Below are 139,466 nucleotides of genomic sequence, written 5' to 3' on the forward strand. Positions count from 1 at the left end.
TGTTGCATCACCATATTCATAATGTTATTACAGATCAGCTCCATTTCCACCACACTGTGGCTCTGCCACATTTCTCACTGTGATGAGCCACCACTGTAACAGCAGAGCCATTACTGCATATCACAGGAGGCACAGGAATATAAACTGCTATTGATTTCTTTCTCTCTCTACTGCAAAACACAGAAGAGTTGTCTCTGACCAGCAGAAGGATGGTGCTGGCACCCTGGCTCTTCCAGCCAAACTCGGGAGACATCGTAACTGATTGGGGCTCACCCTCCAGGTACGGCTGTCCTGCACATGTTCCTCAGGCAGCTGTTTTCATTTCTTGTGGTCAGGGGCCAGTGGGCAGAATCCTGCCCCACAGCAGTCAAGAGAAAATTATCAACTCACTTTAGCATTTATGCAAATGGATTCTTATTATATTCAAGCCTTTAAGAACTGTATTAAATGTGAATATACAAAAAATTTAGCAAGAGGGAAGCGGTGACAAACAGCTGCAAATAGTGCTTTTGAGCAGGGTGATAGTTTAACCAGACTAGATCACTAGCTTCTGGTTAAGCAAAATCATGGTTTTATATTTTACTGTTGACAGCAATTACGCTGAGACTTTTAAAGTGATTGCAATATTCACTTCCTGAATAATTACACAATGTATGATGCTAACTGAACTTGCTCATACTATGAGCCTTATTGATATAAAGGCAACCAACAAACACAAGCAATATTCTTGTATTTTGAGAACTGTTACTCAGGTGATCAAATCTTATGATGAGTAGAGCCATATAAGTACTGTCACATGCGTAAATCAGGTTATAGCACTCTTTACCTGTGCAACTAGTCCAGGCACATGTAGCAGCAAAGGCTGCTGCAAATCCTCTCCAAATAGAAAAAGATGCCAAAGCTGGCATTTCTCAAGTGAGACTGAATTAATTTGGAATCTCCCAGGACATGTACATGATGACATCTCCCTGAAAGCAGGATCACCATCTTTGTTTCAGTACATACCATTGCTCCCAGCACACAAATGCTGGATATTGTCTTTCTGCATGAAGCTCCCACCAAGATGCAATCAGACTGCTTCTAATCCTTTGAACACCAGCTGAAGCAAGAGGAAGAGGTATTGTGACTCTCAGTGTGAAAATTTGGAGGCATTATCTACTGAATAGTTGGAGGTTTGGGTTTTTTCCCTCTCTACATTGTTTCCTCTACCAGATTTTATGGAAGCTCATCAATAAAATGCCTTTCCAAGAAGGCCAAATCCCCATAAGTCCCAAAGATGGCCTTAGGCTATGCGTATCTACTGTCCCCGCTCTTTAAGCTGTCTAGACACAAGATACCCTGATCTGGGGACCATGTAGCTGCACATACAGTGGCTGAGCTAATAAGTCCTGGGGAGATCAAGATGGATTAACTTGAGCACAGGGCAGCGCTTTGAGACTTGAGTCAACTTTTAGGCCAAGAAGAGGTGGCACAAATACAGAGCCGGAGCCAGCAGTGCCAGCCACAACTGCATCTGGCAAGGACTGACTGCTCATGCTGTTTTGCTGTTACTCTCAAGATGTTTCTTGTCTGTTGATTTTAGAAAGAGAGGACATATATCATAAGGCTAAAAAGTAAGCCAAAGTCCTGACACTGAGTTTGCACCTACAGGGGCAAGAATGATTAAGTCTTTGGTAAAGTCTCTCTGTTTTGCACGCTAGCTGCAGCCTAAACAGGGACTGCAATGTCCACGGCTATATCAGTGATGGGAGCATGTGGTGGCGTTGGCCAGTGCTAAAGCATTTTCAGTCCCTCCAGTAAATGTGTGTTATTGCACGTGTGCAGGCACATACCTGCACACACCCAAGTGCACCCATCAAGCCAAGTAAGGAATGCAGCCACTACCCAGCTTTCTCTTGGCAGAGCTCTGCACATTGGGTCAGCCAAGAAAAATTTCACATTTACAGGAAAACCCACTGCTGTTCTCACCTTGTTACACAGTAAATAAAAGCATTGCACAATAAATGTTGACACAGTAACTCTCAGAGGAATTTCACAGACAAAACAACCATTTATTCAGGGATGCTAAAAAAATAAACCGGAATTTTGCATGTACTTACTCAGAAATTATTCCCTAGCAAACTAAACCAAGGTTATGAGATGATTATGATAAATCACCTGATATCATCATGTATTATACTATGCAGGTTTAACTTAAGAGAGCTTGAAGGACCATATAGAGTACTGCTTGAGGTTTCAGCCGATACTGGAAAAAGATCTTAGTTTCCCCCATTTAGAGATCCCAGATGACTGAAACACTACTGTTAAGTTTCATTTATGCTTCAAAACCTGGAACATTTCTCTGGCCCTGAACACTGACCTTTTGGACTGTTTTCTGTCCCTAGTGCATGCTAGAGAGTTTCAAAAGATATGGGCATGCGAATGAAGTACATCAAGTCTAGGAATTCCTGGAAAAGAGCAAATAATAACCAGTGCTTATACCAGTAAATAAAACTGGTCAGGCCTCATTTTACAGTCCCAGAGGCAAAGGGGTATGGGTCGGTTCACATCCAGCCAGCTAACCCCCCACCACAGAAACAGTTGTCTTGCTGGAAACAGTCCTTGGCCCATGCAAGTGTTTGAATTGGGTTGTTTGGGGGAGGACTAACTAGCACAGACCAAAACCACATTAAATAATTCAACAGGAAGGATAATCATGTGCCCTTTCCTGAAGCCCATGACCTGGTCATCTTTAGTTCAGCAGCACAGACACAACTAGGCTGCTTGACAGAAGACAGAAATGCACCCAGCCGGCTGCAGCATTATAGTGACCCCACTCTGCTGCTTCTGAGGACACAGGACTAAAAATGTTCCACTTGCAAAATATCCTGAACTTATATGAGCAACGAAATTTTAAGTGCAACTGCTTTATAAAGTAACAGTGCTGTAATAATTCCAGAAAATTAGCCCATTACTAAGGTCCAACTCTAAAGCGCTATTTATTTGCTAGATCATTTTTATTTCTTGGATGATCTCTGTTAATGATACCAGTAGCTCCCAAATGGTGTCATAAGAGTGATACCAAAAAGCCGGTCGAAGAAACTCTCTAAGACTCAATTTTGGAGTTTTAGAAAGCAGGCATTCTTTATTGCAGCACTGGATGCACGGGGGATAGTTCCACCTAGCGTGCATGCCACAGCTTTAGCACTAACAGGTTATATAGAATAACTAATTGCATATTAATCAGATTAGTATACATCTATATAAAAATGATTATAACTGATTATCTTAGTACTGCCTACATCCGATCATGCACAATGAAGGATCCATTTGAGTCGAAGGGCTGCTTTTACGACCACCGACCCATTTGAAGTTCTTGTTGGCTGTCCTTGAAGTCTTTGTTCTTGTCCTTGTTCTTTGATCTTGAAGCTTAACGCAGTTTCAATCCCATGTGGTCAGTTTCAACATTGTTCTCCTCTAGCGTACAGGAACATCTAGTCATAAGAGCAAAGAACTGCAAAACTTATGAATAATTGCTAGTTAATCACTTGACTACACTTTTGTAATTATCTCCCCGGTTACCCTTTGTCTATTGTTTCAACCACAATGTTAATATATGATCATTTATCAAATCTCACTTATACAGTCATCTAGCAGCAAACCAGTTTTCATAGAAGGTACAAAATATTAAAACCATAAAAGTTTGAACAAACCACACGAAATGTATGGACATATGCTATCAAGAGAAATATTTACTTGCCAGACTCAGCTCTATGTTTCAAACTTCTGCAAATGAAATTAGCAAGTCATTACATGTTATAGAAAGCTTTGTAACCAGCAGTCACAGAACTTTTGTGAATCCAAGGACTGACCATCAAATTTAGCTTTGAAAATGTGAGACCTAGATCAAAGCATTTGAAATTTATGCCTAATGCATTTTCCAGTCGTAGCAGGTGTCATACCTGCAGGGCTGTTTCCTCACAATCCTCACTGAAGATTTTATCTTTTCAATAGCCCAATTCATGTCAATGTCACAATTACAGGGACCAGGACACAGAAAGAGGAGTTACTGGTCATCTAGGCAGTCATCCTCATCTATTCTGCAACTCTGACAAGGACACAAATATCTCCAGAGCTGTCACTGTCAAAAGAGAAAAACTTAAAAATTAAGCGAAAAAATCTTCAGTCCCCAAACTTCATAAAAGGACGGTTCACTTTTGCCTCCTGAAATCTGAAGTATGCTTGTTGAATTCAGCAGCCTGACTGGTGTGTGTCATGGTTCTTTGTCCCTATTCCTGTTGCAGTCCTGGGATACATTTTCTTGCATAGGTATTTTTCCTGATGCATGGCCCAGGTGAACCAAGTCCACCATTTTTCTGTAATGCAATCTAGCACTACCCAGGACATGTTCAGGTTTGAAATCACATCACCCTGGCTGTAAGCATGGTTCACTTTTAATGGGTCATTTTGGAACAGCAGTTTCAGGGCTTCTGGTTATTTTTAGCTCATGTGGTAATAATCTTGGGGAATGGAAACACCTTAACTTCCCCATGTATTCTTACCCACAGTCTTCAGCTGTAGTCATACAGATGCGTTGGGATCCAACCTGCTTTGTCAAAAATTACAATTATCCCTTGAGCTCCCCTGAAAGGCAGCAGGAGGTGGAAGGCAGCAAACATCGCAGCTCCTGGCGGGGGAAACATTGATGGGCTTCAATGAGGTCAGGGCCTTCCCCAGTCTTGCCCCCCCCCGAGTGGCTGGCAGCATATTCAGTGACTCATTTCTTGAGAGATACTGTGGCAATGGCACCTATCTATTATAACCTTCATCACCTTGATTACATGTGCATCGTAAACGTTAACTGGGGAAATTAGGAAAAAAAAAATCATCAAGTGTTTTCAACCAGTTATGGTTTATTCTGCTATAAATTTCATTTGTCTCTAGCCAACCTGATTTCCAGGAACAGATCTTCTAATTTCTGCTCTGCTGTTAATTGCAGCTTTGTCTCCGAACTGGTAATCTGAAGCTACAGATTGGCTGCTTTGCAGTTCCATATCAGAAAGCCTTTCTGAGATACAAGTAAACAGTCGGTGGGCTGAGGAAACAGCAGATAATCAGTTTTATTTTCTCCCTGAGCGGTTTTTAACACGTGTCACATTGACCAGGGCCTGAAGTCTCCAAGAAAGCATTTGACAAGACCCACTTGTTCATTAGGGGCCTCAAATTCCCAGTTGGTGCCCAGTTACCTGCAATCACTTGTGTGAGATATGGCCTTTGTATTTGATTTGTCTGAAAAGTAAGATATCACCATGGGAAAACTAAGGCTCTCTTATCAGTTGCGCTATTTACATTATTGTCCTGGTTTCAGGTGGGATAGAGTTAATTGTCTTCCTAGTAGCTGGTACAGTGCTATGTTTTGAGTTAGGTATGAGAAGAATGTTGATAACACACTGATGTTTTCAGTTGTTGCTAAGTAGTGTTTAGACTAAAGTCAAGGATTTTTCAGCTTCTCATGCCCAGCCAGCAAGAAGGCTGGAGGGACACAAGAAGTTGGGAGGGGACACAGCCAGGGCAGCTGACCCAAACTGGCCAACGGGGTATTCCATACCATGTGACGCCACATCTAGTATAGAAACTGGGGGGAGTGGGGGTGGGGGAATCACCGCTCGGGGACTAACTGGGCGTCGGTCTGACGTGCGGAAAACAGACTCCACAATCAGTGAGATTGTAAAGTAGGTATGTTCATTCAGCGCTGGGCAGCACGGGGGGTAGTCCCACCAAAGTCGTGCGCACCCGACACGGCAGTTTGTCTCAAGTTTATACAGTCAAGTGTTACATATTCTCAATACGCCTATACATATGCATGACCTATCCCCGCTTCATATTAAAATTAGCTCCGAGAGGTCATTTCCATAGTCTCCTCTCAACTGCGCTTGCGCAGTGCCTCTTTATGGTGGTCGCCTGGTGGTCGCAGAGATGAAGATAGATGACTCCTCTTCGTCACCGCTAGTAACCTCTTTTCTTGCGCAGGCTCAGTGGTTTCTTGGTATTCACCCAAGCCGCAAGACCAGTCTTAGCTGGCTCTTGGGGCCAGCTCCTGCTTCTTATCAGGAACTGTCTCTGCCTCATTGGCTGGTCCTTGGGACCAGCTCTTCTTATCAAGGACTGTCTCTACCTCAGCTAATTTCAACAATGTAAGCACTAAACATCATCTTTCATCCCCCTTTATTATATCTACTGAGATTCTTTTGACTCCCCTTGTCTCAGGTTGGCGGGTGGTAAGCAATTGCACTGTGCATCACTTGTATATTCTAATCCTTTTATTATTATTATTATTGTGATTTTATTAATATTATTATCATCATTATTAGTTTCTTCCTTTCCGTTCTATTAAACTGTTCTTATCTCAACCCACGAGTTTTACTTTTTTTTCCCCAATTCTCTCCCCCATCCCACTGGGTGGGGGGCAGTGAGTGGCTGCGTGGTGCTTAGTTGCTGGCTGGGGTTAAACCACGACAATTATGCTTGCAGAAGGAGCTAATAAAAGGGGAAGACTTTTTTTATTATTTTAGCAAGCTCTCAGCAGAGAGAGCAGTAGAGGGGAAAAGTCCCCAGTAACCAGGTTTTATCCCCAGTAAAGAAAAACATTAGCAGTTTGCACTTGCTGACATGTTTATGACTTCCAGCTAAACAGGTATTTCTTGACCTCCATGTTAGGGCACCACAGGGGCCGAGGGCTCCCTGAGGGCCATGGGGGGCCCCCTGGGGCAGCAGGGCAGGGCCTGTCAGCCTGGGTCTGTCCCACCCCCCAGCCAGGAGCCAGGGGGCAGCCCCAGCCATCAGGCATCTCCCTGGGCATGGGGCCATGCCCAGGCCAGGCCAGGACATTGGCCCACAAGTGGAGGTCCCAATTGATGAGGTCCATGGCCAGGCAGGGCAGGGCCTGATGGCCCCAGAGGGCTGAAACAGAGTCCTGGGCCATGGGCAGGGTGGGGGAGGCCCACAGGGGGGCTGATCTGGGCCATAAGTGTCACTGGCGCACTCAGGACCTGACACTTGAGATACCTTATATGCTCTAGGTAAATGATTTCTTCACCTAAAGATGATTCTGGGTGAAAGGCTCTGCTACCCTGCAAATTATGGGAGCAACAGCTTCCAAAAAAAAAATATGGGAATTTTAGCATATCTGTCTATGATAATTTCTTGGTTTCCTTTCCTTTAAGCTTGCTCGTGTCAGGCTGAAGACCCCTTGACTCTCAACTTGGGACGTAATGGGGCTCTAGGGAGAGTCGGCAGGGGAAGGGAACCAGGCTTCATCTGAAAAGCAACATGTTAAAATCAAGCCCCTTCTGCTCCAGGTTTGGTTATTGCAGGTCCCAGAACAACTGGACCCCAAACCCCATTGGGTAATGGTGATGGACAGTCTCTGGTGCTTTGACCAGTGGGCGCAACGCACTAAAATCATCCCATCCCCGGTTTGCCAGTGGCTGGCTGTATCTCATACAGACATGTCTCTTCCACCCACACATGAATAATGCTCGATGGTTTCTGGTTCACAGACCATGTGATGTGAAGGAATCACATGCACCTCATTTAGTGCTCAGCACTGTTTTGGGAGCCAGTCTCTAACCTTGATATTTATATATTTTAAATATATATATACACAGTTATATACACACAGTTTTAAAAGTTGTTTAAAAGTTTAAACTTGTTGTCCATACTGAAAAAAATTCTACACACATGCACACATTTTGTTTTACATTCATACTAATCAGGTTTTCTTGTATTATGTCCTACCACCAGGATATTCAAATATACGCATTTTATTAAATATTTCCCATAGTAATTAACAGGATCTAAATAACACCAGAAACGTGATCAGATATAAAATAGCAATGCTTACCAAAGTCAGCTATCTTGGCATTCATGTGTGCATCAAGCAGCACATTTTCAGGCTTCAGATCTCTATGTACTACCATATGCCTGTGACAGTAATCCACACCAGAAAGGATTTGCTGGAACAGACATCTACTTTCCTTCTCATCAAGCTAAGACAAACAAAGGTTTTAAACAATTTTGAGACAGTGGAAGGTAACTTTGTTTTCCTCTATATGAATTAAAGGAAATTTTCCCCATGACCTAAAGTTATCACTCATAGTTTTGATACTTTATATAGCAGATGATCAGAGTCTTGATGAAACAAAAGGGGCCACAAAAGGGAACGGACCTGTTAAAAAAGAAAGCATGTTGCCTACTGGGTGATGCTCCAAGGAGAAAATGGTGAATAAATAGCTAGCTAACATGCATGGACCAATATATAATTTATTTTTCAATTTGCCAAAGCAGCTAAATCAAATCTACTAAACTGTAGATCCTAAGTGTGTATTTTTAAAAATACACTGCTTTTCCTATAATGTTAGAGATTAGCCTTTCCACAAAGCCATAGATAGGATCCTATAGAGAATGTAAGCGTTTAGATGCTTTAGATAAGTGCTGAAATGCTTGAGACATTAGACACGGCCTCTAACTTGGAGCCAGTGCCCCTTGCTAAGTACTCCTATAGAGATACTTCAACTTTACCTTTCTTCTGTACTGGACTTAACCCAGCCAGTCTACAATAGCCTGGAGGAAAGCAAGAGCAATCACTGACCAGTTGGTGGGGCTGTATCTCGCATTTTACAGGAAGATGAAGGGAGAAAAAGAAAAGGAAAAAAATAAAAGCAAAACTCAAACCCTGATTCCCACCTGACTGTGATAATGTTCCCAACAGATCAGTAACCAAAGAAAAAAATGTTGGTGGTCTCAGCTTGTATTTTTTTTTTAATAACAATAAGCCCTAACATGGGAAAAAGCCCATGCAGCCTTGCATGCCTTGATACATTTGTTATGGACTAGGGCCTATAAAGAATCATAGAATCATAGAATCATTTCGGTTGGAAAAGACCTTCAAGATCATCGAGTCCAACCATTAACCATGCCCCCTAAACCATGCCCTGGAGTACCCTGTCCACTCGCTTTTTGAATACCTCCAGGGATGGTGAATCAACCACTTCCCTGGGCAGCCCATTCCAATGTTTGACAACCCTCTCAGTAAAAAAATTTTTCCCAATATCTAACCTAAATCTCCCTTACCTCAACTTGAGGCCATTTCCTCTTGTCCTATCTCCAGACACCTGACAGAAGAGACCAACACCCACCTCACTACAACCCCCTTTCAGGTAGTTGTAGAGAGTGATAAGGTCTCCCCTCAGCCTCCTCTTTTCTAGACTGAACAACCCCAGATCCCTCAGCCGCTCCTCTTAAGACTTGTGCTTAAGGCCCCTCACCAACTTGGTTGCCCTTCTCTGGACACGCTCAAGCAGCTCAATGTCTTTCCTGTAGTGAGGGGCCCAAAACTGAACACAGTACTCGAGGTGCGGCCTCACCAGTGCCGAGTACAGGGGAACAACAACCTCCCTGTTCCTGCTGGCCACACTGTTCCTGATACAGGCTAGGATGCGATTGGCCTTCTTGGCCACCTGGGCACACTGCTGGCTCATATTCAGCTGGCTGTCAACCAGCACCCCCAGGTCTTTCTCTGCCGGGCAGCTTTCCAGCCACTCTTCCCCAAGCCTGTAGCGCTGCATGGGGTTGCTGTGACCGAAGTGCAGGACCCGGCACTTGGCCTTGTTAAACTTCATACAATTGGCCTCAGCCCATCGATCCAGCCTGTCCAGATCTCTTTGTAGAGCCTCCCTACCCTCAAGCAGATCGACCCTGCCTCCCAACTTGGTGTCGTCTGCAAACTTGCTGAGGGTGCACTCAATCCCCTCATCCAAATCATCAATAAAGATATTAAACAGAACAGGGCCCAACACCAAGCCCTGGGGAACACCACTCGTGACCCGCCGCCAACTGGATTTCACCCCATTCACCACGACCCTCTGGGCTCGGCCATCCAGCCAGTTTTTCACCCAGTGAATAGTGCACTTATCCAGGCCACAAGACGCCAGCTTCTCAAGGAGTATGCCATGAGAGACAGTGTCAAAGGCCTTGCTGAAGTCTTGGAAAATAACATCGACAGCCTTTCCCTCATCCACTAGGCAGGTCACCTGGTCATAGAAGGAGATCAGGTTGGTCAAGCAGGACCTGCCTTTTGTAAACCCATGCTGACTGGGCCTGATCCCCCTCTTATCCTGGAGCTGCCGTGTGAGTGCTCTCAAGACAAACCGTTCCATAATCTTTCCCGGTACCGAGGTCAGGCTGACAGGCCTGTAGTTCCCCGGATCCTCCCTCCGACCCTTCTTATGAATGGGAGTCACATTGGCAAGCCTCCAGTCCTCTGGGACCTCCCCTGTTGACCAGGAACGCTGATAGATGATAGAGAGTGGCTTGGCAAGGACCTCTGCCAGTTCCCTCAGTACTCTTGGATGGATCCCATCAGGTCCCATAGATTTGTGAGTGTCCAGATGGCGTAACAGGTCCCTAACTAATTCCTCCTGGATTAAGGGGGGTATGTTATGCTCTTCATCCTTACCTTCCAGCTCATGAGATGGAGTACCCTGAGGATGATTGGACTCACTATTAAAGACTGAGGCAAAGAAGGCATTAAGTACCTCGGCCTTTTCCTCATCACTGGTTGCTACGTTCCCTTCTGTATCCATTAAAGGATAGATATTCTCCTTGGGATTCTTTTTACTGTTAACATATTTGTAAAAACATTTTTTGTTGTCCCTTACACTAGTGGCCAGATTTAGTTCTAGCTGAGCTTTCGCCTTTCTAATTTTCTCTCTGTATGATCTAACAAGATCCCTGTACTCCTCCCAAGTTGCCCGCCCTTTCCTCCAGAGATGATAAACTCTCCTTTTTTTCTTAAGTCCTAGCAAAAGCTCCCCATTCAGCCAGGCTGGTCGTTTTCCTCAGCGGTTTGACTTGCGGCACATGGGAATAGCCTGGTCCTGAGCCATTAAGATTTCCTTTTTAAAGAGTGTCCATCCCTCCTGGACCCCTTTGCCCTTCAGGACCGTCTCCCAAGGGACTCTCTCAACCAGTGCCTTGAAGAGGCCAAAGTTAGCCCTCCGCAAGTCCATAGTGGTGGTTTTGCTGACCACCTTCTTTGCCTCACCAAGAATTGAAAATTCTACCATTTCATGGTCACTAAGCCCAAGACGGCCTCCAACCATCACACCTCCCACCAGTCCTTCCCTGTTCGTAAACAACAGATCTAGCAAGGCTCCTCCCCTGGTTGGCTCACCCACCAGCTGTGTCAAGAAGTTATCTTCCACACACTCCAGGAACCTCCTAGATTGTTTACTCTCTGCTGTGTTGTATTTCCAGCAGATGTCTGGAAAGTTAAAGAAGTCCCCCACAAGGACAAGGGCACACGATTCTGAGACTACTGCCAGCCGCTTGTAGAACGATTCATCCGTCTCTTCAACCTGGTCAGGCGGTCTATAACAGACTCCCAGCACAATATCTGTCTTACTGGCTTTCCCTCTCATCCTCACCCATAAGCACTCCACCTTGTCATCAGAATCGTGTAGCTCTGAACAGTCAAAACATTCCCTAACATAAAGAGCCACCCCACCACCTCTTCTACCTTGCCTGTCCCTTCTGAAGAGCTTGTAGCCATCCATTGGTCATAAAGGTCTGACCTCTCTTTAGAATTCGAAATTTAATTTATCACTGGAATCCTGTCATCTGCTCAGGTACACTTACAGAAACTGTTTTCAGCTATTTTATCGAATAGGTGCATTCTTACTATATATTCCCCATATATCCTGGAAATACTGGTAGACTATTTCAGGCTTTTTGCTGACTCAAGTAGTTGCAGATGGTCCCAGCTATCACTTGGTTCAAACACATCCTACTGAGCAGCATTAAACTCTTGGAACTGAACTTCTGTTTTTATGTACATGCTTGGTTTTGTATTTCTGTGGCTTCTATCAACTGTTCTTGGTTCTATCTTGTGTGGTTTCTTCAAGGGCACCGCTGGAGGTTTCTCAAATGTGAATCTACTAACCAGCCTTCTACAGAAAAAATTTTCAGTAAAACAATGTCTAGCCCAGATGCTTACTATATTTCTGCTGTGGGATATGGGACACAGAGTGTTGGTGGATAAAATATGCCACAAAGTAAAAAGTTGGTGAGTTTATGTTAGCCAATGTCAAATACCTTTTAATGTTAGCATTTTTAAAGCTAAGGACTCATTTTATTTTATAATTGAAATTCAAGTAATTTAAAAGTCATGTTTGTGGAAGCTAATAGCTCTGAACTTGTTCTGTTTTTCCTTAAAAATAGGGGATGCCATTTATATTTAAGCAGAACTGTAGGAAATCACATGGATACAGATGGGTACAAAGTCTGATGCTTGCACGTTTCCCCCCCATGCTCTTTCTGTACATATGCCAAGGCTCTGTTAGGAACCAATGGGTCCAGCAGCAGAAGACAGGAAGTTCTGCTACAGAGCTCAAATCTGGATAAAGAGAAATTGCCAGATTTCTATACTCTCTATTCTTCTTCTCCAATTACAAGAACAAAAGAATTGCATGACAACATGATTCTCAAGCCTACTGATGCTGAGCATCATTTGTGATACAAATTAGAATTTCTGTAGGAATACTTCTCTTTAGGTGATGTCCAGAAAGGGCATAATTAACATATCTGAATTCAGAATTCAGGAAGTGAAAAATCTGGCACCTTTACACATTAATGCAGGCTTACTGAGGAACACTAGTACCTGCTTTTCCTGCACTAGATACAATCTTTTAATATTAATTTATTATGTTTATATTGAAGCTTTATACTGGTCAATTAGTGCAGGCTGAAAGCTTCTCACATTTTCTGTTCAAAGATGATCCTCATGAGAATGATTGAAATGAAAATTCTAAATTGCTCAAATAAAAATTAAGTATTAGTTTTATTTTCCTTGGTTTTACTATTTTACCATTTACAGTATTATTTTATTTTATGTCATGCAAATTTTAACAGGGTAGATATTATGAGTAGTCCCTACATTGCTTACCAGCCTATGTTTTGGCACCAGCTGAACAAATTACTTGGTTTTATAAAATTAAAAAAAAAAAGGATTCTTTATATTTCCTATGAAATTTTTCAGATTTTTTCTTCCATAGTAATGAACAGATGGGTTTTAATTTTTTATCCCATTAGGTTAGAGGGATGTTTTAAAATATAAAGATTATCCAGGGACCAGAATTTCTGTTTTCCAACTTTCTGTTAAATTCATGACTGCAACATAAGTAATACTGAATGTTCTCTGAATCAGATTTAGGACCATTACTAGAAAAAAATGTTTTTTAACTTCCTGATGTCTGCACATTTAAAAATCTTTATATTGTTTCTGTAATATATTTATCTGTTTGCAAACACATTCAGGGGCCATGCTTAGAGTAGGCAAGAGAAAGCAGTTTAGTTTATATCATTCACTTAGTCTGGAGAACTGGGGAAAGGAGGTGAAGGGACGGGAGTTGCCAGTAACCTTCCTCTTGAGTCAATGATCTCTCCATGCAAAAATATCCATCCAATAGTCACTCTTTCTCCAGTTTCATCTGTTTCTTTGAAGGCAGGGTTGGAAAGTGATTAAAAAATAATCCAGTTATAGTCAATGATAAAAGAATATGGTCTTTGGTATGTAGAAAACACACAATGCATGAATGGAAGGAAGGATACTGCCCTAAATGCAATGTGAATGAATGAGTTGGCAAGACAAACTGGAGGACAGGTTATCTGGTCAAGGTAGTAGGAGTTAAGAGGGTCCTACTTCTCTTTGTATTCCCCTGTGCCTGGATGCCACTCCTCACGTGGTGTGGCAAAATGGGTTTGCTGGCCATCAGCCCTCTCAGCATCACTGGCAGAGCCAAGCGTATCAGCAACAACTGCATCTTGAATGGACTTTTAAATTGTGATACGCAACACACTGCATTATTAGTTGCCTGAAACCCTGCCTGCATGTGGGTATTCAGCTGCTGCCCCAGCGAGAGCTACTGCGTGCTCTCCACAGGCAGACCTTGCAGCATGCAGCGGCTCATTGCACGGCACCCCGCAGCTGTGGCAATGCAGACAGCCTAGCGATCTCATTGCAATAGCACGATTTCTCAATTAAAAGTGTTATGAGTTAGTGTGATAATAGATAAGCGTTTGTTAATCAAATCTTGCTCATGTTAGTAAAAAAAAAACAACCAGATGTCGGCCTTAAAACAGGAAGGAGGGGGTCTTGCATTAGCTACAGATAACTGGTAATGTAAACAATGTTTGTGCAAGCCTTGTGTTTATACAAAAGGTAATAAAACATGTATGTGTCAAGTGAGGGGCCCAGGGTGGTCACAGGAGGAAGACTTGGGGCCTATAAAAGGTAATAAAACACGCATGTGTCAAGTGAGGGGCACAGGGCAGTCGCAGGAGGAAGACTTGGGGGCCTTCATCCCAGCAATCACCAGGAGGCAGAAAAAGACCCCCCTAGCAACAGATTGGCGCAGATGCGGAGTACACCAAGGAAGCCAGAAGGCAGAAAAAGACCCCCCTAGCAACAGATCGGCGCAGACGCGGAGTACACTAAGGAAGATACGTATACTGAAAATGACACAGATACCGGAAATAGAGGACTATAAGAACTGTGGCTACAGGAAGGGGGGTTGCGAGCCGTAGGTAGAGCAGTGGCTCCCCGGCCGCCCAGCGCTGTTTTGCCTATTTACCGCTTGCTTAATAAATTACTTCTAATTATTCACCACAGTCGGCTCCTGGACCTTTGTCCAAACTTATGACAATTTTGGTGCCGTGACTCGGATCCAGGCAACTGCGACTCGGGACTCTCACGCTGGGGAGGCGCCCCATCTCCGGATGGCCCCAGAGTGAGAATCTCCCGTGTCAAGACCTGGATGCCTGAACCCCTCCAAATTCGGTAAATAGGCAAAAGAAACTGCAGAACCCCATAATTTTTGTGCACGAAGACCAAGTGAAGACTCTGGAGTGAGTAAGTATTTTCGTATTTTGCGGTAATCCACTTGGTTGGGGTTGGGTATCCCGGAGTGTAACGGCTGAGAGGTCTCGGGGAGGCCAAGTGAGTGCGGACCCTCCAGTAGTGCAGTTCTCGTAGCCCGCGAGGGAGCGAGTCACGACCGAGGGGAGCGGTGTGTGTGTGTGTGTGAGTAGACACTCCGGAAGATGGGACAGAGGAAGAGCAAGCCCTCTAATCCCATGGGTGGCAGCCAGAAGAAACTGCCGGATATTCCCCCGGATAGTCCGCTGGGGTTAATGCTTGAATATTGGAATGATTCCCCACGAAGGCGAAATAAAAGTAAGGAGAAAATGGTATACTATTGTATAGAAGTTTGGGGAGGGAAATCCCTTAAGGATCCCCATATAATATGGCCAGTCTTTGGGTCTTCTGAGGATTGGGTATGTCAGCAACTGAACTTATGGGTAAATGATAAAGGACCCCCTAACCCTGAGGAAAGAAGATATGCCGCTTTATGGGTACCGCAAGGGGATGAGAGGGTATCTATACTTGTCTTAAAGGAAAAGAAGCGAGGGAAGTCATGCCCTGAAAATGATGCTTACGGGTGGCCCCCTCCTTATGCTCCTCAGCCGCCTGATTCACCCCCCAACTCTCTCGCTGCCGAGGGTCAGGACGACCCAGGGGATTCCGATTCGGACATGGGGAGCGGAAATTCTTCCCATGCCCCTCAGACTCCTCAGGCCCCTTCCACAAGGATCACAAGGAGTAAAGCTAGGAAAGAAAAGTTATTTCCCCTCCGAGAAGTCCTTGTCCCTGGGGGTGGGGGTCAGGCTGGAGTACCAGGAGCCGGCTATGTTTCAGTCCCACTAAACACCGGAGATGTCCGGGAATTTAAGAAAGAGATGGGAAATCTGTTAGAAGATCCCCTCGGAGTAGCCGAAAGATTAGACCAATTTTTGGGGCCCAACATTTATACCTGGGATGAAATACAGGCAATTTTAGGAATATTATTCACATTAGAAGAGCGGGACATGATTCGGAGAGCTGGGACGAGAATATGGGACCAGCAACATCAGGCGGGCCCGGCAGCAGACCAAAAGTGGCCTAATCAAAGACCCAATTGGGATAATCAGAATCCTGAGCACTGAGCTAATATGGCTGATCTCCGTGCAATTATTATTCAAGGAATTAAAGAATCGGTCCCTAAAGGTCAGAATATCAATAAAGCCTTTAGTGAACAACAAAAGAAGGATGAGACTCCTACTGATTGGCTAGAGCGATTAAGAAGGAGTCTCCAGTTATATTCAGGAGTGGACCCTGCAACTCCTGTGGGTCAAGCATTATTAAAGACCCAGTTTGTGGCAAAATCTTGGATGGACATTAGAAAGAAATTAGAAAAGATGGAAGACTGGCAAGAGAGGGGATTAGATGAGCTGCTCCGAGAAGCTCAGAAGGTTTATGTAAGAAGGGAGGAAGAAGCACAAAAGAGACAAACAAGGATTTTGGTAGCAGCAGTGAGGGAAGGGCAAAAGGGAGCTTTTGCAGCCATGAGAAGCCAGGGGGGAGGTCCAAGAGATAGATCTAAAAGGACCCCTGTGCAACTATCTGAAAGAAAGACCGTGAAAGACACAAGGGATGTGGAATGTTTCTATTGTAAAAAGAGAGGACACATGAAGCGAGATTGTAGAAGGAGGATAGAGGATGAAAAGATGTTTAATGAGGATTAGCGGGGTCAGGGGCTCTATGTGCTGAGGACCCCAAAAGGAACAGAGCCCTTGATAACTTTAAAAGTGGGTCCTCAGCAACAAGAAGTGGAGTTCCTAGTGGATTCCGGAGCTGAAAGATCAACGGTACAAACTTTACCTAGAGGATGTAAAATATCTCCCGAAAGAGTTAATGTGATAGGAGCAAAAGGTGAACCCTTCAAGGTTCCTGTCATACGAGATGTAATGATTGAATCAAAATGCAAATATGGGGTTGGATCATTTTTGTTAGTTCCCGAAGCAGAATATAATCTATTGGGGAGGGATATGATTGTGGAATTGGGAATTAACCTAGAAGTAAAAGATAAAGAAATAAAAATAAGACTGTGCCCCCTTACTGTGACCGATGAAGAAAAGATTAACCCCGAAGTCTGGTACACTCCAGAGACGGTGGGAAAATTAGATATTGAACCCTTCGAGGTTACTATTCGGAACCCTGAAGTACCTGTGAGAATAAAACAGTACCCATTGTCGCAAGAAGGGAAAAGGGGACTTAAATCTGAAATAGAGAGATTAATCAGTAAAGGATTACTAGAACCTTGTATGTCTCCCTTTAATACCCCAATTCTCCCTGTAAAGAAGCCTGATGGGAGTTACAGATTGGTCCATGACTTACGGGAAATAAATAAAAGAACAGTCACCAGATTTCCCGTGGTAGCAAACCCCCACACCCTGCTTAGTCAACTGAATCCTGAAAATCAATGGTACAGTGTAATAGACCTTAAGGATGCCTTTTGGGCCTGTCCTCTTAAGGAGGAATGCAGAGATTACTTCGCCTTTGAATGGGAAGACCCTGATACTTTTAGAAAACAACAATTACGCTGGACCGTATTGCCCCAAGGTTTTACTGAATCTCCCAATTTGTTTGGTCAGGCCCTAGAGCAAATTTTAAGGAATTATGACTTGGGCAAAGGGGTAACCTTGGTACAATATGTAGATGACCTGTTGTTAGCTGGAAACGATGAGGAGATAGTCAGGAAGGAAAGCATTAAGTTACTAAACTTTCTTAGTCTACAGGGATTAAAAGTATCCAAGTCAAAACTGCAGTTTGTGGAAGAAGAGGTCAAGTACTTAGGGCATTGGCTTAGTAAGGGTAGCAAGAAACTAGACCCCGATCGAATAAATGGTATTTTATCCTTAAGAGCCCCCAAAAGCAAAAGACAAATCAGACAACTTCTGGGCCTGTTGGGCTATTGCAGGCAATGGATCGAAAATTTTAGTAAGAAGGTTAAATTTTTATACCAGAAATTAACCAAAGAAGGCCTCTTAAAATGGACTCAAGAGGATGAAGATAAGTTAGAGGCTCTTAAAACTGATTTGATAAATGCCCCAGTATTAAGTTTACCTGATGTAAAAAGACCTTTCTACTTGTTTGTCAGTATAGAAGAAGGAACTGCCTTTGGGGTGCTAACTCAGGAATGGGCGGGGAAAAAGAAACCAGTGGGATATATCTCCAAACTATTAGATCCTGTGAGCAGGGGATGGCCAACGTGTCTCCAAGCAGTAGTGGCGGTGGCTCTCTTAGTGGAAGAAGCTAACAAAGTTACCTTTGGAGGGGAATTAAAAGTATTATCCCCCCATAATATTCGAGGGGTACTGCAGCAGAAGGCGGACAAATGGATAACGGATGCTAGGCTTTTAAAATATGAAGGCATATTGATCTGTTCACCCAAACTAGAGATTGAAACAACTAGCCTTCAAAACCCTGCTCAATTCCTATATGGGGAACCCAGCGAAGAATTAAGCCACGACTGCCTCCGTAGTATAGAAGAGCAGACTAAAATCAGGCCTGACCTGGAAGAAGAAGAACTAGGGGAGGGAGAAAAACTGTTTGTGGATGGATCCTCTCGGGTAATGGAAGGAAAACGAAAATCAGGGTATGCAATAATTAATGGAAAAACCTTGGGGGTTCTGGAGTCAGGATCCTTAAGTCCCAGCTGGTCAGCCCAGGCTTGCGAGTTATATGCAGTCTTGCGAGCCCTTAAGTACCTGAAAGGAAAAATAGGGACAATATACACGGACTTGAAGTATGCCTTTGGAGTAATACATACGTTTGGAAAAATATGGGAAGAAAGGGGGCTTATAAACTCTCAAGGAAAGGGACTAATCCACGAATCTCTGATTATACAGACCCTCCAAGCCTTGAGGGGACCTGAGAAGATAGCTGTAGTACATGTGAAGGGTCATCAACGAGGATTAACATCCAAGATAAGGGGGAATAATTTAGCAGATGAAGAGGCAAAGCGGGCAGCTTTGTTGCCAGTTAAAGTTAGTAAACAGAGTGACCCCCACCCTAAGAACCAGCAGGAATTAAGGTTTACAGATCAGGAAAAAATAAAGTTGGCCCAAATGGGGATTAATGAGAAGGAAGGCAAATGGGAACTGCCTGATGGGAGGGAGGTGCTACCTAAGCTCCTGGCATGGAAGGTGATGAAGGGATTTCACCAAATGACTCATTGGGGAGTACAAGCTTTAGTGGATCAGTTTGCCACCAAATACATATGTATTGGAGTCTATAATATAGCTAAAAGAATCGTAGGTGACTGTTTAACATGTCAACGAGTAAATAAACAACAGATCCGTGAAAGAATTGCAGGGGGTCGAAAGATGGCCCAGAGACCCTTTGCAAAGATTCAAGTAGATTTCACAGAATTACCCAAAGTTGGTAGATATAAGTATTTGTTGGTAATAATTGATCACTTAACACACTACGTGGAGGCCTTCCCGACTGCTCGAGCCACAGCACACAATGTAGTAAAAATATTGTTAGAACATATTATCCCTCGGTACGGGAATGTAGAAGTAATAGACTCAGACAGAGGGCCACATTTTGTCTCGCGAGTAGTCAGAGAAGCGTTAGCACCAATGGGAGCTAAATGGGAATACCACACTCCATGGCACCCTCAAAGCTCTGGAAGGGTTGAGAGAATGAATGGGGAAATAAAAAAACAATTAACCAAACTCATGCTAGAAACGAAAACATCTTGGGTTAAATGCCTACCATTAGCATTACTAAACATACGGACCCAACCTAGAACAGATATTGGAATCTCTCCTTTTGAAATGCTATATGGGATGCCCTATGACTTGGAATTCCCTATAGATCATCCTAGAATTGAAGACGGTTATTTACAGGAGTATATTGTACAATTAATGGGAAGGAGAGAAGAACTTAGGAAAAAGGGAATGGTGGTCCAAAGACCCCCTTTGGACATTTCAATACACTCCATAAAACCCGGAGACAAAGTACTTATAAAAACCTGGAAAGAATCATCCTTGACTCCTCGCTGGGAGGGTCCGTTTCTTGTTTTACTTACTACAGAGACTGCCGTCCGAACAGCTGAACGAGGATGGACCCACGCTAGCCCTAGCCGAGTGAAGGGACCCATCACAGACCCCTCTTGGAAGGTGACAAGTCAACCTGGCGATTTAAAAATCACCCTGAGAAAAGGACACGAATGAACCAGAACGTAACTGCTGTATGGGTAAACAATATAAGTGAGGCCGTGAGTCGGTCTGGACTACACATGCACTGATGATATAGTTATTACTTGTGTGAACCCTGACTGTAACTGTTACCCTTTTGTATGCTATGCTTGCAAAGTGTGTCGGGAACAGTGGTGGACCCATTGCCATAAGGGGGAGCCCCCGAGAGAGGTGTATAGAGAGTGCTGGGAAAAGGAGAGGAATTTAACTGAATTGGCCTTACAAGTAAAAGTCTCAACAGGACAACTAAAAAAGTGGTCCAGAGAGTGGTGGGAAATCTTTAGCTTAGGTATAAATCCCCAAAAATATTGTTACTATCCCAATGAACCCATTCCTTATATAGTTGAAATTACTCAAGTGTGTTGCCGTGAAGCCTTAAAGGGAATACATGCGACTCACCAGGAGTTAAAAAAAAAAAAAAAAATCGGTACAAGAACCCCTGAAGAATACCCCTGCTGCCGAGAAGATGGCACACCCCGTTGCTCGAAGCAACCGAGTAGACGGGCGAGGCAGAGGAGTAAAAAGGTGGGGAAGAGAAACCGAGAGCCCAAAGAATGGGATGGTACAAGAGCATTGGATGAATTGCCTCGAAGTTAGCCCAGACTCTCAGGCTAAAAGCTTAACATCCCCTGGTGATTACAGCCGTTATTCCGACCCAAATGGCAACAACACGGCATACACTTCACCACAGATATCAAATCCATTGAATACAATTGGCCAAAAGCATACTCCACAATCCCGACGCATTTTGGTATTTTTATTGCTGCTATTGTATCTGGGAAATTCTCAAGGGGAACACAAATACGCACATCAACCCTATAAATGGACTCTAAGCAGGTGGGAGGACCAACAAAATATCCAAATCATAACTACGCCAGGAGCCCCAAGTTTCACTCCCACTCTCTGTCAATTAGTCCCCAGAAAACCATGCCACCCCAGCCTGGGATTTTATTTTTGTCCCAATTCAAACCCTGGGAAAGGATACTGTAACTATCCGAATGAATATTACTGTGCTTATTGGGGATGTGAAACTGTCGCCTCAGATTGGCAACCAGGGGAGGCAAGGATCCTCATATAACAGTAGGTTGGGGGCCCCCTGGATGCACACCACCTCAACGCGACTCTGCTGGTGCGACAATCGGCTATTGGCTTGGGAGTTGTGAATACATATATATAAATGTATCCAACCCTTCAGATCCTGGGTGGATAGTAGGTAGAACCTGGGGAATGCGATATTGGGAAACAGGAACTGATAAAGGGGGTCTGATCTTGATCAGGAAAGAAGTTTTACCAAATGATCCCATAGGAGTCGGCCCCAACTCAGTACTTGCAGGAGAAAAGGAGACAAAAGAATTAAAGGAATTAAAGGATAATGCTGCCACAGGGGTAATTAATGTCGCCTCTATTCCGGAGACTGAGCCGCAAGAGAAAATTGAAGATAATTCACTGTGGAAGCTTGTTCAAGCAAGCTACCAAGTGCTCAATGCCACTAGTCCAAACCTAACTGAACATTGCTGGCTCTGCTATGGCATCAAACCCCCGTTTTATGAAGCCATGGGAGTGACCTTTAAATTTAAAAGAATCAATGGTTCAAACCCTGCCCAATGCCTATGGGGAAAAGAAATGGGACAAAAGCAGGGAATAACTTTATCCCAAGTCTCCGGAAAGGGTAGATGCCTGGGAAAAATCCCATTAGAAAAAGATCACTTATGTGGAGTCAAAACCTCACTAAAAGGGAAACCTCCAGCAGACTGGCCGATACCCGCAAGAAATACTAAATGGATTTGTTCTAAAACTGGAATTACCCCTTGTTTATCTCTAAAGGTGTTTAATGAAAGAGATGAGTACTGCATACAAGTGATAATCGTCCCCAAGATAATTTACCATCCAGAGAGCTTTGTATACGATTACCACACTGTACGGGAACATCACTTACAAAAAAGAGAGCCTTTTACGGCGTTAACTATAGGCCTGTTAATGGCTGCAGGGGCAGCTGGAACAGGAACTGGTATTGCCTCACTGATCCAACAAGATCAGAAATTCCGAGCCTTGAGGGTAGCTGTAGACGAAGACTTAGTAAAGATTGAAAAATCTATTAGTGCTCTAGAGTCCTCATTAAGGTCATTATCTGAAGTGGTCCTACAAAATAGACGAGGACTAGACCTAATGTTTTTACAACAAGGGGGGTTGTGTGCTGCTCTTCGAGAAGAATGTTGTGTGTATGCAGATCACACAGGGGTGGTTCGCGACACCATGACTAAACTCTGGGAGGGATTAGAAAAAAGGAAAAAAGAAAGAGAAATGCAGCAAAGTTGGTATGAATTGTGGTTTAATCACTCCCCTTGGCTCACCACCTTATTATCAACGATAGCCGGGCCACTCATTTTGTTAGTTTTAGGACTTACTTTTGGACCATGCATTTTTAATAGATTAATCACCATAGTTAAGGGGAGGTTGGAAGCAGCACAGTTGATGCTAATTAGAAGTCAATATGAACAACTTAGAGAGGGCGAATTGCAAATCGAAGAAGCCCCTATCTTAGAAAGAGCAAAAGAAGCAGTGAGACGATTTGATGAACAAAATGGGAAAAAGAAAGAGGGGGGATTGTGATAATAGATAAGCGTTTGTTAATCAAATCTTGCTCATGTTAGTAAAAAAAAAACAACCAGATGTCGGCCTTAAAACAGGAAGGAGGGGGTCTTGCATTAACTACAGATAACTGGTAATGTAAACAATGTTTGTGCAAGCCTTGTGTTTATACAAAAGGTAATAAAATATGTATGTGTCAAGTGAGGGGCACAGGGCAGTCGCAGGAGGAAGACTTGGGGGCCTTCATCCCAGCAATCACCAGGAGGCAGAAAAAGACCCCCCTAGCAACAGATCGGCGCAGACGCGGAGTACACTAAGGAAGATATGTATACCGAAAATGACACAGATACCGGAAATAGAGGACTATAAGAACTGTGGCTACGGGAAGGGGGGTTGCGAGCCGTTGGTAGAGCAGTGGCTCCCCGGCCGCCCAGCGCTGTTTTGCCTATTTACCGCTTGCTTAATAAATTACTTCTAATTATTCACCACAGTCGGCTCCTGGACCTTTGTCCTTAGTGTACTCTGTGTCTGCGCCGATCTGTTGCTAGGGGGGTCTTTTTCTGCCTCCTGGTGGTTGCTGGGATGAAGGCCCCCAAGTCTTCCTCCTGCGACTGCCCTGTGCCCCTCACTTGACACATACATATTTTATTACCTTTTGTATAAACACAAGGCTTGCACAAACATTGTTTACATTACCAGTTATCTGTAGTTAATGCAAGACCCCCTCCTTCCTGTTTTAAGGCCGACATCTGGTTTTTCTACTAGTGTAAGCAAGATTTGATTAACAAACATTTGTCTTTTATCACAAAAGTACGCGTATGTTCGACACATCTCCTCGCTTTGGCATCAGGAGGGACAACCCGTGCTGTGGGGAGCGCTTAGCCCTAGCTTCCCGCTATCTGCGGACACAGGCCCCGCGGGCGATGGCGGTGCCAGCCGGCAACGCGGGGGAGCTTCAGCTTCGAGGCAGTGCCGCTTCCGACACCGGTGGGCCCAGGCCAGGCCCCTCACACCGCGCCGGCGCTGAGGGGAACCGTCACCGCCGCTGAGAAGCGCCCTGCGCCCGCCTTCCCCTCCGGTCCCGAAATCCGGGTGAATCCCCAGTGCTCCTCGGGGGAGGTGGTGGTGTAAAAACGCCCCGGCCCCCTCACTCCGTCCCGTAGCTTTCGGGGGCTGTTTCTCCCATTCCGCCGCCTCGCACTGCCGGCAGGGCCCGCCGGCAGGAGCCGCACCCCTTGGGGCGCCGCTGAGCCGACCCAGCCCTTCCCCCCCCCCGAACAGCAATGGTTTGTCCCCGGGGAAGGAGGGAAGGAGATAAGTGCGGGGTTCACTGCCGGGTTTCGGTATGGGCGGGTACTGCGTGGTTTCTCTTCTCCCGCTAGCGTTGCAGTGCGGACGCGCGCTATGCGCAGACTCGGTTCTTGGCTCAATATGGCGGCGGCGGATAAACAGAAGTACGAGCACGGGCGGGTGAAGATCGGGCACTATATCTTGGGCGATACGCTCGGTGTCGGTACCTTCGGCAAAGTCAAGGGTGAGTGGCGGGGAGTGGGGCTGCTGCCTGCCTCTCCCAGCAGCATGGCCCAGTCGGGCCGCAGGAGGTAGCGCGCCGGGCGGATGTGTCGGGCTGAGCAGTGGGGTCTCCGTTGCCAGCTGAGGGACGTGGCTGCCTGTGCTCGCCTCGCGGCGGCCGGTCTCCTGGGGCTGGGGCCAGGTGGCCGTCGAGGCCTGACCGGGGCTGGGGGGGCGTGTGGGGGCCGGGCCGCCGTCCTAGCCTGGGCTTGACTCCGCTCCGTCTCCCGCTCAGAGTGTTGGGGGGGTCTGAGCTTCATTGGGGGTGGTGCCCGGCCGTACTCGCCGGACCGGCTGAGTCACCGGGCTGTGGCGGCGCTAGCACCGCGGGCCGACGGGTGTTACCGAAACAGTCGGTCAAAGAAACTCTCCAAGACTCGATTTTGGAGTTTTAGAAAGCAGGCATTCTTTGTTGCAGCGCTGGGTGCACGGGGGATCGCTCCACCTATCGTGCACACCGTTACCTACAGCAAGCAAAACTTATATTATTCCAGTCATTCATATTATCATTTACATAGTGTCCACCCTTTGGTCACTCGCAGTGTGGGTCATCTCTTTCTCCTAGCTAACTGGCCTTGGCAAGTTTTAATTACAAAAACTCAGCAGAACTCAAAGCTTATCATCAGGGCCCAAGGCACATCAGGCCCGAGGCCTCCTGTCTGTTGGTGCCTCCAGCGCATACCATTGACAAAGATCAAGGTTTTTCTTATCTAATTAGTACATACCGAAATCTTGAAGTTTTCAAGCAAGCAAAAGTTTGTTAGTACAGTGATACAGTAAAATTTTCCTTCTCCTGCCTTTGTTCAAGGCATCATGGGGGTGGTGGGAGAGGGGCCGGGGAGAGCGACTGTAGGGCTGACAGTGTTGTCGTGGCAGCTGCGAGAAGGCATTTCACGGGCTGTTAGCTGGAGCCTCGGCCCCAGCCGCGGTGGCTGCAGGGTGGGGGCCTGGGGGCTATGGTCTGAATGCCATCGACTGAGTGTGGTGGTGTGGAAATAGCACCTGGTATGCTGTGAACGTTTTTCAGGAAAGAAGAGTTGCATTAGCTGACTTCTTGGGGGGTAGGACCCGCAGTTCTGCAGCAGGAAGTAATTGCTGGAGGAGCAAAAGCTTTCTCTTCTGTATTTAAGGAAATAATTCCTGGAAGCTAATTATGCTGCATTTATTTAAAACATCACCGGATATATAATGAAAGTAGGCAGTCTTAATTCTTGAGCTGTCTGTTTTGCTGCACAAATACTAATACTTGATGCCCTTACAAGGAAGGCAAGCTTTCTCTCTCTACAAGGGGAGAAATAAACATAAAAAGATGGGCCTGAGATTAACTGGCAGCACAGCTGACACACAGACATGGAAAGACTTTGTGCTAAAAACAGTTGACCAGTGGTTATCAAAGTTTTTTCAGCTCAGACTTAAACAACTTTTCCCAGTAGGGGTGCAGATGCCATGTGGTAAATTTGAAGCCTATTAGAAATAAAATAGAAATTAAACTCTCCCTTGATGCCATTCACCACAGGTGGAAAAAAACCTGCATTATCTTAAACTGTTCCTGCTGTGGTGTTTGTGAGAACTGTTGAAATATTGGGGTATGAAAATTGAAAACACTGTTTCACAAATGAGTTAGACTAGACTCAGGTTGTATTCTTAAAATAAGTTTGTTTTTTTTATGATTAACCTAATGGATTGCTCATGTACCAGTATAACCAGTAAAAAATCCCAGCTTATCCTGTTGTATCTAATGTGCTAGCTGGCTTTTAACATATCTTTTTTCAGTGTAGATGTTCCTATTGTATGTTTTCTGCACAAGCTCTTTCAACTATTGGCATGTTCTGAAGAAATTACTGATGTTTCAGCAGTCTGTTACCATGTTTCATTTCAAATTTACCTTCCTTTAGTGTCGCAGTAGAGACGGACACGACAAAACATCAGATTGTGCCAAAAATGGCCGCTTTATTGTTCCAACAAGCCTTTTTTATAACCTTCTTCAGGGTATGTGTTCATATATGATTGGTTTAGTTAGTAACAAACAATTCATGATTGGGTAACGGTTTTTCTGCGGATTCGCCAAGACGGTTCTTCTTATCACTTTCTTGTTCGGGACTTTCCAGACTCTCAAGGATACACTACGAGCTGCTCAAGGTCACGCTGCTCATGCACCATCAGGCATTCAGCAGATTTGCTGCATTCCCCGACAATTCCCCCTTTTTGTATTTGTGCTAAAAATATTGCTCCAGCAGCTCTCTGCAGGGCCCTTTGCAGAAGGCTGAAAAGACAGGGCAACGTTAGGAGCACAGTTATCACCATCAAGATCACTACCCCCACAGTTTTGAGCAGAGATATCAACCATCCAGACAATCTCCAACCCTCGAACATCTTTGTTAGCCAATCTGACTCATCGCTTTTTGTCAACTTCCTCACTTCTTTAATTGTTGAATATTACTGTAAATGGATTTTGACTGATCGGATAGATTCATACAACACATCCCTTCAAACTCATCACAACCATGCCCTTGTGCTAAAAGCAAAAAATCAATTGCAGCTCTATTTTGTAGCATAGCATGTCTGCTAAAGTGACCCAAACATTTTGTTTAGGTTGTGAGACCACCCATCCTTCACCCTGAGGCAGGTTCCAATACAGGCCGAACACACTGAGCAGGAACCCAGCGAGGACCGGCATCTGTGGAAACACAAGCATAACCCCTTCCCCAGGTTAATAGCTCACATGGTCCACTCCACTGACCAGTAATTAAATCTTTAACATGTACTTTGATGCCTTTTTGTAAATTCTGTGTTGAAAAAAGAGAAGAGAAATGTTGAAAAAGAGGAGGTAGAGAAGAATTATCCCCATAATGGAGAAAGTTAAGAACATAAACTGCTTTATCTAAACATGCCTGTGGTGGTTCCCCAATCATTCCCCCTTTTTGTTTTTGAAGCTGCCGCTTCAACGTGCCATGTGCATGCTCAACAATTGCTTGTCCTGTTGGGGAGTGGGGAATTCCTGTAACATGAGTAACACCCCACAAATTAAAAAATGTTTGAACTTTCCGTGAAACATATGCTGGGCCATTGTCTGTTTTAATTTGGCGTGGCACCCCAAGCATAGAGACAGCCTTTTGCAAATGTCGAATCACATCTTTTCCTGTTTCTGCGTTATGTGCTGTTGCTACCAAAGCATGAGAATAAGTATCAATAGAAACATGAACATATTTCTGTTGGCCAAATTCATTTACATGAGTAACATCGGTTTGCCAAATCTGTAAAGCCTGCATACCTCTGGGATTAGTACCAAAATACACTGGAGTGTGAGTTCCTTGACAATCAGGGCAGGCAGCTATAATGGAGCGAGCTTCAGTATGGGACAAACCAAACTGCTGTCGTAAAGCTCGAAAACCTTGATGAAAAAATTGATGTGATAATACAGCTTGTTGCTTCAGGTTAGGAACAGTGCTCAGAGCCATAGCAGAAACAAGAGCATCCGCTCTGGCATTACCTTCCGTATAAAATCCTGGTAAAGTGGTATGACTCCGGATGTGCATGATAAAATAAGGTTCTGTCCGTAGTTGAATACTTTTCCAGAGTTCTAAAAGCACATCAAATAATAATTGATTGTCTGACATGGTCAAAACCACTTTGTCTAGGCGAGAAACTAAGTTAGCTACATAAGCTGAGTCAGTTACAATATTTACAGGAGTAGAAAAAATAGAAAAAGCAACAGCCATTGCACGCAGCTCTACTACTTGTGGGGAACCATTTTGATATACTACTTTGTTGTTCCAGTTGTTGTTTTCATACCATACTACTGCTGCTTTACCTGTTTTTCCCGAGCCATCTGTAAAGACAGTGGGGCCTTTCACAGGTTCTGGCTGGTTTAGATTTTTCTGACCAAATGGTATTTCTCGAGCAAATTTCAGTAGTGGGTGTGACGGTAGATGATACGATATCTGTCCTTGAAAACCTGCCATGGCCGCTTGCAGCTCGTAATTGTTCACCAGACACCATTCAAAATACCAATTTTGAACAGGTAAAACAATCGTAGCTGGATCACGTCCTGTTAGTTCTAAACATCGTTTTCTGGCTTTTATGATTACATCAGCAATAAGTTCAAACAATCCAGGAGCAGTTTTTCGTGGCCGGAATGATAAAAACATCCATTCTAAAATATGTAATGGGTCATCCCACTCAGAATTCCACTGCACCAAAGCACCAAACGGCACAGTTTTGTCAATTAGTACAAAGAATTGTACCAATTGAGACAGATCTATTCGAGAAACAAATTTCTTGTATATGCATTGTTCCACCATATGAATTACATTTAACGCTTCCTTATTTAATATTCTGGGTTCTGTTGGATCAGTGGAATTTTTTAATAATTCTAATAAAGGTTGCAACTGCGAATTGGTCAGTCCAAGATAGGGCCTGATCCAGTTCAAGGATCCCATCAGTTTCTGTACATCATTGAGTGTCTTAACCTCAAGGTTGAGTTTCACAGGTTGGGGCACAACCTGCTTGCTTGTAACTGTCATTCCCAAATATTTCCAGGGTGCTATTTTTTGTACCTTTTCGGGGCAATTACTAATCCATATTGTTGTAACGAATTCCTGGCCAAATTCTCCATGTCATTCAACTGCTCCTTGTTGTCTGATGCTAACAGAATGTCATCCATGTAATGATAACAATAACTAGTAGGGAATTTTTCCCTTAAAGGTGACAAAGCTTGTGCTACAAACCATTGACAAATTGTTGGCGAATTTTTCATGCCCTGCGGCAGAACTCTCCATTGATATCTTTTCGCCGGTTCTGCATGATTGATAGAAGGCACAGAAAATGCAAATTTTTCTTTGTCTTGGGAAGCTAATGGTGTCGTAAAAAAACAGTCCTTAAGGTCCATGACAATGATTTCCCAATCTTGAGGGATCATGGCAGGTGAAGGCATGCCTGGTTGCAGAGCCCCCATCGTGGCCATGACAGCATTGACTTGCCGCAGGTCATGCAAAAATCGCCATTTTCCTGATTTCTTTTTTATTACAAACACTGGAGTATTCCATGGGCTCTGAGAGGGTTCAATGTGTCCAGCAGCTAGTTGTTCTGCCACCAATTCTTGCAGGGCCTTTAACTTTTCAATTGGTAGGGGCCACTGATCCACCCACACAGGGTTATTTGTTAACCAAGTTAAAACAAGCGTGGGTTGTCTAACACCCTGCAGCACAGTGGCCCCCGTTAAAAATCCGTGGTAATTCTCACCCCCCATTGCGACAAGCAATCCCTCCCCCATAAATTGAGGGGAGCCGCCGTCACATATGGTTTAACGACTGCTTGTTGGCCCTCAGGATTGGTAATCAGAACTGCTGTGGCTGCTGTCCTTGCTCGTGTGGATCCTCCCAGCCCCACTACCCCTATACCCGCATGCTCTGTTGGCCAGGTGGATGGCCACAGATAATCAGCAATAAGAGTCACATTGGCTCCGGTGTCCAGGAGCCCCGCAAGCCTTACTGTGGTCAGCGATCATCCGTGATTTGAAAGCGTGCACGTCATATGTGGTCGGGATGATGAAACAGTCTGAGACCAGCAGACTTGAGGGGGTCCTGTAGAGCTGAAGCCTCCATTGCATTGCAGGCGCTGTTCTGCTTTTGAAACACAACTCGAAAAAGGAATAAGTTGAGCAATGCGAGTACATTTTGGGATTGTTAGTGGTGGGTAGGGGGTTGAAACCAGCGCGCAAACTTGACCCGTAAAATCAGCATCAATAACTCCTACATGCACAATTAGCCCATTTAACGTGCTACTTGATCTTCCCAGTAGCAATGCACTCGGTCCTTGTCCTATAGGACCCTTTGCATCAAGAGGGACCTTAATGATGTCCTTTGTGACTATAGTTATTGTGTCGGTGGTGGATACATCCAACCCTGTTGAGCCAGCTGTTGCAGCTGATAATTGTTCGCAGAGGGGAGGTGGCCGGCTGCTGGGAGGGGACTTGGTGTCTTCGTGCGCCCTCTCGCTCTCTTCTTGTGGTTTCCCTGTAGTGGCTGCCCATTAATATGAAATTTGGAACGACATTGTTTTGCAAAATGTCCTGGTTTTCCGCATTTGTTGCAATTAGTCCCCGGTGGGATGTTCACCAGTTGTTTACCTGGTGATGTTCTGTTCAGACAAGCTGCCTTTATGTGCCCTTCTCTGCCACACCCAAAGCATTTCCCTGAATGTCTCATATTCATGACAGTAGCTAGGGTGGCCATTTGCGCTGCCGCCTGGGCAGCCACCTTATGTTCCACTGTCCCAACTTTAGAACATGCGGCCACCATGTCGGGAATAGAAGGATCTCCAGGTAAAGCCTGTATTATCTTTTGACAGTCCTCATTAGCATTATCTTTCACTAGCTGTTTGCACAGCATCTGTCTTAACCCCTCATCTTCTACCTGTTTTTCCAGTGCGGCAGATATTTTTTCTACAAACTGTAAAAAGGGTTCTCTAGGGCCTTGGTGGATAGCAGTGTATTTTTGCTTCGGAGCTGCTAGTTCCATGGTTTGCTTTAATGCCATAATTCCTACTTGCTGTGCCTGTTCGAGAACAATCGGAGGCCATGTAGCCTGCAGTTGAGGGTTACTAAACTGCCCTTCACCAAGCAAAGCATCCTCTCCAAGGCCAAGCCTCGGGTTACCCTGTGGCAGTCGCAAATTATGCTGCGCTGCTGCGCGTGCTATCTGCCTCCAAGTAGATTGAAACACTTGAAACTGCACGGGCTGAAACAGCACCTGTGCGAGATGTGTAATGTCATATGGACACAGCAGATCCGTGGCAATTATGCGAATAAGTTGCATCACCTCAGGAGAATTGATTCCAAATTCTTGTGCTTTATTCTGCAAATCCTGCACCACTTTCCAGGCAATTGGATTGTGCTCATCGTGTTGGTTTGTGCCTGCAGCAGCTTTGAAAACAGGAAATGTAACAGGAGCCTCTGCTGCTATGTTTACAGGCTTCGGACATGCTGGTATCAGAGAGCACGGGCTGAGGCATTCAACTAGATCCCAGTTGCCAACTTCGGCAGCATATTGCCTAACTGCCTCCCAAAATTGATCAGGGGATCTTGGGACTACAGTTACTGTGGAGGGAGGGAGAGTCCATGGGTGGGCTTTTTCCACTATGGTTTTATCTGTAAGATGTAGAGCTTGCATAGCGGCAGTTAAAGTGTCTTCTCCCTCACTTTCATTCTTGTTCTCACTTTCCGGCTCTGTGTTATTTGCCGGATTCGCTGTATGTTCCTCCTCGGGGGGGGGCCGATGGGGTCACCTCTTCTGCTGCCGCAGCACTGGGTGCCGCTGCTGCAGCACTGGGTGGGGAGGGCCCCTCATCGCCCTGTAAAGTATTTAATGGCGGAGGACGGGGTGGTGGAGGAGGTGGAGGATGAGAATAAGGGCATGATCTGCTTTTGCCCGTGAGGGGTTTCCTGCCTGCTACCACTGATGCTGCGGCATTGGCTTCATTTGTTCCTTGGCTACAATCTTTCCCCTTCCTAACACTTTCTGGTTTTTCATCTTTCTTTTGCTCATCATTCGCCTCACATTCTGCTTTCCATTCCTTCAGAGTCTCGCTTAATAGATGCCATATAATCGCCAACTCATATGCCTCTTTCTGTCCTTTACAGACCTCATCAAATATTTTCCGTCCTACTGCTTGCCATGCACTCACACTGAATGCAGTAACTGTTGTGGCTTCAAAGCCTTGCATCTTACTCCATATCAAAATCTTTTTCAGGTTTTGTTCGGTGGTTTTAACCCCTTTTCTTTTTAATAGGGCTTTCCAGGTAGACAAAATTGTCTCCTCTTCTTTTGTTAATTGCTGCCCCATTCTAACAGTTTAGTCCCCGGTGGCTCACCTTTTTAGGTGTCAAAGTTCAGGTCCGGACCAAGCAGACTCCCTCTGCTCTCAGCTTCACCAGGCTCCGTCTCTGCAGCTCTCCCCGCCGCCACAATACTTCTCCGCAGCTCTCCCCGCCGCCGCTATATTTCTGTCTAGTACCGAAATACGTTCTTTAAATGATCACTTCACCCGATCACGTCGGGGTCACCATTTGTCGCAGTAGAGACGGACACGACAAACATCAGATTGTGCCAAAAATGGCTGCTTTATTGTTCTAACAAGCCTTTTTTATAACCTTCTTCAGGGTATGTGTTCATATATGATTGGTTTAGTTAGTAACTAACAATTCATGATTGGGTAACGGTTTTTCTGCGGATTCGCCAAGACGGTTCTTCTTATCACTTTCTTGTTCGGGACTTTCCAGACTCTCAAGGATACACTACGAGCTGCTCAAGGTCACGCTGCTCATGCACCATCAGGCATTCAGCAGATTTGCTGCATTCCCCGACACTTTACTTTAAATTCTTCTTCCCAGAAGTAGCATCAGATCATAGGCATCTCTTTGTATGATTGAAGAAAGTGGGTGAAGAGCATAGATTTCCCTCTCTAGAAATTGAAAGTGATGTCATGGATGGTGCTCTGCGTAATAGTAGAACCAAATCATACCTGGAAGTTGCTTGTTAATAAGGAACTTCTGGCATGCTATAGAAAATAGGTATATATTTGACTCTAAGAATATCTAGGAAAGCGGTGGAAGAATATTTTGAGAGTAAAGCCCATTGAGTCTCCTTTTTTTTCAAGGCTGGCTTATAAAGTGACACCATCCCCCAGCCATTGGGGAGCATTATATAAGCTGGCACAGGCAGGACACAGGAACAACCACAAAACCATGGATGAAATGCAAAGAGTAAATTTATTTTTGTTACCTTGCCAACTGGGGATCCCCGAAGCAGCACCCAGGCAGAGGCACACAAGTGGGGACGCAGGCGCTGCTGAGCTCGGTCCATGCTGGAGGATCACCAAACCTGCTGTTTTCACCTGTATTTCAGGGATTTGCGCAGGTGTAGTTTGCCACTGGGCTTTGATCTTTCCCACAGCAGGGCAGGAATTTCAAGCATGTTGGATAGGGTGCCTCTAAATCTATCATAGGCCTATGTTATCTAAACACAGATGTTCTACTTGTCAAGCACACAAGACTAAACAACAGTTAGTATGATATGTGTTTTTTTCTACACCCCAGCTGCAGGTCACTTGAGCATGTTTATAATCCTCCTTGCCAGTCTTCCCTTATTTTCCCATAAGCAGTGACCCCTAACTGGCAGCTGAAGTACCATTCCTTTCCTTGATAACTTGGTGCCTCCTTAAATAGAGAGGAAATGAGATAAGGGAGAAGATGGGCATCAGATTCTCTTTCCTCAGGGAGGGACTACATGGTTGAGGGGAGGAGTCAAAAGATTTTTTTTTTTTTTTTCTCCAGTGCACTGCACAAAACTAAGGTTGGCATACCCATAAATGTTCTAATATGTTTCCTCTTACATTTCAGAGGGTGCTGTTTGCATTACTGCTCCTGTTCTTATCTGTATTGGCAAAAACGTGTCTGAAGTTGAAACCTTGAAAGATAGTCAATTGGTGGAGCTACTGTTATAATTTTAACATGTTATTGAATGTCACTCCTATTAATATTTCATCAAATAAAATTAGCTTGAAGGGCTAATCTGCTTTATTGAAATACTTAATTGAAAAAAACAGTTGTCAGTTTTATTATTGCTCTGTTTCCATAATGCTACTCTGTCTACCTTATTTGGTTGAAGTTGGGTGTTCTTTTAGGCTGCTTTCTAGCTATTGATCATGTGAAGAGTACACACATGCATGTATGAACATAATTTTTTTTAAGAGCGGTGGGAGAAATCACCTTGTGGTAAAATGCAGCATCATTCTGCATACTGAATTGCCTTAAGTGGTCTGGGGATTTGTTTAGGAACTGTAAGCAAGTGTTAGTGTTCATGGACTAATGCTCTGTTTCCATAAACAAATTGTTTAAGTTTTATCTTGTCCCTAGATGATATACTATGTTGGTTTCATCTTGCTCTAGCTGTACTTCATAAAGGGCATATTTTATCTGTGATGCACTAGTTTTCTTCCTGAGCACATTTTATTCATTTAATACCAGATCTGTGATTGTTTTCCTGTAATCCTCAGCATTTTCCTTTTCTGGTGACTGTTATGGTTTCATCAATTGACAATAAAAGGAAAACTGTAACAATTTTTAAAAAAATTTTTTTATTCAGTTAGGGTTTTCCTTGAGAGCTCACGTGATGTAGGGGGTCAGGCATATGGCTTTTTGAAAGTGGGTCTTTAATTTTTAACAGTGGTGGCAGCCCCAAAAGATGAGTTGGAAAACCAGTGCTTTACTTTAATTCTTAAAGGTCTCCTGCTGTCAAGGTAGCTGTCAGATGACTTTACACTGCTACTTACCCGTTTACCCTCCCAGATAACTGTTACTGATGTGATGTTTTTCCATTTTAACTGTTCATCTGACTGTACTAGCCCGAATTAACTATTGACTGACTTAATTCATTTGATCGTGCCTCAGATGGGCAGTCATGGAGAAGATGGCTGTTTCTAGCCAATATCCAGGCAAAGCTAAAATACTGCAGAAGTAAAAAGCTGTGGGGTAAAAGAGAGTACTGAACCTAAATCAGTTATGTGTTTAAAAAAAAAAAAAAGTGCTGATGTTTTCTGCTGAAACCAAATGCAGACTTTATTTCCAGATTTTTTTTTTAAATAAAATTAGCCTTCATAAAGGCAAGAGTAGTCAGGCTTCCAGTGATTTGTACTGAGAAAATGAGGGTACTAATTAAGACTGTAAATATATGATATTTGTTCTAGTCTGTAGAACTAGGTTAAAAACCCTGGTCTGTATAGCCTACAAAACTGATGTAAATGGGCCTTCTTGATTAAGGCAGTGATAAGAGACCTGGGAATGGACAGTGAAGATCAGTTTGCTATCTAATGTTGTTATGCAGCAATATGCCTTTGCACAGCATTAACTTTTTTTTATGTTAGTGAAAACATTTGTTTAGTTCATATTTTTAATGACTACCTTCCTCTGAGCCTCGGGTTGGCTTTTTGGCATATGACAGAAATGCTTCATTAAACACAGCATATGCTTGTTCTGCTTTTTTTCTACAGCCTTCATGACTGGTACCTGTATTTCATAAGAATGGGTGCCAGGTGCCCACCAAAGCCGCTCTATCACTCCCCCTTCTCAGCTGGACAGGGGGGAGAAAATATAACAAAAGGCTCGTGGGTCAAGATAAGGACAGTTTAATAAAGTGAAAGCAAAGGTCGCGTGCGAAAGCAAAGGAAAACAAATGTTATTCTCTACTTCCCATCAGCAGGTGATGTCTGGCCACTTCCTGGGAAGCAGGGCTTCAGTACGCGTAGTGGTTGCTCTGGAAGACAAAAATGCCCCCCTTCCGTCTCCCTTTTCTTAGCTTTTATATCTGAGCTGATGTCATATGGTATGGAATATCTGTTTGGTTAGTTTAGGTCAGCTGTCCTGGTTATGTCCCCTCCTGTCGTGGTTTAACCCCAGCCAGCAACTAAACACCACGCAGCCGCTCACTCACTCCCCCCCCCCACCCAGTGGGATGGGGGAGAAAATCAGGAAAAGAAGCAAAACCCGTGGGTTGAGATAAGAACGGTTTAATAGAACAGAAAAGAAGAAACTAATAATGATAATGATAACACTAATAAAATGACAACAGTAATAATGAAAGGATTGGAATGTACAAATGATGCGCAGTGCAATTGCTCACCACCCGCCGACCGACACCCAGCCAGTCCCCGAGCCGCGATTCCGCGCCCCCAGTTCCTATACTGGATGGGACGTCACATGGTATGGAATACACCGTTGGCCAGTTTGGGTCAGGTGCCCTGGCTGTGTCCTGTGCCAACTTCTTGTGCCCCTCCAGCTTTCTCGCTGGCTGGGCATGAGAAGCTGAAAAATCCTTGACATTAGTCTAAACACTACTTAGCAACAACTGAAAACATCAGTGTTATCAACATTCTTAGCATACTGAACTCAAAACATAGCACTGTACCAGCTACTAGGAAGACAGTTAACTCTATCCCAGCTGAAACCAGGACACCTCCCAAGATCTTGCCCTGCCCCAGCCTGCCGTTGAGGGGGGTAAAAATGTTGGAGAGACAGCCTTGATGCTGTGCCAGCACTGCTCAGCAGTAGCCAAAACACTGGTGTGTTATCAACACCTTTCTAGCTACCAATGCAGAGCACAGCGCTATGAGGGCTGCTATGGGGAGTATTAACTCCATCTCAGCCAGACCCAATACAACTCTGAATGGCCTTGTGATCTGTTTTCTTTTCCAGTTGAAGACCTGGTGAACTAAGTTTAGAGACTTGTTCCTGCACTTTAACAGTTAAAACAAGTCATTGCTGCTTTGAGACTGTCTTGGAAATCTTGATGTTATGCATAGCCATAGTGAAGCTTCAAGGCAATTGGCATTATCAAAGAATAAAGAAATAGAGAAATGTTAGGTCTGTAAAGGGAACTTCTTTTTGCAGTGATTCTTTTGAAGGACTGATAGCTCATTGAGGCTTAGGGTGACTAACATAAATATATTTTGATTACTTCTTATTTGTGAGCCTTCCCCTTCATAGGTAAAACTTCTGTCAAGAGGTAATACAAAGTAGCTTTTGTAAAGATAATACTCGCTTCTTTTCTACATGATGTTATCTGAGGTCTTGCTTTCAGTTCTGTCTTTATGCTGAATTCAGAAGTAGTCGGTGGTCTGTTACCAGTTAGTGTCTGCTGTTTTGCTGATATCAGATACCTTGAACTGCTTCATCATACAGTAAGTTCTTATGACATGTGGATAAAGACTTAAAACCATAGTAGCAATTCAGTATGTTTTCTCCTTGGAATTAACAGTTTAGTTCTAATGTGATAGTATACAAACAATAACAAAGCTACAAAGCCACTTTACAGTAGGAAAAAAAATGACAACTCTATCTTGATTAAATGCATGTGGAAAAACTTGTATTTGCTATTACATTATGCAGCAATGTGAAGATTACTTTTGTCTGGGAAGACTGAAAGATTTCTGAAAAGATCACATAGTTTAAGACTTAAAGTATATGACTTGTGTTATAGACGCTCGTGACAAATTGGAGGAGCCAATTTGTATTAAATAACAAGATCGAATTTATTAGCAAGCGATAAGAGAGCAAAACAGCGCTGGGCGGCTGGGGAGACAGTGCTCCGCCAAAGGCTCGCGCCGAAAATGGGGAAGAGTCCCTTTATTTATACAGTTTCTAGCTCCTGTCTACGTGGCGGCTGGTATCTTCTGCATTGTGTGTGCGCTTGCGCCGTCAGTTGCTAGGTGGTCGTAATCTGCCTTCTGGTGGTCGCTGGGGATGAAGGCCGAAGTCTTCCTCAGCTGTCCTTTAGGTGACCTGAGTCTCACTCATGCTCTGTAAAATGTCTCTTTACATTCGTTAATCATCAGTACGCAATTGTTTACCTAGCCGGATACTGTGGTGTTAGATAAGCGAAGAATGTCTCTACCCCCACGTGCGATTTCATGAACAAAGTTAACCCGTTCATTACAACTTGTGGTAGCTGAACAGTGCTAATGGATACTCAGTGGATCATATCCAAGAAGACAGTCTTATTTCATGAAGCACATGGTTAATGGAAGCTTGTATCTTTAAAAGCTAAATTTGGTATAATCTTAAATTGAAGGCGGGGGCAAAAATTACTGAAGAAAATAGCCATTCAATTTGAAGAGTCTTAAGCAAGTGAACAGGCTTTTTGGGATCTTTTTGCACCTGCAAAAGACCACAGTATGTTTTCATTTCAGTAATTTATTTGAAGTTGGCAAACAGCTGAAGAAACAGAAAAGCTTTTCTCCCAGTCAATGAATAAAATCAAGGCTTGAGGCACAATCTTGAAAGCTATGATGGCTAGAATTGGTTTTAGTCAAGTGCAAATGTTACTGTTTAATTGCTTTGAATGAAAAATGTGTTTTGATAAAATCTTATGTGCCTTGCATATTGAACATAGAATGTTGTAGCTAATAAATGACCTAATCTTTTTCTGAGTTCTAATTCCAGTTTTCATCTAAGGTAGACTGACAAATCAGAAATGAAACAAACTTGCTGAGAAATGAAACAATGCATGTCAGAACTGAATATCTGAATATTTATATGCTAAGCTGTAGAATTGCTCAAATGTATATGCTACTTACATTTAAGGAGGTGTTTAACTTAGTACTTCGTAAACCAAAGGAAGATGCAAATTAATGCATCTGATTTTTGGTTAGTTTCTAAGCTGTCTCTTACTAAGAGATTGATGTTAATTTTTAACTTGCCAATTAAAGGGGTTTTTTTTAAATACTTCTGACTTACCTTGGTTCACTTTATTGATAGGCAAAGACTTTGTAATTTGAATGGAATAGTTGCTTTTCTAGTGTTTTATGTTAGTGATTCATTACTCCTTAGGGTTTGAATATAGATTATATAATTTGTTGGGTACCTTTAAAACCTCAATCACATTTGGACTGAAGAAAAAATGGGGATGTAATTGCTTTAATTGTAGATCTAACTGAAAGGAAGTAATTATTGTAGGTGATGTGATTTTTACGATTCTAGGCACTCACCTATCACTGCTTTGTGGTATGTCTAGAACCCCAGCCAGCAACTAAGCACCATGCAGCTGCTCACTCACTGCCCCCCCCACCCAGTGGGATGGGGGAGTGTGAGAGACTGAAAGAGTTAATATCTCAAACATTGTGGTGGGGCAAGTTCTGCTTAAAGACAAACCCTGCACAGCAAGGAACCAAGGTGAAAAGCCCATCAGCTCAGACATCAGCAACAGGAGGGGGAGGGTGTGCTGGAGGGTGCGCAGCTCCCTCTTCTGATAAGCTCTTCTGATACAAAGATCAAACAACGACCCGTGTCTGCAGGGAAGAAGTTACTCCCCAAATGACCCCCAAGCCCAAAGGCTCACAAACTGCTCATTAGCCTGACGAGTTCGGGTGCCCGCCCAAAGGAGGGGCAAGGATGATAAAAGGACACCAACTGAAGCCCCGGGTGTGCAAGCCCACCAGAACTGGACCCCTCGGCTGACTGAACCAATGCTGGACCCAGGATCAGTGAAATCTTTCTCTCTTCCTTTTTCTCTCTCTGTCTTCTTCTCTCTTTCCTTTTCCTCTTCCACAATCCCTACACCTCATCCATTTCAAGGCATAAACCATTGACCAAGTCTGAGACTAAGAGTGGATCCAGCCGCCCCTGGGCCCTTCTCTGAGGAGGAGTCTGGAAAGCAAGGGGGTCTGCTCTGAACCTCGTGACTCGACAGGAGGGATCTCCTTATTCCCTGAATCGATGTATATGGTTACCACGGGTTACACGGTTTACAGAAGTAGTCTTATGCCAATTCCTGTTGTGAGAAACCCTGCCACCTGCTACCATGCCTCCCCAGTTCAGTTTGCTTCTGTCATGAATAAAATCTTTAACTGATCCTTTGGTGTCTTAATTTAGCCCGAGGGAATTTCGAATTAAACACGACTCCCTGGTCTGTCCAGTCTGGGTCGTGACGGAGAAAATTGGGAAAAGAAGTAAAACTCATGGGTTGAGATAAGAACGGTTTAATAGAATATAAAATATAAAAAGAAGAAACTAATAATGATAACACTAATAAAGTGACAGCAGTAATGATAAAAGGATTGGAATACACAAATGATGCACAGTGCAATTGCTCACCACCTGCCGATCAATGCCCAGTTGGTCCCCGAGCGGTGATCCCCTGGACCCCACTCCCCCCAGTTTCTATACTAGATGTGATGTCACGTGGTATGGAATACCCCTTTGGCCAGTTTGGGTCAGCTGCCCTGGCTGTGTCCTGTGCTAGCTTCTTGTGCCCCTCCAGCTTTCTCCCTGGCTGGGCTTGAGAAGCTGAAAAATCCTTGACTTTAGACTAAACACTACTTAGCAACAACTGAAAACATCAGTGTTATCAACATTCTTTTCATACTGAACTCAAAAACATAGCACTGTACCAGCTACTAGGAAGACAATTAACTCTATCCCAGCCGAAACCAGGACAGTGATGAATGTTATCTCCTCCGAATGAGGGGATGTGTTCTTTCACCTTGCAGGTGGAACCTTTCTGTATTCTCAGGTACAAAAGACATCTCACCACTGCATCATGATGGTTCAGGGTTTTGGATGATCCACTAGTTAGTTACTTCCCTACAGGAGTTTAGACAAAGTGCTTTATTTTACACAGTGGCTATCTTTTTGTTGTAAGAATAATACCTCGGAGATGCTTATTGTTATCTCTGTGTCTCTGCTAAGAATTTCTTTTCACTTGCATTGTTTTTTAGCTCAATATAGAGGCAAAAGGCAGCAGGAAAGTCTTGTGTTGGGAATGAGATTTACAGATTGATAGATAATTTTGACAGGATTAGCAAACACCTGTTGAATGCAGAAAGATTTTTGTGGATCACTACTTTTAATCACAGCTTCCCATGGATATATTTAAATAAAGCTTGAAGCCTGGGGCTTAGTTAAATTTTCAGGTGAGGAGAGGCACCCAGATGAAAGAGTACTGTGTTCAGCAGAGGTCTGTTACCAGTGTCCATTCAAATGGACAAGGATCAATCATGTAGGTGTCCCTGGAATCTGGCTTGTCTTTGGAAGGTAGGATTCAGAGTGGTGGATTAAAGTGATGTAGTTATGATAGTAGTAGTGTTAAATCACTGCATGCAGAAACCAATGCAGGTAGTGAAGCCTTCTAGTGGAAGAGATACTTACCTTTTGTGGCTTATCTGTGGTCCAATGTTGGGTTTAAGAAAAATATTCTTAGCAATTCTCTTGTGGCTACTTCCAATAGCACCTGCAAAATTAAGGAATTTAAGAGGGGTAACTGTCTAGGAAATGTTTTGCACCTTTCAAGTTCCCCTGTTGAAAGAAAAATGAAACTCTCCTAGAAGTAGGAAAGAAACTGAGGAATGTAAGAGGTTGCATTGCTTCTCATAGTTACTACTGGATTTTATTTTGTGCATTTCATATAACTTTTGCCACTTATATAATAAAGCCCTGGTGTTTATTGCACAGAATGTGGAGCTTATATAGGGTCAGACTGCCCCAAGGACAGATAAATAATTATTTTTCAAGTAAATGATCAGATACTCTTAGCAGTAATTCAGAGTAATTGCTGAAACGGGCTTCTTGAGGGAAGGATAGCAGTGATGTTTTTAGTAAGAGCATCCTTGCAGATCAAGTAGAAGAGCTGTAGGAGAGCATGTCTGAGTGGGTTACCAAGTGAGCCAAAAGCTTGGAGTGACTTGTACAGGGAAAGAAAATGGTCTCCCTAATTAGAAAGGACAGCAGTGTTTTGGGATGCAAAATGTTTTGTTTGTTTGCAATAGTGCAAAAATGTAGTCATGCTGCAAGACTGCTGAAAGTTAGGTTTAAGGTTTGTTCTTACATATGCAATTCATCTTCTAATGATAGAATTGTGGGAGGAGTTGGGGTAGGGCAGAAGAAATGAGTGCCATCTGATTTTCAACCTCCCCAAAGATAATGGGGATATGTGGAATGTTTACATCTTAACTGTGGTGTAGGAGTCAATTATATGGAACTTAGTGACTGGGTCTGAAAGTAGAGTACACGAGAGCATTCCAGACACCTTTAGAAGGCCTTGAACAGGGTAAACAAGAAGACAAAAAAAGAAAGTTACCAATTAGAAGAACACAGGTGCACATTCCACGATAAAGGGAACTTGGCACAACCAACCTCAATTCGGCAGTTTATCTTGACCAATTAGATTGAGACAAGTTTCGCATGTTTTGATTGATATAACCAATTATGCCTTATGTTTATGCGCGTATACAGAGTGGTGTGACCAATTATGCCTTATGTTTATGCACGTGTACAGAGTTAGTATAACCAATTATGTTTTATGTTTATGCGCGTGGACACTGTATACTTGCACGCAGCAACCAATCAGAGCTTTTGAGGAACTTAGAGAATTGTATAAGAATGATCTGCTATGCTCAATAAACCGGCGACTTTGATCATCATATTGGTGTGCTGTCGTCCGTCCCCGCATGGAATTTCTCTACATCTGGTGACCCCGACGTGATCCGGTAAGGAACAAGAGGGGAACGCTAACGACTGAAAAGGCGGGGGAGATTGCCGCGGATGCCGGTGGGCTTAGAAGAAAGCGCCGGACTGCTCGAGAGAGGCAGGAATCGTAAGCTTACATGATAAAAGGCGGCATGGGTATCGCAGCATCTGCGAAGGAAAAGGCAGCCGTAAAGACGTTTATGAGGCTGGTTGAAAAAACAGAGACGGGAGGATCCTGACTGAAAGACCGGCTGCCCCAGCTGGTGTGCCCATAGAGGCAGATAAGACAGCGCTGTCGTTTTTTTGCCTGTTGAGGTGAGGACTCGCCCGTAAAGGAGGTGAGCGGTCGGGGGAGGAGATGGGGTCTATGCTTTCCAAAGAAGAAGAAGCGGTAGTTAAGCTCCTCCAACATATACTCTCAAAGAGAGGCATAAAATATGATGAAGCTTGTTTAAAGCGGCTTTTACAATGGAGCAAGGACAGAAACCTTTTAATTAGTGTGGGTACAGCTTTTGAGCTTAGTACCTGGGAAGCTATCGGAACCTCCCTATGGGATGAAATTAGTGACGGGTCTAAAGAAGTTAAAGGTCTTGCAACTTTATGGAAAGTAATTAAGACAACTCTGCAAGAAATAAAAGCAGATCGTAAAGCGGCTGCGTCTGCTTTTGCTGCTCTCTCTCCCACCGCAAGCGAAGGGGAAACGCGGGGAGAAAAACATAATGCAGCGAGAGAGACTTTTGGCTTCCCTGGAGCTTGTCCGCCTGCTCCTGTGCCCTTGACTTCTGCTCCACTCCCTGGGACTGCCGATATTAATCAGCCATCTGACAGTTCCCAAGCCTCCCTAACCGTACGCTTAAAGGAAACCCTACAGAATCAGGAAGCGAGTAAAAATCTGCCTACGAGAAAACAGCCCCCAGATATTGCCGCTCAACATGAACAAATTATACCTAGCATATACCCTCCGTTGCGTCCGTCTACGCCTGGATCGCCTCAAGAGCATGAAGAGGGGCCGGAGCTCACTTTGCAGCAGTTGCAGTCAGTAATAGAAAAGCTGGCACAGCTGGAAGCTGCTGTGAAGCGAGAAAAACCGCTAACCGTATCTTTTGATGCACCCCCTTTCCCCCCCCCCCCGCTTTCCTCCTCCTCACTGCATTTGGCCTGTTATGGGTGACACACATAAGTGAAGAATGGATGATCCAACAACCAAAACAGAATGTATGGGTAACTTTGGCGAACATAACACATCAAGAAGCTATATGTCGCTACCCCTGAAAACCCTTTTTCTACCTCTTTGGTGGGGTTACCTCTAGACACCTGGCCAGATCCAATGCCTGAATTTTCCCTTTGTACTAACCCACAATCCTGTGTCGATAATTGGGATGGTGTGTATGCACACCTGCCTCAAGTAATGCAAGAACCTCAAGAGTTAGAGTTGTTAGGATCAGTCATCATGAATGCCTGTGTGATGTTTAATTACACCTATAACACCACTCGAAAGGGTCAGAATGTAAATGCTATTTTGCCTGTATATAGAAATGCTACAGCTTGGTGTAACTATATCTATTCCAGAATATCACGCTTTTTTTTTCTATTCCAGCTGCTTTACCTGCAGGGATGTTTTTAATTTGTGGGGATAGAGCGTGAGGGTGAATTCCATCGAAACTTAATGGGAGGCCATGTAGCCTCGGACAACTTATGTTACTGACACCCGATATCAATATGATTCCCAGTAAAAGGCTCACAATAACTGACACAGGGTTAAGTGGATGCCTAGCAAGTTTGGGAATTACGGGATGGTTGAAAGATTTGCTTATGCATGGCTTAGTTATTTTAATTGTAATATTAGCAGTTGTAATGATTGTACCACGTATCATAAAAATAATTGAACATATGATTACAAAAGCATTTCATGTAACTTGGCTTGCACAAAAACAAAAAGGGGGAATTGTGGGAGATTTCATGGAAAATAGGGGACATTTCTTTGAGCCTGATTATTTAGAGTTAGCATAAGTAGGCCGCAGTTAGCATGAGTGGGCCAGAATATGTGACAGCTGCAGTATGAAAGGACTTTTGAACCACCAGAAAAACAACGGACATGAGGAACTTGGACAGTGGAGCAATTAATAAACAAGATAACAGAACTGCAGAGGCAAGAAGGAGCTGCAAGAGCTTTAACGCAATTAAGAAAGCCGTCATTTCGGCTTAGAGCATTTAGCTGCAGGATGGGGACTTAGGAGTTGGTTTGTATCTTTGTTAAAAATCGGGGTTTCTTTTATTCTTGTGTATTTTATTAGGTATAATGTTGCTTTTACTGTGTTTAATTAATTGTGTCCATAGACCTTTGCAAAGGGCAATACAGCAGGTGTTAATTGATGAAAAAAAAAAAGGGAGTAGGGAATCTCTCTCCACAAGAAAAGTTAGCTAAAGCCACTTATGTTTTAAATTTTCTAAATCTTTGGTCTGATGCAGGCGGTCCACCGATATTTAGACACTTTTTATCCACATATCAGGAGCGGCCGGAAATTAGGGATACAGGCCCACGATGGACTCCCGCTCGATTTGTACGACCATCATCATCTGGAACATCCTAGATGGTGCGGCAATATGAATACCACCTCAGCCAAAAACTAACGTGTAGGTCACCTTGGCCAACATAACAGGTCAAGATTCTCTGTGCACAACAACTTTCATATGAACAGGTATTATCTGACCTTAAAATGTGCCTTGGGACGTATGGCCTAGTCATAGCTCCAGAAAAAATTCAGCTAACGGCACCATGGAAATATCTGGGTTTGCAAGTTGCAGAAGCCTCTGTTTGTCCACAAAAGTTGTCACTACACAAAGACATACGAAATGTACATGACGTGCAAAAGCTTGTCGGAGACCTACAGTGGATTCGACCTTATTGTGGTATTACAAATACAGACTTGCAACCACTGCTGGATTTATTGCGGAGTAGCAATAGCTTAACTTCCACAAGACAACTGAGTGCACCGGGACGGCAAGCCTTGGCAGCAATTGAACAAAAAATCACTTCATCCATGTCTGGCAGATACATTCCTGACTTACCCATAAATTTATATGTATATAATTCAGATAAGGAAGTTGCGGGAATTTTGGGTCAGTGGGATGAACAACAGGAACAAAACCCGTTGATAATAATAGAATGGATATTCTTGCCTGCTAGCATGTCAAAAATGGTAGTCGCTAGAATTGAAGCCTTGGGGATGTGCATTCAAAAGGCAGGAGCGAGGGTGATACAAATTTCAGAGAAGCAAATGGACAAAATTATTTTGCCTATATCACTTGATATTGTGAATAATGCCATGATGAAAAATGATTGCCTTGCAGTAGCTCTGATGGGCTTTAAGGGGGAAGTGGACAATCACTACCCCCCTGTCCTGGGTTCAGCTGGGATAGAGTTAATTTTTACAGGAGCCTGGGGGGGGGGGGGGGGGGCATAGCCGGGGCAGCCGACCTCAACTAGCCAAGGAGCTATTCCATACCATGTGACATCATGCTCAGTATATAAATGGGGAGCGGGCCGGGGGGAGGTCCTCTCTCGATTTTCGGTGGCGGAGCGTCGGGTTCCGGGTGGTGAGCAGTTGCACTGTGCATCACTTTTATTTTTTTTTTAATATTCTTTCATTAGTACCGTTGTTGTTGTTGTAACCTTTTTTTTTGTGTTGTCCCAGTAAACTGCCCTTATCTCAACCCTCGAGGTTCCAGGTTTTTTTTCTTTTCTCTCCTCCGTCTCCTCCCTATCCCACCGGAGGGGGGCGGGAGGAGTGAGCGAGCGGCTGCGTGGTCCTTTGTTACCGGCTGGGCTGAAACCACGACAGTCCTTTTTGGCGCCCAACGTGGGGCACGAAGGGTTGAGATAACGACAGATCTGGCCAGAGCGTGTTGAAACAAATTTGTCATACGCATTTCTTATATTAGATAAATAGATGTTAGTCTAGTCACAATGTTGATTCATTTGTTTACATGGTGGCGTTTTGTAAGTTCTTATATGCTCTATGTATTGCCTGTAGTTACATTTCTCACCTCTGGGAGAGTGATTGGGATTATCATTTTGCTGTACTGGGCAATGTCGACTTGTGAAATGATTACATCACTGGTCATGAGGTTAAGCTGGTATCTGTATGAGGCAGTGATATCATTTCCATACTTCAGGCACCTTCTATCGGATTTTATTGGTAATTACACTCAGTCCATGGGGAAGTTAGGGGGGGATGCTTCCCCCCATCCGTTTGCCTCCCTTCTCTCCTTCCGACTAATTACAACAGCCTTTGAGAATTTTGAATATCCTTGGGATGCACAAGCCAGTGTGCTGTTAGTGCTATGCCTCCTGAATATGTTTCAGGTCTTGTTTAGGGCTACAAAAAGGCTCTTTAAGAGTACCACCCAGAGATCTGCCCCAAAGCTGGATATTCATGGGTGGCACGGCATGTGGGAGGATATGGGCAGGTATCTAGAGAACTTCTCACCTCCAGTGGCTTGGAAGTTCACTCCCGAACAACTACAGAACCCTCATGAAGTGGTAGAATATTTGAAAGAAAAATGCTGTGGCTATTCCAAAGACATACAAGTCACTGCACTGTGCTGGGCCCTGGCCAGTATCTACCAAACACTACTTGATATTAGGCAGCACCCTCAGGGGGAAAAGGGGGAAAAGATGGAAAACAGGGCAACAGGCACCGTGGCAACCCAAACCCCGACAACAGGCACCGTGGCTACCCTACCCGGACAACAGACACCGTGGCTACCCCAACCCTGGAGACAGATACTGCAGCTAAACCAGAGAACCAACCTGTGCCAGTATCAGTTGCCCCTGTACAGAAAAAGAAACACACAAAGAAATCAGTTCGCTTAGTGAGAGATGAAGATGAACCAGGGTCATCGCAAGAACAGGAGGAAGAGGCAGAACCTGAAATAATTACCCGATCTCTATCCCTGAGTGAGTTGCGTGACATGCGAAAAGATTTTGGCCGCCACCCAGGTGAGCACATTGTTACCTGGCTGCTCCGATGCTGGGATAATGGGGCTAGTAGTGTGGAATTAGAGGGTAAGGAAGCCAAGCAGTTGGGATCTCTGTCTAGGGAAGGGGGCATCGACAAGGCAATTGGGAGAAAAACACAAGTCCTCAGCCTCTGGAGGCGACTTCTGTTAGGTGTAAAGGAAAGATACCCCTTCAAGGATGAAGTTACATGTCACCAAGGCAAGTGGACCACCATGGAGAGAGGTATCCAGTACCTGAGGGAATTAGCCGTGCTGGAGGTGATTTATAATGATCCAGAAAATGCGCAGTCACCCACAGATCCAGATGAAGTCCAATGCACACAACCGATGTGGCGGAAGTTTCTACGAAGTGCACCACCAACCTATGCCAACTCATTGGCAGTAATGTCCTGGAAAGAAGGCAATGGACAAACGGTGGACAAACTGGATGTCCAACTCCGGCAATACGAAGGAAGTCTCTCTTCCTCCCTACGGGCCTGTGTCTCAGCTGTAGAGGAATTGTCCCGAGAGTTCCAGCAATTCAAAGTGGATATGTCCTCCTCCCCACCTGTACAGGCCTGCATCGCAGCTATTGGGAGTAAGCACTCCTCTGCCCAAGAGAGAGGAGAGAGAAAGTACACACGACGGGCTAACCTGTGCTTTTACCTGCGTGACCATGGAGAGGACATGAGGAAGTGGGATGGAAAACCTACCTCAGTCCTGGATGCACGGGTACAGGAGTTGCGAGAAAAAACAACCAGAAAAGAGGATTCTTCTTGGAAAGCTGCTGCTCCAGTTTCCCGTGAGCAGTCCCCCAGATGCAGTAGATGGGCTGATCCCATTTCTGATCCTCTTGAAGGGACTTCTGATTCACGTGTGCGAAAAGTGAGTAACGGATATTCTAACCAGGATCAGAGGGGCCCTGCCTCCAGCCAGGTGGAGGAGAGGGACAGCCGAGTCTACTGGACAGTGTGGATTTGATGGCCTGGCACGTCAGACCCACAGGAATATAAGGCTCTAGTAGACACTGGTGCACAATGCACCCTAATGCCATCAAGTTATAAGGGGGCAGAACCCATCTGTATCTCTGGTGTGACAGGGGGATCCCAAGCGCTAACCGTATTGGAAGCTGAAATGAGTCTAACCGGGAATGAGTGGCATAATCACCCCATTGCAACTGGCCCAGAGGCCCCGTGCATTCTTGGTATAGATTATCTCAGGAGGGGGTATTTCAAGGACCCAAAAGGGTACCGTTGGGCCTTTGGTATAGCTGCATTGGAGACGGAGGAGATTGAACAGCTGTCTACCCTGCCTGGTCTCTCTCAAGACCCTTCGATTGTGGGGTTGCTGAGGGTTGAAGAACAACAGGTGCCAATCGCTACCACGACGGTGCACCGGCGGCAATATCGCACCAACCGAGACTCCCTGATCCCCATCCATAAGCTGATTTGCCAATTGGAGAGCCAAGGAGTGATCAGCAAGACTCACTCACCTTTTAATAGTCCCATATGGCCCGTGCGGAAATCTAATGGGGAATGGAGACTAACAGTAGATTATCGTGGGCTGAATGAAGTCACGCCACTGCTGAGCGCTGCTGTGCCAGATATGTTAGAGCTTCAATATGAACTGGAATCAAAGGCAGCTAAGTGGTATGCCACAATTGACATTGCTAATGCATTTTTCTCCATTCCTTTGGCAGCGGAGTGCAGGCCACAGTTTGCTTTCACTTGGAGGGGCGTCCAGTACACCTGGAATCGACTGCCCCAGGGGTGGAAACACAGCCCCACTATTTGCCATGGACCGATCCAGGCTGCACTGGAAAAAGGTGAAGCTCCAGAACACCTGCAATACATTGATGACATCATTGTATGGGGCAACACGGCAGAAGAAGTTTTTGAGAAAGGGAAGAAAATAATCCAAATCCTTTTGAAGGCTGGTTTTGCCATAAAAGAAAGTAAGGTCAAGGGACCTGCACAGGAGATCCAGTTCTCAGGAGTAAAATGGCAAGACGGGCGTCGTCACATCTCTATGGATGTGATCAACAAAATAGCAGCTATGTCCCCACCGACTAATAAAAAGGAAACACAGGCTTTCTTAGGTGTTGTGGGCTTTTGGAGAATGCATATTCCAAATTACAATCAAATTGTAAGTCCTCTCTACCAAGTTACCCGGAAGAAGAACGATTTTAAATGGGGCCCTGAGCAACGACAAGCCTTTGAACAAATTGAGTGGGAGATTGTTCATGCAGTAGCTCTTGGGCCAGTCCGGGCAGGACAAGATGTTAAAAATGTGCTCTATACTGCAGCTGGGGAGAATGGCCCTACCTGGAGCCTCTGGCAGAAAGCACCTGGGGAGACCCGAGGCCGACCCCTGGGGTTTTGGAGTCGGGGATACAGAGGATCCGAGGCTCGCTATACTCCAACTGAAAAAGAGATATTGGCAGCATATGAAGGAGTTCAAGCTGCCTCAGAAGTGGTTGGTACTGAAGCACAGCTCCTCTTAGCACCCCGACTGCCAGTGCTGGGCTGGATGTTCAAAGGGAAAGTCTCCTCTACACATCATGCAACTGATGCCACGTGGAGTAAGTGGGCCGCACTGATCACAAAACAAGCTCGCATAGGAAACCCCAGTCGCCCAGGAATTGTGGAAGTGATCATGGACTGGCCAGAAGGCAAAGATTTTGGAATGTCGCCAGAGGAGGAGGTGACACGGGCTGAAGAGGCCCTGCTGTATAATAAACTGCCAGAAAACGAGAGGCAATATGCCCTGTTCACTGATGGGTCCTGTCGCATTGTGGGAAAACATCGGAGGTGGAAGGCTGCTGTATGGAGTCCTACACGACAAGTTGCAGAAACTGCTGAAGGAGAAGGTGAATCAAGTCAGTTTGCAGAAGTGAAAGCCATCCAGCTAGCGTTAGACATTGCCGAAAGAGAGAAGTGGCCAGTGCTCTATCTCTATACTGACTCATGGATGGTGGCGAATGCCCTGTGGGGTGGCTACAGCAATGGAAGCAGAGCAACTGGCAGCGCAGAGGTAAACCCATCTGGGCGGCCGCAGTGTGGCAAGATATTGCTGTTCGGATAGAGAAGCTAGTGGTAAAAGTACGTCACGTAGATGCTCATGTACCCAAGAGTCGGGCCACTGAAGAACATCAAAACAACCAGCAGGCAGATCAGGGTGCCAAGATTAAAGTGGCTCAGGTGGACCTGGACTGGCAACGTAGGGGTGAGCTATTTATAGCTCGGTGGGCCCATTATACCTCAGGTCATCAGGGAAGAGATGCAACATATAGATGGGCTTGTGATCGAGGGGTGGACTTGACCATGGACACTATTGCACAGGTTATCCATGAATGTGAAACATGTGCTGCAATTAAGCAAGCCAAGTGGCTAAAACCCCTGTCGCATGGAGGGCGATGGCTGAAATATAAACAGTGGGAGGCCTGGCAGATTGACTATATCACACTCCCACGAACCCACCAAGGCAAGTGCCATGTGCTTACAATGGTGGAAGCAACCACTGGATGGCTGGAAACATATCCTGTGTCCCACGCCACTGCCCAGAACACTATCCTGGGCCTTGAAGAGCAAGTTTTATGGCGACACGGCACCCCAGAAAGAATCGAGTCGGACAACGGGACTCACTTCTGAAACAACCTCATAGACACCTGGGCCAAAGAACATGGCATTGAGTGGGTATATCACATCCCTTATCACGCACCAGCCTCCGGAAAAATCGAACGATACAATGGACTGCTGAAAACTACATTGAGAGCAATGGGGGGGGTGGAACTTTCAAACATTGGGATACACATTTAACAAAAGCCACCTGGTTAGTTAATACTAGAGGATCCGCCAATCGGGCTGGCCCTGCCCAACCAAGACTTCCACATACTGTAGAAGGGGATAAAGTCCCTGTAGTGCACATGAGAAGTATGTTAGGAAAGACAGTCTGGGTTAGTCCCCCCTCAAGCAGAGACAAACCCATCCAAGGGGTTGTTTTTGCTCAGGGACCTGGGTACACCTGGTGGGTGATGCAGAAGGATGGGGAAGTTCGATGTGTACCTCAGGGAGATTTGATTTTGGGAGAGAATAGCCAGTGAATTAGGCTGTATGATATTTAACTGCTAAATAACCTGCCAATGTATGTCATTGTATCTATCGTGTCTATATGCCATATCAAGGGTATTACTGTAAGAATTACCCAAATGACTGAAGGATGGACTTTGAAACTGAGCCAAGTACAACAGTGATAGAACTTGAACTGGTGCCCAGCAATTTCCTCAAGATCAGCCTCTTCGACCTGCAGGCCAAGGGTTTGGGTTGCACCAAATGTACCAGCCACAAGTTCCAGAGGCAGCATACAACAACCTAACACCTCGCACCATCTCTCTTATCCTGAAGAACTGTTACAACAGATGGAGCCCCAAAGCCATGGACTAAATAAAATTGATGGACACATTGGAGGGATAGCCCATCCGACTAAGGGAATACTATTTGGGGGGGGGGGGGGATGTCCATATACATATATATATATATATGAGACAAGGAAAGTGGTAGTAGTTGATTGGAAAATGTAAGATCTTGGCATGATGTAGATGGTATAGAATAAGGGGTGGATAATGTCCTGGGTTCAGCTGGGATAGAGTTAATTTTTACAGGAACCTGGGAGGTGGGGGGGGGCATAGCCGGGGCAGCCGACCTGAACTAGCCAAGGAGCTATTCCATACCATGTGCCATCATGCTCAGTATATAAATGGGGAGCGGGCCGGGGGGAGGGCTCGGGACTTTCAGTGGCGGAGTGTCGGGTTCCGGGTGGTGAGCAGTTGCACTGTGCATCACTCGTTTTGTATATTCTTTCATTAGTACCGTTGTTGTTGTTGTAACCTTTTTTTTTGTGTTGTCCCAGTAAACTGCCCTTATCTCAACCCTCGAGGTTCCAGTTTTTTTTCTTTTCTCTCCTCCGTCTCCTCCCTATCCCACCGGAGGGGGGCGGGAGGAGTGAGCGAGCGGCTGCGTGGTCCTTTGTTACCGGCTGGGCTGAAACCATGACACCTCCTCACCCATTGTTTAAAACAATGTTGACATTGGAACCACGCTCTATTTGCAGTGAAAACCCATTGGAAGCAATTACTGTTTTTACTGATGCTAGCAGCAGAACAGGTAAAGCGGGATTTGTGTATCTTCAGGATGGATCTTGGAAGTCTGAAGTCATTTTGTCAGAAGGGTCAGTACAGGTGCTTGAGTTATTAGCCGTATGTTCTGTTTTCAAAAAAATGGGATAAATCACCTGTCAACATTATTTTGGATTCGCAATATGTCGTTGGGGTAGTCAGACGTATGCACAGATCCTTGCTAAAAACTGTAAGTAACGAGCAGCTATTTATGGCGTTTTTGAAATTATGGACATTATTAGAAAAACAAACAGACTTATTTTTTATCGATCACATTCGTAGCCATACAACGTTGCCAGGATTTATTGTGGAAGGTAATGCGCGTGCGGATCGGTTGGTAGTAGCCAATGCAGACATTTGCTTAAATACACCCAAACCTGATTTATTTGGACAAGCGCTGTTATCCCATAAATTTTATCATCAGTCAGCAAAAGCACTGAGTAAGCAGTTTGACCTCCCATTGCAGCAAGCCAGAAGTATTATTGCTGCTTGCCCTGACTGCGCGAACATTCCAAACTTACAACCACAAGGGGTAAACCCCCGGGGATTATCATCATTGCAAATTTGGCAAACAGATGTTACGGAGTATCCCAGTTTTGGGAAATATAAATACGTTCATGTATCTATTGACACGTATTCGAACCTTATGTGGGCTACTGTTCATGTGTCAACTAATGCCAGATCAGTAATTAAGCACCTTTTGGCAGCATTCGCTGCCATGGGAGTGCCAACGGAAATTAAAACAGACAATGGCCCGGGATATCGCGCCCAGTCATTAGAAACATTTTTACAGTTATGGGGAATAACTCATACATTTGGCGTACCCCATAATTCTACTGGTCAAGCTATTGTTGAGCGTGCACATAGAACCTTAAAGGATTGTTTAAATATCTTAAAAACGGGGGAAGACATGCGGCATTGTACCCCCCAAGAATTAATAAGCAAAGCACTATATGTTTTGAATAGGCTACAGCCACGCGGTACCGAGGATCAGATCCCAATTACTAGGCATATGTGTGGGAGCAAAAATATTGATGAAAACCAGCCACAAGTTTCAATATTCAATCCAGATTTACAACAACGGCAGGGACCTTGCAAGCTATTCACATGGGGAAGAGGATATGCTTGTGTTTCCACAGGTAACGAGCAGCTCTATTGGATACCAGCGAAATGGGTTGAGCCATGGATTAAACAATCAGATGTCACAGACAACTCAGGAGATCAAGAGCAGGAGCCAGTAGAGACTTCAGCAAATTCTGAAGCCCTGGATAGACTACCTGGACAAACCACGGCAGAGACTGGCAGTCAATACGAAAATCAAGAACGCGTGCGAAAAAAAAAAAAAAAAATGGAGTACGGTGCCAGCCCTGGATATGCATCTTCTGCCCAGGATGTAGGCAGAAGACGCGGAGACTAGTATGAGTGGGTGAAAAGGATAAACAATTTTTGTGTGATTATTGTGATAGAAATTCAACTAATCAACTAACCAACTAACCTACTAACCTTGCGTAGATGAGCAGAGCATTTATTTTTTTGCAATAGATCGCTTGCTGATTTTGGCTTCGTGCATGTTATTAATTGTATAAGAGAATAAGCAGCTTAGAGCTATTACAGCAAATATATTTGATTTAATGTTGATTGGCTTATGATAAAGACTAAAAAAAAAAAAAAAAAAGAAAAAGATGAGTTTGGAAAAAGAAATAGTAGTGATAATGACTGCGATGACCTTAGTCACGGGATCTGTATTTAAAATTGACCCCAGGCAGAATATGTGGGTAACTTGGGCGAACAGTACCGGACAGACTGATTTTTGTTTGTCTTTAGCTACACCAGGGGATCCTTTTCGTACATGTCTAATTGGGTATCCAGACTTTAACCCTGAATTTTACAGCTCATGGTACAACCAGACCAGCTACAACATAGAATTTAAAAAATTCAACATGATGACAACAAGCGATTCGGCAATGTGCATAAATATTAGCGAAAAGTGGTGGCCCTCTTTGATAGGAGCTAAACAACAGCAATTGTTTGTAGAAAACCTTCTGATTAGTGCGAACTTGCCCCTTCAGGAATTAGATTTAATGTTTTCCTTGCCCCCGGTTGAGGTAACCAATATTTTCCATTTAAAAGATTGTCGATACCTCCGATCACAATTACAACCCTATAATGGCATAGGGGCAATATTTTTTGGGGACACCGTTTTACTAAGGAAGGAGAAAGAGCAACCAGGGTCATACTTTATGGGATGGCAGAACATAACAGGGTTGTCCTTATGGCCTGACGTTGATGCTGCAAGTTTGGATGTAAATACTGCAGGGGGAAAATTGTTGCCCCCAGGAGTGTTTTTGATTTGCGGAGATAGGGCATGGAATGGTATACCATATAAGCCTGTAGGAGGACCATGTTACTTGGGTAAGTTGACAATGTTTACACCCTCCATGAGACAATTGACTAGTAACACCAGAGCACGCAGGGAAAAGAGAGGAGTTAAAAATTTTGATGAAAACTGTAAAGATGAGGTGGAATTTTTGTCCATGGCGAAGTTTGTTGCATTAGCAACGTTTCTTCCCGGTGGAGCGGCAGGAAGAAATTATAGGGAACTAAAAAGATTAGCCTGCTGGTCTGTAAAACAATTCAATTTAACATCATTAATGATATCAGAACTTCTTAACGATGTTGATAGTATCGGGCATGCTGTTTTGCAAAATCGAGCGGCTATAGATTTCTTACTTTTAGCGCAAGGACATGGGTGTGAAGAGTTTGAAGGAATGTGTTGCATGAACCTGTCGGGCCATTCTATAAGCATTCACAAACAGTTAAATCAGTTACGGGAGAACCTAAACAAGATTAGATATTATACTGACCCGTTTAGTGAATGGTTAAAATCATTGGGATTTGGACCTTGGATACAGCAAATATTAAAGTGGTTGATTTCTTTGGTGGCTCCTATATTTATAATCTTGGTTATTATCCCATGTATGATTCAATGTTCGCGGATGATGGTGACTAGATCTGTTAATGCTCTTTTTAAAGAAAAAGGGGGAGATGTAGGAGTCAATTATATGGAACTTAGTGACTGGGTCTGAAAGTAGAGTACACGAGAGCATTCCAGACGTCTTTAGAAGGCCTTGAACAGGGTAAACAAGAAGACAAAAAAAGAAAGTTACCAATTAGAAGAACACAGGTGCACATTCCACGATAAAGGGAACTTGGCACAACCAACCTCAATTCGGCAGTTTATCTTGACCAATTCGATTGAGACAAGTTTCGCATGTTTTGATTGATATAACCAATTATGCCTTCTGTTTATGCGCGTGTACAGAGTTAGTATAACCAATTATGTTTTATGTTTATGCGCGTGGACACTGTATGCTTGCACGCAGCAACCAATCAGAGCTTTTGAGGAACTTAGAGAATTGTATAAGAATGATCTGCTATGCTCAATAAACCGGCGACTTTGATCATCATATTGGTGTGCTGTCGTCCGTCCCCGCGTGGAATTTCTCTACACTGTGGTATTTCTTGGCTATAGTTGAAATGGTCCAATTAATGTTTTTATGGAGCAATTGAGAACTCTGACTAAATACTTACTTGTTCCTTGCAGTTGGCAAACATGAGTTAACTGGGCATAAAGTTGCAGTGAAGATCCTGAATCGACAGAAGATTCGCAGCCTTGATGTTGTAGGAAAAATCCGCAGGGAGATTCAGAATCTCAAACTCTTCAGACATCCTCATATAATTAAGCTGTAAGTTTTGCTTGCTATAATAAAATCTAAGCAGTAATCTCTTGCTCTCACTGATCTGAAACATGTTTAAAGGGCAATGTTATTAGCAGTATATTGTTAGGAAAGTAACCAGTTTCCAAGTATGTAACCATTTTCAGTGTACTCCATAATGCATTTTCACAAAACTGATCTCTGCAGGGCAGAGAGCTTCCATTAGATCTTTACTTGCAAATTCTTTGGGCAGATATATAAAGGTAGTGGCATGGTGGATACCTATAGTAACATCCATCTCAGTTTTTTAGCTGCTGCTTCCATATTCTTTTTTCTGGTTATATTTGATCTTTGTTTCTGTTTAGAAACTGAGTTAAGAACAAGATTGTAAAGGGCATTCCTATAGTAAGTTTATTGTGTTTTCTTTACTCAAAATATTTTTTTAGGGATGTGTTGGTCAGTGACCTATGTTTTCCCTATGTAGATGGTGCTTTGCAAGGTTTTTCTGAAAGATGTGCAGTCTGTTAAATGTGATCTGATATTTCAGAGTTCTTCAATATAGCTGCTACCACTTGTCTAAATAAATGTGATATTTACAGTGTGCCTATTTACATCTGTTTGATCAATAGTTCATCAGCAGAGTTCAGAGTACAATTAAATATGTCCCAGAGTAGACCCCTTATATCTGGTCTGAGGAAATAAATTATAAACGCTGTTGACTTTTTTACTTTTCCTATAAAGTGAACCTGCACATCTAGCAGGGCACATCTAGAATGTGGGTGACTCTTGTTGTTAATTGTGGCGTTGGAGTTTAGGTTTTTTTTATTGGCAGAGTCTTTTCTTAAGACCACAGTGCCACTGACAGTTGCCATCCCTATACATTCCTTTCATTTGGCAACAGCACTTATACTGGAGCTAAATCAGATTGCGTCAGATCATCACACTAACTTCTTCAGTGGGTCAGTTTTCAGAAGGCTATTGAGCTGATTTGTCTGGCTGAAGAACTGCTAGTGCTGCCAGTTAGAATTCATGAACGAGTCCAAAGCATGTGCCTGTAGCCAAAACAAAATAGGAAGTGTCAGTGTACCAACTGAGATATGGGGGTGGAACAGGAATGTGTACTTCTGGTGCTGCTAAACTTTTAAGTCAGCTTAACAGGTTTCAGGTGACAATTTCTTGGGGAATTATGGGGAGAATTTTCTCTCCTGCATGTGGAGAGAAGGGACAAGATGTAGGAGATGATAGAAAAATTGATGGATCCCCAACTTTTCAGTTGGTCAGCCTGGATTTCCGAAGCAGAAGGGTTATTAGCCTGTGTGTAAATAGCATTTGAGCTATAATTGATACTGTTGTGTAGATAGACTTGCTGGTAACTTAGGATCATGCTGCTTGTGTTATTAGCTGGATTGAGGAACTGCTAGATAGCAGCTCAAGATATTTGCGATAAAGGTAAACATTACTTCAGCTGAATATTACAAATTAGACGTTGTCTAATTTGGAACATTGCTGTGCTTTATTAAAAATTTCATACAATGCTTTAGCAGTATATATAGTTGCAAGCCTGCCTCAATAAGACTTTCTTTCTATACCATGCTTTAAATAAAAACCTTTGGAGCATTTCCTCTTGTGGTTTTTGACCTCTAGCAATAGAATGCATCTTGTTTTCCTATATAAAATTGCCTCTCTGTGCATTCTGGTCATCTATGCTGTGTGGTTTGATAACCTTACTTATAAGTATGTAACTATTCTACAACCTTCTTTTCCATAACTAGAAAAATGAACTGACTATAGAGAAGCATGGCTGAGTCTTCCAAGAGGCTGAAAACATGTGAGGTGCAGAATGGCTCATTCTTTTCAGTGATGTTGAGAGGTTTATCTCCTGGCATTGTTCACTATCTCACTATCCAGAGGATGGAAAAATCACTGTGAAGATCTAAGCTATAAACTGTTGCTCATGTTTGCCTGAAGCATGGAGCTCATTGATTTCATAACTATGGGAAAGGTCATTAACAGTAATGCTGTTAGAAATGAGGTTGGACCGTAACTTTTGGATTAAAATACTATTTCTGTAGAGTGTCTTAGCCATGGCTTCAGAATGTTCATGTTTAAGTACATGACATACTTTCAACCAAGGTATTTGAGAGAAAATGAGTAAAGGTAAAGCATCTTGGACTATAAGATGTTAGGTAAAGTTAACTTTGAAGATCTCATGTTGATAACTACCTCAGAATAGTATTCAGGTTATTGGACTGTTACACTATAATACTAAGCTGTTAAAATACACACACGCATGTATATGTGCACACATACGTTCACTGGATAGTCTGAACTCATTGCTGTCTATGCAGTTCAAGAAGAACTTGTCTCAGTAAGCTGAAGTGTCTGTTTTTCCCCATTGTCTTAGAATCAGCATTTTGAAGAACACTTCAGTTCTGTAGTATATGGATGAATTCAATTTTTTTTTTTTTTTTACAATTGGGATATTTGTATGCTTAAGTGTAGTACCTTGAAACATTCATTTTCATCCAATCGCTACCTCCTGTCTTCTCAATATAGAATCTGAATTTTGACTGAAGGTTTATCAGTGTGCATTTTCTTGTTACACTAAAAATCGATCACTTCTGACTGCTGTAAGGGGAAAAAAAAATTAAACAACATTTAGATAAGGATACATAGAAAACATCAATCTCTTAAGTAGGGAGTTTGGCCATAACCTAGTTATTTCAAAACCTCAAAGCTTTTTTCAAACTTAAAGTATAATGATAAAAATATAATAACCAGGGTGTCAATACTCTTAAATACTAATGACAAATGTAGGTCTCTCTGTAAAAGATAATTGCGCTCAATCATCATGAATATTTTTTCAAGTCTTGAAGTACACTTTCTTTGTATTTATGGCAAGGCAGGGTTTTTTGCCTGTTAAGGTTGAAAGAAAGGTGTATGCTTTTGAGGCACTAGCAAAGTCCTTTTGAATTCCTTCCTCACTGCACTAAGATGTCTGTGAGGCAGCACTGTAAATGGCTTCATAGAAATCATTTGGACTAAGAATAGTCCTCTGAAAGTATGAAGACTGATTTTCCTGGTGGGAAATACAAATTCCCTGCTAGTCTTGGCAATGATGGCATCACACAGTGAAAGGAGAGGAAATAGCTTCTGAAAAATATCATTCCAGTAGCTGTAAATTGGCTGATAATTTTTTTTTTAAAGTATACTTTTATCTGACTCTTTGTACGAATTTGGTTTTAACTAAATGTAACTAGCTTCTTTTACTGACTAACAGATACCTTCTCTTATCAGGTACCAGGTCATCAGTACACCAACTGACATTTTCATGGTGATGGAATATGTTTCAGGAGGAGAACTGTTTGATTATATCTGTAAAAATGGAAGGGTAAGAAGTAGTCCAACTCTACAAATCAATGACTTGCATTCTGTTATTGCTTTTGCAACATTCCTGTTAAATGAAGGTTTGTTTTTTATGTATTCAGCATTTATTTTGCGGTTAGCAATTAAAATATACTTTATGACTACATCTTGTTTTGAAACTAAAAATGGTTATGTGTTAACCCATTTCAGATCTTTATGTATGACTTTGTAGCATTTTTCCACTCTACTGAAGAATAAATGATACTGATATGTTAATTTACAATTACTGTGTACAAACTGGATGGATATGTATCCAGTTGGAGTAGCTGAAAACTATTTCTTCAGTATAACCTATTATTGGAAAGCTATCATCGTGCCCTTGTTATCCTCTCCTACTAATAGAATGGTTTCTGTGAAAGTCCTAAAGTCACTTTTGACAAACCATCTAGATAGCCAGGATAATTTTAGCTAGTTGTTAGACTGAGCAAACTTTGACATGGATTAGGGTGTGTTTATAGGAAATGCCCAGCTAAGTCTGCTGTTTGGGGCTAGCTGCTAATAGGAGCATAAGTAGCATCTAAAATTTATCACTTCTGTACTGAGTGTCAGCAGCTTTTGTCAACTTGAATCTTACACTGTGCTTAAATATCAAAGTTCATTGATATTCTAATTAGACAAAGTTAATGTTTGGGTGCTAATATTTCTAATTACTGAGTATATAACATCTGCCTAACCAATTTCAAAAGCGTGATTGAGAAGTTTCACTGACTCTTGAGTTGGTGGATATTGTTTTGATTTAGTCATTTTAGAGCTGTGGTACAAACAAAATGATGTAAGTTATGAAGCTTTCTGCTACAAGTTCTGATCATCTGCTGTATAAAGTATCAAAACTATGAGTGATAACTTTAGGTCATGGGGAAAATTTCCTTTAATTCATATAGAGGAAAACAAAGTTACCTTCCACTGTCTCAAAATTGTTTAAAACCTTTGTTTGTCTTAGCTTGATGAGAAGGAAAGTAGATGTCTGTTCCAGCAAATCCTTTCTGGTGTGGATTACTGTCACAGGCATATGGTAGTACATAGAGATCTGAAGCCTGAAAATGTGCTGCTTGATGCACACATGAATGCCAAGATAGCTGACTTTGGTAAGCATTGCTATTTTATATCTGATCACGTTTCTGGTGTTATTTAGATCCTGTTAATTACTATGGGAAATATTTAATAAAATGCGTATATTTGAATATCCTGGTGGTAGGACATAATACAAGAAAACCTGATTAGTATGAATGTAAAACAAAATGTGTGCATGTGTGTAGAATTTTTCCTCTAAAGCTTTTTCTTCAAGTCAGGTATTTTCTGTGACTGGGTGAAATTGTGAACTGCCTTGTTTGGTCTTGCTTAATGTTTTCTCTGAAATGCTAAATAGACTTAGTTCCCCACCTTGCCGCTTCAAAATTGACTCTCTTATTGCCTGTTTCTCCATCTATAAAATGCAGGTGCTTAGCTCTCTTGGAAGTATAGTGCAAGGACAGTTCATCATATTTAAGAACCACATTGCTCTATTAAAATACACTACTCCTACGACTACTCTAAATTCACTTTAAAAACTCTAAATGTGATTGAAAAAATGTAATTAAAAGCACTTAATTGTGACAAGCTTATTAAGAACTTAATAAAAGCTTTTGTATATTAGAGTATGAAAGCTAACCAAGCTGTGTTCTTTCCTATTCCCCCCCCCCATAAAGGGGCATAATTCCTTCTCTGCAACCAAGTTCTCTGGCCTGTAGTAGTCTTGATTATGCAGCCTCCACTGAGGAAACCAGAAGATATTTTCCACAGCTATTCTAGAAGTGGTAATTCTTTACTGGTCATAGGGTATGCTGAGGGCTGGTGAATGAAGATGGCCTAGTTCTAAAGTACATTTTAATCACTAACAGTATCTAAAAATCAAGCTATACTAAACTGCAGTGATTCAGGAACCAGTTAAAGCAGTGTGTCTAAATTGTGGTGAAGCTGTGTATGCTCCTCAGTTCCCTTACTCTGTATAACCTCTTACAGAATTTTAGGCAATTCTGTGGTAGCATTTTCTACTTTGGCATTTAGAAGCAAATGTGGTTTTTAAGACACTTTCTTGTTACGCTGCTCTCTCCCTTAGAGCAACTTTGTTCTCTATCATGCCTGTGTAATCTAAAATGGACTGGTTTTTGTCTTGGAATGAATATGTTTTCAAACATTCCTAGGTTGTGTGCAATAATGGATTGATGTTACTCAAATTTCTGGTAAACCAAATGCAGGATCATGTGGCATTCTCATATAAAAATTTCAATAATTCCAAACAATGTTGCTTCCTTATTGAGATAAATTAGTTAACTTTCTAATTTGACTTACTAGTGATTTGTTCTAGGTGGTATATGCAGTGTGAAATCATTTTGCTCTCTGAATCTTTAGTAGTTACTCTCATACACTTTCAGGTCTATCAAATATGATGTCAGATGGAGAATTTTTAAGAACAAGCTGTGGTTCCCCTAACTATGCTGCACCGGAAGTAATTTCAGGAAGGTAGTTTATTTTCTATTGGATGCATGTGTGCATGTGCTTCAGTCATTTTGCTGCTTAATTCTAAAGGCTACAAAACTAGTGCAATTGACAAGCTTGATGCTGAGAAACTGTGGGCTGAACTCTTAATTGCCTTGATAATTTTTCATAAGTATTTAAGGCTTCAATGAACTAGCTTTGAATAGTTCCTGTAATGTGGAGGTGATGTCTAATGTCCCAAATCCAGTGTGTACAGTGTGCTTGAATTGGTTTAAAAATCTCACAGCTAAGATCTTGGAAGTAGAGGTACAGATAGAAATACGGGGAAAGTTTACTGTGAAGTTGAGCAGCAGTGAAATATCTGCTGCAGAATAGATATTCAGTCTGAAGGTAACTTTCCTTTTTTTTTTTTTTTTTTTTTCCACTTGGTGATTGTCAAATCTGCTGCTTTCAGCTACCCACCCTAATATCTCTTGCTGATTGGAGGCCAAATGTATGTTTTATTCAGGCAGTAGTATAGAAGATGTGACAAGTTCTGCTATATGGACTCAAACTTCTCAGCCTCCAAGATTTGGAGGCTAGATGACTGCATAGATTCCACTCAAACAGTGATAACCATGTATAACATGGGCTTTCTTGGTAGTAGGTGCAAGTTTCTTTCAGTTTACCATTGTCTTAAACTGTATCTGTGGATTATTTTTATACAATGGAGAGGAAAACTAAGTACTTGTGCCCTAGCTTTTGTTACATATTTGAAGGGGAAGGACACTAGAGTTCAAGGGAGGCATAGCACTGAAATGGTATAGTAATTGCAGATTAGTTGTCCCAATTTCACACACTCTTAATTAATGTGATACATTGTAAGACAGTAGAAAAAATTCTATTTAAATGTACTAAGCACAAATCACTAATAGTTAACTTTTTCCCAGATTATATGCAGGTCCAGAAGTAGATATTTGGAGCAGTGGGGTTATTCTCTATGCTTTGTTATGTGGAACACTTCCATTTGATGATGATCACGTGCCAACCCTTTTTAAGAAGATATGTGATGGTATCTTTTATACTCCTCAGTACCTGAATCCATCTGTAATTAGTCTTCTGAAACACATGCTGCAAGTAGATCCAATGAAGAGAGCAACAATCAGAAGCATTAGGTAAAACATTAACTGATTTCTGATCACAGGATGCTGGAATGGTAATCTCAGTGAAAATATGCAGAACAAAGAAATCATTCATATAGCTTGTCCCTGTTTTATAGTCTGAGATGAAAAATTCAACTTCTGGTTGTTTGTCTTTAGCTCTGGCTCTGATCTCAAGTGGCCAGTGAAGTATCTATTGGAGGTCGCAGTAAAACAAATATATATGTTATATATAGAAATTCTGAGAAACTCCGGATTTAAGACTGCTAAAGCAAACCTGTTTACCTGCAGAATGCTTTGCAAAAACTTCACTGTATTGACTTCTCTGGGCAAGAAAATTCCTTGCTGTTAAGAACTGCTATTCTGTACTGTAAATGTCTGAGGGGAAGTTATGACTCTCTAACCTGATAACTACTGTTTTTATTCATATTTCTGCAGACTCTAAAAAATCAGTTAAGGCTGAATATTCCATGTATAAGATGGCACTTTCTATTCTAGCTTCAAAACTGTGGCATGAACCTGTGTATGAGTGACAATTACTACATAGAATACTGATAAGTTAAAGCTTGTAGCTACAGATAGCCATCATGGGCTCCAGATTTCAAGATAGGATTCTGGAGAGGGTGACTGCTTTGACAAGTGCACAATGGGTAGAATAAAAAAAAAAAAAAGGTAGCTGATAAAGCTGTCTTTCATGCAGTAGCTTAGTTAGGTTTTCCTGTTTCCTTTGTAAGAAGCTCTAAGGAAAGAGCTCTGAAATACTACCTTAGTGAAAATGCTTCCTCTTTTAGGGTTGGAAGTTAGGAAGTTGGCAATGTTCATGTTCTTTCAGTAGAACAAAATGTAGTACACACATCCCTTGCTACTTTATTACAATGGGAAGTACTTCTTTGCAGAAATCAAAGCACTGTGAGAACTAAACATTGTAAAACTTAAGCTAAGTTCCTATTGACGTGCGGAAACAGACTCCACAATCAGTGAGATTGTAAAGTAGGTATGTTCATTCAGTGCTGGGCAGCACAGGGGGTAGTCCCACCAAAGTCGTGCGCGCCTGAATGGGCAGTTCGCTTCAAGTTTATACAGTCAAGTGTTACATATACATAGAGTTTCGCAATACGCCTATACATAGGCATGACCTATTCCCGCTTCATATTAAAATTAGTTCCAAGAAGTCATTTTCCTAAGTTCTTCCCAACTGCGCCTGCGCAGTGCCTCCTTGTGGTGGTTGTCGGGGGTCATGAAGATGAAGGCTGTATGTCTTCTTCAGGTGAACTCTTAACCTTCTGTCCCTGCGCAGACTCAGTCGCTCCTTGGCGTTTATCCAAATCACAAGGCCGGTCTTGGCTGGTTCTTGGGGTCGACTTCTGCTTCTTATCAGGGACTATCTCTTGCCCCAGCCAGCCTCAACAATGCAGACGTTAAACATCACCTCTCATCCCCTTGGGCCATGTCTACCTCTATTGAAATTTCTTTAACTTCATTACAAGATAGATAATTATTAAACAGTTCCTATCTACATCCATATATCTACTATATCTACTAAGGTTCCTTTGGCTCCCTGTCTCAGTCCCCCCTTTTCTAGAAAATAGTAAATTCTTTTACTATATCCAACTCTAGTACTTCTAATACATTGTTTCCCTATCTAGCATTCTCTCAAAATATTTGTTGGACTCCAGCTTCCGTCATAATTGATTCTTCTTCCATTCACTGTAAGAGTCTCCTGTACTCTTACAGCACCAAAAGCCACATTGAACCACTATGCAAAGGACCACAGACAAGAGAATGATGATTATTACAGTGACAAACAATTGCTTATTGCAGTAAAGGAGGTGAGTAGTACTTGGAATGGTCCTTCCCACTGTGGCTCCAGGGTTTTTCCTGTAAGAGACTTTACATATACATAATCTCCTGGTTGTATATTATGTACAGGCCCATCCAAACCTCTCTCTCAAGTCCCAGCCACATGCTTCCTGATTTTATTGAGCTGCTTACTCAATGCTACCATGTAAGAGGTCACAATTTCGTCCCCAGCTTGCACAGTCACCCCTTTCTGTATTTCATAGGGTCGTCCATACAACATTTCAAAGGGGCTCAGTCCTTCCCTCGCCCTTGGTCTTGTTTGTATATGCAAAAGGGCTAAAGGGAGAGACTGAGGCCATGTCAGATTTGCTTCTTGTCCCAATTTCACAATTTGCTGTTTGATTAAGTGGTTCATTTTTTCCACTTGACCACTCGACTGGGGGTGATATGGAGTATGAAGCTGCCAATCTATACCCAAATGGCGGCTAATTTGTTGTACTATTTTTGAGACAAAATGTGGTCCTCTGTCAGAGGACATAGTTGCTGGAACCCCGAAACATGGTATTATCTCTTGCACTGGTATTTTAGTTACCTCCCGGGCTTTAGCCGTTCTTGTTGGGAATGCTTCTGGCCAACCTGAAAAGGTATCAGTTAATACTAGTAAATATCGATACCCCCCTTTTCTTGGAAGTTCTGTGAAATCAATTTGCCATTGTTGTCCAGGCCCATTGCCTTTTCCAATCTGACCCATTTCTAGTTTGGGGGTATTCTTAGGATTAGTCTGAAGGCAAAGATCGCATTGTTGAGTCACTTGTCTCACCGTGGTATATAAATTTCTAGCCACAATTTCCCTTATCAAATGTTTATACAGTCTCTGTCTCCCAATGTCTTTTCCTATGCTCCTCCCGTATCAAATGCCACAGTAAGCAAGAGGGAACGATTACTTTTCCCTGTGGGGTATGAGCCCACCCCTCTTCATTATATGACCCTTCTAAATCTGTGATGAGCTTCTGATCTTCCTTGGTGTATTCTGGCTTACCTTTTAGGGAGATTTGTCTATCAGGAATTAAAGCCTCTTCTATTTTTACCTTTGTTTTGGCCACTTGTTTTGCCTCTCTGTCCGCCAGCTCATTCCCTCTTTCCAAATCTGAGCTCACTTTCTGGTGTGCCTTAATATGCATAATTGCTACTTTCTCAGGGAGCTGGACAGCTTCCAGTAACTTCAGAATTTCTTCTGTGTTTGATATTTTTCCCTTGAGAACTCAATAGTCCTCTCTCCTTCCAAATTGCTCCGTGTGCGTGTACAACTCCAAAGGCATATTTTGAGTCTGTATAAATGTTCACAACTTTGCCCTGGGCCAATTCCAGGGCGCGGGTTAGAGCAATTATTTCTGCCTTCTGTGCGGAGGTGTTCATGGGCAAAGCCCCTGATTCTATTACCTCTTGGCTGGTGGTGATGGCGTATCCCGCATGTCGATTACCATTTAGGACATAACTGCTTCCGTCTGTGAACCAAGTTTCCCCGTTTTCCATGGGGCTGTCTTTCAGGTCTGGGCAACTGGCGTATGTTGCTTCGATGGTTTCCAAACAGTCATGATGTACCGGTTCTCCTGTGTTCCCGCTGAGAAAAGAAGCTGGGTTGACAATGTTAGTGACTACAATCTCCACATCATCCTGCTCTACCAATATAGCTTGATATCTCAGGAATCTTTGTGGAGAGAGCCAATGCCCACCCTTTGCTTCCAGTACTGCTGATACTGTATGAGACACCAAAACAGTCATTTTCTGGCCCAGAGTAAACTTTCGGGCTTCCTGTATGTTCAGTATCACAGCTGCAACCGCCCGCAGGCATCCAGGCCAACCTTTTGCAGTCGTGTCTAACTGCTTAGAAAGGTAGGCAACTGCCCGTCGATATGGACCCAGGTTTTGTGCTAATATTCCCAGGGCAATGCCCTGCTTCTCGTGGGAGTAAAGAAGAAACGGCTTACTCGCATCTGGGAGTCCTAAGGCCGGGGCCGACATCAAAGCCTTTTTCAGTAGCTCAAAGGCTCGTTCGGTCTCCTTGTTCCACTCAAGGTGTTTCTGCTCAGTGGCTGTCAATGCATACAGTGGTTTAACAAGCAATCCATAATTATAGATCCACAATCGGCACCACCCCGTCATTCCCAGAAAAGTCCGTAACTCTTTTACTGTCTGAGGTCTCCGAGTTTGGCATATTGCCTCTTTACGGGCCTGTCCCAAAGTTCTTTGTCCCGCACTAATTTCATAGCCCAAATAATTCACTTTGCGTTGCATTACCTGTGCCGCCTTCTTGGATACCCGGTACCCTTGAAGTCCCAGGAAATTCAGCAGACTCACTGTCCATATTATACAATCTTCCTCTGTCTTGGTGGCGATCAGGATATCATCCACATACTGCAACAGCTTCCCTTCCTCAGACGGGGCTTCCCAGGATTCTAAGTCTTTCGCAAGCTGATTGCCGAAAATGGTAGGACTATTCTTAAATCCTTGTGGCAACACCGTCCAAGTGAGCTGGGTCTTTTGACCACTCTTGGGGTTTTCCCATTCAAATGCAAATAGTTTTTGGCTGGCCTCATGGAGAGGGAGGCAAAAGAAAGCATCCTTCAAATCTAAAACAGTAAACCAAGTCAATTCAGGTGTTAATACGGTCAACAGGGTATATGGGTTCGCCACTACTGGGTAAAGATCTTTAGTTATCTTATTCACCGCCCGTAAGTCTTGGACCACCCGATATGACCCATCGGGCTTCCGAACAGGTAATATAGGGGTATTGAATTCAGACTCACACTCTTTTAATAATCCCAACTGCAAAAATTTTTCTATCACCGGCCGGATTCCTTCTCTGTCTTCCTTCTTTAGGGGATATTGTTTAATTCTTACTGGCTTTTGGCCTTCCTTGATCCTAACTTCAACAGGTGGAGCACTTTTCGCTCTTCCAGGTGCATCGGTAGCCCATACCCCCAGGTACACTTGGTTTAAGATGTCCTCGTTAATGCTTCCTTCTAGGGGGAGACTGGTTAAGGTTAGGCTCAATATTTGAATATATTGCTGATCTTTTACCTCCAGAGTAATTTCTCCCTTTTCGAATACAATTTTTGCTCCCAATTGTTCCAACAAATCCCTTCCCAAAAGTGCCTTTGGGGAGTTGGGCATATATAAAAATTTATGAATGCCCCACTGTTTTCCTAATTTATATTCTAAAGGTTTACAAAAATACACCTATTCACTTTGGCCAGTCGCTCCCTTCACCATGACATAATCATCTCCCAGGGGCATCAAAGCTTGATTCAGAACCGAGTATGTTGCCCCTGTATCTACCAAAAATTCTACCTCTTGTTGTGTTTTCCCTAGCTTAATTATAACCAGTGGATCCGCTAGGGTAGATTCCCCAGGTTCCCGTCAATCTCCCTTCACATGGGCTACCGTTCTTCCTGTTTGAGCCCTCTGATCCTCCTTCTTGTTCCTTGGGCATTCCTTTTTCCAATGACCGAATTTCTTACACAAAGCACATTGATCCTTGCCCAGTCGGGGCGAGTCTCGTCTAGGCCCTCTTCCTCTTTCTTCCTGGATAACAGCCATTAATTTCCTTTGCCCCTACCTATATCCTTCTTCTCTGTTACTAAATAGTCTCCATGCTTCAACCAACAATATTTCTAAATTCTTACCCTCCGTAGGGCGCAATTTCTTAAGTTTGCGCATTATGTCTCCTGTAGATTGACCCAAAAACAGGGAGACCAATTGTTGTACTCCTACCTCTGACCCAGGATCCAGCGGTGTGCTGCGGCGCATTACATCCCTCAATCGATCCAGGAATTCAGATGGAGACTCGGAAGGACTCTGTTTGACTGCATATAAAGCTGACCAATTTATAGTTTTGGGGATTGCCCTCTCCATTCCTTTTGTAATCCACTCCTGATACTCCTGCAATCTTTCCATATGTGCAGATCTATTAACATCCCACTTTGGGTCTTGGAGAGGGAAATATTCCTTAATGTCCCCTCCTGTAATCTTATAATGATCTTCAGCTAGGTTCCCTGCTGTTTTTAAAATCAGCTGTTTCTCTGTCTCAGTCATATATTCCAATAATAGCTGTATATCCTTCCAATCAGGGTTATGCTGTTTTACAATAAATTGGAAATGCTTAGTTACACCTATCGGATCTCTCCTATAATCTTTTGCAACCTTTTTCCATTCCCCTAGGTCAGCAGTAGAAAAGGGTACTTTGATTAACATCGTCCCACCATCCGGCCCCACCGCCTCTCGGAGAGGTGCTTGTAAAGCTGTTGAGGAGTTTTCTTCCTAGTACGGGAAGATACAGGGCTGTCCGGGGGGGTCGGAGTTCTATCCGAGTCTGCATCCTGTTCCTGTGGTCGAGGGGGAGGCTTAAACAAATCAGATCTTGTTCTGGTGCCTGATGAATTTTATTTGCCTTAGTACATCTTTGTCCAATACTACATGCCTAACACCACCACCTCAGTTTACCTCTAAGCTCCTTGTTGTTTTCTCACTCAACTGCGAGCACCATGGGGTCCTGTGGGGGTACCATTCCACAGTCCCTTTGCCACTCCGGATGATTTTGGAGGGTGAAAAAACATGTCTGCATACGAAACCTCATCCCATTTTCCTTCTCTCCTTAAAAACAGCGTTAGTTGTAACAGAGTATTGTAATCTATTGACCCATTAAGTGGCCACTTAGCATCACCTTCTAACTTATACAACGGCCACCATTGATTGCAAATTTAATAAGGTTCTTTTTATTTTCTGTTCCTCCGGTCCCAACAATATCTTTCCAGTGGGCAATTACACAACCTAGAGGACTCTTCCTCAATATTCCCCCTTGATTGTTTCCCATTTTATAACTTCTCTTTTTAATAAGCTTCCATGCAAATCGTTCCTTACACTTCTTTATAGTCTTCTCCCAGTTTTCCTCCCACATGTCCCGAATTTCTGGGATTAAATTTTCCCTTCCACACACCAATTTCACCATTTCAGATTCTTGGTGAGCTCTTTCCCAATCATAAAAGTGTGGAATTTGGGGAAAACACTTAGGGCAGTCTGGTTTCCGTCTGCTAGATGTACAATACCACCTTCTCCCACAAGATTTACACTTCAACAAAACCCAAGCCGGATGCCAATTATTATACAGTCTAGTTACAAGCCCACATACAAAGCAGGGAATTACCCCTATTTGTCCACCAACTGTGGGATTTTGAGATATGTTTAAAGCAGGTTGTTCCCAATCCAAAGCTACTTGCCATCCTGCGGGAGTCACATATGCTCCTTTTAAATAAAATTGTCCATTTTCCCTTCTTATCCAATGCCCTCCGTCGTTTAAATATTCCCAAGGTTCAAGCCCAAACCACCAAAGAAGTGATTCCCTTCGCTCTATTCCCCCATTAATACGTAAGACATTTACACGTTAACAAACATAGATACACATATAGATTTCAACATAACATTTCCACACACTCACATAAAAATCCTTAACATAAAATTTCCAAACATGCACATCATACAATCATCGCTCCAGTTGACAACCTTTCAGCAGCTGCAAAAATGTACCAAGCGCAGTTGCGAGGGGGTGCGCTTACCCTTCTCCTGCCTCTTATATACCAGTCATCGACAGGTCCGTCCTGGCTCCCGATACCGGGATGCAGCGGTCACCCCGGATTTGCTCGATCTACCCCCAAGATCGCTGGCGGCCGCTCTATCGGTCAGCAAATCCCCCCTTGTCACCATACAGGGTACCCTCCTCCCATACGGGGACTACGCTGCACGCCAGATGTCTCTGCGCGATTTACCAGCTGCCCCGGCCCGTATTTCTACAGGCTCCCTCTGTGACACATACCGTTTGGTCCGCGGCTTCAGGAGGTTGTTGTCTGCTCCCGCGGTGAGTGGCTGGCAGCGGAGGCTCCTCCGAGGAAAGTGCTCGGGGCGCGCCTAGGGGCGTCCGCTCCGCAGTCGGTCCCGCAGCCGAGCAGAGAGTCTCCTGGCTGGCTCGCCAAACTGATGTGCGGAAACAGACTCCACAATCAGTGAGATTGTAAAGTAGGTATGTTCATTCAGCGCTGGGCAGCACGGGGGGTAGTCCCACCAAAGTCGTGCGTGCCTGACTCGGCAGTTCGCTTCGAATTTATACAGTCAAGTGTTACATATACATAGAGTTTCGCAATACGCCTTTACATAGGCATGATCTACCCCCGCTTCATATTAAAATTAGTTCCAAAAGTCACAAGGCCGGTCTTGGCTGGTTTTTGGGGTCGACTGCTGCTTCTTATCAGGGACTATCTCCTGCCCCAGCCAGCCTCAACAATGCAAACGTTAAGCATCACTTCTCATCCCCTTGGGCCAACAATGCAAACGTTAAGCATCACTTCTCATCCTCTTGGGCCATGTCTACCTCTATTGAAATTTCTTTAACTTCATTATAAGCTAGATAATTATTAAACAATTCTTATCTACATCTATATATCTACTATATCTACTAAGGTTCCTTTGGCTCCCCGTTTCAGCACCACACAGCTGCTCGCTCACTTTCCCTGTTGTCCCAAAAGTGGGGTTGTTTACCCGGTGTGCGAAACGCCAATATACACACAGAGCAGAGGTATTTTATTCCAGTTCATGTTTGCGCAAGGATGGAGGCTAGGTGGTAATCCACAAAGCTAGTCCCCTCATACCTAAACGGGCAAGCAATTTATACAGTTTAGTTATACATATTCAATTTCCAAAGTTCTTCCCCAAAACTATTACTGGTAGTGGCTTATCTACCACAGTTTCTGTTGGGTTAAATTTTCCCCGCTTCGAATTAAAGGTACAGTGTTCTTTTATTCTACAGCATGTGCTCAAGGAGAGTGGGGGGGTAAGTCTTTTGGTCTTGAATTGAGTCGGTGGTCTGATCTCCCCCTGCCGCCTTTACCTGTCCCCCAGTTATGGAAGATTTTTGCTGACTTCATGCCTATTAGCAATTATTCAACTTTCGGTGCCTCCTGGAGTAGGATGTTCCCTTCTTATCAGTCTTTTAGTTCTTCTTCAGGGGCACAGTTGTTAGCAAGGCGTGCCTTGTTTATACAAAGGGTATCCTGTTTCACAAGACCTTATGGTGGCTTAAATACATCACCCCCTGGTGGGGAGTGGGGAAGAGTTGAAAATATCTCAAAACTAAGATAGTGGCAGTAAAAACAAACAAAAACATCCCACAACCACTTATATAAAAAGCTGGTTGAGTTATACGAAGATCTTTTTGGAGATCAGGTAGTTGAAACCCTTACAGGAAAGAGGATTTTTTCAGTCTCCTGCAAAATAACTAGCAAAATCTTGTGAAGGAGGTGATTACTTAACATTATGTGCTGTTGTGCTGCGCAGAAGGGGACTTGGACTGACAACTGGGGTTTTTGTACAGACTAAAAATAATTTTATTATTTAAATAATTTAATACTTAAAAGGCTTGCTTTATATATATATATATTCAGACTTTTTTTTTTTAATCTAGGGAACATGAATGGTTTAAGCAGGACCTTCCCAAATACTTGTTTCCTGAAGACCCATCATATAGTTCTACTATGATTGATGATGAAGCCTTAAAAGAAGTGTGTGAGAAGTTTGAATGCACTGAAGAGGAAGTGCTAAGTTGTCTATACAGCCAAAATCATCAGGACCCTTTAGTGGTTGCTTATCACCTCATTATAGATAATAGAAGAATAATGAATGAGGCCAAAGACTTCTACTTGGCTACAAGCCCACCGGATTCTTTTCTTGATGATCACAATCTGTCTCGCCCTCATCCTGAAAGAGTGCCATTCTTAGTAGCTGAAGCACCACGTCCCCGCCATACTCTTGATGAGCTGAATCCACAGAAGTCAAAACACCAAGGTGTAAGAAGAGCTAAGTGGCACTTGGGAATACGGAGTCAGAGTCGACCTAATGATATCATGGCTGAAGTTTGTCGAGCAATTAAAGAACTGGATTATGAATGGAAGGTAAAATAATAAAGGATTTTTACAGCAGACAACAGTAATTTTTTGTTTGAGCTGTGTAATTACATAGCCTAGAAGTCTGAAACTACATTCTCCTGTGCTGGAAAATAATCTCATGTGCCTGTGCTGACTGCTTGTGCTTGCTGTGCAGGAAGGGTTTTGGGGGAGACTTATTTATGCTGACAGGAAAAATCTTGCTAATGTGTTTAACCTTTCTACTGGGGCTGTGGGAATGTGTTGAGTGGGGGTTTTTTGTTGGAAAAAAAAAAATGCTCTGGCAGGCAAGCCTGAAATCACTTGATAATACCAGTGAGTTGAAATAAGAAAAACAATATGCAGTGCTTCTCAAGCAGTTCCAGTTACTAACTCAAATCTCTTTTGTACTAGGTTGTAAATCCATACTATCTGCGTGTTCGAAGGAAGAATCCAGTGACAAGTGCATATTCCAAAATGAGTCTACAGTTGTATCAGGTGGACAGCAGGACGTACTTACTGGACTTCCGTAGCATTGATGGTATGTGAAGACTTGCATAACTTAATGGAATTGTAAGGGAAATAATACTAAATACAAACATGTCTTAATTTACTTGTTTACAAGTGAAGTAAGTGTTGTCCTTTATTAGTTTAAGCCAAGCTAGATCTGAATTAGTGTTTCTTTATTCCTTCCTGGTCTAGTGTTCCTACAACCAGATGGTTAGCTGCTTCATCCCTTAATCACTTTTTAGCTATATCAACTCCTGAACTGCTCCATTTTGTGTCTGCACCAGCACTAATACTGTTACCTGATCAGAAAGTAACTCCCAAAACACACAAAGTATGTTTAGAGAGGAGACATTGCTTTATTCTTTATTCTGCACAGGGTGCAAGGTGGAAGATTTCCACAAATAGAGAACCCCTACTGAGGTTTTCAGTCCATACTTATACACTACAGTTAAAACACCACACCTATCTAATACATATGTTCCACCTAACTATTGCATATTCATTATGTTGAGCAAGCATGACGTGGTGTTCTCTTGAGCATCCCAGAGTGTTCTACGCCTGCACGGGGGTCTCTGGTGGTCTTCGGTGGTCCTTTGGGGAAGAATACCCCTACTCCTTTTGTCCTTTTATGGTCATGCGTCATCTGAGGACACCAGGGTCTTTGTTTCTCTCGCCACCCCCTTGTTTCTCACTGCCCAAGGAGGATGTATGTCCTTAATTAGTTATCTGGTGCCTTGACTATTATCCAAACACTCCTTAAGCATCCTCTATTGTAAGCAGAATCTTAAACTAGATAAGCTTTACCTTGAGTACACATAATCTAAACAGTCCTTGAATAGGAAGCATATCACACTTCTCATGTCTTAGGTTTTTTTTCTTTAAGCTATCACTGCCTTCTTATTTGTTAATCAGTCTTTTGAAGGCTTGAGGCAACAATACCACTGGTGCAAAAGGGGAAGGATTGTGGGAGGTGAGAGATTTGGATCAACCTAAACTGCCTTTGAGGCCTCACCCCCAAATTTAAACATTAATTTAGATCTGAAGTAAGCATGTGAACATATTTTCCTAGTGAAAATAAAGCTTGGCATCTAGGCATGTGAATTTGACTTGGGCTGTACATTGCTGTACTGGATCTGGCTGAGATGGAGCTAATTTTCTTCATAGCAGCCTGTATGGTGCTGTGCTTTCTATCTGTGACTAAAACAGTGTTGATAACACACCAGTGTTCTGACTATTGCTGAGCAGTACTTGCATAGTATCTAGTCTTTCTCTTTCCCCACTGTGCTGCACCCAATGAGTAGACCGAGGGTGAACAAGAAGTTCGGAGGGGACACAGCCTGAACAGATGACCCAGATTGACCAAAGGGATATTCCATGCCATATGATGTCATGATACCGAAAAGCCGGTCGAAGAAACTCTCTAAGACTCGTTTTGGAGTTTTAGAAAGCAGGCATTCTTTATTGCAGCGCTGGATGCACGGGGGATAGTTCCACCTAGTGTGCATGCCACGGCTTTAGCACTAACAGGTTATATAGAATAACTAATTGCATATTAATCAGATTAGTATACATCTATATAAAAATGATTATAACTGATTATCTTAGTACTGCCTACATCCGATCATGCACAATGAAGGATCCATTTGAGTCGAAGGGCTGCTTTTACGACCACCGACCCATTTGAAGTTCTTGTTGGCTGTCCTTGAAGTCTTTATTCTTGTCCTTGTTCTTTGATCTTGAAGCTTAACGCAGCTTCAATCCCATGTGGTCAGTTTCAACATTGTTCTCCTCTAGTGTACAGGAACATCTAGTCATAAGAGCAAAGAACTGCAAAACTTATGAGGAACTACCTCTACTAGTTAATTGCTTGGCTATACTTTTGTCTATTGTTTCAATCATAGTGTTAGTATAAGATTTTTAATAATTATTTACCAAATCTCACTTTTACAGTCACCTAGCAGCAAACCAGTTTCCACAGCTGGTACAAAATATTAAAACCATCAAAATATTTAGACATACCATACAGAATGTATGGAAATATGCTATCAGTCATGCTTAGCAAAAAAACTGAGGGGATGGGTGTTTGGGGAAGGTAGCCATTGTTCAGAGACTGGCTGGGCATTAGTCTGCTTGTAGGAGGTGGTGAGTGGTTGCCTTTGCATCACTTTTTTTTTTTCTTTTATTTTTCTCCTTCCTCTTATTAAGCTGTATTTATCTTGACCTATGAGTTTTTTCTTGCTTTTGTCCTTCCAGTTCTCTTCCTCCATTGCACTGAGATAGGGTGGAGTGAATGAGGGGCTGGCTGGGGGCTTAGCTGCCAGCCAGGTCCAACCCACCAATGCTAGTAGTAGACAAAATTTGAGATGGGAATTGTATGCTTGCAGTAAATGAAGTCTTGAAAGCAGTTGGACTAACCTGTAGAAAAATCTGTTTTATAGTGACAGTAACACAGCATGTAACTTTTGTGGTTTAACTCCAGCTGGCAACTAAGCACCACACAGCTGCTTGCTCACTCGCCCCCAGTGGGATGGGGGAGAGAATCAGAAGGGTAAAAGTGAGAAAAATCATAGGTTGATATAAAGACAGTTTAATAGGTAAAGCAAAAGCCGTGCATGCAAGCAAAGCAAAATAAGGAATTAATTCACTACTTCCCATCAGTAGGCAGGTATTCAGCCATCTCCAGGAAAGCAGAGCTCCATCACATGTAACAGTTACTTGGGAAGACAAAATGCAATAACTCTGAATGTCCTCCCTTCCTTCTTCCCCCAGCTTTTTATTGCTGAGCATGACATCACATGGTCTGGAATATCCCTTTGGTCAGTTGGGGTCAGCTGTCCCAGCTGTGTCCCCTCCCAACTTATTGCGTACCCCTAGCCTACTTGCTTGTGGAGCAGTGTGAGAAGCAGAAAAGGTCTTGTTGCTGTGTAAGTACTGCTCAGCACTAAAACATCTCAGCATTATCAACACTGTTTTCATCACAAATCCAAAACATAGCCCCATACCAGCTACTATGAAGAAAATGAATTCTATCCCAGCCAAAACCAGCACAAACTCCTAAGTCAGATATCTTCCTGAAAATGGAGGAGCTAATGTAGACTGGTCATAATGCTTGTTTAAGGGCATAGTAGACTAAAACAGAATTACCTACGTCCAATGGTGTACATGACATGCCTAGGAAAACATGTGGCATGGAAAAAGGATTTACTGGAATATGGCTGGATTACAGTATATGATGGCTAAGGCTGTGTCTCATGACAGTTTAACCTGATCTGACTTGGCACTGCAGTTCTTGCCTTGTCCCTTCTGACAATACAAGTGCTTGCTTAGATCCACTAGTATTTGATACAGGAGATAAATACTGCAGTATAGGACAAATGACATCCCTGCTGGAGGGGAGATGACTGCTTAGAGCCATGCAGCTGGGGGGGGGGGGCAGCCTGCTGCAGTCCTTGCCTCAACTCCTTGAGGAAAACCCAAACCCAAGGGCATGGGTTTGGCATCTCTCTTCCAATAGTGAAGCTGACTTGACTTTCCTTTCCCTCTCCCACAGCTAACTGTTCTCTATTCCTCTTGTCAAACTGTAGTTTAAAGTAGCTTTGAATGTGAAAAGGCAATCTTTCCTGTGTTCACTAATTTCTCCTGGAAATAACTTTTTCTGGTGCCAGGTGTGAGTCAAAACTAATGTTGAGTATTTAAAGTAAGAATAGAGATACTTCAGCAGAACATTATTTCCTCCTCATACTGAAGGTACTTCCATCTTGGAAGTAAACTTAAACTGCTGTAGCCCAAATGCATATTAAGGGGAAAAACTTCCAAAAATGAAGGATAAATTAATGTAGATGCTAGCAATTAATGCATCAATGAATTATAATAAAAATACAAATAACAAAGTATAAATAACCAAATAGAAAGAAAACAAATATAATAAAAATAAAGTTAATACTAGCAAAAAGCATCTACAAAATGTTTGAACTGTTATTTGACTTAACCTTATGATGCTATCCTGTTTCTGTTTTAAGTTTAAACTAAATCAATTGAACTATTAGCTGCTGAAACTAGTTAATGAAAAATATAGTGAGTGCTGGTCTAAACTAAATCAGATAGTCCTGGAGCACAGTTCAGAGCACAAGAATAATTTGCATAAGGACATTTGATTCTGTGTTGCTATATGTATAAGCTTTTATTTTGTATCAACAATACACCGTTTGCAAAAGCTGTTTATGTATTAAGATTTAAAAAACAAGATTAGAAGTGTGAGAAAGGGAAGATGTTTGCTGTTCCTATGACTGATTTGATACAGATAACTAATTTTCCTCCTCTTTCCACTTGCCCCCCAGATGAAATTACTGAAGCAAAATCTGGGGCTGCAACTCCACGGAGATCAGGCTCTGTGAGCAACTGTAGATCCTGTCAAAAAGATTCAGATGCTGATGCACAAGGAAAATCTGCAGATATATCCCTTACCCCATCAGTGACCTCTTCGCTTGACTCTTCTAAAGCTGACTTAACTCCAAGACCAGGGAGTCATACAATAGAATTCTTTGAGATGTGTGCAAATCTTATTAAAATACTTGCACAATAATTTTGAAGAGGGGCTTATTTCTTTTATAGTAACAAGCATGCCTAAATCATAGTCAGATGCTTCCAGTTATAATCAAGTTAAATTAAGGCGCTGAAAAAACTAGCCACAGAATGTAATTTGCAGAGGGATTGGAATGATTATGGGCAGTTATGTATATTATTTTGAAAGCTGGAGTGAATTCTGATTGTCTGCTGTCCAATAGCATAATACAGGTACAGGAAGTCACATGCCCTTGGGGCAGTGTTCATAACACTTTACATTGATTGCACATTAGACTTCATGTAACATTTAAGTTACATGGACCTTCTTGGTTTTTTCACTTTGGTAATGCATACATCTGATGCACTGTAAGTAAATGTACACTTACTAGTTCAATGACCTAAGTATGACTTGTTGGTCACCATCTACAATTGTGCCTCAGTTGATCAGAATTGTCAACATCTAACAGTAATGTGTTAAAACTGCTGTGTTTCCTTCCCCTTACTTGACAGTAAATGATAAAGAAGTTTAATGCATTATAACATACTACTTTTAATAACAGATAAATTTGATTAAATGCATGCAAATCCAACCAGGTGGAAATGCATGTAGGTGCCCTGTAATGCACTAAGGGTGAAATTCTGTGGGCTGTAAGTAGAACAATTGAGGCCACAACAGTGGTGAGAGACTTAATGCTGAGAAGACTTGGCACCCTGTGGGCTGAAACAAAATGTTGCTTTGTGAAGAACTGTCAGCAGGTTCCTGATCTGTGCAGATTTGCTAGCTTATACCTTAGTGTGGTAGCAGCACAGCAGCTCACCACTGCTACTGCAGGCTGAGAATCCTGTTCCTTATAAATGTGCGCATGTAGTTAAGAGCACAGCTCTAAGGGCTCTTGTGTGCTATTCCAGAATCTAAAATTTACAGGGTTTTTTAAATATATGTTAATACTTTGATATAGCTGTTTATATTGTATGCTAACTTAGTGTATATTATATAGAATTCACTTTGCAGTTGAAACTACATATATAGGTTTAGGTTTTCCCAAGCCACCTTTATAGTGAACTCTATTTAAATTGTGACATTAATAGTACAACTTTTCAGTTGAACATTTAAAACCGATCATGAGAACTTGACTGCTAATATTCAAAAAGTTTTCAACAGTAGATTGCTATTACCAATGACATAAATCCTTCTGCATTTATGGTTTTTGTAATGTTTCAGGAAGAAAATTGAACCTTACATGTTAATCACAGCTAGTACTTGCAAAAAAACATTTAATCTCTTGTAAACTGGATGTAATTATCCACAGTTCCATTTTCATCTAGCACTAATAGATGTAAACATTAAACAATAAACTGTATGTCAGAAAACATTTAGTTTTGCATTCAAGAATGAGCGTTCTCTTCAAAATAAACTTCATGACTTACTTTCAAAGATTGTTCTCCCAGTTAGAGACTGGAAATCAAGGCATTACTATGAACAGTGAAACCTGGACTCTTAAAATGAATGAGGGTTCTTGCCAATGACTAGCTGAAAACTGCTAGCTACAGCTATAAGAACAGTCTAATCCAGGCCAACTGTGGCTTCAGTTCAGAAATTCATGTTATGAATATGCACAGCACAGAATTTGAAGAAACTTAAAGCTGCTTAAGCCCTGGAGTTGCTGTAACTGCATTCTGAACTGGGCAATGGTGTGGTCTGCCTAGTATGTAGGTACAAGTTACAACTTCAGTTCTTTATCAAGTGTCACACGTGGTCCCTGTAATGCAAGGTTGTATTACTGTATCTCAAAGTGGAAGATTTCTCTTAAATAAAGCTTTGGGTTTAAACTCCTGAGATTGAGATGTCAACATGAGGGACCAGCTGCAAATCCTACTTAAGTTGTTTTTTGTTTGGGTTTTTTTAGCCTTTTAAGAATTGGTTCTGATGTACTGAATAAATCGGTGTACTCACTTTCATTACCCTTTTATTTTGAAATTGTTAAATATTGCACTTGTACAATATAACAAATGCACAGATATTTTTTTTTATTGCAGTAATTCCTCATCTGGAACTGGTTTCAGATCACTGAAAGGGTCTCTTGCATATGTTAAACTAAGTATTTGCAAATGGTAGCTGCTCCTGGTTTGCAAATTTGTAATGCTGACCGCAAATGCAAGGTGTCAAGGTGCAAATAGCTTTTAATTTTTATATACTTTTTTGGCCCTCTTGTGCATTAAGGCAACCATGGTTTTTACTTTGTCTTGGTATCTGGAAGTTAAAGTCAGTTTCTGGCAGGAGTGTACTGTATGCACAGTTTTAAATAAAGTAAATTTTATTGGTATGATAAATCAGTTTTGATGGCCAAAAGTTTCCTGATGGAACAGAGTTGGGGTTTGGGTTTTTTTTGATACAGTGTGGGGGAGGGAGAAAGGGGGACTGACAAGCTATTTGAATTCAGAACAGTTGTCTGTTGTGTAACTTTCCTATGCTTTGTAGATATTGCTGTTGAAACTGCTTTCTTCAAATGTTCCTACTGATCTTGCAGACCTTTTTTTAGCATCGCATTAGTATCTGCCAGTAGGCTGTGAAACAAAACTTCACTGATAAATCTGCCAGGGCTGTAAGGAGGCAGCTTATGCAAATATACAAATTGGTCAAGTATGTTACTCTATATTCCCAAGTTTGCTCCAGTTGGAGTATGTTGAATTATCTTGCCTTTGTATTGTAATTTTTTCAAAAACATGGATAAACCTGATTATCCATGTGCAATATAACTCACTAGGTAATGGATAAAAATTTCATCTTGGTGGTGCAATATTTAAAAAAAAAAAAACTTTCATGGTTGTTTTGATATGATTGTTTAATACAAACTTGGAAATAAATTTTATTTTACCAGTTGATTACTATCGTAAGATATAAAGTCCTGTTCTTTAACAAAGATCTGCCTACTTCCTGTGTTGTGGGTGGTTTGTGTTGGGTTTTTTGGGGTTTTTTTTGACAAAGCTGAATGGCTCAAGTGCTTGTTTATAACTAACTTTTTAAACTCTCAAAACTTAAACCTAAGTAAACATAAAATACTAAGCCATCTTGTTTGAAACTGTGCATGCTGTCTTCTAGTGTTATATATGTTATAAATTAATAGACAAACTTACAGTTGTTTTAAAAACAGCAGTAATTACGATTTTAGAATAAGCAGCACCATGACAACTAAAATTGTTGCAGAATTCCCAGCTAGGCAGGCTGGGTGCTACCAACTGCTAGCCTGGTGACTGACCGACTATTTTCCCTTAGATCCTATAAACCCTCTTACAGCAAAATGGAATTTGAGATGGAAGGAACACTGGGAAAGTCCCCTTTTGTGCTGCCCTATGGTAACTCACCTTATCTAGCATCTTGCACTTTGCTCTTTTCACGCACCATGAATGGGTTCTTTTATCTTGATATTTGCCCCTATAACTCTAGGGAGTGATTTAAAACCCTATAGTCTGTCTTTTCTTTTTCTTCCTTTTAGGAAAAAAAAAAACACCTCATCTTCATTCTTGGTCATTTTTCCTTATAGTATTTCCTGCTTTTAACAGCTTCCTTGTGTTATCAATTAATATGTATAATATGATTGAAATAACCAAGGAGCTGCTAAAGTCCTGTGTACAGCCCCCATCAGTTAATATTTAAAATAGGGAAACAATAACTAGACATGATTTAGGGTTTAGGAACTAACTACTAGACAATGGGGCTTTATGCTTATGTCAGAAAAGGTAATGGATTGTGGTCTGATCAACAAACCTGGAAGAACCGCTTGGAACTGCCAAGATTAGGGAAGTAGGTAAAAGGTAATTCCTACAGGGGGAGATTGTGACCACCGATTCATTGACCACCTACTCAAAAGAAGACAATGAAGGAAGTGCACTAATTTACATGAGGGGTGAAGAAGAAAGAACCAATCATTAAGGGAAATAATAATGCATATGTATTACTTAAGTATATAAATGTGGGAATTCTTGAGACAAAGGTGTGCTGTCTTGAGACAGGCACCCATTCATGCGCATCAATGAAATTAATTTGAAAATACCTTGACTCTGTGTTATTGGCTTGCACACTGGGTAAACAAATCTGCTTTTAGGAGAACACTTGTGAAGAGGTGACTGCTCTCACAAGTACCAGTCACATATTGTCAGAGTTTTGTGTGACACATGGCATTCCCATCTTCCTTCACCTCTCACTTTGTGGTACTTGCCTTCATAGTTGAGCATCACTAACAGGTGGTAACCCCCCAGACTTGCATATTATCATCCCCTTGCATTCCCCCAAGTAGTACTTCTTCTGTACTTAAATATGCATTGTACTTAACGCTGCTGTTATTAAAATCCTCAAAGCCGTGTCTCCTGCCTTGCAGCATGGAACAGGGCAGCTAGGCTCACCCCTGGGGTGTTTCTTTACTGAATTGGCATGCCCCCTGCAATGCCTATATGTGTCCCAGTTGTCTCATTAAAGCTGGAGTTCACTTGAATTTATACGCATCTGAGGACACTCCCCAGCTGGAGCCTCCAGGGTGGGAGCCCAAGGTGTCCCAGCTGTCCCTGGGGGAACTACAGCTCCTGGTGTGCCCAGCGGCACCCTTGGGACTACAGCTCCTGCCATGCCCCATGGGGCTGATGGTGGTGGTTGTCCCTTGTGCTGTGGGAGATGATGGGTCCTGCTGCTCCTGCTAGGTGGAAGGGGAGGAGCCCTTCTTCCCCCCCTTTCTTCCCTTTTTCACTGCTACTGCTCTGCCTTTTCACTTCCTTCTGGTTGGAGGTCAAAGGTTGTGTGGGCCTTCCAGCTGGAAAAGAAGTGCCCGGAGGAGAGTGGTAGGTAATGGTCTTTTGCTGTAGGTCCCTGCTCAAGGCTCGGTCTGGGGGGGGCCTGCAGGGAGGTTGGGGCAGGATGTGGTCTTCCTCAGCCCACCTGGCTGCTTGTTTCCTGCTGCCTCCCCATTGGTTCTGCTAGGCCTTGTTCCTGGCTGCAGTGAGTGGTGGGCCATGCCCTGCTGGAGACGCCTGTCCTGGGGGTGCTTCGCTGGCTGAGGAGTGGCTGTGCGGGGAAGCTTCCCCACAGGCGGACGGGTTGAAGTCATTTAGGGCTGTGCAGTGGGAGGTCTGTATGGCTGGTGCAGCTCATAGTGGTTTGGGCTAGTGGCCGTGCCTGTGATGTGTTGCTCACCTTGGACCAAGTCATTTCCTTTTTCCTTTTGTCTGGTTTCTTATGTGTTGGCTTCAGGGTTACAAGGTTTTCTGGTGTGTCAAGAGCACTGTGGTGGGTTTTTTTGGTTTTTGTGGTGGGTTTTTTTGTTTGTTTTGTTTTTGTGGTGCAGGGTTTTGTTTTGTTTTTGGGGGAGGGTGTTTCTGCTCAAGAATATCTTCTAGCTAGGCTCAAAATTATAATTGCCTGACTAACACCTCTAGTGAAGCTGATGGGCAGAATTTGTGTGGATGGGTGGCAGTCTGTTACATATTATTGTTTTAGAATCAAGATAAGCGAGTTGCTTTTTTTTTTTTCTTCTATGTACTTAAAAACTAAACTACCTAACTATTGAAAATGCATTTTTCTCCAGTTCTCCAAATGGCTTCTTTTGAGTGGAAGAGAAAGATTGGTGAGAAAGTTTCAAAAGCTGCTTCCCAGCAATTTGAAGCAGAAGCTGGGGATGACAAGGATCTGGTTGATGATGATGATGATGTTAACTGGGTACATGCAACTAAGAGAAGAAAGGAAATTCTCTTAGAAGATTGTGTAAAGAAAAGTAAGCAGCTGAAGGATGAAAGTGCAAGTTTGGCTGAAAATAGGAGGTACTAATACTATCTTACTCTTTTTTTTTTTTATTGACTGAATAAGTGTTAAATAGTATTTTAATCCCTTCTCTAAACACCAGGTAATTTGCTAGCAGCTGCATTCACGCCTTTCATATTTGAAAAATTGATCATTCCTTTCATTCTATCTTTACTGTTGGGTACTAAATAAGTTGTTTTCTTTGGTGGTGTTGGTAGCTGTGAAATGAAGCCTGTATTCAATCTCATTTTTGTGTGTTCACGTAACAAAAAAATGATAGGAGGGAAATGAAAAACTGACTGGATCTGAAAGTTGAAAGGGTAAATAAGTTACCATGAGATAAGCCATACTGTAAGTAATGCTTTAGCTACTCTGGTAGCTTTTTCCTCTCCTGTAAACGTGTGGTAATCTTACTTTTCTGTTATTAAGAGTAAACTTATTTGCACATGTACAGTGCCTAGGCAAATAATGCAAAACAGCTAATGCACTGTAATTATGTCTAATTATTTTGGAAAGTCAGGTTCAGGTAGCTACTCTGAACATTTTCTGGTAGCAGTACTGATGTATTGGGTTTCCATGGCAAGGTGGGGGGGGGGGCTACAGGGGTGGCTCCTGTGAGAAGCTGCTAGAAGCTTCCCCTATGTCCAATAGAGCCAATGCCAGCTGGCTCCAAGATGGACCCACCACTGGCCAAGGCTGAGCCAATGAGCGACGGTGGTAGCGTCTCTGGGATAACATATTTAAGAAGGGGGAAAAAAAAACCCTGTAGCTGAAGAGAGGAGTGAGAATATGTGAGAGAAACAACTCTGCAGACCCCAAGGTCAGTGAAGAAGGAGGGGGAGGAGGTGCTCCAGGCACCAGAGCAGAGATTCCCCTGCAGCCTGTGGTGAAGACCATGGTGAGGCAGGCTGTCCCCCTGCAGCCCAGGGAGGTCCACGGTGGAGCAGATATCCACCTGCAGCCCGGGGAGGACCCCACGCTGGAGCAGGTGGATGCGCCCGAAGGAGGCTGTGACCCCGTGGGAAGCCCGCGCTGGAGCAGGCTCCTGGCAGGACCTGTGGACCCGTGGAGAAAGAGGAGCCCACGCTGGAGCAGGTTTGCTGGCAGGACTTGTGGCCCCATGGGGGACCCACGCTGGAGCAGTCTGCTCCTGAAGGACTGCAGCCTGTTGCAATTGAAAAACGGACTCCGAAGCTGGTTGCAAACGAAGACCGTTTATTGAACAAAACGAGTCCTTATATCTGCTAGCTGTGTCCGACGCAGCAGCCAGCAATCATGGGCAGAAGCTTTTCAAAATTTTCCACTCAGCAGCAACTATCTTATCTCTACACTATTCTTGGCTCTGTGTCCTTCCAGCATGATTACTTCGCTGGGAACTTCACTGTTCTCATGGTTTTCTGCCAACCAAAGCAATAATATTATTGTTTCCACAGGTGGTCACTGAGTCAAGTGCTCCCACAGCAGCCCGCAGAAAGGACTCATGTTGGAGAAGTTCATGGAGGACTGCACCATGTGGGAGGGCCCCCACGCTGGAGCAGGGGAAGAGTGTGAGGAGTCCTGCCCCTGAGGAGGAAGGAGCGGCAGAGACAATGTCTGGCGAGCTGACCACAACCCCTATTTCCTATCCCCCTGCATCGTGCTGGGGGAGAAGGTAGAGAAATTCGGGAGTGAAGTTGTTCCTGGGAAGAAGGGAAGGGTGGGGGAAAGGTGTTTTAAGATTTAGATTTTATTTCTCATTGCCCTACTCTGATTGGTTTGGTAATAAATTAAACTAATTTTCCCCAAGTCAAGTCTGTTTTGCCCATGATGGTAATTGGTGAGTGATCTCTCCCTGTCCTTAACTCGACCCACGAGCCTTTCGATATATTTTCTCTCCCGTCTCCAGCTGAGGAGGGGGAGTGATAGAGTGGCTTTGGTGGGCACCTGGCATCCAGCCAGGGTCAACACATCACAACTGAGTATTGAGACTTCAGCAATTTTGGAAGGATATTGCACAGATGCAAGTCAGTTAGCAACAGGACAGGGAGGGCGTGCCAGAGGGTGCGCAGTTCCGTGTTCTGATATGCTGAGCAGGGCAGCTCAACATATATGGCCAAAGGTCAAACAATGGTCATACCTGCAGGGAGGGAGAAGTTACTCCCCAAATGACCCCCAAGCCCACTGACCCATTTCCCGAAGTTTCTGGAAGCACAAACCGTGCATGACACCTAATTAGCCTAATAAGTATGAGTGCCCGCCCAAAGGAGGGGCAAGGAGATGATAAAAGGACACAAACTGAAGCCCCATGTGTGCATGCCCACTGGAACTGGACCTCTAGACTGGCTGGACCAACGCTGCACCCAGGACTGGTGAAATCTTGCTCTTCTCTCTCTCTCTCTTTTTTTTCCATAATCCCTCCACCTCATCCATTTAGACATAAAACCATTGACTAAGTCTGGGACTAGGAGTGGATCTAGCCGCTCCTAGGCTTCTTTCTGAGGAGGAGTCTAGAAAGCAAGGGGGTCCTCTCTGAACCTCGTGACTCAATGGGAGGGCTCTCCTTGTTCCCTGAATTGATGTATATGGTTACCACGGGTTACACGCTTTACAGAAGTGGTCTTATGCTAATTCCTGTTGTGAGAGACCACGCCACCTACTATTACACCTTCCAAGTTCAGGCTGCTTCTGCCATGAATAAAATGTTCAACTGACCATTTGGTGTCACTTCACCTTAATTTAGTCCGAGGGAATTCTGAATTCACCACAACCCCTCCTTGGTCTGTCCAGCACAGGTCGTGACAGGGGGACAGTTCCAAGAATAGTCTCCTTAAAATCTTGAGAATGCTTGACATCTAAATCTGTATCCTGACTTTACTTGTATGAGCATCTCCGCTTTATTCATTGTCCCAGACCAGTGATGACGTTATTTTCCTGATACAAATAATTTCATAAGTCAGTATACGCTCCTGTTCTGTTAAGCTATTTGTGTTAAGAAATTTCAGCCTGGAAAAGGGTGCTCTGGGTAGCCTGGAAGAGAGAACAACTGTCGTGGTTTAACGCCAGCAAGCAACTAAGCACCACGCAGCTGCTCACTCACTCCCCCCCGCCCAGTGGGATGGGGGAGAGAATCGGGAAGAGAAGTAAAACTCATGGGCTGAGATAAGAACGGTTCAACAGAACAGAAAAGAAGAAACTAATAATGATAATGATAACACTAATAAAATGACAACAGTAATAATAAAAGGATTGGAATATACAAATGATGCACAATGCAATTGCTCACCACCTGCCGATCGACGCCCAGTTAGTCCCCGAGCAGTGATCCCCCACTGCCCCCACTCCCCCCAGTATATATACTAGATGTGATGTCACATGGTATGGAATACCCCGTTGGCCAGTTGGGGTCAGCTGCCCTGGCTGTGTCCCCTCCCAACTTCTTGTGCCCCTCCAGCCTTCTTGCTGGCTGGGCATGAGAAGCTGAAAAATCCTTGACTTTAGTCTAAACACTACTTAGCAACAACTGAAAACATCAGTGTTATCAACATTCTTCTCATACCAAACTCAAAAACATAGCACTGTACCAGCTACTAGGAAGACAATTAACTCTATCCCAGCTGAAACCAGGACAACAACTTAGAAGTTTAAAGCAGGCAAGTTTGTTTATAATAATAAACACACTGTGTGTGTGGTCTGATTTAAATAAATAAAAGACTTTGAGAAAAAGCTTTCTGTTCATATATTTAAATAGTTTCCTATTTTTACTGTTCAGTCTGATGGTGACACTGTTCAGGGGGGCAGTGATTCACTTTTGTACATCCTTTTGTGTTCCCGAGTTCTGTAATTCCTGAATAAAATTCTGAAGTGTTTTAAAGGTGACTTAAATTAAAACCAAATTAAGCTAAATCAGTTTTAAGCATGCTGCTATCAATACCTTTAATGCAGTAGCTGCATAAGTTGGTTACATTAATATTAAATAGCTTAAAGCACAGAATACACAAATTAAGAGTCTTTTGTTAACATCTTTGTTTTTAACACTAGGAATAAATCATACAGTGGTCTACAGAAAGTTAGGTCTATTTTGTCCTTTTCGGGATATTGTCACGAAAATTTTGCACCTGGCCCGTGCCAACCAAGGAGAGAGAGGCTAGATTACAAAGTATAGAATTACAAGAGTAACTTTTTTATTCATGCTCATGAGGTGTCCCATTCAAATTGAGGCACCCCGAATGCAGTTTTACACATGGTTCTTACACCTTTCAAGCATTCAGGTACAACATGATTTGACCAATCACTACTTAACACACACATACTACTGTTTTGCAAAGCAACTATAATTCTATGGCATCATCATCCACCTGCTTCTTTCTTGATCTATATGTCCCTGGAGTTGGTCTTGCTACAGTTAGTTATCTATGATGCCAGACAATGGGAGGGTTTCACAGAGGTGTTAGAGGGGCTAGGATGCTGGCATTATCTTGGTAGTCCAGGGTATCCTTTATTCTTCAGGATGGGGGCTGTCCTTCTCCTAGCAATGAGCTAGGGTCTTTCAGTCATGCTTACTTAACCATGACTATGCAGTATACAATGTAAGCTCTCTCATGCTCTCTTTCATACAGTTTCATACTATAAAGACTAATTGGTACAATAGTTAGGGAATGAGATTTTCCTAACAATATAGAGATTGTGTTTTTAAGCTTGAGAAAGTAGAAGTACTTCTAAATGCTTTCATTCTACATCTGATAATACATAATAACATAATACATAAACATAATAATGTTTACTGTACTTAAAGATCAACTTCTGTTTAATATATGTATTTCTCATATCTCCCTTCCCACCTTCACCCTCCTTGTATTTTACTTTGGATGTTGTATATTGTGGAACACCCTTCTTTTCTCTGTATTTTGGTGTTCTTTTTGATTTATTTGCTTTTGTGTATTATGTAAAGTGCAATAAATCTCTTGAATGGCAGCAAATAATCTGTTATATATGTGGTTTAGGGCAGGGAGATACAGACTGCTATATATTTATTTTGAGAAGCAGGTAGTTTTTGGTGATCTTAAAATATTAAATTGGGACAAAACTCAGTCTCCAAGACTAAGGTTTTCCTTTTTCTCTGTTAGGAAACAATACAAAAACTTAACACATCTATAAGTAGCAAAATGTGGGTTGTTGGTTTTTTTTTCCAAATTTAATGAGAACTATATCTTATCAGAAGCACTTTCAGGAGGCATTTTACTTGCTTTGGTGTTAACATATCTGAGGCTTAACAGAAGTTCTAACTTGTATTTTCCATCAAGTACTCTAGCACACTGTAGAGTTTGGGCAATTATGGTAGTATGGTGTTGTCAGGTGTCGTGGTTTAAACCCAGAAGGCAACAAGGCACCAGGAAGCCACTCGCTCACTCCTCCCCACCCCTGGCCCCCATGGGATGAGGAGAAAATATAAAGAAAAGCTCGTGGGTCGAGACAAGGACAGGGAGGGATCACTCACCACTTATGGTCACGGGCAAAAGACAGGCTCAACTTGGGGAAGAAACAAAATCAATTTAATTTACTACAAATCAAATCAAAACAAGGATACTGAGAAGTAAAACCAAACCTTAGAACACCTTCCCCCCACCCCTCCCTCCTTCCCGGCTCAACTCCACTCCTGGTTTTCTCTACCTCCTCCCCCCAGCAGCGCAGGGGGACGGGGAATGGGGGTTGCAGTCAGTTTGCCACACCTTGTCTCTGCCACTCCTTCCTCCTCAGGGGGAGGACTCTTCACACTCTCCCCCTGCTCCAGCATGGGGTCCCTCCCACGGGAGACAGTCCTTCACAAACTTCTCCGGCATGAGTCCTTCCCACGGGCTGCAGTTCTTCATGAACTTCCCTGGCGTGGGTCCTTTCCGCGGGCCGATCTTCAGTCACAGACTGCTCCAGCACGGGCTTTCCCATGGAGTCACGGCCATCTTCAGGGGCATCCACCTGCTCCGGCGTGGGCTCCTCTCTCCCCAGGCTGCAGGTGGGCATCTGCTTCCCCGCTCACCTCCATGGGCTGCAGGGGGACAGCCTGCCGTCTCACCATGGGCTGCAGGGGCATCAACCTCCTCCGGGGCACCTCCTCCCCCTCCTTCTTCACTGCCCTCGGTATCTGCATAGGTGTTCCTCTCACATTCCAATCCCACTACTCACTGCAGGTTTCCCTTCTTAAATCTGTTCTCCCAGAGGCGCCACCACCGTCACTGATTGGGTCGGCCTTGGCCAGAGGTGGGTCCGACTCGGAGCCGGGGAAGCTTCTAGCAGCTTCTCACAGGAGCCACCTGTATACGGATGGGTTAAAAGATGGGATTTTGGTCCGTAGATGAACACTGGGGGAGCGGTAGATAGCCGAGGAAAACGCAGTCAGCACAGAAAATGGATGGTTTGTTGCCTTTTGCTTGGAATGCTGACCACGGAGATAAGAGAGCTGAGCAATACTGGGGGAAGACGGGCGGCAGGCTGTTGCACAGCACAGCTGTGTGCATGATTGGCGCGTGACTGCTGGATGATGACAATATGCCGCATGTACAAAGCCCATGAACCAATAGACAGGGTGGCTATGGCTCGTGCAGCGCACCTGGCCAGCGAGCGCATGCGTCATAGGCTCCCTATGTTACAACCGAGGTGTGTTTTGGCACCTGCTGGCCACGTGTGCCGAAACCTGTTCCTCTGCAAATGTATAAATACCGGGATTTTTCCGAAGAGCATCGGGCTGGTGTACGGCAAGGCCACCGTTGCCTCCGTGGGGACGCCCACGTAAAGCTGGCACCTACCGATTGCTGGGCTGAGCTCGTGGCGCAAGACAGCACAAGAATGTACGGATGGTCCATCTTCCTCACAGTCCTCGGGTCGGTATGTTAACTTGCTTTACAAGATATCCTTAGCATAACGCACATCTGTAGTTAATAAATGCTTGCTTTTTCCCCTTATAGTCAGTGTGTGTGTGTTCGCCTTCTCGGGAATCCTCGAAACCACCCTAAAACACCACCCCTGTGGCTCCTCCCCCGCTACCAAAAAAACCCCTGCCACACAAACCCATAACATCAGGGCACACAACTTTCAGGCAGATCTTTCTTTAAAAAAGATTTCACATATATTGGAGGCTAAACTCACAGTGGGAGGCTTTTATTACTTGGAACAGGTGGAATAGTTGACATTCCTTTCAGTCTGCTTCCTCAAGTTCCCTGTAATGGTATGTTTATCCTCTCTGGTGGAAAGTGGTGTTACGGATGCACGACTAACCAAATCCAACAGGTGTTAAAACTCAGATTTATTCTTCAGCAAAAGTTAGTTAGAAGTCCGGTAACATTTAATAAAACCACAGGCTCAATGATGTAAAGAGAATTAATACTACACGGCCGACTTAAGAATCCCCAAGATTTAAAGCGATGGCTCAAAACGCACGTATCACTCACCTAAAAGCTGAGGGCTCTCTCCCTCGAGGAGTTACCTAAGGCAGTGCCCCGGCCCGAGGGGGAGTCCCTGACTGCAGACCCGCTGCTCCGAGGAGGACTGCCAACGTGTCCTCCGGCGGGACCCCGTTTCTACCCCTGTCGAATCTGACCTGTGGTCATTTAATCCTATTGGCCAGGAGGGTCACCTCGGTGTACCTGGCGCATCTCGACTGGCCAGTTCAAATTTCAACCTGCAGCCTCCAGGGTTTCCTTCCCCTTCTCCCTTCCTGGAGAAGTTTCGTTTCCTGCTGGCAGGATGGGGGGGAGGTGGGGGGGGGGAATGTACTGCCACAAGTGGTTGTTCTAATTGTGTTTAAGACTTACATGGTCTATTTTTTGAACGTACCTTTATACAACATAAGCAGACTCATGTGAACAATTAAATACTTAATGTAGATTGTTTCCTGGAATATCAAAGCATAATAACAGTTAAAGAAAGATTAGATGTGGATGGTGTAGCATTCAGATAAAAGGCTGGTATATGTTCCATTGATGAAACTCAGAAGAAAAACAAAGACAGCACTAGAGGGAAACCAAGGTGATTTCTTAGTTGGTGTTACTTGTGGAATGGAGAGAAGAAGGGGATCCTGGAAGGAAACAGACTTGGGAAGAAGCAAGAGGCTAAATAAAGGAAAGAATGGAAAGTAATAAATTCAACTTCACTTCTTATGGAAAAGAGACTCCAAGGTAATGTGCATGGCAAAATTAATATAATGAAAGATGAATTTTACAAGTGGATCCACTATTACTTAGCTAGAATAGTAATTACCACCTAATTACCACCTTTATGCTTGGTTAGTCCATTAGCTTTTTTTCTGGTAAGGGAAGGCAGCAATGGTGTTACATCCCCAGCATGGTTTTGTTAGTCTCTGTGTATACAGTAAGTCTGTTTCTGTGGATGAGTGAGATCTGACTGACTTGTGCTTGTAAAGTGAGTCTCAGTGCTTCTTGGGGAGGGAAGAATTTGTACAGCCTGCTTGCTTTGCCCACTGGTGAACTCAGGAGTGGCATGGGTGAATTGTTTTGGAGGTGGCAGCCCTCTATGGGTTTTCAGCTTTTGTGGGAGCTGCTTGGGGAGTGTTTATATGTACCCAGTGTAATGTGTGTGCATTAAACCTGTTGAGCTGAGAAAGAAAAATGGTGCTGAAGAGAACAATTTCTGATCTATATTTTAGTCCTTTTGTGGAATAGGAAGGAAGATGGGGAGACTGCCAGAAACAGGTGTTGAACTAGGTTGATTATCCCAGTGGGTCTAATATTGTGGAAGACATGGTTTAGGAAATTCTGACCTAGAGGCTTGATCAATAGGCAGTTATGAAGATGACTTGTGAATGAGTGATCTTGCTGTCAGAACAGAAAGAAAAGGCAGATATGTGGAAGAAGTATCACATTGTGTGCTCTTGGGATGTGTGGGAAGGAGCAATTAAACAAACATGTACAAACATACACACTCTTTTGGGAAACAGAATATTGTCTGTTGGTGGAAAGAATGGAGAATATTCCAGAGGATAAATTGTTTTTGCTTATATGAAACTTACAATGCTGACATATTATCCAAATTGAGACATCAGCATGGATGTGCCCACAAACACTGGACTAAAAAAACCCCAACATAATACAGGTTAGTTTTTTGTTGATAGTCCTATACTGTTTTCAGTCCAGCACAATCCAAAAGGATAAAAGTTCATGTGCTCAGCCTCACTATTTTGAACACAGCAGTTTGCAATTACAGTGTATTTTGACTGGTAGGTAGGTAGCCTTTGTCCGTTTAATAATGGGTTTAGGTGAGATAAAACAATGGAGTATAACGTCTTCAAACATGTGGTGTGTAAAGAGCTAAGAGAAAGGAGAGGAAAACTTCTGTGTCAGACTAGTATCTTCAATATAACTGAGTTGCATATTCATATAGATGGTTTTGCAATCCCCCTGTGCTGTTTTCAAACTACAAACATTTTTGTAGCTGGTCCAGTAGGTGGACATCGAGTTCTCTTCAATATACCCTGAAGAGGTGCAAAAAAAATGCTCATCTAAATACTTCATTTTCTTTTGCAAATAAACACTATTGGTTTTAAGTTCTTATTGATTTGCATCTCACTTCTGATGATATTTATTATTCCATATTGCACTCAAAAAAAATCTCCATCTCTAAAGCTGGTACTTGTTTGGGAAGATCATAGTTTCAACTGGAACGCTCTGTTTTGGCTGAGCTTATAGAGATTCACCTATGTTAAAATAAATAGTTGATGTCACTTTGTCACTTGATATGTAAATTAGACTGATTAATAAGGTTTTACTCTTTCTTTCCTTTAGCTTTTGCAGCAGCAAATTAAACAAAGACACATCAAAGTGCTATGAACAGACCAGATAATAGGTCAAACTTCATGAAGTGGTTTACTTTTCTAGGGAAATTAATCTTTGAGAATTACTCAATTTAAATTTCTAATCTATTATTTAAAAAAATAATCCAACTTTTGTGAAATGCTACTTAGTTTCAACTGTAAAATGTGGATTGACTTTTTTTTTCCCCTGATGCTAATATGCTAGCATCACTTCAACATGTGTAGCTTATGATTCCTTAGATATAAGGATTCCTAAGCTGTAACTGATTTTGTCTTCCTCACTAGACACAGTAAGGTGTCAGTGTAAGATGATGAGAGGCACAGTCCTTTAAAAAGTGTTTAGTGTAGTGGTAAGTTGAGTTAAATGTTATAAAATAAATCTATTTAGCAGATGGTGCAGAAGAATAATACCTATTTTAAAAAGTTGAAAAGCCTTTCTGTCATGTTTTTATAATGTTTGTATCTGTTCAATTTACCCATGTCTTTCAGGTTTAGATTATGATAAGCTCTTGATTACTAATCAGTTAGGAAAGTGCTACAGTAATAAACTTGCTTTCAGATTATCTTGATAATTCATTTTGATGCAACTGAAATGGCAAAGGACAAAGATCATTGTGTCCAAATTGTCTTTCAATTTTCATTCAATAAAATTGATGTTATTTATAGTGTTAATAAAGAGGTTTCTCAGCTGTCTTTGGCAGAAACATTTCAGCAGTTTAATAGGCTTAATTACATTACACAGTAGATGAGAAGTGGGGTATGTTAGAGAGAAGAGAGGTTCAGGAGAGCTGGTTGCATATTTTTTTTCAAGTTATCTCCTCCAAGCTCAAGAATGGTTCATCCTGATGAGGAGGAAATGAAGAAAAGGTGATAGGAGTCCCACATGGATGCACAGGGAGCTCCTGACGAAATCCAAACATAAAATGAATATGTACAAGAGGTGGAAGCAGGGTCATGTGACCCAGGAGGACTAGAGAGATGCTGTCTGAGTACGCAGGGATGGGGTTAGGAAAGCCAAAGCCTACCTGGAGTTGAATCTGGTGAGGGATGTGAAGGGCAACAAGAAGAGCTTCTACAGGTGTATCGGCAGCAAAAGGAAGACTAGGAAAAATGTGAGTCCTCTGCTGAATGGGGCAGAGGATCTGGTGGCAAAGGATGCAGAACAGGCCAAAGTACTCAATGCTACCTTTGCCTCTGTCTTTACTGATGAGACTTGCCTTCATGAACCCCAGGCCTCTGAGACCGGAGGGAAAGTCTGGAAAAAGGAACACTTACCCTTGGTGGAGGAGGATCAGACAAGGAAATGTTTAGACAAACCTGACATGCACTAGTCCATGAGACCTGATGGGGTGCATCCATAAGTGCTGAGGGAGCTGTTTGATGTCATTGCAAGCTGTATTGGGTCTGGCTAGAGATGGAGTTAATTCTCCCCATAGCAGCCCTCATAGCACTGTGCTCTGCATCAGTAGCTAGAAAGGTGTTGATAACACACCAGTGTTTTGGCTACTGCTGAGCAGTGCTGGCACAGCATCAAGGCTGTCTCTCCAACATTTTTGCCCCCCCCTCAATGGCAGGCTGGGGCAGGGCAAGATCTTGGGAGGGGACATAACCAGGACAGCTGACCTAAACTAACCAAACAGATATTCCATACCATATGACATCAGCTCAGATATAAAAGCTAAGAAAAGGGAGACTGAAGGGGGGGCATTTTTGTCTTCCGGAGCAACCACTACGCATACTGAAGCCCTGCTTCCCAGGAAGTGGCCAGACATCGCCTGCTGATGGGAAGTAGAGAATAATATAATTTGTTTTTCTTTGCTTTCACGCGCGACCTTTGCTTTCACTTTATTAAACTGTCCTTACTTGACCCACGAGCCTTTTGTTATATTTTCTCCCCCCTGTCCAGCTGAGAAGGGGGAGTGATAGAGTGGCTTTGGTGGGCACCTGGCATCCAGCCAGGGTCAACCCACCACAGTCCTTTTTGTCGCCCAACGTGGGGCTCGACAACGGCAGTTTTGCATTAAACGTGCCATAGCTAGTTATTAAGTGGCAAGCTCCTGTGCAGGTCACGGAGCTTGTTGGCTGCTTGCTTATCTCTACCTTGCTGAGTTTGGGAACATGGTAACGCAAATAATGGCTGTGTGCTTTGCCCTGGCACTGATGGCTTTGTTGTGCTGCGGGAGCTATCTTGTGGAGGAGATGAGGGAACACATCTCCCTCTCCCTACCGGGCATTGATGTGAATGGTTTTATTATGCAGGCTCCCGAGGTCCTTGTTCACCCTTATGTGAGTTGTTCAGTACTAATAATTAATACTGGTGGTATATTATGGGTATTGTGGAATCTGGTCTCATCCTGGTATAAGAGAAGACAAGTTTTGGGTGAGGCAATACTGAAATGTGCCCTCAAGCGACCGGTCCCTGGGTGGCAGGGTATATGGAAGGATTTGGGCAGATTCCTAGGATGGTTATCACCTCCCATAACCTGGGACTTTACACCTGAACAGGCAAGTAACCCTGGCAAACTGACGCGCCACCTGATAGAAGGGTGCCTTGCCTATCCCAATGAAAACCAGCAGCTTCTCGCACTGTACTGGGGCCTGGCCTATGCCTACCGAGCCATAGTTCAACACTCTCAGAGGACCACGGTTGAGGCAGGGACCCAGACTGCATCTGAGGACACCATGCTCGAGGCAGGGACCCAAACAACAACAACAACTACAGTAATTGCCCCAATAGTGAAAAAGAAACAGTGGACAAGGAGATCAACAGGTCCATACCATTGATTAGTGAGGGAAGAAGAAGAAGAGGAAAGGCTTAATCTAGAAGCTGGTCCTTCGATAAAGAAATTGGAGGAAGGAGTGAGGGAACTTAGACAGGAAGCGGAAACTACCCGGTCCCTGACGTCCTCAGAACTTCGGGACTTGCGGAAAGACTACAGCCGCCAGCCAGGTGAGCGGATTGCTGCCTGGCTGCTCCGATGCTGGGATAACGGGGCCGACAGTCAGCAACTGGAAGGCAAGGAAGCCCAACAGCTGGGATCCCTCGCTAGAAACCGGGGAATTGAAAGAGGAATTGGAAAAGAGGCAGCAATTTGCAGTGTCTGGAGCCGGCTCCTCTCAAGTGTGAGGGCAAGATATCCATTCAAGGAAGATCTTGTGAATTCCTCAGAAAAGTGGACTACTGCAGATGAAGGCATCCAGTACCTGAGAGAGTTAGCAGTGGTGGAAGTCATCTACAGTGATCTAGATGATGAGGAAGTCTCAAAAGATCCAGAGGATGTCCTGTGCACACGGGCCATGTGGAGAAAGGTGATTCAAGGTGCCCCAGCGTCATATTCTAACAGCTTGGCAGCAATGTATTGCCCAGATATGGAAACACCAACTGTGGAGAAAGTGTCGTCTTGGCTCCAAAACTTTGAAGAAAATCTCTGTGTCTCCTCATCCCTACAGGACAGTGCCTTGGCTCTTAGGCACGCTCCAAGAAATCAGTCCTCTCCTGCCCCGGTCAGAGGGAAAGGGAGCCCGAGGCATATGTCACGTGATACACTTTGGTTCTTCCTGCGTGACCAAGGGGAGGACATGAGGAAGTGGGATGGTGAACCCACCTTTAAGCTGGAAGCCCGCGTACGTGAACTGAGAGGGAAGACAGCTGTTAAGAAGGGGTCACCCAAGAAGAAGGCTGTCAGTGTCGTTGCTGTAGAGGCCCAAGAAAGCAATCAGTGATCCTCCAGGCATAGAAGAACTGAAACCACCTCCCTTGATTCTGGTGAGGGGACTTCTGGTCTGGCACCGCAAGGGTCAGACAGTGAATACTCTGATGAGGAACAGCAATAGAGGGTCCCTGCCTTCGGCCAGGAGGAGGAAAGGGATGACCGGATATACTGGACTGTGTGGATTCGATGGCCTGGCACATCAGACCCACAGAAGTATAAGGCTTTGGTAGACACTGGTGCACAGTGTACGCTGGTGCCATCAGGGTACAGGGGCACAGAACCCATCTGGATCTCTGGAGTGACAGGGGGATGCCAAGAATTGACTATATTGGAGGCTGAAGTGAGCTTGACAGGGGACAAGTGGGAAAAGCACCCCATTGTGACCGGCCCAGAGGCCCCTTGTATCCTTGGCATAGACTACCTCAGGAGAGGGTACTTCAAGGACCCAAAGGGGTACCGATGGGCTTTTGGTGTAGCCACTGTAAACGCAGAGAAGATCAAACAGCTATCTACCCTGCCTGGCCTCTCGGAAGATCCCTTCATTGTGGGACTGCTGCAAGTTGAAGAACAGCAGGTGCCAATCGCTACCAGGACGGTGCACCGCCGGCAATATCGGACAAACCGAGACTCCCTGGCTCTGATCCATGAGCTGATTCATCAACTAGAGAGCCAAGGAGTCATCAGCAAGACTCATTCACCTTTTAATAGTCCTATATGGCCAGTGCAAAAGTCTGATGGAGGGTGGAGGTTAACAGTAGATTATCGCGGCCTGAATGAAGTGACACCGCCACTGAGTGCTGCTGTACCAGACATGTTAGAGCTCCAATATGAACTGGCATCAAAGGCAGCCACGTGGTATGCTACAATTGATATTGCCAATGCATTTTTCTCCATTCCTTTGGCAGCAGAGTGCAGGCCACAGTTTGCTTTCACGTGGAGAGGTGTCCAATACACCTGGAATCGACTGCCCCAGGGGTGGAAGCACAGCCCTACCATTTGTCACGGACTAATCCAAACTGCACTGGAACAAGGCGATGCCCCTGAACATTTACAATACATAGATGACATCATCATGTGGGGCAACGAGGCAGAAGAAGTGTTTGAGAAGGGAAAAAGAATAATTCAGATTCTTCTGAAAGCTGGTTTTGCCATAAAGAAAAGCAAGGTCAAGGGACCTGCACAGGAGATTCAGTTCTTGGGAATAAAATGGCAGGATGGACGCCGTCATGTCCCTATGGATGTGGTTAACAAGATAGCAGCTATGTCTCCACCAGCTAACAAGAAGGAAACACAAGCTTTCCTAGGCCTTGTGGGGTTCTGGAGAATGCATATTCCAGGTTATAGTCAGCTTGTGAGCCCTCTCTATTGAGTAACCCGAAAAAAGAACTATTTTGAATGGGGCCCTGAACAACAACAAGCCTTTGAGCATATCCGACAGGAAATAGCTCGTGCAGTAGCTCTTGGGCCTGTCCGGACAGGACCAGATGTACAAAATGTACTCTACACTGCAGCTGGGGAGCATGGTCTCAACTGGAGCCTCTGGCGGAAAACACCAGGAGAAACCCAAAGTCGACCGTTAGGGTTTTGGAGCCGGGGGTACCGAGGATCAGAAGCCCACTACACCCCGACTGAAAAAGAGATACTAGCAGTACATGAGGGGGTTTGAGCCACTTCAGAAGTTGTTGGTACAGAAGCATATCTTCTCTTGGCACCACGATTGCCCGTGCTACACTGGATGTTCAAAGGAAACATCCCCTCTACACATCATGCAACCAGTGCTACATGGAGTAAGTGGGTAGCATTGATCACACAATGAGCCTGACTGGGGAAATCTAACTGCCCAGGAATTCTGGAAGAGATCATGGACTGGCCAGAAGGCAGAGATTTTGGAGCATCGCCTGAGGTGGTGGCTCATGCCTGAGAGGCACCACCATATAATGAGTTATCAGAAGACAAAAGGCATTATGCTTTGTTTACTGATGGATCCTGTCGTGTGGTAGGGAACCATCAGAAGTGGAAAGCTGCTGTGTGGAGTCCCACACGACAAGTCGTTGAGGCCGCTGAAGGAGAAGGTGAGTCAAGTCAGTTTGCAGGAGTGAAAGCCATCCAACTAGCCCTAGACATTGCTGAACGAGAAAAGTGGCCGGTACTCTACCTCTATACTGACTCCTGGATGGTGGCTAATGCCCTATGGGGGTGGCTACAGCAGTGGAAGAAGACCAATTGGCAACGCAGGGGTAAACCCATCTGGGCAGCTGCATTGTGGCAGGACATTGCTGCCTGTGTAGAAGACATGACTTTAAAGGTACGTCATGTAGATGCTCACATGCCCAAAAGCCGTGCCACTGAAGAACATCGAAATAATGAACAGGTAGACAAGGCTGCCAAAATAGAAGTAGCTCAGGTGGACCTGGACTGGGAGCGTAAGGGTGAGCTATTTGTAGCTCGCTGGGCCCATGAGACATCGGGACATCTAGGGAGAGATGCAACATATAGGTGGGCTCATGATCGAGGGGTGGACCTGACCATGGAGGCCATCACACAGATCACTCACGAATGTGAAATGTGCTGCAATCAAACGAGCCACCAGAGTAAAGTCTCCCTGGAACAGAGGGCGGTGGCTGGGCTTTCGATATGGCGAGGCCTGGCAAATTGACTACATTGGACCACTGCCACGAACACGCCAAGGCAAGCGCTACATACTCACGATGGTGGAAGCAACTACTGGTTGGCTAGAAACATATCCTGTAAACCATGCCACTGCCCGGAACACCATCTTAGGCCTCGAAAGGCAAATTTTATGGCGACACGGTACCCCAGAAAGAATTGAATCAGACAATGGGACTCATTTCCAAAATAACCTCATAAGGTCCTGGGCAAAGAAACACGGCATTGAGTGGATGTACCACATCCCCTATCACCCGCAAGCATCTGGAAAAATTGAGAGATATAATGGACTGTTGAAGACTATGTTGAGTGTGCTAGGCAATGGGACATGGAAGCATTGGGATACAAATTTAGCAGAAGCCACTTGGCTAGTTAACACCAGAGGGTCTGCTAACCGTCCTGGTCCTGCCCAAACAAAACCCCTACATACTGTGGGAGGAGATAAGGTCCCTGTAGTGCACATGGGGAAGTGGCTGGGGAAGGCAGTGTGGATTGCTCCTCCCATGGGAAAAGGCAAACCCATTCATGGGATTGTCTTTGCTCAAGGACCTGGGTGTACTTGGTGGGTAATGCGGAAGGATGGGGAGACCCAGTGTGTGCCTCAAGGACATTTAACCTTGGGGGAAAAATAATCTGAGTTGTATGTTGTAGGAAGTAATGTAGCAGGAATGACCTGAACCGCAGAGGAGTGAACTTTGCAAGGAACCAGACAAGTGCAACGGTGACCCAAACCAAACTGGTGTTGGTGCCCAACGATCGAACATACTGCTTCTCCTGTCCTGACCACTCATCTTGATGGATGGGGCCCAAGTCATAACCTGTGTGTGAACATCTGGAGGAGTGGAAGAAGCCCATGGAATATCTATCTCTTAAAGGAAAGGGGAGAGTAATTAATAAGAATGTATAAATCTGTATGTTGGGTATAAAAGTGGTTTAAGTATGTAGTTGTTACAGATGCATGACTAACGAAATCCAACAGGTGTTAAAACTCAGATTTATTCTTCAGCAAAAGTTAGTTAGAAGTCCGGTAACATCTTATAAAACCACAGGCTCAATGATGTAAAGAGAATTAATACTACACGGCCGACTTAAGAATCCCCAAGATTTAAAGCGATGGCTCAAAACGCACGTATCACTCACCTAAAAGCTGAGGGCTCTCTCCCTCGAGGAGTTACCTCGGGCTGTGCCCCGGCCCGAGGGGGAGTCCCCAACTGCAAACCCGCTGCTCCGAGGAGGACTGCCAACGTGTCCTCCGGCGGGACCCCGTTTCTACCCCTGTCGAATCTGACCTGTGGTCATTTAATTCTATTGGCTAGGAGGGTCACCTCGGTGTACCTGGCGCATCTCGACTGGCCAGTTCAAATTTCAACCTGCAGCCTCCAGGGTTTCCTTCCCCTTCTCCCTTCCTGGAGAAGTTTCGTTTCCTGCTGGCAGGATGGGGGGGTGGGGTGGGGGGGGAATGTACTGCCACAATCCACCCCGTGTCCACAGTCATGATTCGACTGGTTTCTTTGGAGTGGTGGTACAGTCACCTCTTGCCTCCAAAGTTAAAAGGGGGTGCAGTTTGGCGAGTTTGACACTCATTGTGGGTCATCGTTGCCTTCTGGTCTAGAACCAAAGTGGAATATCGAACACAGGAATATCCAGTGTATGGACAGTTTAAAGGAGTATACTTAACCGTTAGTACAGGCTTCACTACCAAGCATTTGATAGAACTTATTGCAATATAGATTACAGTAATCATAACTACAAGCATTATTAAAGATTAGAGAAGGCTGGTCGCCCACCCCGTGAAAGAACATCTGAACATATCAAAACTTTTCCCAACCAGTTGGTCCCTGGTGCAGAAGCAATTGCCTCCGAGTCTCTTGCCGTATTCTCTCGTTGATTTAGTCTTGAAGCCACATTGACACATTTGGAGTGAACACAGCAGTTGTCCATTGACATGTTCAAAACTTTACATATACCCTTCTCTTTCTTTGGCATCTAATCCAATACAGCCCAATTTTTGATAGTCATTTTACCGATATGTTATAACCGACTGTTTTAGAGTCCCCAAATTGTTAGATGTAGTGTTGGCTAAGGTTGATAGCTGTAAACTCAGTTCTAGGGTGCTCTATTGATGTTCCTCGAGTACCATACACAGTTGCCCCCATGGAATTTCAGGGCATAGCGTAGTACCATTCCAACTCCACCCCGTGACCCCATGGGTTAGTTGGAGGATATAGTCACATCTGGTGTTTCATACTGAACTAGCATTTACGGCACCTGGTGACCAACTATAAACAACATGAGTATAACCTCCTCCCCCATCCAATCTGAACCTCCAACTATAGTTGTTACATTGCTCTCGTGTGAGGTCAAGGACTCGCGATATATTAATGTCCATCATTTTGCCACGACATTATCATCCAGATCTTCACCATCCACGCCTGTCGCCGTCATCACTGTCAGCAAAAGGACTGGAATGACTCGTTCCTTCATGGTCCTGTAAAAAAGCGCAAACTAGGCCTCGGTCTTAAAACCGGGTCACAGGGTTAGAAGTCTGGGATTATCCACCGGGCACTGATGTGGTGAGTCTTTCCACTCCCATGAAATGGTCTCAGAAGACCAATGTAATCAACCTGCCACGTGCTCCAAAGAGCCTTGCCTTGTCTGATATGCTGGGCCGGAGCTTGGTTTGGGTGATTAGCTTTAAGCCTTATTCGGCATTGTGGGCAAGCTGTAAGAATTGCTTCACAGGTTTTCATAGACACTGGCCAACCCCGAGATCGGCATTCATAATAGAGATCTGCTTTCCCTGAGTGGCTTCGTTTGATATGCAACCATTCTGCTAGTGTCTCCCAATCTTCCTTCTCACTGGTGACCATCCTGATTTGGGCCAGGTGGTCCACCTGCTGATTCCATTTTGCAGCTGGGGTTCCATCCCAAGCATGTCCCTTGACCCACCCCACCTTTAAAGGTCAGGATCTCCCTATTGCCAGGAGACGTTGCCAGTCCTCTGTCCTCCACACTTTCACATGACCTACTTCCCACTTACTAGATTCCCACTGACATATCCACTCTGTAGCACCCTTAAAGGTTGCGTAAGAGTCAGTATAGACAATGGTAGCACCATTCTCTACGGCCAGTAATAAAGCCCGTAGTTCTCCTACTTGTGCACTACCTTCACCCTCTTCTTCGACTGTCTTCCCAGTACCAATCTCCAACGCCACTGCTTTATATTGCCACTCTGATCCCACTCAACAGGCAGATGCATCTGTGAACCACATTCCCTGCACATCTGAGCCTGCCATGAATTCGGGTGCCTCCTCAATCGGAGAAGGTTTATATGGTTGACCCAGCAAGGCTGGGTCAGGGTTTACAGGTTGCTGTAGTTTGAAAACCTTAGTCAGACCCTCCTTTAGTGGGAGCAATTGGCTTATCCCTTCTAGGTATACATACCATTTCCTTACTGTGGCCTTTTGGGCTACTCCCTCCAGAGGAGGCGACCCATTGAGGACTGAATTTAAGAGAGGGAAAGGACCCTGTACTATAACATCCTGTGAGGTACGCAGCTTTTCAGCCTCTTTAACTGCTCTAGTGAGGGAGAGGAACCCCTTTTCCCAATCTGAATATCGTCGCTCTGTTTCTTTGAATGCAGTGGAGGAGAATAATAATGGTCTAGCTGGTCCCTGTGGCCCCTTTTGAAACACACCACAGTATGAGGCATGTTCAGCAAATCCCCATTCCACCCTTAAAGGATCTCGTGGGTGCAATGGACCTAGTCTCTGATAAGCCTTAAGCTCATCTTTCAGAGTGTTAAGGGCTAACGTATGTTGCCAAGTCCAATCCCATTTTCTGTTTTTTTCGGAGCAAGTCATAAAGAGGGCGGCCAATCACCGAAAACCCTGGTATATGTTTTCTCCAATAGCCCATTCTTGACTAACAGATTCCAGATGGCCTCAGCCACTTGTCCTACCTGTTCCTTGTTGTCCCCACCAACTAGGATATCATCTATATATTGGTATATGTGGACACCTGGTGGTACCTCCACAGCATCAAGGAGCTTGGCTAAAGCATTGTGAGCGATAGTAGGGGAGTGCTTGTATCCCTGGGGAAGGCAATTAAAGGTGTATTGGGTCCCTTCCCAAGTTAGAAGTCCGGTAACATTTTATAAAACCACAGGCTCAATGATGTAAAGAGAATTAATACTACACGGCCGACTTAAGAATCCCCAAGATTTAAAGTGATGGCTCAAAATGTGTGTATCGCTCACCTAAAAGCTGAGGGCTCTCTCCCTCGAGGAGTTACCTAGGGCGGTGCCCCGGCCCGAGGGGGAGTCCCCGACTGCAGACCCGCTGCTCCGAGGAGGACTGCCAACGTGTCCTCCGGCGGGACCCCGTTTCTAACCCCTGTCGAATCTGACCTGTGGTCATTTAATCCTATCGGCTAGGAGGGTCACCTCGGTGTACCTGGCGCATCTCAACTGGCCAGTTCAAATTTCAACCTGCAGCCTCCAGGGTTTCCTTCCCCTTCTCCCTTCCTGGATGTCCTGGTTTCAGCTGGGATAGAGTTAACTGTCTTCCTAGTAGCTGGTACAGTGCTATGTTTTGAGTTCAGAGCGAAGAATGTTGATAACACTGATGTTTTCAGTTGTTGCTCAGTAGTGTTTAGACTAATGTCAAGGATTTTTCAGCTTCTCATGCCCAGCCAGTGAGAAAGCTGGAGGGGCACAAGAAGTTGGCACAGGACACAGCCAGGGCACCTGACCCAAACTGGCCAATGGTGTATTCCATACCATGTGACGTCCCATCCAGTATAGGAATGGGGAAGTGGGGGGCAGGGATTCGCCGCTCGGGGACTGGCTGGGTGTCGGTCGGCGGGTGGTGAGCAATTGCACTGCGCATCATTTGTACATTCCAATCCTTTCATTATTGCTGTTGTCATTTTATTAGTGTTATCATTATCATTATTAGTTTCTTCTTTTCTGTTCTATTAAACCGTTCTTATCTCAACCCACGGGTTTTGCTTCTTTTCCCGATTTTCTCCCCCATCCCACTGGGTGGGGGGGGAGTGAGTGAGCGGCTGCTTGGTGTTTAGTTGCTGGCTGGGGTTAAACCACAACACTGGAGAAGTTTTGTTTCCTGCTGGCAGGATGGGGGGGGGGAATGTACTGCCACATTATCATCTCTGGAAGAAAGGGTGGGCAAGTTGGGAGGAGTACAGGGATCTTGTTAGATCATACAGAGGGAAAATTAGAAAGGCAAAAGCTCAGCTAGAACTAAATCTGGTCACTATCGTAAGGGACAACAAAAAATGTTTTTACAAATATGTTAACAGTAAAAAGAATCCCAAGAAGAATATCTTTCCTTTAATGGATACAGAAGGGAACGTAGCAACCAGTGATGAGGAAAAGGCTGAGGTACTTAATGCCTTCTTTGCCTCAGTCTTTAGTAGTGAGTCCAGTCATCCTCAGGGTACTCTACCCCTTGAGCTGGAAGGTGAGGATGAAGAGCATAACATACCCCCCTTAATCCAGGAGGAATTAGTTAGGGACCTGCTACGCCATCTGGACACTCACAAATCTATGGGACCTGATGGGATCCATCCAAGAGTACTGAGGGAACTGGCAGACGTCCTTGCCAAGCCACTCTCTATCATCTATCAGCGTTCCTGGTCAACAGGGGAGGTCCCAGAGGACGGGAGGCTTGCCAATGTGACTCCCATTTATAAGAAGGGTCGGAGGGAGGATCCGGGGAACTACAGGCCTGTCAGCCTGACCTCGGTACCGGGGAAGATTATGGAATGGCTTGTCTTGAGAGCACTCACATGGCAACTCCAGGACAAGCAGGGTATCAGGCCCAGTCAGCATGGGTTTACGAAAGGCAGGTCCTGCTTGACCAACCTGATCTCCTTCTATGACCAGGTGACCCGCCTAGTGGATGAGGGAAAGGCTGTCAATGTTATTTTCCTAGACTTCAGCAAGGCCTTTGACACTGTCTCTCATGGCATACTCCTGGAGAAGCTGGCGTCTCGTGGCCTGGATAAGTGCACTGTTCACTGGGTGAAAAACTGGCTGGATGGCCGAGCCCAGAGGGTCGTGGTGAATGAGGTGAAATCCAGTTGGCGGCGGGTCACAAGTGGTGTTCCCCAGGGCTCGGTGTTGGGCCCTGTTCTGTTTAATATCTTTATCAATGATTTGGATGAGGGGATTGAGTGCACCCTCAGCAAGTTTGCAGACGACACCAAGTTGGGAGGCAGGGTCGATCTGCTTGAGGGTAGGGAGGCTCTACAAAGAGATCTGGACAGGCTGGATCGATGGGCTGAGGCCAATCGTATGAAGTTCAACAAGGCCAAGTGCCGGGTCCTGCACTTCGGTCACAGCAATCCCATGCAGCGCTACAGGCTTGGGGAAGAGTGGCTGGAAAGCTGCCCAGCAGAGAAAGACCTGGGGGTGCTGGTTGACAGCCAGCTGAATATGAGCCAGCATTGTGCCCAGGTGGCCAAGAAGGCCAATCGCATCCTAGCCTGTATCAGAAATAGTGTGGCCAGCAGGAGCAGGGAGGTGGTTGTTCCCCTGTACTCGGCACTGGTGAGGCCGCACCTCGAGTACTGTGTTCAGTTTTGGGCCCCTCACTACAGGAAAGACATTGAGCTGCTAGAGCGTGTCCAGAGGAGAGCAACCAAGTTGGTGAGGGGCCTTGAGCACAAGTCTTATGAGGAGCGGCTGAGGGATCTGGGGTTGTTCAGTCTAGAAAAGAGGAGGCTGAGGGGAGATCTTATCGCTCTCTACAACTACCTGAAAGGGGGTTGTAGTGAGGTGGGTGTTGGTCTCTTCTGTCAGGCGGCTGGAGATAGGACAAGAAGAAATGGCCTCAAGTTGCGGCAAGGGAGATTTAGGTTGGATATTAGGAAAAAATTCTTTACTGAGAGGGTTGTCAGGCATTGGAACAGGCTGCCCAGGGAAGTGGTTGAGTCACCATCCCTGGAGATATTCAAAAAGCGAGTGGACAGGGTACTCCAGGGCATGGTTTAGGGGGCATGGTTAATGGTTGGACTCGATGATCTTGAAGGTCTTTTCCAACCGAAATGATTCTATGATTCTATGATTCTATGAGTCTATGATTTCCCTAAGTTTCTCCCAACTGCGCCTGCGCAGTGCCTCCTCGTGGTGGTCATAAAGATGAAGGCTGTATGTCTTCCTCGCGGTGAACTCTTTACCTCCTGCCTCTGCGCAGACTCAGTCGCTCTTTGGCATTTATTCAAACTGTAAGGCCGGTCTTGGCTGATTCTTGGGGTCAACTTCTGCTTCTTATCAGGAACTATCTCTTGCTTCACTTAATTACAACAATATAAACGTTAAGCATCATTTCTCATTCCCTTGGGCTATGTCTACTTCTATTAAAATCCTATTACAAGTGACGTGCGGAAACAGACTCCACAATCAGTGAAATTGTAAAGGAGGTATGTTCATTCAGCGCTGGGCAGCACGGGGGGTAGTCCCACCAAAGTCGTGCGCGCCTGGCTCGGCAGTTTGTCTCAAGTTTATACAGTCAAGTGTTACATATTCACAATACGCCTATACATATGCGTGACCTATCCCGCTTCATATTAAAATTAGCTCCGAGAGGTCATTTCCATAGTCTCCTCTCAACCGCGCTTGCGCAGTGCCTCTTTATGGTGGTCGCCTGGTGGTCGCAGAGATGAAGATAGATGACTCCTCTTCGTCACCGCTAGTAACCTTTTTTCTTGCGCAGGCTCAGTGGTTTCTTGGTATTCACCCAAGCCGCAAGACCAGTCTTAGCTGGCTCTTGGGGCCAGCTCCTGCTTCTTATCAGGAACTGTCTCTGCCTCATTGGCTGGTCCTTGGGACCAGCTCTTCTTATCAAAGACTGTCTCTGCCTCAGCTAATTTCAACAATGTAAGCGCTAAATATCATCTTTCATCCCCCTTTATTATGTCTACTGAGATTCTTTTGACTCCCCTTGTCTCACAAGCTGGATAATTATTAAACAGTACCTACCTATACCCTTAATAAGTAACCATTTATTTCTCTTAAGGTTTCTGGTCTCCCATCTCAAAGCGATAAGAGGTTTTGCCTGTTTTTCGTCCAGACAATCATCTGGACATGGCAGGGCCTGGAGAGCACAAGAAGGGAAATGAGCACCAAACGATGCCAGCCCTGCCTGTGTCCAGCTGAGCAAACATGAAAAGAAGGGTCTTGCGACAGGGCGAGCCCCCATCAAAAGCCCAAGTGATGGATAATTCCAACCTGCAGCCAAATAAAACATTAAAAGCCTCTGATAAGAAAAGGTCAGGAGGAATTAGTTATACATCACCACCACCTGCTGGGTACCGCAGGAAGGAGTGCCACCACTACCCTGTGTGGCAGTACATTCCCCCCCCCATCCTGCCAGCAGGAAACGAAACTTCTCCAGGAAGGAGAAGGGGAAGGAAACCCTGGAGGCTGCAGGCTGAAATTTGAACTGGCCAGTCGAGATGCGCCAGGTACACCGAGGTGACCCTCCTGGCCAATAGGATTAAATGACCACAGGTCAGATTCGACAGGGGTAGAAACGGGGTCCCGCCGGAGGACACGTTGGCAGTCCTCCTCGGAGCAGCGGGTCTGCAGTCGGGGACTCCCCCTTAGGCCGGGGCACAGCCCGAGGTAACTCCTCGAGGGAGAGAGCCCTCAGCTTTTAGGTGAGTGATACGCGCGTTTTGAGCCATCACTTTAAATCTTGGGGATTCTTAAGTCGGCCGTGTAGTATTAATTCTCTTTACATCATTGAGCCTGTGGTTTTATAAAATGTTACCGGACTTCTAACTAACTTTTGCTGAAGAATAAATCTGAGTTTTAACACCTGTTGGATTTGGTTAGTCGTGCATCTGTAACACCCTTCCAGGCAGAGTCACCTCAAAAAGTGTGTGGGACCCCCCAAAAGCAGCTGCCTGCCTCTTCTGCAGGTATTGCAATGCAAGGAGAGCGGTCCCCGGTCAGCAGCCTGCGAGCGCCAGGATTTTAAAAGCATGTGTGAAGCCAATCTTTTTTGTTACCACATCAGTCCCGGGCAAAATAACAGATGGCTGGTGGAGGATGGGATTAATAAAGAGTTAAAGAAAGGTAAAATAATAATGGTCCTGCTTGTGGGGAATATGGAGAACGGGGCTTGTCAGAGCAGCTTGCTCTAATTTTTCATGGAGATTACAAATTTGATGGAGAGATACATAATAGCATTGCTGTAATGTACTTAGGCTGTTGTAAGCCATTTGATCTGCCCCTGCCTGGCACTGATTAATAAACCAGAGCAATAGTGAATCGACATGGCACACAAGACGCGTGGTAAAGCAGCAAATAAGGACACCCAAATGGGATTAAAGAAGGGGAGCCGCCTCCAAGAGAGCGTTTCTCAGTGTGTCCCTGGGCCCCATCCATCATGTGTGCATGTGGGATGTGGGCAAGAAGGATGCAAACCTCCCACAAGCGGGGACGATGTGGGCTGCAACGACAGGGCGGGCACCCTGGCTGGGGGCAACAGTTCTGCAGGGTGTTTGGATGCTGCCCTAGGGGATGTTTGGCTCAGCCCTTGGGCTGTTGGAGCTAAAAAGCTTATTGTAACCCTGGATGTAAGGCAGGATCACACCAGAGCAGAGGCAGAGTGTCCTTCTCCAGCCTGATTGAGACTGCATTGCCAGGACTGGGGTTTGGGAGACATGCTGATGTGAGACCCTCTGTCCTGGTTTCAGCTGGGATAGAGTTAACTGTCTTCCTAGTAGCTGGTACAGTGCTATGTTTTGAGTTCATAGCGAAGAATGTTGATAACACTGATGTTTTCAGTTGTTGCTCAGTAGTGTTTAGACTAATGTCAAGGATTTTTCAGCTTCTCATGCCCAGCCAGTGAGAAAGCTGGAGGGGCACAAGAAGTTGGCACAGGACACAGCCAGGGCACCTGACCCAAACTGGCCAACGGGGTATTCCATACCATGTGACGTCCCATCTAGTATAGGAACGGGGAAGTGGGGGCAGGGATTTCGCCGCTCGGGGACTGGCGGGGTGTCGGTCGGTGGGTGGTGAGCAATTGCACTGCGCATCATTTGTACATTCCAATCCTTTCATTATTGCTGTTGTCATTTTATTAGTGTTATCATTATCATTATTAGTTTCTTCTTTCTCTGTTCTATTAAACCGTTCTTATCTCAACCCACGGGTTTTGCTTCTTTTCCCGATTTTCTCCCCCATCCCACTGGGTGGGGGGGAGTGAGTGAGTGGCTGCGTGGTGTTTAGTTGCTGGCTGGGGTTAAACCACGACAGTCCTTTTTGGCGCCCAACGTGGGGCTCGAAGGGTTGAGATAACGACAAACCTGACCAGAGCTTGTTAAAACAAATTTGTTATAAGCATTCATTATATCGGTCTAATAGTCGCTGGTCATTATGTTGATTTATGTGTTCTTAGAGTTGTTGCTCTGGTTTTTAAAGTTCTGTTATGTATCACCTCGCTTGCTGTATGTAGTCCCTCTTCTGCTGCTTATCATCCGTGGGAGGTGGATTAAGGTTTTCGCTTTGATGTATTGTACAACACTGGTTTATGGTATGATAAAGTCGTCGGCTGTGGGATTAATCCGGTACTTGCACTCAGCATTGTCACCTTTATACTGTGGAAGCCATCTGTGGGAAACTATTAATAATTATACCATTTACCTTTCCTCCTTGGAAAACCAGTCTATGGGTGGGATACCTTTCTTCCCCTCTCCTTTCTCCTTCAGTCCAGTTACAATGGTGTTTGAGAATTTTGAAAAATTTGAATACTCTTGGGATGTTGGGACCAGCACGGTCCTAGCCCTACTGCTAGGAATTAGCATGCTTCTGAATGTGGTTCAGCTCTCGTTTAAGGTTAAACAACTATTTAAGAAAATCACCCAGAGATCTGCCCCAAGGCTGGATAATTATGAGTGGCAGGGTGTGTGGGGTAGTATGGGCAAGTACCTAGGACAGTGGGCACCTCCAAAGTTTTGGAAATTCACCCCTGAACAAGTGCAGAATCCAGAAGAACTAGTAAAATATTTGGAAAAGGTATGCTGTCACCCCGGCAGCTCCAGAGAGATACAAATTACTGCAACGTGCTGGGGCCTGGCCCATGCCTATCGAGCCCTGTTCAACACCACTCAGTAGCCTCAAGGGGAAGAGAAGGTCTCTGGACCTAACAACAAAACAATGAGCACTCGAACCTCGGTAACGGGCACTGCAGCCCCTCCAGCCCCGGCGAAGAGCACTGTGGCTACCCAAACCTCGGCAACAGACACTGCGGTTATCCAAGACCCGGTGAGCGGTACTGCAACTGAACCAGCGGACCAACCTGCACCAGTATCAGTTGCCCCCGTACAGAAAAAGAAATATACAAAAAAATCAGTTCGCTTAGCGAAGGATGAAGGCGAACCAGGGTCATCACGGGAACAGGAGGAAGAGGCAGAACCAGAGGTAATAACCCGGTCCCTATCCTTGAGTGAGCTGCGGGATATGCGAAAAGATTTTGGCCGCCGTATAGGTGAGCATATTATCACCTGGCTCCTCCGAAGCTGGGACAATGGGGCTAATAGCTTGGAATTAGAAGGTAGGGAAGCCAAGCAGCTGGGATCGCTTGCCAGGGAAGGTGGCATTGACAAGGCAATTGGAAGAGGGACACAAGCCCTCAGCCTCTGGAGGCGACTCCTGTCAAGTGTGAAGGAAAGGTACCCCTTTAAGGAAGATGTTATATGTCAATCAAGCAAGTGGACAACCATGGAAAAAGGTATCCAATATCTGAGGGAATTAGCTGTGCTAGAGACAATTCATCATGATCCGGACAACCCACAATTACCCAAAGATCCAGACGAAGTCCAATGCACACGACCCATGTGGCGGAAGTTTGTACGGAGCGCACCATCGTCCTATGCCAACTCACTGGCAATAATGACCTGGAAAGACGAAGAGGCACCGACAGTGGATGAAGTGGCTCGCCAACTCCATCAATACGAAGAAAATCTCTCCTCCTCCCTACAAGCCTGCATTTCGGCTGTGGAGAAGCTGTCCGAGGATTTCCAGCAATTCAAAGAGGAGATGTCCTGTTGCCCACCTGTAAGGACCAATGTCTCAGCTATTAGGAGTGAGCGTTCCTCTGCTCAAGAGAGAGAATATAGAAGGTACACACCGCGAGGTGCCCTGTGGTTTTACTTATGTGATCATGGAGAGGACATGAGGAAATGGGATGGAAAACCTACCTCGGTCCTAAATGCACGGGTACGTGAGCTGCGAGGAAAAACCACCACAAAAGGGGATTCTCCCAGGAAAAATGCCGCTCCGGTTTCCAAACAGAGTAGAAGGGCTGATCTTATTTCTGATCCTCTTGAAGGGACTTCTGAGCCAATTTTACGAGAAGTGAATACTGGATACTCTGACCAGAATTAGAGGGGCCCTGCCTCCAGCCAGGTGGAGGAAAGGGATAACCGGGTCTATTGGACTGTGTGGATTCGATGGCCTGGCACGTTAGACCCACAGGAGTATAAGGCTCTAGTAGACACCGGCGCACAGTGTACTTTAATGCCATCAAGTTATGAAGGGGCAGAACCCATTTCTATTTCTGGTGTGACAGGGGGATCCCAAGACTTAACTGTATTGGAAGCTGAAGTAAGCCTAACTGGGAATGAATGGCAGAAACACCCCATTGTGACTGGCCCAGAGGCTCCATGCATCCTTGGCATAGACTATCTCAGGAGAGGGTATTTTAAGGACCCAAAGGGGTATCGATGGGCTTTTGGTATAGCTGCCTTGGAGACGGAGGGCACGGAACAGCTGTCTACCCTGCCTGGTCTCTCTCAAGACCCTTCGATTGTGGGGTTGCTGAGGGTTGAAGAACAACAAGTACCAATTGCTACCACGACGGTGCACCGGCGCCAATATCGCACCAACCGAGACTCTGATTCCCATCCACAAGTTGAGTCGCCAACTGGAGAGCCAAGGAGTGATCAGCAAAACTCGCTCACCTTTTAATAGTCCCATATGGCCCGTGCGAAAGTCTAATGGGGAGTGGAGACTAACAGTTGACTATCGCGGCCTGAATGAAATTACGCCACCGCTGAGTGCTGCCGTTCCAGATATGCTAGAACTTCAATACGAACTAGAGTCAAAGGCAGCCAAGTGGTATGCTACAATTGACATTGCTAATGCGTTTTTCTCAATCCCTCTGGCAGCAGAGTGTCGTCCACAATTTGTCTTTACTTGGAGGGGTGTCCAGTACACTTGGAATCGATTGCCCCAGGGGTGGAAACACAGCCCCACCATTTGCCATGGACTGATCCAGACTGCACTGGAAAAAGGTGAAGCTCCGGAACACCTGCAATACATTGATGACATCATCGTATGGGGCAACACGGCAGAAGAAGTCTTTGAGAAAGGGAAGAAAATAATCCAAATCCTTCTGAAAGCCGGTTTTGCCATAAAAGAAAGTAAGGTCAAGGGACCTGCACGGGAGATCCAGTTTTTAGGAATAAAATGGCAAGATGGGCGTCGTCAGATCCCAATGGATGTGATTAACAAAATAGCAGCTATGTCTCCACCAACTAATAAAAAGGAAACACAGGCCTTCTTAGGTGTCGTGGGATTTTGGAGAATGCATATTCCAAATTACAGTCTGATTGTAAGCCCTCTCTATCAAGTGACCCGAAAGAAGAATGATTTTCAATGGGGCCCTGAGCAACAACAAGCCTTTGAACAAATTAAACGGGAGATTGTTCACGCAGTAGCCCTTGGACCAGTCCGGACAGGACAAGATGTTAAAAATGTGCTCTATACTGCAGCTGGGGAGAATGGCCCTACCTGGAGCCTCTGGCAGAAAGCACCTGGGGAGACCCGAGGCCGACCCCTGGGGTTTTGGAGTCGAGGATATCGGGGATCCGAAGCTCGCTATACTCCAACTGAAAAAGAGATATTGGCAGCATATGAAGGAGTTCAAGCTGCCTCAGAAGTGGTTGGTACTGAAACACAGCTCCTCTTAGCACCCCGACTGCCAGTGCTGGGCTGGATGTTCAAAGGGAGGGTCTCCTCTACACATCACGCGACTGATGCCACGTGGAGTAAGTGGATTGCACTGATCACACAACGGGCTCGCATAGGAAACCCCAGTCGCCCAGGAATTTTGGAAGTGATCACGGACTGGCCAGAAGGCAAAGATTTTGGAATGTCGCCAGAGGAGGAGGTGGCACGTGCTGAAGAGGCCCCGCCGTATAATAAACTGCCAGAAAATGAGAGGCAATATGCCCTGTTCACTGACGGATCCTGTCGCATCGTGGGAAAGCATCGGAGGTGGAAAGCTGCCGTATGGAGTCCTACACGACAAGTTGCAGAAACTGCTGAAGGAGAAGGTGAATCGAGTCAGTTTGCAGAGGTGAAAGCCATCCAGCTAGCATTAGATATTGCTGAAAGAGAAAAGTGGCCAGTGCTCTATCTCTATACTGACTCATGGATGGTGGCAAATGCCCTGTGGGGGTGGCTACAGCAATGGAAGCAGAGCAACTGGCAGCGCAGAGGTAAACCCATCTGGGCTGCCGCACTGTGGCAAGATATTGCATCCCGGCTAGAGAATCTGGTTGTAAAAGTACGTCATGTAGATGCTCACATACCCAAGAGTCAGGCCACTGAAGAACATCAAAACAACCAACAGGTGGATCAGGCTGCCAAGATTGAAGTGGCTCAGGTGGACCTGGACTGGCAACATAAGGGTGAGCTATTTATGGCTCTGTGGGCCCATGATGCTTCAGGCCATCAGGGAAGAGATGCAACATATAGATGGGCTCGTGACCGAGGGGTGGACTTGACCATGGACACTATTGCACAGGTTATCCATGAATGTGAAACGTGCTGCAATTAAGCAAGCCAAGCGGTTAAAGCCCCTGTGGTATGGAGGGCGATGGCTGAAATATAAATATGGAGAAGCCTGGCAGATTGACTATATCACACTCCCACAAACTCACCAAGGCAAGCGCTATGTGCTCACGATGGTGGAAGCAACCACTGGATGGCTGGAAACATATTCTGTGCCCCATGCCACCCCCCGGAACACTATCCTGGGCCTAGAAAAGCAAGTCTTGTGGCGACATGGCACCCCAGAACGAATTGAGTCAGACAACGGGACTCATTTCCGAAACAACCTCATAGACACCTGGGCCAAAGAGCATGGCATTGAGTGGGTGTATCATATCCCCTATCATGCACCAGCCTCTGGGAAAATTGAGCGATACAATGGGCTGTTAAAGACTACATTGAGAGCAATGGGGGGTGGAACTTTCAAACATTGGGATACACATTTAGCAAAAGCCACCTGGTTAGTCAACACCAGAGGATCTGCCAATCGGGGTGGCCCTGCCCAGTCAGAATTTTTACATACTGTAGAAGGGGATAAAGTCCCTGCAGTGCACATAAAAAATATGTTAGGGAAGACAGTCTGGGTTACTCCTGCCTCAGGCAAAGGTAAACCCATTCGTGGGATTGCTTTTGCTCAAGGGCCTGGGTGCACTTGGTGGGTGATGCGAAAAGATGGGGAAGTCCGATGTGTGCCTCAAGGGGATTTAATTTTAGGTGAGAACAGCCAGAATTAAACTGTATATTAGTTGCTATATAACCCTGCTACTGTATGTTATCCTTACTATAATTATGTGCTATATCCGTAGTACTATAGTAAGAATCACTTAGATCAAGCAAGAAAAGAACTGTGATAAAACTGAGCAAAGCGCAGTAGTGATGGAACCAGAACTGACTCCAGCATGCAACAATCCAACGGTGCACACCATCCTCCTGCTGCGCCAAATGTCACCTGCTTGTCACACCGCACTGAAGCCCAATTCTGCTCTACCGACTGAGAGGACTTTGCACCATCCCTCCTGCCCAGAAAGACTGGTATGACAGATGGAGCCCAGAGTCGGAAACTAAATGAACTCAATGAACATTTTATGAACATAACCCATGAACTAAAGGAATGATATCTCTGTGTGTGTATACATATATATATATATCATTGCTCATATGTCTTAAAGGAATGGAAAGGTGATGATTGATCAGGATGTAACTAAAGGTATGGGAACTGTGCATGACGTCAATGGTATAGAATAAGGGGTGGATACTGTCCTGGTTTCAGCTGGGATAGAGTTAACTGTCTTCCTAGTAGCTGGTACAGTGCTATGTTTTGAGTTCAGTATGCGAAGAATGTTGATAACACTGATGTTTTCAGTTGTTGCTCAGTAGTGTTTAGACTAATGTCAAGGATTTTTCAGCTTCTCATGCCCAGCCAGTGAGAAAGCTGGAGGGGCACAAGAAGTTGGCACAGGACACAGCCAGGGCACCTGACCCAAACTGGCCAACGGGGTATTCCATACCATGTGACGTCCCATCTAGTATAGGAACGGGGAAGTGGGGGCAGGGATTTCGCCGCTCGGGGACTGGCGGGGTGTCGGTCGGTGGGTGGTGAGCAATTGCACTGCGCATCATTTGTACATTCCAATCCTTTCATTATTGCTGTTGTCATTTTATTAGTGTTATCATTATCATTATTAGTTTCTTCTTTTTCTGTTCTATTAAACCGTTCTTATCTCAACCCACGGGTTTTGCTTCTTTTCCCGATTTTCTCCCCCATCCCACTGGGTGGGGGGGAGTGAGTGAGCGGCTGCGTGGTGTTTAGTTGCTGGCTGGGGTTAAACCACGACACCCTCCCAGGAAGAGCAGAGTGGATTGCACGCAGCAGATGGAGGGCTGCCCCATTGCAAACCCAAATCCTCCTACCTTGGAGGATCCCAAGCAGTAACTGGAAGCAGCTGTTATTGAAGGTTTACACTAAGGCCTTGCAAGTAGCCTGCCCTCCTTCCTCAGAGTTACATGGAGTGTGATAAAGGCACAAGAGATGCTAAAGAGCTGATAAGGAGGAATTGGAGAGTGCCATGCCAGAGATCTGGGCTGCCCCTGTTTCACCTCCCCTCCCTTGCTACCTCCCAGTGCCGGGCCCAGCTCACCAGCACTCCTGGAACACCAAATTCACCATGCCACCCCAAGCATCCTTTCCAGACCACTGGAGAAATCCCAAAATCAGGTTCCCTCCCTCCCTCCACACTGCCTGTGTCCCCTCTGCTCCTGCCCTTTCCCTTGGGAACAGCCAGGCACTTTGGACAGAAATGCTTTTTCATCCAGAAAATGCCAGTTCATCAAAACACTTCCTAAGAAAAGGTCACTTCAGAGGAATTTCTCTTTCCAAAAACCTTCTGGGGAAAAAGACAGACATTCAATGGTTTAACTATCCTGTTTCAACAGCTTTAAATGAAAAATAAATCTTCCCACACATACACAGAGGTGCCAAACGACTTTTCATTTGGAAATGGAAGATCGTTATCATCTTCAAAAAAAAATAGAAAAGGGTGAAATCAAAAGAAAATCTCTGGAAAATGTTAAAGTGAAACACTCAGCTGAGTCCAATGCAGCAAGCAGGAGCCAGGTTCATGCTCTGCCAGGTTCCCCAGGGTGGCTTTCATCCCAGCTTGGGGCAAGACAGGACTCCTGAGTCCTGACAAGCATCCTGGGACAGTGGAGCTGATTCCCACACCTTGTCCCGGCTTTGCATCCCCCAAGAAAGGGACACGGCCAAACATCTTTCAACCCATGTGCTTGCCAGGAGCAGAGACCCCACAACTTGTGACACGTCGGAGCAGCGGAGCTTCGTTGGCCAAAGGTGGTAATGGGGCTGGGGGAGCCCTGGGGAAATGAGTCTCACCGGGGGTGTGGAGCAGCACCGATGCCAGGGTAGGAAGCAGGTAGCTGGTATTTCTGCTCCAGCTTCCCTGCATGTGCTCACAGCCCCCCAACATCATCCCCAGCCCCCAGCTGTTACAGTTTAGGCTGCATGGGGAGCAGGAATGCCAGCAATCAGGCATACAGAAGGGAATCCAGGCCCTGTTCAATACCGAAAGAAGAAGGGCTTTGAAAGGAGTATGCTCATTTTCCCATTTCATCCTTTGCCAAGAAAACGGAGGATGGGTGAAGGGGTGGGGGGAACAGTGGAAAAAAATGTCTTGGCTGGGCCCTCTCTGCCTTTTATCTCATGGGCAGCCTGCCAAGACAGGGTCTTCCCCCCACTGATCCCGCTAGCAGATCAAATGAAAGGAGAGAAGAGTTATAACCCCCCCATCGCGGCCCTCTCCCCACAAGGAAAAGGAAAGGAGGAAAGAGCAAATGGTCCCATGATGCCAACAGCTCCCCTCTAGCTGGGGGGCACCCACTCAGTACCCATGGGGGGCCAGGAGATATCCCCCCAACTGGCGAAGGGGACCTCAGAGAGATCTGGATGTGACTGGCGGGGTGGCCCATGTCCCTGTGGAGGGGACATCACTGCTCCATGGCCTTGAACCAAGGGGGAAGGTCACCAGTGACCACGACGAGCATCTCCCTGGGGTCCCACTGTGCCCATTCCTTCATCATGCCAGACCCTTCAGAGCTGACTTCGAGCAAATAGCTTAATTAAATGTCTTTATTCCAAGGACTCCCTCTGTGTGTTTGTGTATTTGTGGATTAGCAGTTAATACAGTAAGAGGCTTTATTGTAACTAAACTGATTTCTTCTCCTTTTTTTTTTTCTTCCTTCCTTCTTCTGTATTTTTTTCCCCTTCCCACTCACCAGACTGTCCTCCCTTATCACAGGGTTTCCTGTGGGGACTGTCACCTTCACTAACCAATGGTGCCGGTGTGATGGGGAAGCAATCACAGCAAGCACCTAGCTGGGGAGATCTGGGGGACTAATGTTGCTGAAGGTATCTTTTTTCAGGAAGGACAGGTAAGTAAGTGAGCATTGGCTTGACTATTGTATGGGGAGAAGAGATCCCTGATGCATATGGGATGTTCACCTTGGCAGGCTGTCGTGGTTTAACCCCAGCCAGCAACTAAGCACCACGCAGCCGCTCACTCACTCCCCCCCACCCAGTGGGATGGGGAGAAAATCGGGAAAAGAAGTAAAACTCGTGGGTTGAGATAAGAATGGTTTAATAGAACAGAAAAGAAGAAACTAATAATGATAATGATAACACTAATAAAATGACAGCAGTAATAATAAAAGGATTGGAATGTACAAATGATGCGCAGTGCAATTGCTCACCACCTGCCGATCGATGCCCAATTAGTCCCCGAGTGGCGATTCCCCCAGCCCCCCCCCCCCCCCAGTTTCTATACTAGATGTGACATCACATGGTATGGAATACCCCTTTGGCCACTGTATTGGTTTTGTGTGGCAAGGTTTTGGTAGCAGGGGGGGTTACAGGGGTGGCTTCTGTAAGAAGCTGCTGGAAGCTTCCCCTGTGTTCGAGAGAGCCCATACCAGCCGGCTCTAAGACGGACCCGCCGCCGGCCAAGGCCGAGCCAATCAGCGATAGTGGTAACACCTCTGTGATAACATTTTTAAGAAAGAAAAAAGTTGGGACAGACGGAAAACGGCAGCCGGAGAGAGGAGTGAGAACATGTAAGAAAGAGAAACAACCCTGCGGACACCAAAGTCAGTGAAGAAGGAGGGGGAGGAGATGCTCCAGGCGCCAGAGCAGAGATTCCCCTGCAGCCCGTGGGGAAGACCATGGTGAGGCAGGCTGTCCCCCTGCAGCCCAGGGAGGTCCACGGTGGGGCAGACATCCACCTGCAGCCCGTGGAGGACCCCACGCCGGAGCAGGTGGGTTCCCGAAGGAGGCTGTGACCCCGTGGGAACCCTGCGCTGGAGCAGGCTCCTGGCAGGACCTGCAGATCTGTGGAGAGAGGAGCCCACAGAGCAGGTTTTCTGGCAGGACTTGTGACCCCATGGGGGACCCACGCTGGAGCAGTGTGCTCCTAAAGGACTGCACGCCGTGGAAAGGACCCATGCTGGAGCAGTTCGTGAAGAACTGCAGCCTGTGGGAAGGACCCACGTTGGAGAAGTTCATGGAGAACTGTCTCCCGTGGGAGGGACCCCACGCTGCAGCAGGGGAAGAGTGTGATGAGTCCTCCCCCTGAGGAGGATGAAGCAGCAGAAAATAACGTGTGATGAACTGACCGTAAACTCCATCCCCGTCCCCCTGTGCCACTGGGGGGGGTTGGTAGAGAATCCGTGAGTGAAGTTGTGCCCAGGAAGAAGGGAGGGGTGGAGGGAAGGTGTTCTGAGATTTGGTTTTATTTCTCATTACCCTACTCCGGTTGATTTGTAATAAATCAAGTTAATTTTCCCTAAACTGAGTCTGTTTTGCCCGTGACGGTAATTGGTGAGTGATCTCTCCTATCCTTATCTCGACCCACAAGCTCTTTGTTATATTTTCTCTCCCCTGTCCAGCTGAGAAGGAGGGGGAGTGATAGAACGGCTCTGGTGGGCACCTGGCGTCCAGCCAGGGTTAACCCATCACAGCCACTTTGGGTCAGCTGCCCTGGCTGTGTCCTGTGCCCCTCCAGCTTTCTCGCTGGCTGGGCATGAGAAGCTGAAAAATCCTTGACTTTAGACTAAACATTACTTAGCAACAACTGAAAACATCAGTTATCAACATTCTTCCCATACTGAACTCAAAACATAGCACTGTACCAGCTACTAGGAAGACAATTAACTCTATCCCAGCTGAAACCAGGACACAGGCACAGTGGGCACAGGTGGAGCGCAGAGCTCCAGCCATCCCCATCCAAGGACACCCCATTTCCCAAGGCAACAAAGCCACAGGTCCCCAGAGGGAAACCCCAGCTCCAGCCTCACCTGCAGACCCCTGAGGATTGCTTGGAAGGATCTGTGCAATCCCACCGTCTTTCTCTTTCCAGTGTAATTCAACTTCCCTATATTATTATTAAATTGTTACCAGCCCATTGGCCCCGTGCTCTACATGCTTAGCTCAAAAGCTATGACTGCAACAGATCCATGAGGAATGAAGGCCAAGGAAGATCAGACTTTGCTAGCCCATCACTCAGCATTCCTAGATCACTCCGAAAGCTCACAGTGTCCACATCTTCTCGCTGTGATTAGCTAAAAAAAAAACAGCTAGGCTGGTAAATGCAGGCGTTACCCAAGCTGGGACCTGGGCATTACTCTGGGCTTCCCAGGATGAGCACAGACCTGTGCTACACTTTCCTTCCTTTTTCTTCTTTATGCCTTCCTTCTTTACTGCCTGCCTGCCTTCTCCTTCCTTCCTTCTCTCTTTCCTCCCTTCCCTCCCTCTTGCCCCGTGCCCCATGCTCCTGCCACGGGTATGCAGAACCACCCTCTCCCCTTCCCATCCCTGGGCAGTGGGAGCTGAAGCCATACTTAAACCTGTCTGGGAAGAATGTGAATCAAAAGGCTGTTAGAAAAGAAAAGAAATGAGGGTACCCGTGGGATTACGCGAGCCAGAAAAATGCAAAGCCAGCTTCCAGCTGCCCATAAAATAGATACTATCTCCTTTCCCATTGGTAGGGTTTGGCTGAGCACAAAAAGACTGGGAAGAGGATTTTTACAGAAGTTATTTATAGCCTGGATGAATAGCGGCATGTCTGTCAGTGGGTTTCTGCCTCTCGGCATGTGCTGAGGTTGGGCTGAACAAGGGGTGCCAGCCTTGGCAGGTGCCACCGCACTGGGTTTGGGATGGCACTGGCAAACCTGGATACAGCCCTGGGCCCTGGCCAGCCCTTCCTGCAGGGATGGAAGTGGTGTCAAAAGAGGAGAAAAAAGGATGGGAAGGAGCAGCAATGGGCAGCTGCTCACCCCCCAGCAGCTTCACCTTGGCCAATGTCACCATGCACCTGAGTAGGGACAAGCAAAGGGCTGGCCCAGCCCAAGAGCCACTGAGTCAGGACCACTCCTGGGATATCTGTTGTCCCCATCCCCAGCACCACCGCATCTTTGTTCCTGGCCTGGCCACTCTTCCTCTCTTCCCAGGTTTGATGGAGGCATCTGAGAAGCCTTTCCCCCCATTTGCACTGGGAGCTGGTGCAAAGATTCATCTCTTTGTGAACAAAATAAGTTTACGATCATCACCAAACTCTAAGCAAAGATCAAAAGTTGGCACTTCAAGAAGCACATTCATTAAATAAAGGGGAGGGGAGAAAAGCTGGGGGGGGAATATTACCTTGCTGAATGTCGTGGTTTAAGCCCAGCTGGCAACAAAGCACCACAAGGCCACTTGCTCGCTTCTCCCTCACCCCGTGTGTAGAAGAGGAGAAAATATAAAGAAAAGCTCGTGGGTCAACACAAGGACAGGGAAGGATCACTCACCAGATATGGTCATGGGCAAAAGACAGGCTCAACTTGGGGAAGAAACAAAATCAATTTAATTTACTACCAATCAAATCTAAACAAGGATAATGAGAAGTAAAACCAAATCTTAAAACACCTTCCCCCCACCCCTCCCTCCTTCCCGGCTCAACTCCACTCCCGGTTTCCTCTACCTCCTCCCCCCAGCAGCACAGGGGGATGGGGAATGGGGGTTGCAGTCAGCTTGCCACACCTTGTCTCTGCCGCTCCTTCCTCCTCAGGGGGAGGACTCCTCACTCTTCCCCTGCTCCAGCATAGGGTCCCTCCCATGGGAGACAGTCCTTCACAAACTGCTCCAGCGTGGGTCCTTTCCATGGGCTACAGTCCTTCAGGCACAGGCTGCTCCAGCGTGGGCTTTCCCATGGAGTCACGGCCATCTTCAGGGGCATCCACCTGCTCCAGCGTGGGGTCCTCCACAGGCTGCAGGTGGGCATCTGCTTCCCCGCTCACCTCCATGGGCTGCAGGGGGACAGCCTGCCGTCTCACCACGGGCTGCAGGGGCATCACCTCCTCCAGTGCACCTCCTCCCCCTCCTTCTTCACTGATCTTGGTGTCTGCATAGGTGTTTCTCTCACATTCCATTCTCTTCCCCTGTTGCAGGTTTCCCTTCTTAAATCTGTTCTCCCAGAGGCGCCACCACTGTCACTGATTGGGTCGGCCTGGGCCAGAGGCAGATCTGACTTGGAGCCGGGGAAGCTTCTAGCAGCTTCTCACAGGAGCCACCCCTGTAGCCCCCCCTCCCCGCTACCAAAATCCTGCCACACAAACCCAAAACACTGAATTAATCAGGCTTCACTGTAATGTTCAGCCTCAGATTTTATTTACTGTGATAAGCTCATTAATATGGGTGTCTATGGCAGAGGGCTTTTAGCAGCAGGCACCATTAGTGTAATGAGGAAGGGCTAATAGAGTTTTAATGGAAATTTTATTCCAACATCACAGCCTTTTAAAACAGCTGTCTCAATAGGCATTATTATTCTGATTAACATTTAGACAGCACAAATCATAGTGATGCCCTTGGTGTCCTGAAGGTTTTATCATAATCATTCCAAGTCCCTGATGCGTTGGCTAGTCCTTTAGACCCCGGCAGAGGCTGGGGGTCATTTCTTTTCTCCTGTGCCAATGTATTGGCTACTCCTGAGGGGTTCTGCTGTGCTGTGATGGAGCAGGGTCCTGCTGTTACCAAAACATGGCAGAAGCAGCTGGAATTGGCCAGTTGCTTTTCAAGCCTCTCTGATCCCTGGGGGGATTTGAAAACTGGGTGGAAAGGGTTAAAAAGCAAGCTAGCAACCTGTGCACCCATCCTGGCTTTGCTCTCACCCTGTTTCTCACCCATGTGAGAATTATTTTTTTTAATTTTTAAAATTTAATTTAATTTTTTTTATTGTGTGAATTAAATATTGCACCGGCAGTTTGGGTGCACAAACCCGGCAGTTTGCTAGGCAGCACTGTTTCAGGGCAGGAGTCAGCCCCAGGGCTGGAAAAGGTTTTCCTTGCATCCACAAGACTTGTACAGGGTGGGATGGAGCCAGGTCCAAGCTGGAGGCACCGCAGGAGTGTCACACCAGTCCTCATGCAGCCCAGGAGCATCTGCAGGACTGGCACATGGGGGCTCCCACTGCCTGGTCAGCCAAGGTGGATGGGGTCTGGCCTCTGTGGTATTGATCCTATTTGAGCCATGGGGAAATTGAAGCACAAGGAAGGGCAGCAACTTGCCCACAGGGACAACGCAAGCAGCCCAGGAGTCCTGCCTCCCTGCCCAAGCACATAATCAGGAGGGAGCAGACGAGCTGCCATGAGTTATAGATGATTGCAAGCAAAATAAGCAAGGGATCAAATGCCAAAAGCAAACAGGCTGCAAATGCACTTTTGGCTTTTATTTGTCAAGTTTTGTTTCGCAGGGGTTATTTATGAGGACATTTTATTGCAAGTGAGCGTGGCAGCATGCGTGGGGATCAGTGGCTGGCTTGTCCCAGCTCTGGCCATACCCTGCAGGGCTTAAACCACCCCGGGTGCACTGAAGCAGGTGGTTTGGCTTGGAGATGGGCAAGGGAGCCTGAGGGCACTGGGCAAGCTGGAGACCCACAAATTAGTTTCTCATTAGCATCTAATTAGCATGTGACCACCTCCTCCCCTCTCAAGAGCTCTGCTTCTGCCAGGAGTAACCTTGTGCCTAAGCGAACCCGGGGGGGGGTGACTTTCCACTCTGGCTTGTTGCATTAAGGAGTAAAGAAATTTGGCAGAAAATAAACCCCCTTGCATTCCAGCTTATCCTCAGATGTCAGAGGGGCTGGGGGCAGTTATGTTTAATTTCTGAGTGATGTCCAATTCAGCGCTATAAGTCTGGTCACGTTCAATATGCTTAACTATCACGATGACGGATGCACTTAATAGCACACTGCACTCGGCTTAGCCGCATTCAACACACAAGAATTACCAGACTTAGGGAGTTTGGTTGCGTTAACGATCTATCACGACTAGATTAATGAGCAGTGCAGTTTATTAAAGCAACAGTACAGGTTCTTTTGGATTGCCAGTGATAAATACACTGTCTGCAAAGCATGTGCAAATAATAATACAGTCGACTACAAGCACGCTAAATTATGGAAAGACTCTATAGAGATTTCTAAGTTTCCCGGGGAAGCACTCGTTATGACCAAGGGTTCGAATCTTACCCAATAGGCATCCCTATGGGGGGAAGAGAGGTTCAGCCCATTGACTGATCCCAGAAGTCAGCAATGTCCTCCCGACTTGTCTATGATGGTATCTTCCCTAGCATTCCTCCTCTCTTAAGCCATTTTATACTACTTTCTTATTTTTAGGTGGAGCTTGAGTGACTCCAGTCATACATACCTTTATGACGATTGGTATAAAATCTCCTCGCTTTACTTTTAAAGGTATATGCTAGAGAAAATTCAGAGAGCATGCTCAGTGAGGGGTGGTGGCACCTTGAAGGCGGGTAGTTTTTGGGATGGAGGTGTGTTTTAGTATTATAATGAGATTATAATGAGCAAAGTTCACCCAGAGAACATGATTTAGCATGTCACTACTCCAGAACTGGGCACTTATGATATAAATCAGAAGACCATAGCATTGACAGAACCCCCATTATTTCACCTCCTTGCTTCAGTGGATTCAATGCAGGGACCTTCCATTCTTGTTCCAGTAGTTCCAGTTCCCTATCCCTGCATTGATATCACAGAGCCTGGCTGCAGTGTTTCCATTCTGCTCCACCCTCCGTGTTGTTTCTCTTAGAGTCAGCATACCAAGCTCCCCTGGTGTTGCTAACATCTAAGATTGCAGGTTATGTTGCTAACATCTAAGATTGCAGGTTATGTTGCTTAGGGAATTATTATGGAACAGCTTTCTTGTATATCCACTGCATTCCACCCTGGAGGTTCACCTTCCCTTAAGGGGGGGATGACGACACATATCAATAAGTCACTTCCAGCAATCATTCCACATAATCCACCCTGTGACTATAGTCACTCAAGCTTCACAATATTTAAAAGGAATTGGGTATGTATGTCGATTATATATATATCTCGTGGAGGTAACAGAGGAGTTAAGCATTTTTCCATAATCCAGAGCTTAACATATAGGGTGATTATCAAAACAAAACACAATACAGTGAATAATAATAAGATAATGACAGGATGAAGCATCTTGTTGAAGATTCCTGTGGCAGTTGGCGACCATCCAAAAAGAGTCCCACCATTTCTGTTCTCCATCTTTCTTTACTCTTTCCAACACCTGATGTATCCTCTCCACATCGTGATGGATGGTAATCAGAGGTTTTTGTCCATTTTCTTGAACTTGCTTCAACAGTCACTTCAGGTCTTCATGTCGTAGGAGTTTTCTCACCAAGGTGAGGTTCATTCTGAGGCAGCAGATCAAGAATTAGTGTGTAGTCATATTGTAGCAATTGATAAGAGGTAACAGGAGCTGAATAATCAAAGTCACATCCCATCATTTTAGTAAGGTTACAAATGTAAATATTTGAGTGATTACTTGTATCTACAGTAGTTATCTATGAATATAAAAATCACAAAGTGTTCTCATACAAACGCATCCTTTTCCAGTATATATAAATACAGTTTCAGGGGTTCCATTAGGATGTATTTCAAAATGGCAGACATTCTGTTCAGTGTCAAGACAAATGTCTTGGGCCTTGATGGTATTACTTTCACAAATGAATTCCTTTTGTTCTTGTACAATGCATGCATCAACATCAATAGTTTGCTATTTGTTTCCATTTTGTTGGGCCCATACTCTATGTTCCAATGGATAGTGTATAGTTCCATCATGGTTTAATCCCAGCGCAATGATTGGGTATATGGTATATACCAAAGCATTGCGCATTGTGAGGATAAAGGCAATAATTTTATCACTTTCTGCATGGTAGGTAAAGTTGACTAATTGCCACCATGACTGAAACTCTTTTTCAAATTCTGAGGCATTGTCCCAAATCAATTTTCAAATTTCAGTGGGTAAGATTCCTCCCTCTCCTTCTCTAATGATAGCTGCTGCTATAGACTGTATCCATAACTGTGCTTGGATGCAGCTCAAGGCAAGGGAAGTATCACCTTGGGTTGCTCTGAGGGCTTTTATAATTAATTGATGATCATTTTCTTCAATTCATTCCCAATGGGGTAAAATGTCTGATAGGAGCCATTGACTTGCTCCTAAGGCCAATAGGGATGATTTTAATGGATATTCCAATTTCCTTAGATCATCTGTAGAAGCAGTTATTTTGTTCATTAGGATCTCTGCATCTATGCTATTTACTATTCCTAATCCTGTTCTCAATAACCCAGTGGCATCTCATGGTACGTGTCGAGATTGTTTCAGAGATTATCCATGTAACCATGCCAACCAGCCAGTGTGAGCAGTTTCCAAAAAGGTGGAACAGTTTGGTTTAATTTCTGAGATACCAATGTGTAGTGCTAGCTCTACCCTTTTTAGAGACCAACTAGGGTTGAAGAGAACCTGTTGACCCATGTTTCTAATTACGTAAGGGCCCGTGCTGAAGATGTGAGGAGTTGGCTCAATAGGAGGCCAAGTTGGTGCAAGGCTGTTCAATTTCAAATTGGAATGTCATGCTGGAATTGATCTCGAAATTGGCCCAGAAACATGTTATGAGTGCTGAGCGAAATAGGGTAAAAGTATACCAACATTCGCGTCCATAGGGACAGGCATGTATGTGATCAAAGTTGTGTTTGAGCTTATTTCCAGCATATTCTATAGTAATTCATGAGGCTGTTGCACATTCAGTGCTGTTTTCAATTCGGCATCCTACTGAGATGGTGTCTCCGCCTTTCTCCATCAGTGACAGAATTTGTTAATCTCTGTCTTCATCTTTTATGAGTCATTTTTGCTTGGAAAAGGTAAAATTGTCTTGTAACGCCACTACAGACAAACTTGGTGTGGATCCATTATAATCAGTGTAGGCATGGATCCATGGCCACTTCATTGTACACGTGTTCCATATATTTTGTGCATTAATTATAAATTCAGATAGCAATTCAGTGTCTCTATAACCCCAAATACAATATGCAATTATAGGTTTGGTGAAGGTGAAATTATGCCAGCAATCTAAATTTGGTTCCGTTATTTATCTGGCAGCCAATTTGTATTTTCTCCCCTGGTATGGCCTAAAACCTGGGTTTCCACATCCACATGCAGTTCATTCAGGATTCCTGTGAACACAAAAAAGGGAAGAAAATATGCTTGGTTGTATTCAACCAGCAGGGTTAAAAGGAAGGTGAGATTCACCAGGTGCTAATCCGGTGTACCTTTCCTGAGCAATCTCTGGCTTCCCATGCGTAGGGATTTTTGGGTGTAGTTAGGACAATTGGTACTGTTCCAATCTGAGGCATTTTCACCAGTACAGGTTGTCCGGTGTAAAATCCCATAGGATATTCTCCTGGCTTGGTATGAACTTTCGGGCAGTTGTATTAGCAGATACACAAAAGGCTTTCGTTTTGGGGTAGCCATCTCCGCTCCATCTATTATTCAATTGGTAGATGGTGTTATACAATTGCAAATGCCATCCAGATTTATGAATCTTTGCGAAATGCTTGACCAATTCAGTTTCGGTTTTGCCTGGCTTATGGCCAGGTGATGTCTCCCTGCTCCCAGGGCCCCCTTACTGACTCCTCAGCATTGTTGAATGTAATTAGCAATAATTTATGGCTTCCTTCTCTGGAACATCAGGACAAAGGGGTATCCCTCCATCCTGGTGGCCACCGGGCAGGCACAGATGTTTGTGAGCTCTCACAGCTGGCTCCAGCAGCAGGGTGTGCCAGGCACAGCTGGGGTACCCAATCTCAGCCATGCCAGGAGCCGGCTGGATTTCACACCACTGCAAGGGCTCCTGCCTTCTCCCAGCATCTCCCCTGCCAGTGGATAACCCCCTTTTGTGGTCAAGCGTGTCGGCTGCCCCCAGCTCAGATCAGCCCTCTGGCCTCTTATCCACGACTGTTCCCCTCCCCAGCTAGTTGTGTTTGGAGTGAATCCAGGGGGAATCTGGACCCTTCTGGGGGTCCCCTTGTTCTAAATAGAGGTCCCTGACCCCAGGATGGGGTCCCAGGACGGGAGAGAGGCTCAAAAATCACATGCGATGGCAGGTCTCCATTGCTGAGAGTTGAGAGCCGAGGTGCCTCCCCAACTCTGGGTGTACAGAAAATTTGGGGGGAGATGGGGGAATCCACTGCTTAGTGACCACATGGATGCTGCAGTGTGACGGTATTTAATTACCTGCATGTCTCAGATTATTAACAATTTAAATTCCAGCCCTGGGGTTGCCTCCTAGAGCCCATACAGAGCCCATGGCTCTCTGCTGCTGGTGGGCAGCATCCAGACACCCTGTTGTGTCCACCTGGAACTGGAAGCCCTCCCATGACACATGGTCCTTGAGAGCTCTGAAAATCCCTTACAGGGAGGTCTCGGTGACCATCAGCAGAGGAAAAAAACACCAGCTGGCTGAGGCATGGGCAAGTCACCTCCAAAATTGCTCCCCACTGGTCTCAGCCCCTTGGAAAGTCCCTGCCAAGGCAGCTTCTGAGCCCGAGGGTGATGCTCCAGGCGGCCCAGAACAAGCTGAGTGCTTTTGCTGCCCCAGAGGTCGCTCACATGCTCCTGTGTGTCCGTCTAAGCCAAGATATAAAAGAGGTTTGGGTTTTGTTTTTCATTCTCCTGGCATAGCAGATCTCCCCGCAGCACGGAGCTGCCTGCTGCAGGGCATGAGGGTATTTAGCATCTGCTTAAAATTTTTAATTGTTTTTGTGTTAAGCACCTGATGGTGTATTTTAGATAGAAACGGAAGGGATTTGGCCTTCCCTCCTCTCTCCCTTTCTTCCTTCTTTTCATCCATCCTTCCTTCCTCCCTCTCTGTCTCCCTCCCTCCCTTCCTCCCCTTTTTCCTCCCTAAAACTTTAATAATTTCTTCCTTATTACATCCCTAAAAGCCCCATTCAGTCACAGGCAGCAGCAGGCAAGGAGAAACTCAACAATAAGGGCAAAACCAACAGTAAAACTGGAATGAAATGACAGCCATAAACCCAGTACCAGGAGGGACAATAAAACTGCAGTTTGGCAGGAGCCAGCAGGCCCGCACTAATACCTTTTTTTCTGATTAAAACACTTTGGTCACAGATTAACTTCCTTTGCTCAATATTTATTCTCACCTGCGCTGGAAGGCAGGGAGGAGAGGAAGAGGGGTGGGCAGGATTTGGGACTCAGGATCTGCATCAGGTTTGCAGCTCTGCAGCCTTTGGCAGCTGCTTAGGCCATGGACACATAATCAAAGGTGACGAATGTGCCTCCAGCAGTTACCCTCCATCATTGTGCTCCTGCCAAAGGGTCTCCATGCACCGGGGCAGCATCTCAGGACTTACATCCCAGACAATGCTCTGGGTGTCCCAAACACGCAGGATGGTGTCACATCCCAAAGTTGGAGAGACTCAGGTTCGTGGATTTCCTTTGTCAGAATTAAGGTGAAACGACACCAGGGGAGTTCAAACAAAACATTTATTCAACCTAGCTAACCTTGCCCAAGTACACGTGAACTTATCAATATGAACCTTGCAACATGTCATTAAGCCGCTGTTTGAGAAGAGAGGGGAGGTGTAGAAAAAGAAATGGAAGAAGAAACATGAAATGTATCAGAAGGAGAGCCCTCCCGTTGAGTCACGAGGTTCAGAGTGGACCCCCTTGCTTTCTGGACTCCTTCTCAAAGAGGAGCCCAGGGGCGGCTAGATCCACTCCTAGTCTCAGACTTGGTCAACGGTTTATGTTTAAAAGGATGAGGTGTAGGGACTGTGGAAAAGAGAGAAGGAAAAGAGGGAGAGAGAAAGAAAGAAAGAAAGAAAGAAAGAAAGAAAGAAAGAAAGAAAGAAAGAAAGAAAGAAAGAAAGAAAGAGAGAAGGAAAGGGTTTCACCAGTCCTGGGTCCAGCGTTGGTCCAGCCAGCGTAGAGATCCAGTTCCGAAGGGCGCGCACTGAGAACTCATTCTCCCTTCTTTTATAGTGTGTTAGTTGACAGTCTCGACATGCGCAGTCCCATTCCCGGGGTTCTCTGGAATCGGTCAGTGAGCTTTGGGGGGGGGGTTCATCGCAGAGTTGCCTCTCTTTTTCTGCTGGCATGACCGCTTAAGATAGAAGCACAGTCCCATCCTCCGTGGGGCCTCCTCCTCCAGGCGCATATGCTGTGCTCCTTCTCCTGGTCACTTAAGATAAGGAATTGTGGCTTTGGAGAAGCGCAGTCCCACCCTCCGGGGGGCCCTCTCCTCTGGCCACATTGTCCTGTTCACAAAACTCCAGCATTTTTACAGAGGCCATTTTCTCCAGCAAAGCTCTTTAACAGATGTTTGAGACATTGACTATAATTTGTCAGACCGTCACAGATTGGCAACAATGGAGACAGGCACTGCTACAGCCTGGGCGAGCACATTGGTTTGTCTTGGTCAAGCCAAAGTCCCAGCAGCTCTGGGGAAACCATGTCCCTTGGTAGCCTGACCCATTTGTTTCAGCAGCATCAGAAAACAGGATGGAAATGAGACTAAATTCCTGGCCATCCCCCCTTGAGTGTCTCTACATTTCCACATACCCCACTGGGCTAATCCCTTGCTCCTTGCAGAGCACAGGATGTGCCAACCCATTGCAGAAGCACCACAGCCCTTTCCTGTCGGGGAATGCAGCAAATCTGCTGAATGCCTGACGGTGCATGAGCAGCGTGATCTTGAGCAGCTCGTAGTGTATCCTTTAGAGTCTGGAAAGTCCCGAACAAGAAAGTGATAAGAAGAACCGTCTTGGCGAATCTGCAGAAAAATCGTTACCCAATCATGAATTGTTAGTTACTAACTAAACCAATCATATATGAACACATACCCTGAAGAAGGTTATAAAAAAGGCTTGTTAGAACAATAAAGCAGCCATTTTTGGCACAATCTGATGTTTTGTCGTGTCCGTCTCTACTGCGACAAATGGTGACCCCGACGTGATCGGGTGAAGTGATCATTTAAAGAACGTATTTCGGTACTAGACAGAAATATAGCAGCAGCGGGGAGAGCTGCAGAGACGGAGCCTGGTGAAGCTGAGAGCAGAGGGAGTCTGCTTGGTCCGGACCTGAACTTTGACACCTAAAAAGGTGAGCCACCGGGGACTAAACTGTTAGAATGGGGCAGCAATTAACAAAAGAAGAGGAGACAATTTTGTCTACCTGGAAAGCCCTATTAAAAAGAAAAGGGGTTAAAACCACCGAACAAAACCTGAAAAAGATTTTGATATGGAGTAAGATGCAAGGCTTTGAAGCCACAACAGTTACTGCATTCAGTGTGAGTGCATGGCAAGCAGTAGGACGGAAAATATTTGATGAGGTCTGTAAAGGACAGAAAGAGGCATATGAGTTGGCGATTATATGGCATCTATTAAGCGAGACTCTGAAGGAATGGAAAGCAGAATGTGAGGCGAATGATGAGCAAAAAAAAAGATGAAAAACCAGAAAGTGTTAGGAAGGGGAAAGATTGTAGCCAAGGAACAAATGAAGCCGATGCCGCAGCATCAGCGGTAGCAGGCAGGAAACCCCTCACGGGCAAAAGCAGATCATGCCCTTATTCTCATCCTCCACCTCCTCCACCACCCCGTCCTCCGCCATTAAATACTTTACAGGGCGATGAGGGGCCCTCCCCACCCAGTGCTATAGCAGCGGCACCCAGTGCTGCGGCAGCGGCACCTAGCGGTGCAGCAGCAGAAGAGGTGACCCCATCGGCCCCCCCCGAGGAGGAACATACAGCGAATCCGGCAAATAACACAGAGCCGGAAAGTGAGAACAAGAATGAAAGTGAGGGAGAAGACACTTTAACTGCCGCTATGCAAGCTCTACATCTTACAGATAAAACCATAGTGGAAAAAGCCCACCCATGGACTCTCCCTCCCTCCACAGTAACTGTAGTCCCAAGATCCCCTGATCAATTTTGGGAGGCAGTTAGGCAATATGCTGCCGAAGTTGGCAACTGGGATCTAGTTGAATGCCTCAGCCCGTGCTCTCTGATACCAGCATGTCCAAAGCCTGTAAACATAGCAGCAGAGGCTCCTGTTACATTTCCTGTTTTCAAAGCTGCTGCAGGCACAAACCAACACGATGAGCACAATCCAATTGCCTGGAAAGTGGTGCAGGATTTGCAGAATAAAGCACAAGAATTTGGAATCAATTCCCCTGAGGTGATGCAACTTATTCGCATAATCGCCACGGATCTGCTGTGTCCATATGACATTACACATCTCGCACAGGTGCTGTTTCAGCCCGTGCAGTTTCAAGTGTTTCAATCTACTTGGAGGCAGATAGCACGCGCAGCAGCGCAGCATAATTTGCGACTGCCACAGGGTGACCCGAGGCTTGGCCTTGGAGAGGATGCTTTGCTTGGTGAAGGGCAGTTTAGTAACCCTCAACTGCAGGCTACATGGCCTCCGATTGTTCTCGAACAGGCACAGCAAGTAGGAATTATGGCATTAAAGCAAACCATGGAACTAGCAGCTCCGAAGCAAAAATACACTGCTATCCACCAAGGCCCTAGAGAACCCTTTTTACAGTTTGTAGAAAAAATATCTGCCGCACTGGAAAAACAGGTAGAAGATGAGGGGTTAAGACAGATGCTGTGCAAACAGCTAGTGAAAGATAATGCTAATGAGGACTGTCAAAAGATAATACAGGCTTTACCTGGAGATCCTTCTATTCCCGACATGGTGGCCGCATGTTCTAAAGTTGGGACAGTGGAACATAAGGTGGCTGCCCAGGCGGCAGCGCAAATGGCCGCCCTAGCTACTGTCATGAATATGAGACATTCAGGGAAATGCTTTGGGTGTGGCAGAGAAGGGCACATAAAGGCAGCTTGTCTGAACAGAACATCACCAGGTAAACAACTGGTGAACATCCCACCGGGGACTAATTGCAACAAATGCGGAAAACCAGGACATTTTGCAAAACAATGTCGTTCCAAATTTCATATTAATGGGCAGCCACTACAGGGAAACCACAAGAAGAGAGCGAGAGGGCGCGCGAAGACACCAAGTCCCCTCCCAGCAGCCGGCCACCTCCCCTCTGCGAACAATTATCAGCTGCAACAGCTGGCTCAACAGGGTTGGATGTATCCACCACCGACACAATAACTATAGTCACAAAGGACATCATTAAGGTCCCTCTTGATGCAAAGGGTCCTATAGGACGAGGACTGAGTGCATTGCTACTGGGAAGATCAAGTAGCACATTAAATGGGCTAATTGTGCATGTAGGAGTTATTGATGCTGATTTTACGGGTCAAGTTTGCGCGCTGGTTTCAACCCCCTACCCACCACTAACAATCCCAAAAGGTGCTCGCATTGCTCAACTTATTCCTTTTTCGAGTTGTGTTTCAAAAGCAGAACAGCACCTGCAATGCAATGGAGGCTTCAGCTCTACGGGACCCCCTCAAGTCTGCTGGTCTCAGACTGTTTCATCATCCCGACCACATATGACGTGCACGCTTTCAAATCACGGATGATCGCTGACCACAGTAAGGCTTGCGGGGCTCCTGGACACCGGAGCCAATGTGACTCTTATTGCTGATTATCTGTGGCCATCCACCTGGCCAACAGAGCATGCGGGTATAGGGGTAGTGGGGCTGGGAGGATCCACACGAGCAAGGACAGCAGCCACAGCAGTTCTGATTACCAATCCTGAGGGCCAACAAGCAGTCGTTAAACCATATGTGACGGCGGCTCCCCTCAATTTATGGGGGAGGGATTGCTTGTCGCAATGGGGGGTGAGAATTACCACGGATTTTTAACGGGGGCCACTGTGCTGCAGGGTGTTAGACAACCCACGCTTGTTTTAACTTGGTTAACAAATAACCCTGTGTGGGTGGATCAGTGGCCCCTACCAATTGAAAAATTAAAGGCCCTGCAAGAATTGGTGGCAGAACAACTAGCTGCTGGACACATTGAACCCTCTCAGAGCCCATGGAATACTCCAGTGTTTGTAATAAAAAAGAAATCAGGAAAATGGTGATTTTTGCATGACCTGCGGCAAGTCAATGCTGTCATGGCCACGATGGGGGCTCTGCAACCAGGCATGCCTTCACCTGCCATGATCCCTCAAGATTGGGAAATCATTGTCATGGACCTTAAGGACTGTTTTTTTACGACACCATTAGCTTCCCAAGACAAAGAAAAATTTGCATTTTCTGTGCCTTCTATCAATCATGCAGAACCGGCGAAAAGATATCAATGGAGAGTTCTGCCGCAGGGCATGAAAAATTCGCCAACAATTTGTCAATGGTTTGTAGCACAAGCTTTGTCACCTTTAAGGGAAAAATTCCCTACTAGTTATTGTTATCATTACATGGATGACATTCTGTTAGCATCAGACAACAAGGAGCAGTTGAATGACATGGAGAATTTGGCCAGGAATTCGTTACAACAATATGGATTAGTAATTGCCCCGAAAAGGTACAAAAAATAGCACCCTGGAAATATTTGGGAATGACAGTTACAAGCAAGCAGGTTGTGCCCCAACCTGTGAAACTCAACCTTGAGGTTAAGACACTCAATGATGTACAGAAACTGATGGGATCCTTGAACTGGATCAGGCCCTATCTTGGACTGACCAATTCGCAGTTGCAACCTTTATTAGAATTATTAAAAAATTCCACTGATCCAACAGAACCCAGAATATTAAATAAGGAAGCGTTAAATGTAATTCATATGGTGGAACAATGCATATACAAGAAATTTGTTTCTCGAATAGATCTGTCTCAATTGGTACAATTCTTTGTACTAATTGACAAAACTGTGCCGTTTGGTGCTTTGGTGCAGTGGAATTCTGAGTGGGATGACCCATTACATATTTTAGAATGGATGTTTTTATCATTCCGGCCACGAAAAACTGCTCCTGGATTGTTTGAACTTATTGCTGATGTAATCATAAAAGCCAGAAAACGATGTTTAGAACTAACAGGACGTGATCCAGCTACGATTGTTTTACCTGTTCAAAATTGGTATTTTGAATGGTGTCTGGCGAACAATTACGAGCTGCAAGCGGCCATGGCAGGTTTTCAAGGACAGATATCGTATCATCTACCGTCACACCCACTACTGAAATTTGCTCGAGAAATACCATTTGGTCAGAAAAATCTAAACCAGCCAGAACCTGTGAAAGGCCCCACTGTCTTTACAGATGGCTCGGGAAAAACAGGTAAAGCAGCAGTAGTATGGTATGAAAACAACAACTGGAACAACAAAGTAGTATATCAAAATGGTTCCCCACAAGTAGTAGAGCTGCGTGCAATGGCTGTTGCTTTTTCTATTTTTTCTACTCCTGTAAATATTGTAACTGACTCAGCTTATGTAGCTAACTTAGTTTCTCGCCTAGACAAAGTGGTTTTGACCATGTCAGACAATCAATTATTATTTGATGTGCTTTTAGAACTCTGGAAAAGTATTCAACTACGGACAGAACCTTATTTTATCATGCACATCCGGAGTCATACCACTTTACCAGGATTTTATACGGAAGGTAATGCCAGAGCGGATGCTCTTGTTTCTGCTATGGCTCTGAGCACTGTTCCTAACCTGAAGCAACAAGCTGTATTATCACATCAATTTTTTCATCAAGGTTTTCGAGCTTTACGACAGCAGTTTGGTTTGTCCCATACTGAAGCTCGCTCCATTATAGCTGCCTGCCCTGATTGTCAAGGAACTCACACTCCAGTGTATTTTGGTACTAATCCCAGAGGTATGCAGGCTTTACAGATTTGGCAAACCGATGTTACTCATGTAAATGAATTTGGACAACAGAAATATGTTCATGTTTCTATTGATACTTATTCTCATGCTTTGGTAGCAACAGCACATAATGCAGAAACAGGAAAAGATGTGATTCGACATTTGCAAAAGGCTGTCTCTATGCTTGGGGTGCCACGCCAAATTAAAACGGACAATGGCCCAGCATATGTTTCACGGAAAGTTCAAACATTTTTTAATTTGTGGGGTGTTACTCATGTTACAGGAATTCCCCACTCCCCAACAGGACAAGCAATTGTTGAGCATGCACATGGCACGTTGAAGCGGCAGCTTCAAAAACAAAAAGGGGGAATGATTGGGGAACCACCACAGGCATGTTTAGATAAAGCAGTTTATGTTCTTAACTTTCTCCATTATGGGGATAATTCTTCTCTACCTCCTCTTTTTCAACATTTCTCTTCTCTTTTTTCAACACAGAATTTACAAAAAGGCATCAAAGTACATGTTAAAGATTTAATTACTGGTCAGTGGAGTGGACCATGTGAGCTATTAACCTGGGGAAGGGGTTATGCTTGTGTTTCCACAGATGCCGGTCCTCGCTGGGTTCCTGCTCGGTGTGTTTGGCCTGTATTGGAACCTGCCTCAGGGTGAAGGATGGGTGGTCTCACAACCTAAACAAAATGCTTGGGTCACTTTAGCAGACATGATACATCAGGACACCATGTGTTTTGCCACCGCAAGCCCTGAAAATCCATTTTCTACATGCTTGGTAGGAGTACCCGTGGACACATGGCCGAACCCACTGCAGATCCCGAATCTCTGTGGTTCTCCACAAAATTGTACAAAAAACTGGGATGCTGTGTATGCACACCTCTCGCAGGCTACCCAGGAACCCCAAGAGTTAGAATTACTAGGGTCTGTAGTGATGGATGCTTGTGTATTTTTTAATTACTCTTATAGCAATACTGCTCGCCGAGGCCAAAATGTTAATCCAAATAGTATTCTCTATCGCAATGCAACTGTGTGGTGTAATTACACTGCACCTAATGCTTCACGATCTTCTGCTGTTCCTCTTGCGCTACCTCCTGGTGTGTTTTTAATCCATGGAGATCGTGCCTGGACAGGCATTCCATCTAAATTGAATGGAGGCCCGTGTAGCCTTGGACACCTCACGTTATTAACACCAAATGTGTCAATGGTTCTGAACATGACTCGAAAACATAAGCGAATCCAAAGGGCTGTTCATCACTTTAGCAGTTCCTGTCGAGATAAAATTGAATTCTGGAGTCCAGGCCAGATCATAGCAGCCTCCGTATTGGCACCAGGAGTTGGCGTTGCAAATGCCTTAAGAACTTTAAATAAGTTGGGATGTTGGCTTAGCAAGCAAACTAACGCTACCTCTTCAGCTTTAAGTAAGTGGCCTTCTAACTGATGTTGATAGCATTAGACATGCTACGCTACAAAATAGAGCTGCAATTGATTTTTTGCTTTTAGCACAAGGGCATGGTTGTGATGAGTTCGAAGGGATGTGTTGTATGAATCTATCCGATCAGTCAAAATCCATTTACAGTAATATTCAACAATTAAAGAAGGAAGTCAGGAGGCTGACAAAAAGCGATGAGTCAGATTGGCTAACAAAGATGTTCGAGGGTTGGAGATTGGATGGTTGATATCTCTGCTCAAGACTGTGGCGGTAGTGATCTTGATGGTGATAACTGTGCTCCTAATGTTGCCCTGTCTTTTCAGCCTTCTGCAAAGGGCCCTGCAGAGAGCTGCTGGAGCAATATTTTTAGCACAAATACAAAAAGGGGGAATTGTCGGGGAATGCAGCAAATCTGCTGAATGCCTGACGGTGCATGAGCAGCGTGACCTTGAGCAGCTCGTAGTGTATCCTTGAGAGTCTGGAAAGTCCCGAACAAGAAAGTGATAAGAAGAACCGTCTTGGCGAATCCGCAGAAAAACCGTTACCCAATCATGAATTGTTAGTTACTAACTAAACCAATCATATATGAACACATACCCTGAAGAAGGTTATAAAAAAGGCTTGTTGGAACAATAAAGCGGCCATTTTTGGCACAATCTGATGTTTTGTCGTGTCCGTCTCTACTGCGACACTTTCCTAATCCCTCATGGCTCTATAAATGCACCACAGAGGGAGTACATGCCTCCGTGGGACCTTGATGCGTTTTTAATGCATAACTCCATGCTTGAGCTTCAGCTCAGCTCCCCTCACTCCCCCCATCACCTGCTCCACTCGCCCTCCTGGAACAGCTCAGCATGGGGATTGTGGAGGATGTATTTGCCCTGATGCTGAGGGACAGGGGCTCAGGACAAGGGTGACCCCATCCCAAGGACACTTTTCTCGGGATGATCTCCAACAGCTCCCCTGCAGAAGTGAAATGGCATCAAGGCACATCCCTACAGGGCATCCCAACAGACCTCAGTTTCCCTTTGATGCTTCCAGGTCAGGAGCAATGGCCAGGTGCCCCACAGCCCCTCCACTCTGCCGTCCTGCACCCAGGTAGATGTTTTTAACCTCCTCCCCATAAATCACTTTTTGATTACAACTGGACTGTAACTACCAAAATATAAAAGGCTTCAGGGCACAGCAGTGATGGTTTCTACGAATTGCAATGCCTTTGCATCCCCAGCAGCCCCGTCCTCACCAGCCCGACACCTCCCCACACCACAGGAAAGGCTCATCTCTCCCTCACAGTCCTTCCCACCCCCTCAAGCAAGCTAAAAATATTGGGGGGGAGTGGAGGTGGATTTGTCATGGGGAAGACGGGGGCTCAACACAGCCAGGGTCCAGCTCTCATACCTAGCTGCACCCCCCACTC

At 44.8% G+C, this 139,466-nt stretch overlaps 1 protein-coding gene across 5 annotated transcripts; it reads left to right on the forward strand.

Moving 5' to 3' along the window:
- The first annotated feature begins 24,089 nt into the window (after positions 1–24,089).
- Positions 24,090–87,234, forward strand: LOC128136279 (5'-AMP-activated protein kinase catalytic subunit alpha-1-like). 5 transcript variants are annotated; one of them, XR_008233315.1, is made up of 11 exons: positions 24,090–24,304; positions 56,134–56,275; positions 59,543–59,636; positions 60,612–60,756; positions 62,083–62,170; positions 63,076–63,300; positions 72,596–73,082; positions 73,467–73,593; positions 77,900–80,293; positions 81,400–81,479; positions 83,699–83,773. XR_008233315.1 is itself a non-coding variant. In XM_052775542.1 (10 exons), exons 1-10 carry the CDS (start codon positions 24,175–24,177, stop codon positions 85,459–85,461), a joined length of 1,788 nt encoding a protein of 595 aa, XP_052631502.1. In that variant the 5' UTR covers positions 24,090–24,174; the 3' UTR covers positions 85,462–87,234. The 5 variants fall into 5 exon arrangements, 3 of the variants coding, with proteins under 3 accessions (XP_052631502.1, XP_052631503.1, XP_052631504.1); XR_008233314.1 differs by lacking the exon at positions 81,400–81,479 and having other exon boundaries at positions 83,699–83,786; XM_052775542.1 differs by lacking the exons at positions 77,900–80,293; positions 81,400–81,479 and adding an exon at positions 85,344–87,234 and having other exon boundaries at positions 83,699–83,930.
- Positions 87,235–139,466: the final 52,232 nt, after the last annotated feature.

This window comes from Harpia harpyja, chromosome W (genome assembly GCF_026419915.1).
Source record: "Harpia harpyja isolate bHarHar1 chromosome W, bHarHar1 primary haplotype, whole genome shotgun sequence".
Lineage (NCBI taxonomy): Eukaryota > Metazoa > Chordata > Aves > Accipitriformes > Accipitridae > Harpia > Harpia harpyja.

Bases quoted from the DNA above. Each gene is read 5' to 3' on its own strand.
- LOC128136279 (XM_052775542.1), top strand. From the start codon at position 24,175: ATGCGCAGACTCGGTTCTTGGCTCAATATGGCGGCGGCGGATAAACAG. The intron at 63,301-72,595 runs GTAAAACATTAA...TTTTTAATCTAG, and splicing joins GCAACAATCAGAAGCATTAG to GGAACATGAATGGTTTAAGC. The intron at 83,931-85,343 runs GTACTAATACTA...TTGTTTCCACAG, and splicing joins AGTTTGGCTGAAAATAGGAG to GTGGTCACTGAGTCAAGTGC.